This window comes from Astatotilapia calliptera, chromosome 23 (genome assembly GCF_900246225.1).
Source record: "Astatotilapia calliptera chromosome 23, fAstCal1.2, whole genome shotgun sequence".
NCBI lineage: Eukaryota > Metazoa > Chordata > Actinopteri > Cichliformes > Cichlidae > Astatotilapia > Astatotilapia calliptera.
The window spans coordinates 37,770,496-37,891,531 of record NC_039323.1 but is presented as its reverse complement, the minus strand read 5'-3'; the positions used below and the strand labels follow the sequence as shown (position 1 = coordinate 37,891,531).

Here is a 121,036-nt window from a genome sequence, read left to right as displayed (position 1 = left end):
ACTTCACTTTATCAGCCTCTCATGGGTAAAATAATTTACACAATAAATATGTTGAATCCAATGAGAAACTAGCAATTAAAGCAACGAGGTTATAGGTCGAGTGAGCTGAAAAAAATTACATTTTAATTTCATGTAAATTGTCCATGTAATGTTGTAAGTACAATATAAAATGTTACATTTAATGGGATTTGGTAAAAGAAATTTTTACTTGATTGTTACACATTCAGGCAGAGCTGTTTGAGCCTGCCTGCAATCTGATGACTTACAACAGATTTGTACATGCCAGTGCAACAGCACTATCTGATCTGTCCTGTTAGCAAACTGGTATATGCAAGGACGTTAAGAAAAGCTAAAAAAACAACAACCAGGGGCTGCAGGGTTATTTTAGCTTGCTTTCAGTGGTTGCTAAGCATAAATCATTTAACTTTGGATGTTATTGTCATGAAATTAAAATAATAGTATCCTTTCATAAACTATTGTAGCTATATGACGGGTAATTTTAGACCGTTGCTGGGCGGTTACCATACAACTTTATGACATCATAATAGCTGATATAGATAAGAACCTTCAGAGGCCTAAGATGACCCAAAGTGACAAGTTTGGTTGCACAACACTTGATGATTGCATAGAAAACTAACAAACCCACACAGATTTCAAAATTTTTTGTTGTTATTGTCATATTTGCTGTAAGATTGCAGTCTTCACTATATTCACTATATTATATAAGTATTTTCAAGGTCTTACTGTATTTGTTCTTTTCTAGGCTTCATCATAAAATGTACAAATACACCGGATCTCAGTTAAACTAATTTCAGAAACAAATCCCATTGAGATAATTTCCTATAAAAATTTTTGATCTGCAGACATTTGCTTTGGTCCGCTAACTGCAACATAAAATGACCACACAGGAAGTATATGTCAATAACTTCTGTAAGCATAAGAAATCATTTTTCTTACTGCAATAATAAAACGTGTGTTGTTTGGCTCAAATGGCCTTTAGAGTGGATGACGCGTGCAGACAAGGGCACCACTGCAAATTTCTTTGAAAAGATTTGAGTCACCTAGTTCCCTGTATCACAGCAATACTGACATCCGTCCATCGACCGGGCTTCTGACATCGTCAGCCTGAGCTGAGAATTACGCTTTAGGCTGGATTTTTGCTTTGATAAGAAAATCACAGAGGCTGTGATGACCACCAAGGATGCCCCTGGCCAGCGTGAGGCAGCGGGCGAGGTCTTTTGACAAGGTTAATAGACGATCAGTAAAAAGTGGCTCCCCATGGTCCTCCCATGGCTCAGCTCCTTCCTTCCTTCCCCCTCGGTATCAATCAATACCTGTTAACAAAAGCTCTGCAGGGCTCCTATCCACTCTTTGCACTCTTATTCATATTTCAGAGTGTTATTAGAGCGCGCAGCAAAATGTCAAGATCTTTACAAGGTAAATATCTCCCCGAATGTCACAGGGAGAGTCGAGGGTGTGGGGGTGAAAGTACTTCCCTTTGCCTCTCTGTTTTTCATTGTCAGAACTGCGAGCAGCCAACATTAGGGCAAGAATGATTTCTCCGCCGGCGGCTATTCCACAAAGTCGTTTGTTTCTGCCACGTTTCCAATGATCAAATTGGCGTGGGTGTTTTAATAGCTCGCTGCAAAGGAGGAGCCGCCACGTTTTGATGCTAAAGGAACCCTTAAGATAAAACGCAGCAGCAAATATCAGGGCCAGCTCTGGGTAACAACAAGCATAACTGGGTGCACATGGCCAAAGATGCCCGAGGACAAGTTCCTCCTTGCAGCGCCTTTGCAGAAGCACAAACGCACCGACAAACAGACGAGACAGCGAGGCCGCATTTCTCCCCATCTGCGCACGAGGCTTTTTCATCTACACGGTGGGTAAATCAAGTCGTGTCTGGAAAGCTGTAGATCTGATCAAAGGACTGTGATCAACATGGCCAGCATGCAGGTAGGAAGCACTCATACGGTGGTGGGTTCAGAGGCTGGGTAAGAGCTCATTTCAAGTCGTGTGAGGTGGGCTCAGCTGCACCACAAGCCTGTTGATCAGAGGAGATTAAGAGTTGGACTGTGGCAAGACATGCCTCCACCTTCTCTTCTCTTCTGTTCTCATCAGCCACAAAAACAGCCTCAGCCTGGGACGTGAATTGTGTGTTTCTGACAGGGATCATGTCTATTTTTGAGTTGTTTGTTTAGTTTAGTTTTTTTTTGTACCAACATCTGTGTGATGGTCCCGAGCGACAGCCTGATCATCGAAGCAGAAAGACATGCAGGGTGGAGAAGGAGGAAGATGGAGGGAGAGACGGAGGGAGAGAGAGAGAGAGATGGTAGCGACTGAGGTAATGACAACATCGTCGTGAAACCTCTGGGATTGTGGGTAATGAGGCTCTCGTGGGAAAGCCGGGCGCCTCCGCCCCAGTGATGTCACAGAATGAACAAGCACAATCAAAGATTCATTTTACAGGAAGCGAGGCCGCTTCTCACATCTCTCTCCCCCCCCTTGCCTTCTTCTTTTTCTTCTTCTTTGGTAACAATGCGAGTGACAGCAGCTCCTGACCATTCTCTGAGAGGAAGATGTCTGTTTTCTGGAAATGACAATCTCTTGTCTTTACCAGCTGCTTTTCACTCCTTGCACACACACACACACATGCACGCACACACGTGGCACATCTGGATAATTACAGCTGACAAAGCTACCTCTCTCTTTTTATTTACCAGTCAGCTTGTTGACAGCACTGACAAGTCCTGTCCACGTGTCTGCGAGCAGTCACGAGCTTTGAGCACCTACACTCTCGCAGATGAATGCGTTTTTTTTCTTCTTCCCTCGTGCATAATCACTGTCTTATATTGTAACTGCTCTCGTTTCAATTAAAGCACCTGGCGAGTCAAAGGATGCAATTGTCCAAGATAATTGCAAGAACCTTGCAAGAAATTGCCAGAGTGAAGTCTCCCAATTATTCTGTCCATTTAACATCTTACCTCAGATCCTAAATTGATCATTGTGGCATCTCCAAGGCATTTATTTGCAAGCCTGATGGCTGGAATGAACCATATAATTCTGACTGTAAGGATGTAGGATGAATACAACTTTAAGAACCTTAACACCATTTTACCTGCCACCCAGCACTTACCGGGTTGTGCTTGTGCTCAGCTCCTCTCTGAGTCGGTGCTGCCTCAACCAGGTGCTTAGAAATGAACTTTTGGTCCCACAGTGCCACCTATTGGCCAACACAAGTTCAGCAATCATACAGGAAGCGGCGCAATGGGTTGTTTTAAGCTGGAATTGCTTATTTTTTAAGCATTTGAATAATATTATAACTAAATCCTTCCATGATTTCTCCTTTAGAAGAAAGAAAAAAACGTTAGAATTGAGGTTTAATTAGGATTAAACCATCCAAAAAATATGTCCTTCCTAAATGTCCCATTTTACTGCAAAATATCAGAATTAAGTTATTCAGCCCAAAAACCCCTAACAAAAAAACACAAACCGATTTGTCGGTGCTTAAATCGTTCAAATGTCGGCAAGGTCGCCAGAGAGGGGGACATAAACGGTTAAATAAAAACTAAAAAACAGGTAGCAGAGTTTGAGGAAAGCAGAACAAAACTATTAAATCTTTCATCATCTACCACTCTCTTATAACCTTGTTGCACCGCTAGAGCTGAGGTCTAGACATTGTGGAAGAGGCAACAGCCATCCATCATGTCTGATTATGCCGTTTAGATGTAATTGCAAACCCTTAAGGATTGCTCTTCCATCCTCATCCCTGCGCGCAAAGAGACACAGGCTGAAAATGCACCACGAGCACGGACCTGTACGCTGGGAGGGGGGGGGGCTGGTTCTGCAGACAGGGAGAGAGAGAGAGGAGGAAGAGAGCAGGCAGCCACCTCCATACACATTTCACAGACAATCAAATTAGAGCTGGAGTTCGATACATCACTGACAAATTGTTTATTAAACAAAAGGCTTGAATTGCAGCATAGCTGAGAGAGAGAGAGAGAGAGATTCAGGAGACAGTAGTGGAGTTAGGGGTGGGGGCGGGGGGGCCTGCGAGACTTTTATGTGAGCATGTGCGCGCCACAAATATGCCCATGTAAGGAAGGCAGGTTTTTAGCTTCCTTTTCTTCTCTCAAAAACGCACCATTTAAGTCCCTTTCCACAACAGAAGTTGTGGCGATCGTTGCGAGCCGTTCTGCGAGCGTAAACACTGGGATAAAAACAGTGAGGTCATGAGTGCGGCACGGTCCGCGGGCTCTTAACACTTTCGACGTTTGATTCCCAGTGGGGCCACCCACGTTCTTACGGCACTTTGGTTAAAAGCCTTCTCACGTGTTTTGTTAATATGTTCAGATCATTTGTTTCCTGTCGTCTCCTGGCTTTAAAAGTGAGGAAACCTTACAGGTGACGTAGACGGGTAATCTTCGTCTATCGTTAATATTTAAGAAATCTTATAGTTGGGGTTAGATCAGGTGACCCTGAACCCTCGTTTAGTTATGCTGCAAAAGCCCTAGGGTGGCAGGGACTTCCCATGATGCACTGTGATTGCATTTAATCATTAGTTATTATTAATCGCTGGCTCTCTTCCACAGTGTGTCTTTTCTCCTGTCTCCATCCACTCAGTCACCGTAGATTGCTCACCCTGCCCTGAGCCTGGTTCTGCTGGAGGTTTCTTCCTGTTAAAAGGGAGTTTTTCCTTCCCACTGTCTCCAAGTGCTTGCTCACAGGGAGTCGTTGGGGCATTCTCGTTTTTTATTGGAGGGCAAAGACCCTACAACGCAAAGTGGCTGCTTTTAGTGATTTGGTTTTTAATTGAAACAAAGTTAGTTTTCATATTCCTCTAGTTTCTGTAGACAGGATTAGGGTTAGTGTTCCACCTCAAAGTGTGAACTGTGAAATTAGAAAGTGTGAAATTAGAGACTGGACAAAGTTAATGAAGGCATTTGTGCATAAATCAGATCGTAAAACAGGAAAGTTTCTGAGAGCACTCGCGATGTAGGACCAAGTGGAGGCTTAAGGTCAGCGCATTGTTCCTCTGCATGGGGGTGATGACACCTGTCAATCAGCCAGCGCCGAAGACCTTTACAGCGTGACAAAGGCCGCTCGCAGGCCATTGAGGGAGACGCTGCCGGCTTCATGAGAAATGTCACGGATGTTGTGTTTAAAATACGAGGTTAGGTTGTGTGGAGCGCGGGCAGCGGTGTCTGCTGTCAGAGTTAGGAGTGTGTCTGTGTCACTGTCACCTCGCCGTGTCACTTCCAGCTCTCTGCTAAATGATACATCAGCTGTTATTGCTGTGCTGGGAGATTGTTATCCCACTAGTGTGTGTGTGTGCATTGCAGCAATGTGCAGATGTGTGGAGGGCTTTGCGTGTGGTCAGTAGGTGACGCAGTGTGATGCATGTCTTTAATAACAGTCCATTAGCTCCCTGCATGCGTGCGTGTGTGTGTGTGTGCCTGTGCACGAACCCTATGTGCGAGTTTGTACCCGAGACTGTGTGAAAGCAGAATGTGCGTCCTTGTGTGGAGATGTGTTGGATATGGCCGCTGATGGGCCGTGAATCAGAGCCCAGCGTGCTGTTATTTCACGTTGCGCCCGCCGGGACCCACAGAGCTGCTTGTCTGTTATCCCCAACCCCAAGGTTCACTGACCCCAGCCACATTTTTCTCCTCTCCCTCCTTTGTTTTGACTTTCTCCCTCCCTTCCCCCGGTCTTTCTACTCCCAGGCCTTTCTCACTTTCTCTTCTTACTCTCACACTTACTTCCTTGGTTCTTTTCCCCTCGCATGCTTCAGTTTCAACCTTTTCAACTATCTTGGTAGATTGTCAGACTTATATAAGTCTGACAATCTACCAAGATAGTTTGAAGCAGTGGCCCCATAAATGATGCCAGTGCCTTAAAAGCACATGGCAGTACGTGTTGGAAGGCAAAATATCCCTCAGAAATATCTCCCCTATCCCACGCAAAACCTATTCACCGCCACATGAGCGCTGACAAAACGCACAGAAATCCGCTGATCTTGAAGCGCTGTTCGCCCACCACAACAGCAGGCTATAACTAATCCATCTCCCACTACATGTTTTTAATGAGCCTCCATAACCGTAATCCGTATGGCGCAGTGCAGCGAGGGCCAAATCGAGCTGTTTCCATGACTTTGTGCTGTCAGCAAAATGTGACAGGGGACACGTGTGTTTTCCTGCATGTATGTGTGTGTGTGTGTGTGCGTGCGTGCGCGTGTTGCTCTCTCTGAGCATCTGTGTTGTCGGTGTGCCATGGCGTTTGATGATTTTCCATCTGGTAGAAGTGAGTGGGAGAACTCGCGTGTGTGTGTTTATTGTCTTAGCAGAGAATCGGCCTGTTTTACCTGCATCATCCTGTCCTTGTTGTTTCAAAAATGCATCAGGAATATTGGAAACAGAAGCTGATGGGAGTGGCAGCTGTGTGTGTGTGTGTGTGTGTGTGTGTGTGTGTGTGTGTGTGTGTGTGTGTGTGTGTGTGTGTGTGTGTGTGCTTAGGGGTAGAAGCTGCCAGGCCCTTTCACAAACCCCCACAGGGAACCACATTAGGGCCCTCCGGGGGCCAAATTAGAGGGAGCTAACCAAGTTAGAGATTGGCGGCAGCGGGGGTCTGACTGGCAGGGATGGACTGATTTCACTCCCCCCCCCCAAACTAGCACACACATACACACACCTCTCTTTGTTTTGCCAGTGATCAGCAAAAGATAAAAGCCAGTTCCTGACAATAGCAGCCTCTCTGTTGGGTAGTCTGCAGGGAGATCCTGAGAGAGAAAAAGAGCTATAATGTATTCCTGTAGGTCAGCAAGGATTAGTGTGTCTGTATCAAGGGGAAGCTATTTAAACTCATTTAGCTTTTAAAGCAGGATTTTTCCCCCCCAAGAAGATCTTATTATGGTTTTTGTTTGAGGTAATGTTATAGTTTTGCATAAATAGAGTTTATTTCCTCAGATATATCGAAATTACAGGTGCCAGTGGTTGCTTTTTATGCCATACGCTTTAAAAAGCCAAAAAAAAAAAACCCCCAACTAATGTGACATGTGCACTCTCTCCTACAGCACTCTGTAGAAGACGTTTACTGACTTCTTTAGCCTGAAATAATTCGAAAGGTTAAATATTAGTGTTTTGGTCGCACGGTGACAATCCCAACCCCTTCCTTGAACCAAGTGAGGATCTGAAAATGAAATCCGTGCCAACAGACAATATATTTCACTGTCTTCAGCTTGCTTCTGTCTGAAACTGCATTAGGAAAGGTCAGTTATGGACCAAACAAGATCTGAAAGAGCTTCACATCTGTTGGCCAGAAGGGCAAAGCAAAAAACCCCGAAACAAAACCCATATGACGGCAAAAAAGCTGCGGAAAGGTTCAGTGGGCGAAAAACATCTGGTTAAACCAGACTTGTTTTTGGAAACAAGTGAAATTGTATTTGGACTGAAAAAGGAACACCTTGGATGAAAAGAGCACCACGCTCACTTTTAGCACTGGGGTAGATACCCTGTGCAGGTTTGGGGGCCAGGATATATTACATGTACATGTTAATCTACCCAATACATGAAGTTAGCCAACATTTTTTGAAGTAAAATAACGATTTAATAGTACATACAGTACATTTAATATGTACTGTATGCATGCACTTTGTGGGGATAGGTTAACTGAAAAATCTAAATTGCCCATAAGAGTGAATGTGAGTGTGAATGGTTGTCTGTCCCGGTGTGTTAGCCCTGCGACAGACTGGCGACCTGTCCAGGGTGTACCCCGCCTCTCGCCCTATGACAGCTGGGATAGGCTCCAGCACCCCCTGCAACCCTGAAAAAGGATAAGTGGAAGTGAATGGATGGATGGATGGACGGATGGATGAATGGATGGATGGATGGACGGATGGATGAATGCATTCACATTATCTGTCCAACATATGGGATGGTATTGGAACTTTAGTAGCATTAAATTCCATCCATCCATTTACTCAAAGGCAGAAAATTCCCAACATCCCAATCTGGAATAAGGTGATAACTTCTAGTTTTCCTTAGAACCTTCTTGATAGTGCCAACCACTGCACCACTGTGTAACCCCACTAAAGGTAGTCACCACAGTAGATCCACATGCTTGATTTGGCACAGCTTTTTACACCAGGTGCAATTCATGACTCAACGCTCCCATTTATCCAGGCTTGGGACCTGGATAGTGTATCTGGGATCAGCACTAGCAGTACACTAGCTTGTGACTCCCTGAGGCTGGGTTTGTGTCTCTGCCCACTCTTTACCCAAAGATCTCACATACGTAAGGCGAATGTTGAAACCACTACTCCAAGGAGCTGCTGCTGATTGCCCTCAGGATTGTGTTTTATCTCTGTTTTTGTTTATTTTGTATACCAACTCTTTTCCTAACAGACATTTATTAAGCATGCAGATGATCCAGATTTAGCAAGCCTCTTATATGATGGAGAGGAAAGACATGCGCCACTGAACATTTTATTAAATGGTGTGAGAGGGCAAATCTTGTCCTCAACACCACAAAGACAAAGGAAATGTCAGTTGATTTTAGGAGGAAACCATCAACCCAGCCCACTTTCATTACCAGAAAACTGATCCACACTGTGAACAAATACAAGCATCTTGGAGGTGTGCATAGACTGAAATACACTCATGGACTGACTGCCTGTGCAGCAAGGCACAGCAAAAAACATATTTTTCTGAGGAAAACGTTATCCTTCAAGGTGTATTCCAAAATACTTCACATTTTCTGTTGTGTTGTTATTGAAAATGTTTTGACTTTATATTGTTTGTTGGTTTGGAAATGCCTCTGAGGCACAGAAAATGCAATTAGAAAGACAGTAACAAGTTGTTGGGTTTGCATTGCATTACCAAGTTTAGAAAGATTTTAAAGGGACCATAAATGATATGGAGCAAGGCAATCAATCTATCTATCAAACTTTAGATCTTAAACAGACCATAAACCATTGATGATATTTATGACAGGTCGAATGAAAACAGGTGAAGAAGAAAGCAGGGCATCTGCAAGACTGACATGCCTGCTGGCACAGCCTCAAGACACACCCCATGCTTCCTGTTACGCGTCATACACGCCGCTGACCAGCACACACACACTCATACATTTGGTAGCGGCGGTGGTGACATTTGTGAAATCTCTCAGTGGATGATCATAAATCTCAGTTTTATGAGCATCTCTGCTGAACTCTGCTAACTGCTGACCGCATCGCCTTGACATTCAAGATCATGCAGCATCAAAACACGAGGGATGGCGGGGGGCTCAAACTCCATGAGAGCGTAGATTGATTTGCCTCACGAGGGCCGTGAAAGCCACTTACTGTTAGGGGGTCAGGCTTGTTTCTGTTTATAAAAGTCTTTGTTCATTGCTGGACATTTAGCAGATGGCAGCATTTGCCCTTTTGGGATTTGGCTAAAAGTGTCACTGGTGCTAACGTTTAACCAATTTTGTGTAGCGCAGCTAAAGTAGAAAAGCAAAAAGATGAACACAAACCCCGCCTTTTTCCCCACAATACAAATATACACATTATTGTGCTGCCTCCCCCTCACCCCAACCTGTCATGGCAGATGGTTTTGCCAGAGGTTACTTCCTGTTAATAGGGTGTTTTTCCTTCCCACTTTCACCAACTGCTTGTTCATAGAGAGTTATCTGATATTTGGAGTGTTCTTTGTTTTATTGTAGGATCTTTATCTTACAGTAAAGCACCTTGAGGTGCTGCTGTTGTGATTTGGTGCTGTATAATGGAGCAAGCGCAGCAATCAATACTGAAATACTCCAGGCTGGAATCCAATCAAGTCATTAGGAGTAGGTGGAGCCAGTGCCAAGTTCCTATACCTGATTTCTGGTGAAGAGACAAGCACAGCAGTGCTGTTTGTTTTGTGAAAACTTCTAATGGAGCTGGGGTTTGTGTTCAGCTTTCTGCTTTTCTTCTTAGCTGGAAACTTCTGCTTCGCTACACAAAATTGGTTAAACGTCAGCACCAATGACACTTTTAGCCAAATCCCAAAAGAACAAGTGACAACAAGCTCGCAGCTGCCAAGATCACTGCAGACAGCCGGACGTCACTCGAGCGAGATGGAACAAAAGGATCCGGCCGGCTTTCCTGTCAGCTACCGGGTCAGGAGCCACCAGCTCAGGAAGCAAAAACCTTCCCAGCTGGAGCAGGGGGAGACCGTCCAAACTCAAGAGTTGTCACAATTGCAGGAACAAGACCCAGATCTAAACCTAGCAGTCAAGCAGAAATCAAAGGTAGTGTAAAAAAAAAAAATTATTATTTTTGGACAGCTACATAGCAATTATTGAATTCTCTGAACTATATAATCCATTCGGATGATATTCCAGGTTCCAGTGAAGTTTGAGGAGCAGGTTCCTGTGCCAGCTGACAGTGTAGTGGTGCACTGTGGCGAAGTAAAGGTCACCATTGAGGTCAAGCGAAACTTCCTAGGTAATGGCTGCCCATTATTTGTTTAAATTGATCGGATTTGCAGGGGGTTTTTTTTTATCCGCAGTGGCACCGGCACAGGTCCACTTAACATACCTTCTGCTCTGATGTCTAAAAAGGAAAGGTTTAGATTAGAGGCCCAAATTGGAAAATTGAATGGAACAGTGAAGATGGGATACTCACTGCTGATTACTGCAAATGGCACAGACAATGGTCTCGGTGATCAATATTACGTTTCCTCTTATTTCTTCACTCTGTGAAGGGGCATTCGGCTTGTCTGTCGGGTGCTCGAATGCTGATTTTACAGCAGTGCATTAAGAAACTTTTCTGTTTGTCCTGTGGCTGAACCTCCACTCCTCGTGAGTGTTATTGACTGAAGAATAAAATGGCCTCAGGTAATGGTCTCGATTTAAGCTGCGCCTTCTCCGCTTTGTTCTTAGGAAACGGTCAGTTGATCCGTCCGAGTGATCTGACCTTAGGAGACTGCGCTGCGGTAGACACTGAGAAACTCGTCCTGGGGTTTCAAACAGAGCTGGAGGGCTGCGGCAGCACAGTGACGGTGTGTGGCGCTCCGTTTTCTCAGGCCTATTTACTATTGTGCATTTCACTTCACTCTTAACTGTTTAATACTTTCTTCAGATGACTGAAGAAGCCATCATCTACACATTTACTCTGATGTACTCTCCGACTCCGATTAGCAACACTTTCATTTTAAAGACCAACCCTGTTGAAGTGGTAATTCAGTGCCACTACAAAAGGTAACGCCTTGTGGTTTACCCCCATGCTCGTTAGAGATTCATTCTAAATGTCTGTAAAAGGATAAATGTAATCAATGTGATGTCAGAAGCTATGAGTTCAGCATTTTGCCTTCTCTCTGTTGCTGGAGGGGATGGATGGATAGGAGAGACCAAACCTAAGGCAGCTATGCACAAGTGCCATTTTTTTTTTCTCTAAATATTCAGTTTAATTCATTTTTATTTGTATAGCAGCAAATGACAACACCAAGATGCTTTATATTGTCAGGTAAAGACCATGCAGTAATGGAGAGAAAACCTCAACAATTAGGCAACCCTCTATGTGCAAGCACTTTGCTACAGTGGGAAGGAAAACTCCCTTTTACCAGGAAGTAACCTCCAGAAGTACTAGCTTTAAGGAAGGGCAGCCATCTGTAGCAACCGGTTCGGGGTGAGGGGAAAGAGGCAGGAATCGTATTATATTCAATAAAAGTTGTACCACATGATTGAAACATAAAGATATTTATCTTTTTCAACTGACATTTATGCAATCATTAGACCTTTTGTACCAAGAGGAATTCACCCTCCTTTCTCATTACTTTCACTTCCCTGAGCCTGATGGTCGTCCAAATTTCCTAGAGTATACAAATCTAGCTGTTAGCACAGGTTGTACAGAGTTACCTCCAGGGCTTATGAATCTGTAGCACCGTGTCAGTATTACCATCTATAGGTGTCAGGATGCATGATGTCTCACACCAGTAACGGAGAACTGTAGCTTAAACTGGTTTAAAGTTCATCCTACAGTATATAGTACTAAAAATGCCCCTAAACTCGCCTTGGTGAGCCATGCACAAACCCCTTTTTTATAGGTATGTTTACCTGCAGATGTTTAACTCCTATCTTTCTGTCCGTGGCGTGAATATTCTTCATCCTTGATGGGGCTCTCTTGAGTGAAACGCCCCTCCTTCCTGTAATTGTCTTCACAGGAGGCATTACGTAAACAGCGATGCCTTGAGACCCACCTCGAAGCCGTTTGCGTCCCTCATGCAAGTGGAACAGCGGCTGCACTTCTCCCTGCATCTCATGACAGGTGAGGGCAGGTCAGAAATGACAAACTTGGAGCTTATGTTCTGAGGGGAAGAGAAACTTTTGATGTGCACCAGCCGGTCTGGCTAATTTCCCCGGCGACAGGCGTAATTGCAATCACTTGAGGCCTCGCGGTCTTCGTCGCGACTGTTAAAGATGCTAAACACCGGCTTGATAAACAGGAGTGAAACTTTTGCATGGTGATGAGCTGAAATTACATGCCTCGTAGTTCGCAGCTGACCCGACGGGGTCACTCGCACAATGGAGTGATCAATATACTGCTGATTGTGTGTTTTCTAATTAATTCTAAGCTATGCGCTGCAGACAGGCACCGCACCACACTGGTGTTCATCATCGTCATCATATGAGCAGAACCGTACTCCAGCTCTGATTTACTTACTATAACCCTGTTTGGACTGGATGCAGTTATAAAGGAAATTATGAAAGTTTTAAACTAGTTTTTAAAGGCACAGACCTCATTTGTGTTTCCTACTCAGGTTAATGATTCATTTATTGTCCTCTTTAAAGTATTTTTCTCTTACTGTTCCAGTACCGATATCCTACTGTCTGCTGAAACAGTGCCACACTCTCTCCCACGGGCATCATTTTAGTTTCATCTAATCGGATTGATGGCCCCAGCATTACACTCATACTTTTTTCCTCTGTATTTGATTAGAGGACTGGCAGTCGCAGAGGCCTTCCAGCGTTTATTTCCTGAATGACGTGATGCACATTGAGGCGGCGGTCCTCAGGGGTAACCACGTACCTCTGAGGGTCTACGTGGACAGCTGCGTGGCCACTGCGAACCCAGATCCATACTCACAACCCAGATACAGCCTCATTAACAACCACGGGTGAGAAGCTGTGGATCGTCTGTGGAATACTGTACCTTAGAGTGACACTAAATACGTCACTGCCTGTCTTTGTTTCAAAGAGTCCGCTAGACATAATAATCAAGACTTACTGTTAGGGTTACAGTTGTGTAACAAATGGTGCATATAATCAGCAGATTTATGCATGTAAAACTCACACCTGTTCTTTTTTTCCAAACATGAGATGTTTAACTGACACTAAGCTGACGGGATCCAAGTCTTACTTCATGCCGAGGAGCCACGAGGATAAACTCCACTTCCAGCTGAAGGCCTTCAGGTTCCACCAAGACGACAGGAAGACTGTAAGTAGTATAAAGATGTTTATGCAGTTTTGAAACTACTGATCACGTATCCTGAAGCTACTATAGAGAGGTGCGATTTGCAGCACCTGAGGTGTTAGTTTAACCACTTTACTTTTTTCTCCTTGCCTTCTGTTAGTTTTTATATATAGCAAGCCGACACCTAATATATGTGTTTTGAAAGTGTTGTTTCAAGGCTACAGTATCCTCAGAAGCTTTGTGTGGAAATGGAGGAAATGAATGCCCTTTGTGGTAACCATTGATAACCATTTTATAGGTTTAGGATCCCTGCCATAAATATGAGCCAGTATCAACTCCAGAAAAGCTTTTCTTGTGTGCCTTTTACGTCAGCGTTGGATCGTAACATTACATTAAGTTTGATCAGTTTGCCATTTAGAAACCGTTACCTCCCAAATGCAGCAAGCCACTTTGAATCCATAAGAGCCTAAAAACTTTGCTATTGATGTGCTAATGTGAAACGGGCTAACGTTGTTTGTGAAAACACCGGGCTGTGGAGGACAAAGAGTGCCAAAATTAAAAGGTTATAAAGAAATTATTCGTTATGAAATGCACCACAGTGACATCCAAAGGAATTGGAGGAAAGCTTATATGAATTATGTTTCGTATTTATTTGTATTTGCTTTAATTTTATGAATTTTAAATCAAGTTTTCATTTTATTTACCCGTCTCTTCCTTTTTGTATCTTTAGAATTTTCCATTTATATTTAAATAATTACAGTTTTATTTTGTTAGACAGGAAATGCAATAGGAAGTAATTATAATTATATTATATTTAATTGTTTTGAAGGTTTATTTCAGAATTCTCGTTTCCTACATTTCTTCCTTCTACATTTCTCATGTGCTTCTGTATACACGGGCTCTTCTGGGGGAACGATGAGGTATTCCCAAGTAATTCTAGAGATATAATCTGTCCAGCAGGTCCTGGGTCTGCCATGGGGCCTGATCCCAGGGTTACAAACTCAAAACGCCTCATCTGGGTAGTTTCCAGATGCCTGAACTTTTTTGAACTAGCTCCTTTTTGATATGGAGAAGTATAAACTCTACCCTAATCTCCTCCTGAATGACAAAACTCATCAAATGTCTAAAGGAGAGACCTGACCACCCTTTTAGAACAAGTTTATTTCTGCAATTTGTATCCATAGTCTCCTCCTTTTGGTTACTACCCAGATCCCGTTATCATAAGTGAAGGTAGGAATGTACAGTGGCTTGCAAAAGTATTTGCCCCCCCTTGAACTTTTCCACATTTTGTCACATTACAGCCATAAACATGAATCAATTTTATTGGAATTCCACGTGAAAGACCAACACAAAGTGGTGTACAGAAGTGGAACGAAAATCATACATGACTCCAAACATTTATTTATTTATTTATTTTTTTACAAATAAATAACTGCAAAGTGGGGTGTGCGTAATTATTCAGCCCCCTGAGTCAATACTTTGTAGAACCACCTTTTGCTGCAATTACAGCTGCCAGTCCTTTAGGGTCTGTCTCTACCAGCTTTGCACATCTACAGACTGAAATCCTTGCCCATTCTTCTTTGCAAAACAGCTCCAGCTCAGTCAGATTAGATGAACAGCAGTTTTCAGATCTTGCCACAGATCCTCGATTGGATTTAGATCTGGACTTTGACTGGGCCATTCTAACACATGGATATGTTTTGTTTTAAACCATGCCATTGTTGCCCTGGCTTTATGTTTAGGGTCGTTGTCCTGCTGGAAGGTGAACCTCCGCCCCAGTCTCAAGTCTTTTGCAGACTCCAAGAGGTTTTCTTCCAAGATTGCCCTGTATTTAGCTCCATCCATCTTCCCATCAACTCTGACCAGCTTCCTGTCCCTGCTGAAGAGAAGCCCCCCCAGAGCATGATGCTGGCATCCCCATATTTGACAGTGGGGATGGTGTGTTCAGAGTGATGTGCAGTGTTAGTTTTCTGCCACACATAGCATTTTGCATTTTGAACAAAAAGTTCCATTTTGGTCTCATCTGACCAGAGCACCTTCTTCCACATGTTTGCTGTGTTCCCCACATGGCTTGTGGCAAACTGCAAACGGGACTTCTTATGGTTTTCTGTTAACAATGGCTTTCTTCTTGCCACTCTTCCATAAAGGCCAACTTTGTGCAGTGCACCACTAATAGTTGTCCTATGGACAGATTCCCCCACCTGAGCTGTAGATCTCTGCAGCTCGTCTAGAGTCACCATGGGCCTCTTGGCTGCATTTCTGATCAGCGCTCTCCTTGTTCGGCCTGTGAGTTTAGGTGGACGGCCTTGTCTTGGTAGGTTTACACTTGTGCCATACTCCTTCCATCTCTGAATGAGCGCTTGAACAGTGCTCCGTGGGATGTTCAAGGCTTGGGAAATCTTTTTGCAGCCTAAGCCTGCTTTAAATTTCTCAATAACTTTATGACTTCATGGTGTTGTTGCTCCCAATATTCTCTTAGACAACCTCTGAGGCCGTCACAGAGCAGCTGTATTTCTACTGATATTAGATTACACACAGGTGCACTCTATTTAGTCTATAACACTCATCAGGCAATGTCTATGTGCAACTGACTGCACTCAGACCAAAGGGGGCTGAATAATTATGCACACCCCACTTTGCAGTTATTTGTAAAAAAATGTTTGGAATCATGTATGATTTTCGTTCCAACTCTCACGTGTGCACCACTTTTTGTTAGTCTTTAACGTGGAATTCCAATAAAATTGATTCATGTTTGTGGCTGTAATGTGACAAAATGTGGAAAAGTTCAAGGGGGCCGAATACTTTTGCAAGCTACTGTATATTGCCCACGAGTACTGAAGTAAATAAATCACTAAATTGTGTGATTAAAGGGGTTTTGTTTAACTTCTTGGTCCATTTAATGGCATATTTGTTTTGAGTCAAATAGTTTTTGTTTTTTTTTGTTTTTGTTTTTTTTTTTAAATTATGGCAGTTTTGGCTCTCCATACCTGTCAGGATTACTGATGCAGTTTGTCATATTTTGCACAGCAATAGCACATCCATTCTGAACACTAATACATTTCCATGTCGTTTAACTTTCTCATAGCTCTACATCACATGTCAGCTGAAAGCAACGCCAGTCTCTGCACCCGTCGACTCGGAGCACAAAGCCTGCTCATTCCTGTCTGAAGCCAAGAGGTCAGTTTACACAAAGATTGCTCTACTGTACAGGTGTTTGCCTTCAGATTCGTTGCCATGGCTCTAATGCTAATGCAAAGCTTTGCTGCACTTCCTCCTAACAATGCATTTTCGGCTCTGGACAGATGGGTGGCATCAGGTGGAGACAATAAGGTGTGTAGCTGCTGTGAGACCAGCTGCGGCACGCAGAGATGGAAAAGAAGCCTTGCAGCAAATGATGGTACAGTTTGCAGAAGCGACGCTACATGACAACCTGGGACAGGTCCTGAACATGTGATGCCGGCCCAGTGGGGGGGGAATTATGCTATTCTAACCACTTTCATTATGAAAAGCATTTGCATATGCAGAATCTGTTGATTTAATTTTGGCAAACATTATTTTAAAAAGGTGTTTTTTTTTGTTAAGGGGCTGTGACTAGCTGATACAAGGCTGTCTAAAATGCCATAAAAGTAGCAAACATACATATTTTAGAAGTACTTTTTTGTATTTAGTTTAAATGCATTCATATGGAGTATAATGCAATCAGCCACAAACCTACACAAGCAGAGGTTCCACCCGTGTTTAGACGAGCTTGCTTGCACTCATTTGGCACACATGCCATTTATGTGGTGGATTGATTTTGAGTTAATCCCTTTAATTGTCCAACCAATCAGTCGTGTCGGGAATGGTTTACTCAGCTGGCTAAATGCACTAAGAAGATTGTTGTTTCCCTTCCAGCCCATATTGGATTTGCTTATTTTTATGCAGCTCTGCGGTGGGAGGGGACGGCTGCTCTTGGCCCCATCCTGCTGGAGGAGAACGTTCTGGAAGAGGGGTCGACTGAGCCGCTTGAGCTTCCTCCAGAACCAGTTTCTCTGCAGCAGACACAAGAAGTCACTCGAGCTGGTTAGACACCCACAAAACAACTCAAGGGGTTTTAAAAAAAACACTCTGACTTGACTTTGTTCCCACTCCCTTGAGTTTTCTCTCAACTGCTAATAGAAGTGGTAATATTTGTCTTCTGTCCTCATCCTCCCTTTTTCAGCCTTGTTTTCAGCAGTAGCCCTGCTGTGTGGAGTCTGGATGGCGCTTGCTGTGGTGTTAGTTTTCACCAGCACTGTGATTTGCAGCAGCCCTTGCAAACCCACTGGATACTCTGTTTGCACCTGATTTAAGAAAATAAAGCCTTCATACCCATGCCTCGATCTTTGTTTTCCTCCCTTTAAGTATAGATCAAGGACCAGAGGTCTATTTAACCAAAGTTCATTATGCAATGGATATAAATTCCAAATTCGAACATGGGGGGGTTATCAAGGTTCTCCACAGCTGAACTTTTTCTGCTTTCACTTCTGCTTGGTGGCATCCACAGTGATGCTTGCATGCTTAGGTACTCTTGTGGTTAAGGGGCTGTGCTGGAGTGGCCAGCCTTGCGAGAAAATGACTTGGCCATAAAATGTACACTGTTAACACAACATGTTTTATATTACTCTATCAATCAGTATCCTTTAATACCAGGCAGGGTCTTACGTTGAGCCTGCTTCAAGGTGTGAACACATTACTGTATGTGATTCAGAGTTTTCATATGGCGCAGGGCGGGTGTGGCCACTGCCCGACCTTTATTGTAAATCCAATATGATTTTGAACAAACTAGAATGTAAAAGCGCACCAAAGGAAAAGTACTCGAGGTATAAAATGAGCCTGGGTGCAGACTCTTTTTGCTAAATTCATGCAGGGATGATTTGGTTGGTTAATTTATTATTATTTTTTTTCTCCTCCAAGCTTGTCCAGCCGCTGCCCTGTTCTCTGGGAGCTAATTTAATACACGCCATTACTACCAAGCTGCCATGCAATTCACTTGAGCTGCTTGAGATTTTTCCATCTTTGTAATAATCCACATCTAAAACAAAGAACTCCGGAGGGGGAAAAAAATGGTAAAAGTAGCTGCACTGACAACACACTGCGAGGTAAAATAAAAAGTACCATTCCAGGAGCAATAGTCATATTTTCAGACTCGGGCCATTTTCATGTTTTTTGTTTTGTGTGTGTGTGTGTCCCCTTTAATTCACCCCCCTCCAGCTTTCTGCCAGTGGTGGAGTATTCATGAAATGGGGCTCATCATGAACTGTTGCTCACAAGCCCGGGAAGACGAATAGACATAATTAAAAAGCCCATAAAGGCGAGAGCAGGGGCTTTTATTACAGTAATATGTGAAGGCCTTGGTTTAATGGGGTGTTTGTTCCTATGTGCAGGGCTGACGGCTGTGCTAGTTTACTGCCAGAGCGATGCTGACCGCCCCCACCCTCCCCATCTCCAGCACACCAGAGGCTAATAAAAAGCCATACCTAACGATGCACCAGCAGGACGCATGACAGCGACAAGCATGCACACTCTGAGGCACAGTGATGGACACTAACACACTAGACACGAACCTCTTTCTGCAAAAAGCTAGAGAACAAAGAGGCGAGAACAGGAAACCAGTGGCCACATGTTCCAACAGAATGGCTTACTTTTGCAGTCTGAGGACGCACAATTGGCTTTGCATTCACTGGTAAACATATTTGCCTTTTTCATAATGGAAATAGCAACTAATACTTTTGCCCATTTGGAGGGAATGTGAAAAGTGAGATTGACATTTTCTTAGCAGCTCGCATCCAGAAGACACATTAGCTTTATTTTAATATTCACTCTACTTTTTAGTCTCTGCCAGCGTGAGAGAAAAATACTCTTCTTTAAGTCATAAATGCTGATTGCATTCTGTTGTTTAGTCCATTTAGAGCTAGACTAAACTTAAACCACGGGTGCTGAAATAAGCTAAAACACTTTGTAGAGCTGGGTTTGTCTCTACTTAAAGTCTCAGGTACAGGCATAGATTTTGGATGTATGTGAAATGTAATCTGAGCCTACATATTCACTGTTAAATCTAAACTTTTATTCTTAAATGCGTTCATTTTTGACTTTGATAACAGAATTGTGTTTTTAAAGAATTTCCTTCTGAGCTGAACCACCTCTTTTTCTTTTTTTTAAAACAACACTGTGTGCTAAAAGTTTTTTTTAGGACTGCAGACACAACAGATTTGCACCTGGAATTTCTATTGAGCCTTACTGGTGTGATACCTGTGGAATGTAGCTTGGCCTCAAAAAGCAAGGCATTGCAATCACCAGCCACCTTATTAGTCAGAGAGTGCAAATCAGAATTGCCTTAATTCTTTTGTGGTATAGACTGAGCAAGGTGATGGAAACATTTTTCAGAGATTTGGGTCACATCAACAAGATTGCATCACACAGCTGCTTCAGATTGGTTGCCTTCATATCGATGATGAGAATCTCCCGTTCCACCACAGCCCAGAGGTTCTCTGTTGGATTGAGATCTGGTGACTGTGGAGGCCAGTTAAGTACAGCCAACTCATGAAACCAATTTGAGATGTGACCTTTGTGACACGGTGTGTTAGTCTGTTGCTATCATTAGATGGGCACTCTGTGGACATAGACATGGTCAGCAACAGTTCTCAGGTAGGCTGTGGTGATTAAATGTATCCCCACACCATTATACCACCAGCAGCCTGATCCATTTATACGAGGCAGGACGGATTCAGAGTGTTTATGCCAAATTCTGTCTCTACCAGAAGCAGAACTCCAGACTCATTAGACCAGGGAATTATTTCTTTCCTCTTTCTTCCCCAATTTGATCTTCAGTTCAAACTTCAGAAGATCGCCTTGACCACGTCTACATACCTAAATGCATTGAGCTGGTGCCGTGTGATTGGCTGATCACATATCAATGGTTAGTTAGTGCCTAACGTGTGTGTGAACGAGTGTGTGCAGCTTCACAGACGCTGGATTGTGATTTTAATGTTATCTTTGTACTATTTTTAGTTGAATCTAAAGTTTAAATAAAGTTAAAGTCAACACACCGCAAAGTAACAGGTGGAGCTGAGCCTCCCGTTCGCAGGTGGCAAATAAAACTGAACCCTTGCTACATCCACGCTTCTAATATAAACTGAAGTCATTTGATGCTTTATTTCATTCTGGTAAATCGGCACATCTACCACGTTTCATTTAGCCGGCATGGGGCTCTTTTCTACATTACAATCTAAATTCCACATGCGGGCTGAAAAGACAAGTGTGTTTTTTACAAACTCACCCCAAAAAAACAAGCCTGCAGCTTTTGGAGGAGTCAACAGAGTGTAAAACGTGTTAATGTGTTGTTATGGCCACATCAGATCATCATCATCATACTGAAGATGGTTGCCCACCCACAGATGTCTAACGGTTATAGAGGCACGGACTCAAGTTGACAAGCACAATGGTTGAGAGTCCTGAATCAGCCGTTTTCCCCAACAGGATGTGTGACCCTAAGGGCACAAGTGCACACACACCCACTCACACACACAGACACTCAGAGCACACGGCCACTTTTACTCTCATGTACACACACATACACGCGGGCCATCAAAAGTAATGGTGTGTGTCCAGTGGCAGGCAGGGAGAGTCCTCTCATGTCTGGCAGCCATAACGATATTATTGCTGTAGATGGAGCGTGCTGGGGAATATTGTTCCACACCATTGGTATGCTGCAGACGTCCTCTCATAGCACACATTGGTGGTGATGACAGAAGTTGGTATTAACACCAGACCTGTTGGTTGATGGTTTTGACAAGAAACCACAGCGTGCTGATTCCTCCTTGAGACAAGAAAACTGCTGTTATTTTCAACTGGAGCTGTGATGGTGTTGTTGTTTTTTCATTTAACAAAGACAGACACAGGGGACCATTATCAAAGAGATTGTGATGTGTTATTACACTCAGCTTTTGAAATTCAAGGCAGACGACTCTATCATTTACTAGATCCTATCTGACCTAAAATATTCGCTCCTTTTTTTGAATGCAGATAAATATCAAAGGCTGTTTAATTTAATCCATGAATACTCATTGTGTTATTATATTCCTCTCATACAGATTGCACCGTTTACAGCCAGCCATGGTGTGGAGAGCGTGTGTGCACGCAAACATGCACGCCACCTCTGTCCAGACCCATGATTAACCCTCTTAATTAAGAGTGAAAAAAACTTCTAAACGAAGGAAATGGATTTAATTAGCCTGATCTTAGCCCGGGAACGTGTGCACACCCTAAGACACACATACACAAGTACCGGCGTGCACACACACAAAACAATTAAGCCTCTTTTATCCAGGCTAATGGCTTCAGTGACTCAGAGCCTTTCTTATTAAGACTATCAATAATATGCTGATTACATGCATCCACCGGACTCCTTTATCGGGGCACAAAGGGACAAGTGTGCGTCTCTGAGGTTTCAGGGGTGTGGCGGTCTGTCTGTGCGACCTTATCTACTGAAATAGACATTTGGATTGTTTGGCTGGAGAAGCAAAAAGGGTTTTCGGTTTGCCGTGCCTTTATTTTCTGCCGTTTATCTTATCAAAGAGGCCACGTGTGTCTTTCACACTGAGGAAATGCCTATGAAGTTAGCTGAGGGCATTATGGAGGCAAGATAATAGACTGAGAAGTGATGGTGGCTGGAGGGGTGTAGCTCTGTCTACTTGTCAGACTGCATGCCACCAGCCCCTGCTTCCTTTCAGTCCAATAAGTTCCTGCCTGCCTGTAAACCTGCTGGTCTGTCATTGTCTGTAGTTTGTCCATTTTCTGATTTTATCCAGATCTTGTACACACACACACACACACACACACACACACACACACACACAATACTGTAGCAATTATTTACCATAAACATTTTGATTATATTCTCTGATTGTATGAGTTTATTCACCAAGTTCAACAGTGTTAGCTCCTTTTTAAAGAAAGTTTCACTAACGCTAGCTAACAGAAGTTAGCAAAAGCTAATACCAGCTAACAGAGGCTAATTGCAACCAGTGGTGGCAAAAAACATTGACTTGTACTGAACTCACACGGTTTACAGATTCCTCTTGAATAAATAGACGTGGACACCTGGCATATTTCTGAGGCAAACAGCAGAGTAACAGCATACACACACAACAGATGAGCAATGCTAAAGTGGTTTGTCCTTCAGCAGCCACCATAGCTAGGATTATGCACTTTAATTTGGATGGGTAAGAAAACAGAACATGAACCACAGGAACAGCCTGAGTAATATGTCCACTGGTGAAGCTGTGGTTCAAGACGTACTGCAGCAGGACATCTACTAATCCAAAGGTTGGTGGTTTAATCCCCGGCTACTCCAATCTGCATGCTAGCACTGGGCAGGATACTGAACCCCGAGTATGTGTTTGTGGTTAAAAAGTACTTCTATGAATGGGTGAATGAGGCATATCGAATAAAGTGCTTTGAGCACTCTAGTAGAGTATAAAAGTGCTATATAAGAACCAGCCCATTTACCAATACATTGGAGGCTTATCAGCTGCCAGAATTGTGCTATACAGGGCAGATTTTACATCCCCAGCAGGACATCCTCCTAGAGTGGGTACCTAGCACATTTCTTGTGCCCTTGTTTCTTGTGTCCACATGTGCACACATATCTCATCAAATGTTTGATATATTAGCACAAGTACAGATTAATATTGGGCATCACAGCCTATATTTAAAATTGCAACAAGGCTGCAAGGCTTTTCAGCTCACAGGAAGTAAAACATAAAAAGTTGAAATTTAAAAATGTACTCTAAGTAACTGCAGCCACTTGTTGCCATTAAAGCGCATAGTTGCTGAGCACTTAGAGGTTTTCATGTTCTTCATGTATAAAATACATGTTTCTTTGTTACCTCATATGCAAAGGTGTCTGTTTAAGCATGTTTGAGGCAGAGATAATAAAGCAAAATAGACAGACGTCTGTCACACAGGCAGGAAGACAATGGGTCTGTGCTTTGACCTTCAGTCTCTTCCTGTTGTAAGAGACACTGGGGTCTCTCCCAGAGGAGGAAAGAGGGAAGTAGTGGCTTGACCTGCAGTGCCACACCTTTACTCCCCCCCCCCCCCCCCCCCCCATAATGTATCCCCAGACATCCCTGATGGAGGCTCTCTGATCTCTTTTTTTCCACTTGATGCTATTGTGAAATTTGTTTTGTCATTCAGGCTCTAAGGGTCCCGTGGGGCCACCTATGGCGCTGGCAGACAGACCTTTATGCGGTTCCCAGCCTGGAATTTCCTACCTCTGACCGTAAACGCTGAGGACATACCAAGATGTCAATTTGAGATACATCTTCAGTATTGCCTAGACGTCTTTGTCAGACTTTACAGCGAGAGAAGATTTGTCCTAAAGAATTGTTTGTGCTCGATGGTGACACTAACTTGAGATCTCACACTTTCAAGCCCTGTTCTTTTTCAGCCTACTGCACTAATTGACTTCAAACTTAACCAGTCCATTCCCTGTGGTTATGATGCTGACACTGTGGACAGAGGAGTCAAATTTGTAACAGTCTCACATGTCAAGTTCACCATTCAAACAAATGAGGCATAATTCTAGATGCAAATCTGGAAATACGAGTCTGTCTCTATTCACAGCTGTTCACAGCCGTGTATATTTATTTTATTTTATTCTACTGCATATAGTATTTTATTTTATTCTATTCTGTACAGTTGTGTACTGTATTTATTCTTATTGTATTCTAATTTTTGCCTCATAACTTTTGCACTGTCCACTTCCTGCTGTGACAAAACAAATTTCCCACGTGTGGGACTAATAAAGGTTATCTTATCTTATCTTATCTTAATAACCATTACATTAGCCATTGTCACAAGAAATCAATGACAGATGCATTTAAATCCTTTGCAGTAACTTGTCACTTGGTAAGAGACAATCCTACTAGACATCTAGTCTACGTACAAACGTTTTCATCTGTCCAGATCGGTTCAATTTTTCAAACAGTTTGACCAGAGATATAATGTCTGGGTCTCAACCATGTTTGCTGGGCTGTCACTTGAAACAGCCAAACCTGTAATTACACCTAACTTTACTCACCGGATGCCTAAAAAGTTTTGCAAATGTTTTCATTTCATTCGATTACATGTCTTTTTTTTTTTTCTTGCAAAGGCTTTTAGACCTAAGCAGGTAATTTATATAAACACTGACCCACCAATTGCATTTGTCATAAAGGGAGAAAACACCGGAGCGTTCATTATTTGACTAACTTTTGGAGCCAGCCTCAAGTGGCCATTTGAGGAACTGCAGCAACTTCTTAAATGGCTTGATGTTTAGTCCTGGATGTTGTTGTTGGGCCAAATGAATTAAATGAATTACATTTCTCATTGAATTAATTTAGAAAAATTCACATTCAAATTATTCTTGCAAATCCATCCATCCATCATTTTCTGCTTACCGAGTTAAGGAGCCCTTCTCAGCTGTTATAGCACAAGAGGCTGGGTACACCCTGGAAAGGTTACCAGTCTTTTGCAAAGCTTACAAAGAGAGAGAGACATCAGTCACACTCACATTGATGCCTACAGCCAATTTAGCATCACCTGTTAACCCAACATTGCATGTGTTTGGACTGTGGGAGGAAGCCGGAGTACCGGGAGATCACGCAGGCCCAGAGAGAACATGAAACCTCCACAGAGATTTGAACCCAGCATCTACCACTGTTAGATTAAAAATAAAGCCCCTTGTTTAGACTTCGCTTGTCTTTCTACATCCTGTGTTTCTCATGATGTTGCCCAATTCGCGATTAGTCTCACAAATAGTATCCTGACCCACAAGTATTACTTAAAGGTTCATTTGGTTGCTTTTAAAATTTTCAGTGAAGTCAAATATCTTGGGGGGACCATGTGAAGTAATGTTCAGAATAAAAATAGGGACAGCCTGTGTCTGCATGCGGTAGTGGAACAAATCTCAGCCAACTGCATATTTTGGGATGTCAGTGTTGAGTCAAGCTCCACATCTGGACAGCCAATTCAGAACTAAAGATTGCGAAAGAGGGAGCGCAGAGGAAGAATTAATTCACTGAAAACTTTTCTCAGGCTTGCAGTTCTGTGGTTCAAAAGCAGCTCTCCTCTTAACCGTATGTAGATGTGGTGCACGAGCCAAGCGCAACATCTCCTAAAACCAAAAGAAAGTATTTCCCGAAGGCCAGCTCTCCCCGTGGCTCCGCGTCAGCTGCGCCAACAGAACCGCTCAGAACCTCGCCGGCCCAAAACACTCGCCATGTGAGACAAATAAATCACCGCGCAGGGAAGCATCTGCACCAGGGAAGTTAGCACGGACGTGACTTACAGTTGAACAGATGTCTTTTCTGACTGAAATAACATCAGATCCATTGCACAGTGAACCCAACACCTTCCTTTTAACCACCAGGAGGATAACCACAACAAAGGGCTCCCTTTCCGTTTATTCCCACTTTAGATGTGGTTTTCTTTGGAAGACAATGGATGAAAATATTCTGGCCTTCGCGTTTGATCTGAGCTCCCCCACCCACCCACCCACTCCCCCTGTTCTCATGTTTTTCATGTGCTTAAATGGAAATGTGTTTGATCGCTGCTCTCAGGTGCACGAAACAGGAACAAGTCTCCAGACAAAGGCATAAGAAAATGAAGAAACTCACACCCCTCATTTATGGATTCTAATATACACACATTTGTCCTATAGACCATGACCTTTAATCCTGACTGGCATGCTGAAAGTGGATGAACACACAGCACCCAAACACACACATACGCGCACACACCCTTTATCATTCAAAGTGTGCCAGGGCTATCAACCTGAATAAATAAATCCCCTTCTTATCTCACAACGCAAAACTGGATAAGCGCTCCCACCGGGTCTGGATGGAGGAAGCCTTCAGCACCTCTGTTTTGGTTTTGCCTCATACAGAGGCAGAATCCTGTTTTTCTCTCCGACCCATCCTCCTGGTTTTCATTCCCCGGAGAGTCATTTCCCTCCGTGTGCGTGAGACGTATGTATCCCGCCACACCATCCATACATGATCCCTCTTTCCTGCTTATCTCCTGCACTGGGCCTATATCTTTCAACGGCTGATAAATCGGCAGCACAATTTCCAGGTTGGGAACAAAGAAAACAGGATTTTCCACATTGTCAGCCTTTAAACCTGTTTGTAAGATATATTAGCCATTACTTGCTTCTCCACCACTAGCTTCCTATATCACACCCATGTACAGTTTTTTCCTGTTTTGACACCTGTGGCTGCTGAGGATAGGGGACCACAGATTAATCTGCAGTCCAGACTCAAAAACCTGGTTGATCTATATTGGTTTTTTTTGTTTTTCATGTTCTTCCAGAGCCTTTAAAATCAACGTTTCATGGATTACCAAAACTCCGGATGCATCACTTTAAAATAATGCAAAATAAGAAATTCCTACATCTCAGCTTGCCGCTCTTCCGCCGCTATGATTTGTTGTCTACGCAGGCCGAATCCAATTTGTCAAGAATAATCTGTTCCACCTTTAATGATGTGTGCCTCAGTGAAGTCTCTATTCCACACAGCATTTTTTACCCATTCATCAGAACAATAACAAAAAAGGCAGAGGAGCTCAAAAAAAACGGAGCCATCTATCACAGAGCAACATTGCCACCTGCAGCTGAAGCAACCAGCCTGCCTCAACATCAGACATGATCAATCAGACACAGATATTTGATTTTTTTTAAATGTTACTTGCCTAGAGCAGATTTCAAATACATGAATGCTCTGTTAGATGGTCATATTTTAATGCCAGTTCTGCAGTTTTACAGGTCACATAGTGACTCTATCACAGTAATAAATGAACAGAGTAAGACTGTCAGTGCCCCTAGTTGAACATTTTCACTTGCCAGTTACTTTGCTGTTTTTAAAACTGTGCTATTTGTGCTCAAGGATTATCTTCTAAGACCATCCAAATAAATACTTCAATATGTAACATATAGTTAAACTTATTTGCTGCTTTTTCTGTGACATTTATTTTTGCTATGCTGCACTCCAGTGGCAGACCAAGGTAGTGGCACATTATGGGATAACCAGTGCTGACATTGTGCAGTTTCTTTTTATGGTAGTTTCATTTTAAATCCTTTAAATATTGACATAAATGTGTGTTTATGTTGGCAGTGTTGACAAGGTCAGAACAATTCAGTTATTGAGGACCTCGGACACCCCGGGAGAAGTGCACTATTTGTGCCGTTTTGTATATAGGCCGGCCTTTGAATGACCAGTTCAGTGGTCAGTTCACAACAACAGCTATATCAAGGCACTTTACTTTGTAAGGTAAAGACCAGACATGAATAAAGCTTTGGCAGAACTAGGCTCAGGGTAGTTGGCACTACTGAACAAAATTACAGCAAATTCAGGCTATTATCCCTAAAAATCTATAATTTGCACAATACAATGTAAGCTGAAGCTGTTCCTTTGGGTTTTTTTCTCAACAGAATAGTATTCAGCACAGATCGTGTTCAGGGAAAATGACTGGAAGTATTGGGTAGAATAAAAATTAAGCCTTTGGTAGTTGGTGAAACATGTTAGTGAGGGCTGGAAATATTACATCTGTCAAGTATGTTTGATTTGCCTTTGAAACATCTGAAATATTATAGTGGATCTGGTTGTAGATCTACTATAACACTTTGTAATGCTGAGTATTCACAGCTGAAAAACTCATAAGCATAAGGTTGTCGAGGCAAATATCATTAGTTGCGCGTTAACTCAAAAAATGTGAGCGGATCCTGGTTAAATGTTTCTGATTGTTGGCTGCCTGTTTTCCAGCTGATATTTGCACTCATGTAGGACAGAGCCGTGCTGCTTGGATGTAGTAAGCCAAGGGTCACCCACTGGCTAACTGAACTGAAACATGGTTACAGTTTACAATGAAGATAAATGCAGCTAGGTGTTGTAGCAATATTTAACTAGAATAGATCTTGCCAAAACTCGGTGAATCAACCTCCGGAGCTGAAAATTAAAGCCAGTGCAGAAGTGCCAGAAACTGGCCCTCGTTTTACCCACCTCCTGGATCCACCTCCTGCTCCATTTACAGAGATGAACAGCATGGCAGGCTTTTGGACTTTAAGTGCATAGAGTCAATAAATGACTTGCCTCTGCAAAATGTTTTACAGAATCGCGACCTGTGACTTCTGGCTTGTGAATCACGGTCAGGTCAGCATCGATCGTTTCGTGCAGGAGCACGGCTGCTCCATCACACAATGATGGCGCTTCTAAATCCAGAATTCACAAAGTAAACATCATGATGGCTACCTCCATCTTGATATATGACCCACTGGGATAAAGAGCTGCTGGGGGGGGAGCAGACTTAAGAAATTACTATTACGGGCTGTCTCAGAGTGATGGTGAAAAACTAGTTCATGCATTTATTACTTCTAGGCTGGACTTTTGTATTTTATTATTATCAGGTTGTTTAAAAAAAACTCCCTGAAAAGCCTTCAGTGCTGGACCACAGAGGAATATTAACATTTAAGGATACATTACTTTGGCAAAGAACAGTCTGAAAGAACCTCTGAGTGTTTTTACTCAGAACTTTGTACTCCAGGTTTAATTACTAGTGAAGTATATATAGACAGAAAGTCACCCAGCAGCTTAAAGGCAGATTTGTGTATCTGGGTCTAACCAGTGTCATTTTTGTTTAGCTTACAGGGTTGTTTATAATCCACATGTTAGGTAAGGGGTGACTGGGGAAAGGTATACCAAAGCAGCTGTTAGTCATGTCATAAGAATGTTGTTGATTATTGGGCTTCTAGTCAGTTGTTGTTTTTGCTATGGCATGTGTATGTGATTCTTTATTGCATATGGTGTTCCAATAATAAGCTAATATTTATCATGAATAGATATAACACTGTTTGATGGGAGGTTTTTTTAACCAACACTTTTCCAGATCAGAATCAGAATTTTTATTGTCTTTGTGCTTTTAAGAACAACGAAATTGAATAAATATATAAAATAAATATAGTGTATGTAGTATATACAAGACAAGAAAAAATGACTCTGTATAAGATTAAACAAGTGAAATGTGGTTATCAGTTGAAAAGATTTTTATTTTATTTATTTATTTATTTATTTTTGGATGGGGACACAGAGGGAAATCATGGCAGGAAGTGTACCTTTCAGTCTAAAAGCACCAGTCCACTCAGTATATTCAATCTGAATGCGCTGGATCTATAAGCCCGTGCATTATAGAACAGCTTTCAATGTTTTTATGCCATCTATGTCCACTAGATGGAGCAATACACCCATTGTTGCGATTGAAGAATTTCAGTGGTTAACAGCTTTTGTACCACTGATGAAAAATGTTTCAAAATAAACACACATGCTTGAAGAATAATTAAGTCAGAGCATTTTTAATATCTGCCTACTCATCTAAATGAATATTTTATTGTTTTATTAGCAGCAAACCAACTTAACCTTTATTTCCAATTAAATGTCTGCAAATAGCAACAATATTATTATTATTACTAATAAATGCGGAAGACTTTTTAAGCATCTCGTTCTCATATAAATCTGTGTTCATAGCTCAGAGGTCAAAGGGGTTGTGTGTGTGTGTATGTGTGTGTGTGCGTGTGAGAGAGAGAGAGAGACCGAGAGTGTATGTTGGCAAGGTATTTAATTGATTTAGCCCTTGGCACAAACGCACTCACACATACACACTTGCTGATCCTCCGCCTACTCCCATCCATAAATACATTTCCACTGCAAATCATACAGCAAATAAATCACCATGGTTACTGTAATATAATAATTGTTGTGTTTGAAGGAGACTTTGACTGATGCTGCTTGTAAGGCCACTTAGAAATCGATAATTACGGTGAAATTTTTGCAATGCTGGATTCATTTAGCGGCAAAGTGGATGTTTGAATGTCTGTTTGATCCACTAAGCAGGATGTGGTGCAGAAAACAGAGTGAGAAGATTAAGTATACATTGTGACCATTGGACAGTGGACATTTCTGTTTGCTCTGTGTCTGTGTATGTGTATCATGACTTTTTAGGACAGACCAGGCCAAAAGCTTGACTAAAATTTAATATCATATCAGTGAATATTTCTGAATTCTTCAGTTCAGGATCTTATTTGGGTTCAGTGTAAAAATCTTTCCATATCTGGACTAATAGCTGGGTAATTCAAGCCCTCGGGCAGGCTTTAAGGCCCTGAGTTTACCATTAACGTGGTGATTCGTTTGTGGTCATTTAGGTTTTGTGCGCATTACAAAAGCATGCTATAAATGTAAATGGTAGGTGGATTAAAGCCACACCAGCATTATGACCATTTAACAGAATCACATATAGAGCAGTGAGATCCTGATTGTCACATCTTTTGTTATATAATGGATAAATCTTACAGTGATTTCTGTTTAACTTTTGCCTGTCCAATGTTAAGGACACGAGAAAGGTTAACCTGAACCCGCAGAGCTTTTAAGTTAGTTGGGGACAGCAGAAAGAAGCTGACATTCAGAGTGACCCAAGCTGATTTTTCTTTATCTTATATATGACTCATCTGTTTTTGTCCATGCCATACGGAGCCCTAAATCAGGTTTGTTTGTTTATTCATTCATTCACTTGTAATACGAGCTCTGCATGAGCAGTCACACTGGACTTTTATGTCACTCAGATGAAGCTCTGTTTCATAGACTTTATCGCTTGTTACAGTAAAAGGACGTGTTGTGGATTTGCATGGCTTTATCTGTGTAACTGTCTGTGTGGGTGGTTTGGGAATTGTGTGTTGGGATGTGGAGCGCCTGATCGAAATGAGGAAAAAGGTAACAGGGAGGGAGAGAGAGGAGAGGAAAAATGAGACAGGGCCCCGGGGAAAAGGAAGGCGAAGGTTATACAGCATATTTAGCCCTTAATTGTCCTTTTATGCCTTCTTTCCTCCACTCTCTTGCCTTAGGCTGCCCACAGGCCTAGAGGACGCTGCAAGCCTTTTGCAGGTCAGGTGCCCTCAGGAGCAAATGCCACCTGTAGAGGTGCTCCTGAGAAATAGTGCTTAAAAATAGGGAGTGAATAAAACAAATGAGAAGAAATAGCAGTAAAAAACAGTCGAAAAGATCTGTGAATTTTATGTGTGGTTTAAATGTGTTACAAACAACATCATCCTTACATTTAACACATCTAGTTTTCCCTTTCTGGAAATGTGGGATTGGAATATAGGCCAGAGGTTTTGGTCACAGTATGACAAACACGCAAACAAAGCGTAATCAATGCTGTTTCCATCCTGGTAAAGGGTTTTCCTTCAGACTTGATTGATTTAGCGAAAAACAAACAAACTGTTGTCCAGTCTAGTTATCTACATATGTTTTCCCAGTCTTTCTAGTTGGCTTTGCGCAAGCTAACCTTCTTCTTCAGAGACCTCTCACTTATGCTACAGTGGTTGGACATGACAGCACAACCAGCATTGTTGTGACCATGTGCAAAGTGTGGTTGCCTTTGAAATAGCTGTTTACAACATGGGGACCAGGTTCTTGATACATTGAGATGGGAGTTAACAGGATTAAAGTGAAGTCAGTCTGCTAATAGTTTGTGATTAAATGGAGTCAATCTGTTTGTGATGAACACTTTTATATTAATATAAATCAAAATCCGTTGATGTGTGTTTCAAATCAGTTGCTATCTACGTGCACATAAATTCCCATTAAAACAGACATTTACAAAAACTAATCCAACCTAAATTTAGTTCTTCCACGACATAGGCACCCAGCAACCCTGCTTTATGTAGGAATATAACCAGAATAAAACCAGCTGGCAACTCAACCGAGTTGAGCTCATCAGTGCAGACTCACATGTTTAAAATTTAACCTGTGTTTGCAAATCTGTGTGAGAGTGATAGCAGTCAGTACAAGTCATACCAGGATTATTTGAAGACAAGTTGCTTCCCATTGTGCGCGGCAACCTGTACTATTGTCTCATGATCAAAAGTGGTTGGCCAGAGGTTAAGGGTGTTGCCCACTCAGCCTTTAAGTACCCAGTTGGTTGCTGTAATTACTTGCAATCAGTTGCTGACGGCTAAACAGTTCAATGGAATTTTTTTCTTATGTCAAGGAGGTTGAACTCTAGAGCAGCAGCATCATGAAGCCAAGTGATAGTTGTATGTTGTTTACAGTATAAATGAAGAACACCCGAACACGCTATAATTCGGAAAATCATAGCGTAATATTTAAACTGATAAAAATTGTAGTGCAAAAATAGAAAATTCCTATTACACAGTCCGAGTGATAGAACCAGCATAAGCCATGTAGGGATATCTACTGTTTGTTACACGATCTTGGAGGTCAGCATTTCTGTGGGAGTGAGGCAATGGAGGTGGCCCTGTAACCTCCTGCAGCAGCTTTGCAGCAGACGCATCAATATTTCACCTTGATGGGTCGCCTTGAGATTATTATTGTCTCTTACACTGAGGGGAACACATATACGCAAACATTTTTTCCTGCTGTCACATCAACCGATCTTGACACAGACACTGGAAGGCGGAATAACAGGTCATCCCCACGCACCCATTCATTTTTCATTCACAAAAATTCCTACATCATTACAGCTTATCAAAGAGCAAAATACTTAATTACTACCTCCACAATTTGCCTTGGTGTTTATGAGTGCTTGCGTAAGGGAGAAACACAGTGTGAACATAATTAGCTGACTTCTGTCTGTGATCTTTAATTTATTCTTAAATACACTGTAAAAAATACTGGGATTTAAGAGAATCTTTTTTTTACAGAATTTCCCTGTTATAATACGTTATAATAATATGTTATGTTAAATATAATATGTTATGTTAAATATAATATGTTAAATACAGGAAATGTCAATAAATATACAAAAAACAGACTGCGAATTAACATTTATAGTGTAAAATAACATTTTAAGAAAAGTTTAACCAAGAATAAACATAACATTTAATCTTTTTTTTCATTGATGCAATGAGTGAAAATAAGTACATTTTTTGTACTTTTAATTGTTTGTTAATTGTTAATTAATTGTTTGGGTTCTTTTGTTAATTGTTTTTTTTAATTATATTATATAAATCTAAAAAGTATTGTAATTAAAAACTGCTACAATTACTGCAATTTCACAGACTAATTTTCGAGTAGTTATGTATCTTTTAAATTTATTGACTGAAATTAGAAAAATTACAGAAAAATAATAGTATTCAGAAATATAAGAAGTTGGAACAATAAATGTTAAACACATACGACAGTCGTGGTATTATCAATGACATTTTCTGGACCTTTTTTTTAAATCAGTTAAAATTTATAGTGCTAAAGCTTTTTTAACAATAAAGATCTACTAAACATGCACGTTTGCATAAACGTGCATAAAACATGCATAAAACCCCATTACACTGATATAATTAAAAATTAACAGTAAATTGTGGGTTGTAATTATAAACACAACCGTATTTTTACGTTTTTTTTTTACATTTTATGTGAAAAATTAGTTGTTGTTTTTTTCAACAGTGTTTTTCAGAGGAGCCTTAGTCCTTTGGGCTACGTGACTGCCAGATCAGGATGACAGGGCCAGCTTGGCTGTGATGAAGGGCGGTTAAGCCATTAAGGAGTCTGGGCCTCGCTGGTGGCCTTGTGTGAACCTTGAGCTCATGAATAATATAAATTCCTTTACTGTATTTGGAAGCACTTTGGACTCTAGTGGGGGGAAGCTGATGATACCAGATTGATTTTCGGCTGAGCAATTTCAGGGAATGAGTCAATTCAATTTTAGTGTTGAACAATGGCTCGTAGAAAACAGCCGATTTATTGCAATCACTCCTGATGGTGAACAACAGTCACGGTCTCGTTTTGTTGCCACACTCCACGCACTGCAACCTTGATGAGACAATAGCTGGGTTGTCATGGTAATATGCCATTTCTCCTGACATTTCCAAGATTTTCATCTCTCACAATTACTCTGCCAGTATGTTTTCTTTTCTGAAAGGCCACCCTTCGTTATTGGATTTACTCTCTCGTGAGATGAGATCCTACAACTGTAAAACACCTCAAATATAAGGCAGCTATGGTGGAAAGTTGCTGCAAATTGTGATGCTTTTGGGTTCAATAATGATGAAGCCATTGGATACAACCTTAAATTTCTCCCATTATTCGTGTGATTCTGTGGCTGTGAGGTGTCTCTTTTAAAAATTCGAAAATTCATTCAATATATTCAAACAGATCACTAATCGTCTGTTTTAAATATGAGCCACTCTTTCAATCAACAGTCCTTTTCACTGCAGATTTGTGACAATAGGAAAGCTCGGGTGTGTTAATGATGGCTGAACTTAATTTAAGACAGGTCTGTGAAAATATGACACTGCTTAGTGGCACACTTAGTGGAACCAAGATATCGGCTGTGCTTTCCCCACTGTGCTAAGATAAAATGAATAGCAGAAAAACACCAACAACAATGGTCTGTATATAAAAGATGGAAGTAGCCACCATGACATCCCCCATTTGTTTTTGGACTTTCTGTTTGGAAGCATCAGTTTTAGCATTTAAAGTTTAGGATTTGTTTTAGTAAGAATGGCGCCTTCTGTGCTACATTAACGCTTCCAAACCCTCTCTGTCTATTTCTTGAGCCACCCTCAAGGGGTTAATACTGCCCTATTCAAACGTAAAAAAGGTACCAACTCAAATGATGACACAGTGTTGTGTCTGCAGATTGCAGACAGCAAAGAATAGGTTTTAAATTGTATCTTTTGGCCTGTCAGAGGAACACAATTTATCCCATTTCTATAGAATTGATTCTACAAACAATTGCAAAGATAACAGTTTGTCAGGATCAAAAAAGTATTTTTGCACCAACAAGGTGATTCCCAAAGAGCTATCAGTCGAAAACATGTCTGCATGGTGTGCAGTGTGTCCTTTAAAAAATCTGAGGAAACTGGACAAGTGGACTAAAAAACTATCTACAGTAGTATCCAAAATGTATGTCCTTAATAAATAGGAAAAATGTCAGCAAACCTGACACAGGAGCTGAGAGATGCATCTGGCCCTTTAGTTGATCATCTACTGCTGATCAACTGAAGCCTCATCAGAAATGGTCTCAGTCCAAGGATGCCTGTGAAGAAGACATCCTTAAGGAAGGGAAACAGGAGAAAAGGCTGAGGCATTAAAAATTACACAAGAACTGGATTAAAAAAATGAGTGGAGGAGACCAGGATGCATAACAGTGAGCGTCTACAGCCATGTGTAAAACTTGGTGCAGTCTCTGTCACGGTTTGGGGCACTGCTAAACCTTGGACTTCCTGTTTGGAAGCATCACTGGAAGCAAATATTGGCTTTCAAGTTCAACAAAACCTCAACAAACAATACATTTGTTAGCTTTCCTCCCTGCTGTTAGCTGTACTGGCTTGATTTCAGCTAGTGTAGCTGAGGATCTTGTCAAAATTCAAGGAATTATGAAATCAGAAAAGTATGGTAAGATCCACCAAGTATTTTGATCCACCATGCAGTCCCCTTGGGAAAGCATCTAGTCAGCAACTGCTTCATTTTTCAGTATGACTATGAGTCCATACGCAGTGCCAATGCAGTAAAAGCATACCTGGATAGAAAAACACGCAATCGATGGATTAGCCTCCCCAGAGCCTGGACATCAACATTATTGAAGCAGTGTGGGATCGTCTTGACAGCGAACAGTAGAAAAAGCAGAAACATCCAAAGAAGAGCTTTAAATGTCCTTTAAGAAACCTGGAGAACTATTCCTGACTACTTAATAAAACAATGACAAGAAAGAGTTCAAACTAGGATGAAGAATAAAGGTGGTCATACCAAATATTGACTTTCAAGTTCAACAAAACAAACAATGCATTTGTTAGCTTTCACTGTTTACTGGAAATACATTTCATAATCTGGTGTAAATATCTGGTGCATAATAAACTGATGAGTCAAACATTTCACTTCCTTGTGAATTTCATAAAATCTGATTCATTATGGATTATGCAGCATCTGCCTTTATACTGAAAGGGATCCTGGAGGAATGGATGAAGCAATATGAACAAACAGCTGCAGCAGATGATTTATGATGATGCATAAGTGGTCATTTCTCAGTGAACAAATGAGCCTGCCTCGAAATGGTTCCCTCTCAGCATTTTGAATAGTCTTGCCTGGTGTGCTGTGCACTACTTTTGGGATCAGGGTTTTTTATTTTGTTGGTGTTGTTTTTTTTTAATGACGGCGGGACCATCTTCAATCCATCATTACTTAAGCCTCTTTGATCAGTAAAATCCTCGTCATGGCGGGAGTAAAATGCCTAGGTGATCTCTCAACAATCAATCAAATTGACTGCACCTCAGTGGAGAGTGCACGTGGACGCTCACCACGCACGCATACGCACGCGCACGCGCCCTCTCTCCTGAGTATTGTATCCGCTTTAAGCTCTTTCCATTAAACCTGTGCTGCATTAGGCATTTGGGTTAAAAGCTTTCATAATCAGGTGCGTTCTCATTTAAAAAGATCAATACTGTCCTTGACGTGGAGCTTTGCCCACTGCGTGTAGGTGTATGTGTGCCTCAGACTTAAGAGCTTCGGCGGTGATGTGCATGTATGTTGCATGTATTCTCCCCGTATGAGTGTCTGTTTACTGATTTCTGTCTGCGGGTGCAAACTGTTTTCTACAGCGTTCTCTTTATTCTCTGTGTGAGAGAAACTATCAGTGGCGTCCTGTAGATACTGCGGTTGTTTTTCTGCCTGACGCCTCCTCAGTTGATCCCAAGGTCCACTCTACAGACTGCTACTGCAACAAATGTAGAGTCAAAACCCATTAATGAGCCCAGCACACACACACACACACACACACACACACACACACACACACACACACACACACACACACACAGGCATCTGCTTTGGGTCATTTTTGTTTTGTTTTTTATTTTGCTCGCGTGCGTGTGTGTGTATACGTGTATATTTCAAATACATTATGTTCTTGAATGCATACATATGAGCACATTCATCTCCTTATTTATGACTCATAGGAAAATAATTTATTTTGAATTCTGATGAATCCGTGTCTCCGGCGACAAGGAGCCACCTGTTTCCCGAGCAGATTCTTCTTCTTTTTTCTTTTTTTCCCACAAATTATACCCAAAATGCTGTTCACGCTCATACAAGTGTGCAGACTTTAAATGACTCTGTCTTGGATAACGCAGGAGGAGAAAATGACTGAAGCGCATCAGTGCTACGCCTCCATCATTTTCAACCTCCAACTTCATTTCAAACATGTCACATAAAGAAAGCGTCTTGTTAAACTGATATTTTTGAAGCCTGTTCTGTTTTTACTCGTGCGTTTTTATGAGTGCGAGCCCCAATGAGTGTGTTTGAAGAGTGTGGGCGTTCAGGGGCTTTTAGAAAAGGATGCCGGCAGCAGGATTTCTTCAATTCTTTTTACAAATGCCTCCTCTGCATTGGGATCGATATGTTAGGTCTTCAGGGGGGTGATGGGGTTGAGCTTGACCTATGTGAGCGGTTTTTCATAATCATTAGATTCTCGCCATTGTGGTGCTGTGATTTGATGTAGTTTACTTTTCTGCTTGTTATAACATCCTACATGAGCATGCAAGATCATGGTGATTTTTTTTTTCTTGATAAAATGCTGACAAGAACAGGAGCAGGGAGAAGAGAAATCTCCTGGTGTTGTTTGAGACCTTTACTGCTGCCCTTCTGAGATCATGTTTTGTAAATATGAAGATGTCAGCAGTGTGATGGGTATTAAATGTCACATGCTGAACTGTGTGACCAATATCTGACACGAGGTAATCCAATCCAAAAGTATGTGCAGTTACCAGTCTGACCCTGGTCAGATTATTATAACAAATATTAACTTGATCCCATAATTATACACACTCAACACTCAACTGTTTGAGTTTCTGACTATTACAGTTGTCATCAAACCACAGCCCACCAACAAAATCTTCATCTAATCACGCTGCTGCCTCCTGACAAACTGGGATGCCTTTATCCAAAGTAGCATTCCACTGAAGCAGGCCTCGGCCCTGACATGGCAGTCTGCGATCTGGCTATGTTCATTGTTCATGTGCTCAATAGGCAGCACATGGCGTGGGCAGCAGTCAGTGGGGCTAAATTTGTGCCTCTCTGCTCATTCCGGGGATATTTGTGACTTGCTCCTTGTTGACTCGTTGCGCTCCTTGCTGACAACGGGTCCCTGTGTGTCACAAAGTGCTAAATTCAGCCAGCTGTATGCAATTACGCTGCAAAATGCGCAGGCTCTGCTGCACATGAAGCAGTGACGATGGGCTGAATTATGATCATTTTAGCAGGATAATTTCTCTCAGCTGATCTGAAACATCAACAACATTAGCCTATAACAAATTCATACACCACCATGCAGCATATATATCTATAATCCAAATATTACTTTAGGAAAGGTTAATGTTTCTGAAATCACTCTTGCACAAATACCCCCTAAAATACGATTAATAAAAATGATATTTACCTGAGAAATGATTGGTTATTGGAGTCAAAAAGTGTTAGAACTTATCTGGATTAACCAGAGCATCTTGAAGGATAATATGCTTTATCAAATGCCTTCAATGTTTTTATCCTGTCGATTGGAGGCTACTTTGACAGACAGACAGGCACTGGTTCATAAATCAGTGGCCACATTTTTTACCCGAGGGAGATTCACTGTTGTTTCCTAGGTAACAGCCACCCCCACCCCTTCCCTTGCTCACTCTGGATTGTACCATATTTACTGTTAGGGTGAGCGGGCTATCTTCTCTATCGAATAGAAGTAGAATTCAATGGTAAAACGGAATACATGTAACACTTCACTCTAACCGAAAAGTGTTTTTCTTTCAGTAGCATCTACAGTGGCTCAAACATTTGATAATAAATACTCTATTAACGTTTACACCATAGTAGTAACCCCCCCTGAGGGAAGCACACTCAACATTTCCTCGAACTGTCAAAATCGCTTGTTGCTTCCTGCCCTAGACTTAAAAGTAGTTAGCGAGCTAGCGTGTAGCGACTGATAGCTTACTTTCACTGACATCTGTTTTGAAAGCGAAAAAGTTTGCTGCGGAACGCAAATAGAGGCAAGTGTTAGTCGAAGAACGTTTCTGCCGTCCTGTGCCGAACCGTGAGTCCCATATCAACCGAAACAGCGCTCTCGAGAAACCGTTGGTAGCGGCTGAAGTGCAGCTGGATGTGACAGGTTCGTCATCAGGTAAGCATCAGGTAGTTAGCTTAGCAGGTAGTGTTAGCACACCTCGACTCTGATGCTACTTCACACGGTGTGGCGTTATGGTAAATGTAGAGACTTCTTGGAACAGCAGAGGTGGCTAATATTACTCCACCATCATAAAAATAATTCACGGAAGGCTGTTTTGTAGGGCTAGCCGCCAATCTGTGCCCAAATAGCTAATAAAAACAGCTGAAAGCTCGTAAGTAAAATATAATATAATATAACTCAAATCCACAGATGCTGCACCTTCGTGCTCCCTGTGTATCCGAAAAGTGTTCAGTCCAGTGCTTTATGTTGCATTATGAAGTGGGAAATGACCTAACGAAGCCCACTGGGAATAGATTTAATAACAACTCATTTATTATTAATTCTGCAGGTGAGTTTGTTGAGCTGTCATTAACGGTGCGTTTTTTTCAGTATTCAATGAACTTCTGCATTTTGAGATAAATTAGCTGCTACTTGGATTAATGGATTGTTCGATTTAAAGGAAAAGTAAAGGACTGATGAGGCATGAGTGGAGACAAACTTTTAGCCATTGCAGCTTTTTCAAATTAGAGCCTTTACACATTTAAGGTTAATACCTTCTGATCGGTTATTTACAATTATTAATCCCTGTGAACATGCAAAGCAGCAGCACAGAAGAGCATTGCACCAGTGTCTTTATTTTCATATGGAAACCAGACCTTGGTTTGCCATTTGGATGGAATATGTCGTGGTTATTAAAGCTCAAGTAAGACATGACATTCAACAGCACAGTGTAATTGGTGGAAAATGAGCTTTGTATAATAAGGAATGTAACATTTGCTCAATAATGTTGAAAAGGATAAAACAAATGTTAGATTAATTTCCAGAAAGTATGAGTTCAGTGAGAATGAAATATACTTGAATGGCTTTGTTGGTGTGTATTTTATTTTTAAAAAAGCCCTGGTTGACCCTTGCATCCATTAAGCTCTTCTATATTTTAATGCAGACTCTGCATTTGACAGACTTATCAGAATGGGCTTCAAATGGAAGGAAGCACAACTCTTTCCTGCTTGATATTTGATTACAGCTAATAATAGAAAAGGACAGCTGCCTTTTCATTGATCTGTCTTCACTGCCCTATTTCTGAGCCCTTTTTTTCCCTCTCTCTCTCTCTGTCGCATGTAACTAACAGAAAAAGCACAGACAGTGTTCTGTGCTGAGGGAGAGTATTTCAAACACAGTCTTAACCCATCACTGTTTTCATTTTCTATTAGCCATTGTTTCAGATTATTCCCCTATTATATTTGAATATGAAGCTGCTTTGGGCCGCAGAATTATAAATCTGGTTGTGTGTGAGTGAGCCAAGCAGTTTGGGGTCAAACAGGACAGGGATAATAAGAGGGGAGGGGATACCATGCGGGAAGGAAGTAGCTCGGCTTGTTTGGCTGCCAGGCTTTTGTTTGTTTTCCTGTCGGACAAATCTATTTAGGAGGTAGGCTATCTGAGGTCTGCCAGTGGAAATTAGCAGTGGCTTGGCTTGTTATGCAGTTATTGACAGTTATTCAGTGAGGGTTATTGAGAAGTTGGCTGCAGGCAAATTAGAGATTGATAAGCTTCATTCATCCGTGGAAGTTGCTTTTTGCTTTTTACATTCAATATTCAGGTCATAACTAATGTTCACCGTCTAGGATCATTAAAATGATCGCTTGGTATTGTGTACACGGTAGTAGTGAAACTACTTTCACTGATGGTGTAAGGTGGCACTTTTTCTTTCAACAAAGGATGACATAGCCCCGCCTCCCAGCCCGTGCCTCATGCAGCGGCAGAGCGCTTGTCTGTGTCATTTACCTACAGGTGCCCTGATCCCTAAGATGACGTCAGTGTTCGGCATCATTTGCTGAAGTAGACACTTTTTCATGCCGAATGGGATTAATCACCCCGAGCCTCTATCTTCTCACAACATTTTGACAAATGTTTCGCTTGTTGAGCATCAACTGTCAAAGCCTAATCACACAGCTGATAGGTTTGTTTCTTGTGGAACTGTAAAGCATTTTTATCCTCATTGATGTCAACGAAACACCCAGGCTGCCGCGTCATCCACAACCTTTGTATGTGAGGGAGAGAGAGCGGGAGAGAGAGAGGGAGAGACGGATGGACGGCAAGCGAAAGAGAGAGAGAGACAGACAGTACAGCTGTTCTATTGAATCTGGATCGAAAAGTCATGAAGCTGGATCTCTGACTCATCAGTTCTGTGACGCTCCAGTTTCACGGCTCATATGATGCCAGCCAGCATGTCATCAGCTGGGTGGAAGGGACCTTCCAATACCAGCCGCCGTCATGTTATTTTTCCCCTTTCCCTTTTCTCGAAGCTAATTCTGATGCAATAACAATAACAGAAATGTTCATTACTGTGTAATTTTCCAGTCCAGCGAACTCAGGAATTGGATTGAAATAGAGCTTGAAAGATAGCTTATAGAAATGTAGAAAAACATGCAGGTAGGGATAAAGAGACAAGGTGGGGCGGGGGATAGAATTAGGTGATTAAGAGCAGAGGAGAGAGTTGTCTGACTGTCTGGTTGATGTCGCAAATGAGTTCAGAGGACAGATGCTGATGGGAGGTAGAGGAGAGAGGGGGCGAGGGAAGAAATGTAGTGATCCTGTTACCTGGGGTGATGATGGCGATGGACGTGATATTCAGCATGGATCTGCAGCTACACTTTAATTACATCAAACATGTATATTTATCTATATTCTATTAAATGCAGTTCAGTTAATGATGATTTCATTTTGAATATTATCACCAGAATAGACAAGAAATAAATATTGTGATAGTTGGTTAAGCAGGGTGTGAAATTGGGGAAATACCTTTTCAGATCAGCATTCAGGGGTTGTTATACTGTAAAGCAGTTTTCACCCCATCACTTAGTCTGTGCTCTTCCAATGGAGAGACACAGATTTGCAGTAGCTGCTGTTTCATTGGCTGAACATGGTAAGGGGCAGGTCTTTGCCACAGGCTGGTGGGCAGGAAGGGGCTGGCTTTAGGGGTGTTGGAGGGGTTGGCTGGAAGTGTTTCAGCCAGATAGTTGGAGTAGACACTCTTTGCTTCCTGCCTGCCTGCTTGCCCGCCTGCCTGCCTGCCTGCCTCGCTCGCTTGCTCGGCAGCTTGGGGAAGAGAGAGAGAGAGATACTGATAGAAAAATCCCTGTCTAGGCATGGACCTCCGGCAGAAGCAGTCAAGAGCTCGCGAGGAATGACAGCAGAACACATGGTCATTAACTCCTGTCGCTGAGGCTGAGGGGAGAGCTGCGCTGTAGCTCCGCGTCACAGAAGCACCGGGAGCGTCCTGCGTTTGGGACAGCAGACAGACAGACAGACACAGAGCTACGGGACCCCCGGTGAAAGGAGGTGGGAAAGAGCCGACAGATTGGCTGGCTTTTTTCCTTTTTCTTTTCAGGAGTTTTGCTGCAGTGCGCTGCATACCAGTCTGGGTGGGGAGGGACCAGAGGGAATGTTTTATCTGTGTGAGAGAAAAGAGTGTAATGCTTAAAAACAAGGAAAAGGGAAGAAAATGCAGACAGAGTGGGATAAATGCGTAGGAGCACTGGGAGCTTGCAGCCACGCAGCAACTGTCCTCATTGCAGTTTCCAGCCCCGTTAATGGACTTTCTCTTTTTCAGCTCCTGCGGGAGAGGCATTATCACAGCGGTTGACTTGCCCCTTCCTCAGTACAAATGTCAAGAGCTCCTTTTTTGCCACATGGGCTGTATATTTTTCACTGCCTCGAGAAAAACTTTCCTGTTGTGTGGCATCTGTCCTGTCGCTGTTCACTTTGTGTAAGTTTTTCCTCGTGACTCTTGCGCAAATTTCCCAAGGCAAAGGTTGTTTGTTAAGAGCACAGGCCGGTGTTGTGGACACAAATAGCCGATGGCTCAAATGAGCTGGAAGTTCGCAGTTCTAATAAGGCACAGTTCATAATTAACCTCTGAGTGAGATGGGGCACGGTTGACGTGTCTTCAGCTTACCGCTGTCTGTCTACATTTAGCCTTGCAATAGACGCTCGGCCGGTGGCAGCCAAGCAGTGGACATTACTGCCTGCATGGAAAAGGCTAGAGTGGTGTCATGCGTCTGGCTGTAGATCAAGGGGAAGTGGGTGTTTTCTAAAATGGAACATCAGTCCAGCCCTTCCTGATGAGAAAATAATGGGGTCTTAATCTCAGACATGTCCTTACTGCAAGACTTTGTCAGCTAGAAATCCCCGCTCTCTGACACTAATGTAAATTCTACCTCGAGCTAATATTAAAAGGATTTAGTGCTTGGTAGATTTTACAGACATCCTCTGCATAACAGAGCTTTTTCAACTGATCTGTGATACAAGGGCAAGTTTGCTGAATCATTGAGCTCTTATGTTTTCAAGTGCTCAAGTAAGATTTTAACTTGGCTCCATTTGCAGTAGGTGCACTTTGTGTTGGTTTCACTAAATGGAGTGGGACTGGACGTCCTGTTAATCATCATATTTATCTCAACAGCAGTGTTCATCTCCGGCTGCCAGCTGCACTATAATTAGTTGACTTGCCTGAGTCCTTGTAGCTAACTAGGTAGAGGACAGGTTCACTTCAACACGAAAACAAATCCATTTACTGAGTGCAGGAGTCAAGATCGATCAAATCTACTGAAACTTTCTCCTGCCTGTTTTCAATTAAGTGGTTATAAAAACATAGAAAATACATCCAGTTATGAAAAGGATCACGGATAACAAGTGGCCAGTCCCATACCACAAGCAGGGCTATTCAGGTCATTCTGGTTTAGCTAAGGCTATTATGATATGGGACACACCTATGTGCTGACTCTGTGAAATGCTTCTTGCGTTGCCTCCGAACAGTAGCTTAGTCCGGGTATAGCCTCTGCTGAGCCCATCCTTATTGCTAATGGCATTTGATGATATTGAACTGAAGGATCCATAGCTTATGCCAAAGACAATTTCATAAGCATCAGAGCCTCCAGGGTATTAAATACGAATTAGGCTACAAGGTCTAGCCCTGCTCTTGATCCCCACTGGAAGATGCAAAGGAAGATTTTGCAAAAAGGAACATGATGGTGATGTCATACTTGACGTCTCGGTTTGGTTTTTTAGGAATAGAGAACATTCTGATAAAACCTTAACTAAAAGCCTCACTCGTTTTCCATTACTCACTGGAAACTGAACATTTTCCTATTTCCCCTCTACAATGAGGCCCTCTCTACACAGCCTTGAAAAACATTGACCACTTGTTCCTCTTGGCCATGCAAATGGCCATACAATTGCAGTTTGCCAGCACAAAATGGTAATAAATGGAAATTCAGCCACTCAGGCTCCCTGCTCATGCGCTCATCTGTCACAGCCATTTGTATTTTGACTTTATTTTGGTAGCAACACCTTGCTGGTGCCATGGAAAACGTTTCCACAAAGCTTATGACCAGTAGGAACCAGGTAGCTTATCATCTCCCCTAAACAAATACATGCGGTTAAAGATAAATTGCCCAGCACAGCCGGTGTGCACAGATACCAGAATAATGGGTTACATACGTGGTAATCAGAGGTCAAGCCCATGACTTTCACTCGAGACACCCCAGTCCCTCTGACTCTCGTTCAACTAACCAGACTGACCAAGATAATGCTTCAGCCAGCTGGCCTTGGTAAGCATCAGTAATCCATAAAGTCTAGTACTGTGGTGCTTTACTTTACATCTCTATCCTGCTTTATCAGGTCACCCTGTCTGACCACTGTTTGTACAGGACAAAGAGGAGACAAAGTCTTCTTTCAACATCGCAAAAAAAATTACAGAGCAAAAAATTACAGAACAAAAAAATTCCTAACATATACACTAATGTGCATGTGTATGAGTTTATTAGTTTGAGTGTCATTTAAAATGCTGCCTTTCTGAAACAGGACAGTGGACTTTAGCCAGCAAGCATCAGCTATAAAATAATGGCTAATCGATTTCATTACAGTAACATTGAAATAGACTATATTTCTGTGTTGTTGGAGCCACGTTATTATACTAGTCCTTCACAGAGAGGCTTCATTTCTGCAGAACAAAAGCCGCGGTGCAATTTTCTGCCCCAGAAAGGCCACAGATCTGCAGAAGCAATGCCTGGTTCAGCCATGAGGATCTGCAGAAAGGCTCATTTCTAATGCAAATTTTACCTTGAAATGGTATTAAAAGGATTTAGTGTTTAGTAGTGATCCTATGCAGAAAAGCAGTAGTCAGAACATGCTGTGTGGCTCTTCCTACCTGCTGACCATCTGCCCTTCCGTCCTTTCATATCATTGGCATTGTCCTCAAAGCGTGACTACAGAGCTCAGTGTAAACTAAGTCATGCTGCATGTTGATGTAATGCATGAGCAAACTAAGGCAGTTTTAAATATGTCAGAGTCACATTGTTAAGGATTGTCAAAGTAGCCTAAATTTACAGTGTGTGCACCGCCTCTGACTTCAGCTACAGTTTTCAATAGTAGTTATTCCAAAGCAATTTATTTCTGCTGTGCTTGAGTTTCTCATGCTCTTAGGATCGGGTGTAATTATATGACACAGATAAGAGGTTCACCCCCCATGATAACAGTTTACTTCCTAGCAGGGGCTTTGGTATGTTTTAGGGATATAAGAGTGTTCTCAGTTGCCACCGCTAAAGAGTGTCTAGCTAGCATTTATGGCTACATCACTTTACAGTTAGATATCCCATCTCTTAAAAGGTTACATTAACGAAGCACATGTAGCGTCTGTTTAAAAATACTGCTAGGGCTGCTTTATTGATTATTTCCTTTATTAAGTTATATATTATTAATTTTTATGTGTCTACTAAACATTTGGCATATAAATGAATGACTAAACCTCTGTAAGTGCAACTCAGCAATTTGCTGCCATCTTAGCAACCCCTCCAGATAAAAGGGTAGTTATTTTGCTGTTTCTGTCTAGAGCCTGATCAATATAGGATTTTTAAGAGCAATACTAATATTTGGTGATGTTAAAATCCAATCTAAATGGTTTATTTCTTGTGTTTTTTTTCTTTCAGAAACAAGAAACATAAACTGTTTTTCCCTAACATTTGTTATGTGTAGGTAATTATGTGTGCTGCCATCAGGGATGTAGCAGACTGCCCTCTTGTGGACAAATTATGCAAATCAATAATTTGAAACATGGTTGAAGGGTGTTTCTGCTATCTCTTCTTTACTTTTCAAATTTTCATTTATTGTCCGTTATAAATGCAGATACCGTTATAATACTGTTAAATAGCTGATATCAACAGATATATTGGCCCCACAGACTCTAATCCCCCCCCCCCCAAAGGGAGGAAATATGTAATCAGTTCAGTGTCCACAGTGTTCAAGATATCATGTGCTAATTTTGTGTGATGGTATATACCAATAACAGCTTGAGCTGATTTAATTTAGTTTAAAAATCGGGTCAAGGTCAAGGTCACACTGTTGAGGGGGAGTTCTCTGAGTGCTCTTGTTACGAGCTTAATCTTGATGGAAAACCCGATTAAATTTCTATTTGTAGATGAGCCAAGTACTCTTACCTAAATTTTTACCAATATAGCACGTCGATATATCTCCCACAACATAGTTAAAACTATCGTAAACAGTCTAATCTGTGCATATGTCAATGCAACAACACAATATCTTTTGAGGTTTGGCTGTTCATTGGCTCTTTGGAAGCAGGGTGGAACCGGCATGTCTTTGTTATTACCAAATGCTTCTTAGTCAGGATGTTGGATATTATTAAGATATTTACTTTACTTTTTCTATTCTGTTTTTTGTTTTGTGTTTTTGACAGCAGTAATACTACATAAACATACAGTTCTATACAATATCAGAACAGATTTTCTTTGTTTTTCTTTATGTTCTGTTTTTCCTTCGTTTTAGTCTTATTACCACCCACATAAGTCTCCTTTGGATCTCTAGTCCTCACCATTCGTTTTGAATATCTTTCTTGGCAAACATTGTTTGAATGTTGCCTGTTGAGACACCTCGGAGTGTTCAGATGACCCTGACCAAGCATTATCCACTCTGTCAGGCTGTTTCTTTTCATCCAAACTTTGATTGCTGTAAACCCCTGCTTTAAATAGAAAAATAGAAAATGACTAGTGGTTGTGTTCCCCTACTATTTCAGCACAACTTGCTGCACCTTTCAAAGTAAGTCATTTCTCAGAGAAATGGCACTATCATCCCTTTACACTCTCTGACAAAGTAGGTTAGCTTGATCACACACTTCTTATGGCTCCTAAAAATAAGAAGGGATTAATTGTTAAAGGTCAGATCTGACATGATTCTTACCTGACTGTCTCTTTTGCAGTGATTGGCTCTTTCCCTGGGGTGATGATGTGAAATTAAATCCAACCTTGGAGAGTGAAGCCTGGGCGTCAGTACGATCAGGCGAGGAAGCTTCTGATCTCATTTCACATGATCAGCTCTGAAGTGGGACAATTAGATTAGCTAGACAAAGGTTGGTGGGTAATTTCAAGAGAAGCTTAAAAAAAAATCTGCCCTCCTATATGCCTGAAATAAACAACAAAAAAATCAATTATCTTATAGAAAAATGGGCTTCTCCATTTGGACTTTTAGATGTAATTTTTATTTTGGATGTCAAACTGAAGAATTTAGTAGATTCCAGGAAGAAAGGATAAGTGCGTCTTACTTCAGACCTCTGTCTTGTGGACAAGAGATTAAAATAAATACTGTGCTGAATCTGCCAGTAGCATACACCTGTATGACAGCTGCTTCCCTGTCAGGGACAAACCCTGCGAACACGGGTGTACAATTCCCCACAAACCTTCATTAACAAGTGTAGCCTTTCATATGCCATGTGAGATTGGTCAAGATGTTTTCCAGTGGGGTAATCTGTTAACCAGAACTCTATATATTTTTACAGTCCTTCTCTTTCTCCTCCCTCAGTCTGTGTCCTCAGCCCCTTACCCGCCTGCATTTAGCAGAAAAATATTTCCAGATGTGCCAATGAAAGAGCTCCTTGCGCAGTAGCTCCGTAATGGATTTCATATGCTCAAACTAAAGGTCACTTCCTCATATTGTTGCTCTACCAATTGTCCCTCCTCAGTCCCTAGACAACAGCCAAACACAGGGACCAGCGTCTTTGCAGGATGAGACAGGCAGCACAGACGCACCGACGCACGTCTCCCCCCAATGAATGTAAATTGACAGGCTGCCGTCAATGAGCCAGTACCTAATTTGGATGGTGGGAGACCAGTGAATATTGCCGGACACTGGGCAGCGTCATAATCGTGTCTGGCACTGGCATATGCATCTGTCTCGGTCCCTCTCCGGCTGCTGGACGACTGCCCGGAATAGTGCTGCTCTGCGCGGTTTTCTATTGGCTGAACTCGTCCCTCCGTGCATGGCTCTACAGGGCGGGTTGGACCCCGGGGCTTTTTTCTATCTCTGCTCTGACTCTGCGTTCTTGTCCACTGTCTCATAGCACAGTGGCTTTTGCCATTCCCCACTTTGTATGCAATATGTTGGAAAGCCACTGGGCTTGCAGTCACCCCGTACAAAGGCGGACAGCAGCGACTGTGGGACTTAGACTCAAATGGCTTCTGAATAACCTTTTAACTGCCTTTTTTTCTGGTTTATCAGGCCTGTCCCCTTTGGAGCTAGCACTCCTCTGGGGCAGTACACACACAAATTCAGATTGACACGCATAAAACAAACACCGTTAACGCCTGCTGAAGCCTGTTAGATAAATTGTTTCCCGTCATAATTAGCGAGCCATTTTCTCACTGTGAAAATAGCCTCACTCTGTTTGTCTCTTGTCTCTACTTTTCTCTCTTTCACTTCTCCCTTTTAGATCACTGACAGAAAGTGCCTTGTGAGACAGCATCCCTACTTGAAGATCGCTGAGTGTTTCTGAAGAACTCCAGATTTTTTTTTTTTTGCCCTCTGCGATCGTGACGCCACACGGCTCGGCTGTGAGGATCGCTGACCCTTGATTTGTCCTCACCTGTGATCTGTGTGAAGGAAAAGTAAAGAGCTGCTGGAGCTGCTGCATAGCTGGCCAACGTGCCAAAGCTCAGAGAGAGGGTAACAATAAAAAGCCACAAACTTTGTATTATCCTGAACTGTGCCATTGTACCTCAAAATAACCCTGATATCCACCCCTTGCAAAGATATCATCACTCACGCAGAGGACATTTTGGGGACACGGGTACATCGACTAAAGCTTTTCTCTGAGCATGCCCCCTCTGCCTTTCCAGACGTTCGCACCTGAGACTTACTGATTGATAAACAACTAGCTGTTTGACTGAGAAACTCCACAATAGCGCAATAGTGTAGTCCCATGTTCAGGTCACAGAGACTTTGCCAGTCCATTACCTCCACGTTCCTGTCTGCAAGGACAAGCCTGATCCACTGACCTGAAGCAGATCATTTATAGCTACACATTCTGCTGCTTCTTAGTTCTTTTGTTTTTTGGGGATATTTTTGTTTTTGTTTCTTTTTTTTAACTGGAGTGCTCCTCTTCAGAGGATAACCTCCACATTAAACCTAGTGGCTCTGCTGCAACCCGGCTCTACAGCCAGCGCTGTTGACATGGCTCTAAACATTGCCTCCATACGGGACACAAAATGGCTGACCCTGGAAGTGTGCCGGCAGTTTCAACGCGGGACTTGTTCACGCAGTGATGAAGAATGCAAATTTGCCCACCCACCCAAAAGCTGCCAGGTGGAGAATGGGAGAGTGATCGCCTGCTTTGACTCGTTAAAGGTAAGGACTGCAGTTTTCTGTTCATGACGTCTAGAATTTGAGCTGCTTGATTTGTTATCTGTCAATCCCAGGCATACAGAAGTGATTACTGTTAGTTTATATCTGCCGTGTGATATAAAACACATTTGTGCACTTGGATTACATCTCTGCAGAAGCAGTATAATACCTGACACAAAATGTTACAGCTTTGTGCTCTCAAATGGTCAGCGTGTTGTAGGTTGTGCGCTCAGCGCGTCATGTCATGTCCCCACGCTGTGCTGCTGTTAGCCGACCAGTCTGACCTGTGAAGTGAAAAGGCCACAGAGGTTTTGTCATGTGTGTGCAATTCGTTTTCTTTTTTTTCATGGGAAGTTCTTCTAATATTACTGTGCCTTGTCCATCATGAGTACTTGTGGGTGAGCATCTGATCGCCTTGAGTCACTCCAGGGCTTCTATTCCTGGATGCATGTCAGCTGTCACATGCAACCAACAAACACCAGTCAGTGCTTGTTTTGTCATATTGGTTCACACAGATCCAAGAAGAGGCATTACATCTTCAAAATGCGGATAATCTGCTTTTGTCAGCCTGAATACATGGATTGAATATGTGCGGCATTACATTGTACCACGTTTTGTTCAGGGAAAATCCACTAGAAGCTTCAAAGCCACGTTGAAGTGTTTATCCCTTTAATAAGGCTTGTAGTTTATTTGTTTGCTCCCTCCCCTTTATCAAAAGTTAAATTGTTTTAATTTGTACGTTTGAAACAGATTTTACTGCACAGTTTCATAGTAGTAAAACATCACTTAAATTAGCTCAACACCAGACACTTTAAAGCCAACCCAGTCGTAACAAGGTCGATTCACACATGCCCCCCTCATGGTGCAAATAAGATCCGAGAGCACCCTTATTATTTTCAGGCTGTGCAGGGAAAAAAAGAACTGAAAAACAGATGTGACAATGATAAATAGCCAAAGAAACTAGAGCAGAACACTAGAACTGTAAGGAGTTTGTCTTTGTTTTAGGTATAAACTGTAGCTGCATTTCACATTTAGAACAGTGCAATGTGTGGTGAGTGCATTTCACATTTTTTAAGGCCCGTGCCAAAAGCGGTTCTACTAGATTGGCACGTTTCTCTGAATGTTAAAAATGTGAAATAATGGTAGAGGACATTTTTGAATCTTGATCGCAACCTTCATGAAACACATTGCAAAATGTGTAAGAAGTCAGTTTCATTCCAAAGTTTCTCATGGTCTTTATTTATTTGACACTGTAAAGAAACAAGCTGCTTTTATGTTGCTACAAGCTCCTTCCTTGGCTAAGTTATTGCTAACAGTCAGCCACTGAGTGACATTCTTTCCCAGCTGCCAGATCTTCTGAGCTCTTATGCCGTGATTGTTTAATGAGCAAACAGCTGACTCTAATCAGAACTGATTTGTTGTTGCACCAAGTAAGGTTAAGCCTGATATGGAATCTCTGCAATCGCTATGATTTCCTTAATAACTCCAAGTTGGCATTCTTGGCTGAAGGGGAACTAGAATGACCTGAGTAGTCAACCTCATACTATGTTTAGTTTAGACTGTGCTCTGTGACATTTTTTTGTGTAAACACTGGCTTTGAGGCAGTCATCTGGCAATTCATTCTTCAGCTGTGGCTTAAGCTGTAGAATAAAAGAAAAGTCTATGTGTACAATGTGCACTCAGGATTTCTGGATATCAAAGCCTCAAGTTATGCTGTAAACCCTGTTCTCAGTTATCATTATTGACATACTTTAAAAATGCCTTTATGTTATCACTTCTGTTATAATACACAATCTTGATGGTAGTTTCTACCCAGAACATTTTCAGGTATGGACTACAAGCATCCTCGACTGATTCCCATTTGTTTCCTTAAGGGATTTCTGACCACAGCGACCAGACTTCTTCTTCTTTCTTTCTTTCTTTCTTGTTTTTTTGTGGTCTGACCAAAGGCCATCTACAAGTAAGCCTTTTTTTCCTTAACAGCAAAACCTCCTGACAGTTACTGGGACAGTTTCTGAAGCTACCTAAATATATGGGGAGATATCCATTACTTTTACATCAGTAGTGGATGGGTCCTAAGGATTGCATGCATAAAATCACGTAAACAAAAACTTGAAAAGTTTGCTAAATTTGCCCCAGATAAGGTGAAATGTTTTCTTTTTTCTGCATGGTATACTTTATTACGCAAGCATACAACTTCATTGTGGCTTCATTACTGGCTCAGCTCTACTTCATGCCATGCAAATTTGTGTTTTGTATACGTTAGACCAGAAAAAAGATAAGCACGCCTAACTACAGCTTCACAACCATAGACAGGTAGTATAACAAATAGATAAGTCTGCTCCCACACCGTTGATGTTGTTGTATTTGTTGCCAGCTATTACACCATCCTGATCCATATAAGTGCTGGTTTGCTGCTTGGGGGGTTTCTTAATTTTTAAAAAAATTTAAAATCTAAAGGTCATGACACAGGATAAGAGTTTTTTGCTGGTATCTCTCCCCTACATGGGCTTTTTTCCCTTCCATAAGTGGCTTGCATTATACTGCAGTATTCTAGCAAAACAGTAGCATTTCTTACATTTACCGCCCGGACTTGTCTGGCAGCCTGTTAATCTACGATCTTCTGCTGTCATTGAAGACTGCCTCCTTAACCCAGCTTAACTCCTAATGCAACTAAAAAGCTAAATGTATAGACAAAGACACAAAATTTCACCCCTTCTAACCCTAATTTCCCCATCCAGCCCACTGACAGAAGGAGAATACAGTATTCTCTGTACTTTTTAACTCCAACTCACCCCCACTCTCGCAAAGACTTTCCTCGTGACAAGAGAATGAATGCTTTATTATGCATTAGGAAGTGTGTTTCAGTCCATTGCAGGCTGATTTTCACCCCCATTATGCCCGTATCATCTTCCTGGGTCTTCTCATCCGATAGGGTTATCATGCCAGGGTTGGGTGCTGCCAGGCATGACTTGGCCAACGATCAGAACGGTCTTTCTCATAAACACGTAAATGGTAGTGCTTGGGAAAGGAGCAGAGAAGGAGGTGTAGCACTGCTGCTGCGCTTGTCGAGCAGCAGTAGGCAAACATTCCAAGGAATGGTCGCTGTTTTGAGTTTCTAAAAACACTTCTGTGACCACAGCGGCTCTGCACCATCATAGTTTTATCTTAAACTTGTCAGCTCTCTGCCAAAATAAAAGCATTTGCTTTTTATTTTATTTTGGATGAACGCTTATGCCCTAATTTTCTTACTGATATTTTACTTTGGGCTGCACAGCATTTGTTTTTTTAAATCTAATGACTTGGGACATGGTGATATGTAAATTGCAGGGATCTCTGACTTGTTTTGGTCATTTTTTTTTCATAATGCAGCTTCTAAAAGGTGCAATTCAATTAAAACATGATGCAGCAGGACTGCTTAATTAAGGTGGAAAGTTATACCTCGCAGAATTGGCGGACAATTGGGCGTTGTAGTTCTGCTGGATATAAATTGCATTTGAAAGCATAATTCACTTATTGCTGTTGTGTGGGGATCCGTCTTTACCCAAGAGACCCAAAGAACAGCGTGGCTTTTTAGATTTCCAATAATAAGAAACTCCAGCAAGCAGTGAAGCCACCAGATCATGGGTTTTACGGCAAATGCATGTCTACGTTAGAGGGGGACTTTCGTAGTGTGGTCAAACAGTCGCTCGTGCATGTTTCTTTTATCTGAAATATCTGGTTTTGCATTTTCTGTTAGAGAGTTTTGCATGGGTTAAATAATGGTGAGGGATCACTCCTTTCTCGTTTACTTCCTACTTTCTCAATCATAACGCTTGCAGCACCCTCACACGGTGCTGCTCTCAGCATTTCTATGGTGTAATTTCTAGGGGATTATTTTTGTCCCCTGCTTTACTCTGTGGGTTTTAGAAACAGCCCTTCTATGCTACATTTATCATCTCTCAAAATAGGAGAAGCTTCTTCATCCCTGTCCAGCTAAAGCTGAACTAACATTTAGTCGGTGTGCATGAGAGGGGTTATAAAGTATCATTCGTTTCAATTGAGACCTGACAGGAACGTTTGGGAGTGGTGACCTCGCAGTGGGAACTTTTCAGATATGTCAACTGTTTTTTCAACCACATATCAGATTTCCAACATGGCTATGGAGCCCATTATAGCCCAGCTCTGCTCCCATAACTGTCCAAATAGTTTTAGTATGTTTGTTCTCTTGCTTTGCGATAGTCACAATTTCGTTGTACATGTAGAATGAGAATAAAAGGCTATTCTATATGTTAGTGGTGTTAACAATCTTGTCTATGTTTTATCTTCTGAATTAGGAAAATGACATTCAAATGGAACAAGTTCAGACAGGTTTGGTGGCTGCTAGACAGAACATGACATTTAAATGTCATATATGAATACAAATTGTTGTATGTCAGCAGCAAATTACCTCCATACAGCTAGCTTATTTTAAACTAAATAAATATGGAGATATAGTTCTATCAGTAAGTCAAAACAAGAACGTTAAGTCTGTGCTGTCATCTGAACCTTGATTTGTCTTAATCTGTTTACATAATTTCTTCCGTTGCAACTTTGACATAATTCGAGCTAAACATGATAGAAAACCGAGAGAGGCAGCTCTGTGTCTCCAGTAGTTTCAGAGATGTGTTGTGGTTGAAGCCATTTCCTTTAAGCTCTTTGATAATTGTTGCACCGTGACCATGGAAACCATCATAGAGTGGTGGTGGTGGTGGTAGAGATGAGTGGAAGAGAGGGCTTGGGTAGTAAATGAATGAGAATACCTACCTTAATGGAGTAAATGCAATCATGCCGGTCATGTGATGATGTCACATTGACTGTGCAACCATTAGACATCAGCCTTTCGTCAGTGGTTAGGTTTGACTATATTTGACATGTCTGGATGGGGTTTTTTTCATTCTAAGTTAAAGCATAAGACACATATGTATAATAATCAGCTGCAGAAAATTAACAGCCATTTTAGAGTTTCACTGGTGCCTTTGCAGACTTTGAAGCCTTTACAAAACAGACTGAATGCCTGACAGCACGGTCTGTTTAGATTTCCTCCCCCACACTTATTTGCACCAGTAACATTTTACCAGGTGACCACCACGCCTGAATGAGCTTCCGTAGGCTGAGAGTTGGGGCTGGGGGTGGGGGGTAGCCTGCTGCATCTGAGCGCGATCATGTTTCGTCAAGTTGCAGTCGTCAAAAAGAAAGCAGTGAAGCAGGACAAACAATAGGAGCTACTACTTTCAGGTGTGCAGTGTTTTCTCATTTGTATCACAAGCTCGCCACAGTCCCCATGGGGATGAAGCGCCCTGGTTTCCCTCACTTAGTAAGAACACCTTAATCCGGACTGTGCTTTAAAAGAGCATGCTCCACTGTAAGTGTGTTATCGGAGGGCGTGGGACGGCTGAAAATAAAGAAGCGAGGGAACATGGGAAGAAGGGAAGGTGTTCATATTTGAACGGTTAAGAGAATAAAAATACAAGAGTAAAACTGTGAAGGTGGGACTTTAAGGTTGTTTCCTGTCTGTAAACGACAGATCTCACCAGGTAGGGAAGTAGAGCAAAAACTTAAGCCACTTATCAAAAACTCTTATTAGGATTCAAGAGAAGTGTGCCTACTACCTTGATTTAATTTCTTACTCCAGATAAACCTGTCAAGACAGAAAGCAGACATTGAAACATAAATACTAATGCAGCCCAAAGACCTCTTTTTAAGTTTAATGGATCTGTAACTTAACCATAGCTTCCCCCCTCTGAGCTCAGTACATTTGAATTTTTGTGGGAAGCTTCAGTGAACATGAACTTTCTGCCCGTGGCCTCAGTTTGCTTCTCCTCTCTTGTTTTAAAAGATGGGCTCGGCTACATTCCTCAGTGTAATCCTCCCGAACTGGGCCACACCCTGGGCAGAGCAAACATGTGGAGGGGAATGTATGCCGCGCAGCAGGAGTTGGTGTCCCCCCAGGGTCATTCACCCAGACACAATGAGGCACTGACTTGAGCCTAATGTGGGGCTGCAGTGGATGCGGCATGCTTTTGATGAGCCCCTAGGAGACCCCACACTGCTACCGTTCCTTAAACAGGCCTCCTCGTAGGCAGACAAATGCATGCACACACACTATCTTGCCAGTGCAAACCATGCCAAATTTCATTTGATCCATGTGATTTCACCCCCTCCACAGCCCCAGTCTATCTGAAAACATCTACAAAGGTATAGAGATAAGAGTCAGGGAGAGGGAAGTCTGATCAGATCTCTGTTTCCTACTCAGGTCTAGTTAGTCAGTCTGGTCACTCTGTGTGCTGGAAATGTTTAAAAGAAGAACCACAAAAACATTTGTTTATGCATGTGAAAGCATATTACCCACCATTAAACCCCAGTGATAGATCACTGTTATAGTGGGATTTGTAAGGAGTCCTTGAGCAGTGTAGAAAATTCTGTTTTACATCTGGTCACATTTATAGGTCATATGTTGATCATTGAGACTGTGTGTTATAATTTGGTTGATAGTTTACATCCTGTAGAATAGAGCAGGGCGATATGGCCAAAAATATTTATCACGATATATATTTGAAAATTTGCGATAACGATATAACCGACGATATAATTGATGCGAGACAAAATACAACTCCACAACATTACTAGCGCAAAAAGACAACCTTCCATTTATTTTCACTTAAACAAGAAGCTGGTTTTTATGTACATTAAAGCTTTATAAAAATGTAACAGTGCAAATGCAAATTCCTTGCTGAAAGTTTAACCAAAAGGCATTTCCAGTAGAAATGGGCTGACATATCCTGAGCATAATTTTTCGGACCGTAAGGTGCACGGGATTATAAGGCACATTAAGCAAAACAAAGCAGTCAGATAAATCAAACTTTATTAAACTCATTCTTCTTGCTTCCTCCACTTCTGTACCATTGATTCATTAATGTTGAATTCTCTGGCAGCGGCTCTATTCCCATGTTGTTGCAGTATATTAATGACTGACCTCATATTGTGGATGGATTATCTCAGTTGTTCTCCTGACTGAAGTTTGGTCCATTTACAGCATCCTGCCATGCGATTGCATTTGTCTCTAACCATGAAGAACCTTCACGTTAACTTTTATAAGTGGAAAAGTGTTAGTGTTCGTCCTCCAGCTTCACTGTTTATGTTATGCTAACATAGCTGTGTCGCTAGCGATCACGTAGCACATCATTATATACTAGCTAGCCCAACTTCAGTAACCCTACAAACGTCACTGCTGTTTAGTTTCCTGTCTTCATTTATGTTGGAAGTGATAGCAGAGATGTACGTTTGATTTTTTTCAGAAATCTCTCAGTCAGAACATGCAATATCATGCTTAGGTAACTAGCGAAACTAGCGAGCTAACTTCCGCTAGCTTCCTGCTAACTTCTAACTCCATTAAATGTAATAACTTTTTGTTTTCATGGATGCCTGGAAGTTAAACTTTATAGTTACACCTGGTAAAGCAGCAATGCTGATCGTTTTATTAAAGATGAAAGAATTTAGACAGTTTTTAACTCTAAGTGACGCTGCAGTGTTGTTTGACCTGAAGTATACGGAGTTTAGGACCCAGATTACTCCCAGATTTAAGAGCATCTTAGTCCGACAAATATGACAATAACAACGGCCGCTTGCATGTTCTGCAAAAAAAATGTGCTTTGTCGTGTATCTGACGGACAAACACCAAACCAGTTCCACATCACGGAAGTTGCACCATTTTTACAAACCAATTCTGGTTCATCTGTTTCACTCAACAATCGGCCATGTGCGTATGAAAACAAAGGCACTGCGCATGCGCGTTTTACTCCCATTCTATCGCGATATTTCATTTTCCTATCGTTGCCTAACATTATACCGGTATTACCGTGAACGGTATAATATGGCCCAGCCCTACTGTAGAAGTTCAAATGTTGTCTTCTGTGTTATATTATTATATTACATGGGGATCCATTGATGTTAAACAGTCAGTATTAGTTGTTATCGGCGTTGTTACCTGATATCGGCATAACAACATGACATGTACTGACATCTCTACTTGTTGTGTTACAAAAGGTTTGTGCTGACTAAGATAGTCTGATCAAGATGCTTTTATAATTAGTATTATGAAGGAGCATGGCATAGCAATAAAAACATCTGGAGCAGCCAAAACGCTTCCATGTCTTTTAAATTTCATGTTATTCTGACATGTTACATGTTTTTTTAGCTGAAATTAAATTTCAGGTTAAAATTTCACACTACTGCTGTTGATCAGCAAAGTCAACACACGCCGATATTTTAACTGGGCCACCGCTTTGACCCACATTTGTGTTGGTCAGTGTGCTTCAACGTTGTTGTTTGTGTGAGTCTGCCATTTGTAGCTGAAAAACTCCACAATATCAGCTCCACATTTCTCGTTTGCTGCTCTGAGAAATCAGAGCTCAATTGCTGGGATACTGTTGGCGCTGTTGGTTCCAAATCTTGTGCTCTAGCAACAGGATTTTTTGGTGAAAATGTTTCCTTTCCATGTGGGCAGCCAACCTAAAAATAAAACAAGGAGCCAAATGAAAATCATCGGACAATATTTCATGCAATTTTGTGTGGAAATTATGGGTTTTCAGATGTCAGACAGATGAGAATAAGCAGTATTTACTTTTGTTAAAGTAAATGTCAGGAAAAACTGTGTTATTTTATCAAAAATACACCAAGGCGGCTCTGCTTTACATCGCTCCAATCAGTGCTATAATGAGGCCTGATAAACATGTCCAGTATTCAGCACTCTCTGCTTCCCATTCTGCTAATGTGCAGCCTTTGTTATATCACCTAATGGGGTTGTAGTTTTGATCTTGAACTCTATTATGTCTTCTCTTTTAAAAAAAGCAAAAAAAGATGTATGGCATTACTGTTGTTTAATGTCAGATTGAATAGTAGGTGTTCTTCATCCAATGAGCTGCCTGCAACATGATGGAACGACTGAGCACTGAAAATCTGCCCATCTGCTGTACCAGTGTCTCACCTGGTCTCAGTCCACCCACTACCTCTGAGTCATCCTCTTTTTCCATCTCTCTCAGCTGCCCACAGTGCTGATAAAGTACTCCATTTTCTGCATTATTTTTTTTCTGCCTGTGGAAAAAAAAAAGGTAACTTAAATCAGTGCTGCAGAGTCAATGGCATCCTCACATTTGATGATTTCAAAGCCAGCTGGACTCAAACTCCCTTACTGCTGCAGTAGTTGTTGCTGTTGTGAGCACCTCTGCAGTAAAGCAGAAGGCAGATCTATGCCAGAGTGAGGCAGGAGGCATGCTGTGCGGTTGACCTTTAGTATCAGCCCCATTAATTATTGATACGTAGTTTCATCATCACTGAGAGACAGACTCAGGTTTTCTAAGGGTAGCACATATTTACCTGCTTTATTCACTGGAACCTAACCTTAGATTAAAAATGCACTGTATATCATGCTTGAAAAAAAAATCATTATCTTCAGCCTTCTGTGTTTTTTTCCTCCCTTTGGAAGGGCAAGCGATGCCTAGTGGTAGCCGCAGTATGATCACTGTATTGCCAGTGTACTGAAGCATATGGCGTTGGCTGTAGCCCATTTTAAACACTGAAATTAATCGTTTCACTGGGAATGTGTTGACTGCTTCCTCGGGGTTCTTTAATTCTCTGGTGATAAGTAAATGGACAAGCTTACAGAGGCACGGAGTTCAAGATGCTTCCACCCAACCACCCTCAGTTTGTAGGCAGACGCACCTTGGGAGCTGCAAACAGTTAGACAGACAGGCCCAGCTGTCTCCTAGGGGCCAGTCTTTATAATTAGACAAAGATCTCCTTAATTGGCTCCATCTAATGAGGCAACATAAAGGCAATCTTTAGGGGACCTCTTCTTTTTTCCTTTTTTTTGGTTTAAATGACTGTTGGGCTGTGTCAGCGGCAGTTGTAAACCAGTCCTACCATGACATCCCAATCCCTTGTGGAGACTTGTCAGTGCTGCGAACTTCAAAAGCCTACATGTCGGTATGTCACTGTAAAAAAGTCATTTTGCTAATAAAGTAAGCACCAAAAGCTACACTGACAGTGATTGACACTGGGCTTGCATATGAAAAAGAGAAGTGACAATGGAGTGTGCCCTGTGTGAACTCCATTTTAGAAGTGTTCTGACTCATATCCTATTCAGGCTCATTGAGTGGCAGTGACGGACTGCGCAGTAAAAGTGGAATCTGCCATAATTACTTGTCGAAGCCTTCCAATGCGCGCTGCTGCGCTGCAGATACTGATGAGCTAAATGGAGACCCCCATTTTGAGAAATGGCACTTAAAAAGTTGGTGCTTTGTACTGGCACACATAATAAAGAGACAGTCACTTGTCTTATTTTGAGTTAGCATATGGACTGAATTAGGCTGATGAGATCATGCGGGGTTGTGCCTTTGTCTGAAATGGCCGATCGCCCAAACCAGTATGCTGTTGCAGTCAGTGGCACAAGGTTGAGCAGACTATTAATTCAAGGCCAGTCTAGTTTTTTTCTCGAGCATCAAGCTTAATAGGCCAGGCTAAAGCAGCTCTATGATGGAGTAATTTGATAGAGCCTGTCTAGATGAAAGTCTTGGCGTCAGTGTAAATGGCTCCTGTATTAGTGAATGAAAGGCTTAAACTGAGCCTGTTACGCTCCACGTTTTTAATTGCTGGGCTCTACTACAGTAGCTTTGTATGGTTCACGGTTCATAATCATCCTTATGTATCTTTTACCAGCTCCTTAGTTCAGTCACTGTCTAAACAACCTCCCTTTAAGCCAGCTATCTTCTGATTGGCTGCCCCTCACACACAGATCCTGTCTGAAGCCTGAGCTTTTGGCTCACAGGTGTTACCTGTATATATGCAAAGTCATTTTCTGAATCTCCATCATTGTAAAATATGGCAGAATAATAGGAAAAGCACAGTAGGCCCCCTTTATAGCTTTGTAATTAGAAGGAAAGCTAAGAAAACATAGTCATACTCAGCTTATTCAGATCCAGTACTGGTTCTCAAATGATGCTTTGTCGACGCTTCTTTTCTTGGCTTGGCTATGAACTCCCACAGCAACAATAAACTGATGTTTGTTAATAAAGGATGAGCCGTGTTTACTTCCACCTGTGTCCTATTTATGTAGTTTTGGATATCATTCCTAACGGCACTCAAAGCACAAAGTACACACAGAGTGTTAAGTTTGACCTGTGGGAATGGTGCAATATCACTACGCAGAATAGGAATGGCAACTTTTGTGTTTCCTTTGATGCACTAAAACATATTTGGCAGGATGCATCCTTCTGTTCTATTTAAAACCCAAGCTAGAGGTATTATTTGTATTTGTATCACTCTCTTGCCTCCTTTCCCCTACCACAGAGGGTGGCCATACCATAAAGGTCAACTTTAGGTCATAGCAGCATTTCTGTTCCTGTGGGTGGGTGGTTGTATGTTTGGGCCAACAAGGAGCTGGGGGGGGGGGCTTGAAAAGTTCATGGACAAAAGTGAGATGGCCAATTTCACACCCAGCAGATGCCTGCTCCAGTGACCCACAGCGACAGGTGGGAGACACTAATTGGCAGAGCGCACCCTCGCAGAGTTGGCTCAACCCATGGTGGGTGAGGGAATGAAGGTGGAGACAGAGGAGGGTGAGAGTGAAAGAGTAGTGGTGACAGTGGTGAGCATAAATTGGCACCGCAAATTGTCGAAACACGCATGGAAGGAAGAGTGTCAGGTTTAACAGCCGCACGGCTCAGGTGCACACCGCCTGTGATTCATGCCTGTTTCCATCTTACCAAAAAAGGCACATTTTGCATTTGATAAATAAACTGTTGCCGCTCTCTAATGTGGTCCTGTTTGCATTTCCATAGTGCCACTGAATTCAGTTTGCTTTCACTTCCTTTTGGACCTGTTTTCTCCAAGGGAAGTCAAAGCTTCCCTTGGAGAAAACAGGAAAAGGACAAGGTGATGACATAAGTGAATAACGTGATCAATGTGTTTGCCTCGTTCGGACGATTTTAAGATAAAACACACCCTGCAGCTCAAAGGCTGAGTCACTGTGTCACTACCGTGGTTTATTGATCTTATTTCTTTGACCAAAGGGCAGCTATTACTTTAACCAGGTATGAGCACTTCTTCTACTCTGTCTTCCTCAGTGTTCTCAAACTTATGAGGACTGTTTGTATCATCTCCATATGGGATTAGAGCCTCCACAGCCCACAGGAGAGAGAAGAGGCCTCAGTGGCCTCATCACCAGGGCCAACAAACAACCAAGTGATGTTGCTCTTATTCACCTTTGGTTGTGTATAGAACGAAAACACAAAAACAACTTGCGTTTGAAGACACTTTCAAACCTTAAATTATCACTACATGTACATCTAGATTCCACAGTAGTAAATATATAAAATCAGACTTTTGGAAAGCGTGACACAGATATCCAAGTTAGTTGCTGATATAGCTACGCACAATTTATTTCAACACGCTTGTGTGGGTACTTCTTTTGCACTGCAACAGAAATAGTGTACAAGATGTAATAGACTGGAAACTTTGCCCAGTGGAGTGGAAAACAATATGCTTCTGAGCCATAAAAAAGACAAAAAACAATCATTTAGCTGGTTAAAAATCTTAGACTTTACTACATTAAATGAGTGCTCTAGTGCCCAGGATCTAATTTGGTGTTTTAGCAAGGTACTGTATTAACTGAGGCACTTGCAAACAACTCTACAGCTTTCTGAATTCTGTCTGAAAAACAGAATTGACAAGGAGGTATTTTCATTTAAAACAAAGTCAGTGGTGCGTAGTGAGTACTTTTTGCCTGCGGTGCAGGCGAGACTTCTGGCAATAGATAATGCTTCCAGTACCGCTCTAATATGCGGGCCTTTTTGTTTCGCAGCCACTCCCAAGCTATGTTTTCTGCTGGTATCGCCACCCTTTACCATGTGTTCCTTTCATTAAGAACATCAGTTTTATCATCGACCTAGCCAAAGAAAACTCTGGTTTTACTATTTGCCCTTCTGGTTCTTCTTCCGAAGAATTTTTAAAAAGCAATGGCTTCTACGTGAGCACATACACGCCCAATGTACATGAGCAATATTGTGTTGTGTTTTTTCACACATATAGATGGATCTAGAAAGTGTATTAAAATGCTTGCATGAACAGATACTGTTTCTATCTAACTCCCTTTTATAATGTCATCTCTTGATTTATCATCGCGCAATGTTTAGGTTAGTCTGAAACACAGAGTGTGGTTTGTCTTGCTTACCATGTATTTATTAAACATAAATAACTTTCCGACATATGGAGTTTCATCAAAGATACAAGATTATACTCAATAACTGAATTATTAGTTTGATTGTAAAATTAATTCTTGAGTAAAAGAAACTGTCTGGTTTCTTTGTAGGTTGAATCATAAACCTGCACTTCGCAACTTTTTTTTGTCAGCAACCAAAGCTTTAATCTCCAAACAGGAGAGTAAGCAGCCATCCAGCGTTTCTCCCCCTATCTGCTGAGTGTGTTAGAAAGAGGCTTTGATGAATAGATCTCCTCTCTCCCCTCCATCTCATTATCCTCCTTTATCTGTTTTATGGATTTACACAACTCCTCAACATGTTCTGACATGCGGTCGATAGTGTCAGCAGAGAAAGAAGATGTAGGCTAGCCTTTTTTTTCATGTTCCCACATTATTTTATTTATTTCATTAGCAGTTGTAGCTGATTTGTGCTATTTTTGCACCACTGTGGAGTAGTTTTGCCTTTGATCGCTAGAGAATGATTGAAATTGTATCTGTCAACAAATGTAAAATTAGGAAATTTAAAAAAGAGCCTACCGGCTTTCTGCTATTTCCTCTTGGGGATGTGGCACAGTTCTTTTCAAACTAGGCCATCAACATCATATAACCTATTTCTATGATGTCTTTCACCAATATGGCTAGTTGAAGTTAGCTGTAGGACTGCCCTCATATCATTGCAGAGCTGACAGGATGAGCATAGGGAAATGACAGCTTGTTGAAAGCAGGTTAATGCCTCCGTCTTCTAGCTGTGACTCACTTATCAACAGACTGAGAGGTGGCAATGTCATAGCTGAGCCTTTCTTTTGGATAGTATATAGTTTTAGACGTGTATGGGAAAGTGAGACAGCTGCTTCACTTCAAACACGCTGTATGATTGTGCCCAAGTGTCTATGTCAGCTTCCTCGCCAATCTCCCTCTATGTGTCTTATTGATACTTGTTTACGTTTTTGTGCGTACAGAGTAAATGAGCTCTGCAGGGTGGGTTTCATGTCTCAGCAGGTCACAGATGATCAGATTAACTGAAGCAAGGCTTCAGCCTCCAGCTGGATTAGCAGCGGGAACCGGGGCTTTGCAGGTGCCTCGCAACGGTGCCACTGCAGCCACACTTTGAACGTTGCCTCCTCAAAAGACGGTTACAATACTCACACTCGTATCCAACATAGTTAGTTATTATAGCCATCAGCTGAATGCTGATAGGCTTCTTTTTTTTCCGCTGCTCCACGACTGCACAAAAGCTCCTCGATCCATACCCTAGATGGTTAAACTATAGGTTGTTTTCACAACCTGCAACAAGTATATATATCACAGCTCCTGATAGAAAATTGTTTATACCCTGCAGACTATTTAACCACAGTAGCGCAGAAAATTAATGAAGACCCTGTGTATTGATTAAGAACATTTTGTTTTTCATTTCTCTCTCATGAAGTCAGGCACATATTGACTACCAAAACATCTTTAGTGTAGTGTTTATTTGTAATTCTAAGTAGGAATTTAGACAAACAACTCCAACATTTTCTTGAACTGCCTGATCTGCGGTGTGAGTCAGACTGTCTATAACCCTTCTTCCATTGATTAGTGAATTTCTTTGAAGGCTGAGCATTTTGGCCGTGTCATCTCATTGTTTGGAAACCAGACGTAATGATCATTGGGACACTGCATACTGCATTCTTGTATTTTGCTCGTTTGTGTTGTTGTGTTTGCACATCTCTGTTGCTTGTGGGGCTCGCACACAAGAATTTCACTCACATGTGCTGTGCCAGTGTGCCTGCACATGTGATGTGACAATAAAAAGTGATTTGATTTGATTTGATTTGATTTGATACTTGTGTGCTTGCAGCTTGTCAGTCACATGGTAAAGCAAATTCTGCCATATCTTCCTCGTTACCTGCTGGTCATTAGAAATAATGCATTTTAAAGGCACTTTCTTTTTATAGAGTTTTATGGATTTAACTAACTGAAGACTCCCAGTGCATTTCTGTGTCATGAGATCATGGGCATGTGATTTTCAGCTGATGCACAACGTGCTGCAACTGTTCAGAGATGTTACCACACAGACTTATAAGGACACAGTGTGATGAAATTTCGATGTGTTCTTTGTTCTTGTTTTGTCCAAACAAGAAAAATGAACACATCCAGTTGCTGAAGACATTTGATCAGCAAGGACAGGCTTTATTACACTCCTCAGATGGAGGTGGGAGTGTTTAGATTTACGGCCTGTGGGAGAAAGATTCATGATATCCAGGCATCCCAGGACAAACAAGAAAGGAAGAAACAACACACTTTATATCACCTTAATCCCACTCTCCCACTCTCTGTCCTTCCCCCCCCTCTTCTTGGGTAATCTCAAGCGTGTCAGCAACACTACCACTTGTTCATCTGAGGGATTATAGCTCATGAAACAAAGGCACTTAATTACTGCTGAGGCAACACATGTCTTATGTGTGTCTTGGGCGAAGGTGAAGAAAGCAGACGCTTCTAAAATACCAAGTCTCTGTGCTCTACAGTGGTGTTTTCTTTTCTGTATATGTTATGCTAAATAGAGTTGAGCAGAGTACAATCAGGCGTGAAAGGAAGTTTGGAGTTGCCACAGTTTTTAAGTTTAAATGACTAGTTTTCCTCCCGCTTTTCACCATTGATTCCTGTTCTCCATTACCAGGCTAAATGTAAACAAAAAGCCTCTGGCTATCATTTCATAATGGGTTTTCAGTGTTTCCTGCTGTCCCGGGGCCTCACCGCTTCAAACAGACCCATTAGCCCAAACAGATCCATTAGAGCCTAAAAACAAAACAAGATCCTTAAGAGGGAGCATTCTGTGGGTTCAAGGATAAAGGGAAGCCCTGTCCATGTGCATCTAGCGCCTCACTACTTTACCGGCTGCTGGGATCACTGGGTCTGCTTTTTTTCCCCAGTCTTCTGAGCACCAGAGTGCCTGTCCTGTTGGTGTCTCATAGCTGGGGGCTTTCACCAAAGTACTTTCCTCTAACTGTTACAGGCTGACCCATAACCAGCTGTTAGGGTCCTTGGAACAAGACACTATTGGAGTAAACTAAGAGAGGAGAGAAAGAAGGACATTATGAACAAGTGCAACTGGGTTTTTTTTTCATGGATGCCCTAGAAAAAGCAAAATGTGTTGAGTGTTGAGGGTTCAAACTAAGCTAAGCTTTCAGTACTGTAAGTGTTGCAAGCCATGAAATGTTCTCATTTGGATATTTATAGCTACAAGTGCAAATACCTGTAAACCAAACACCCAATGAAAGGAAGACCACAAGTCATTTCTCAACAATGTAAATGGCTTAGCATTAAAAGGCTGGATATAAATGGCACACTGCTGAGACAAGGCACTGAAGGAGAGAGAAAAGAAGGAGATATGTGGGAATGCTGAGAGACAAGAGAGAGCGAGTGCCTTTCCACCCCCTTCTTGCTGGTCAGTTGGGTTACAACAGGTTCTTTGGCTATGCTGTAAAAGGATTACACATATCACAGGCTTCACGTCAGAATAATTTGAATCAGTTTCTCACAGCAGCCCTCCTGCTTTCACGCTGAGAAGGACAATCGGATAAATGTGGGGAAGAAGACATTGTTACAGCTTCTCTGATGGACGTCCTGTCGGAAAAAAGGCAGAAGCTTTTTTTTAAAGCAATGTCTGCAGAAGCTGCCTTTGTGAGCATTTTAGTGTCGTTTTTGTGGTTCGCCAAAGTCAGCTAGGTATGTTGGACTTTAAACATTATCAGTTAGAGTCCCATCTTTGTGACTTTTCACTTCTAAAGTCTTCAGCCATCATGTAGCCAGTGGCTGGTTTGTGCTGACCATGCATGTGTTTAAGCTCTTTTCCCCATGATTTTCCTCCCTCATTGTTTCTTCAGGATTGCAGTCTGCCAATATTGCCAATCACACTGTCATTGATCATGTCACTGAGAGCTACTCTCACGTCAGAAAGACATCACGAGGGCTTAGATATGTACACAGCTTCTCTGTGCTGCTGGCGAAAACTGGGGGGGATTAATGGAGAAATGCATGCACACTCACATCTCAGGACCCTTAAGATTCAACACTACCTAATTGATCAGTATTGTTTTTTTGTTTTTTTTCTCGGTTTGAGGTGTTGATGTGCGAAAGAAAAGCAATGCTTCATTTCGAGCGTATCAATCTGGGATAAGCACCAGGGCCCTAGTTTACCCATTAAGGCTGATTGGAACCACAGGAGTGTAGCATAAAGGCGGGTTGCCAGACATCTTTGCAGTGGCATTTTCAGCTCTTCTGTCGGCCTATAGGCAGCTCCTCTCTGTCTCCAGCAGTGCTGAGCATAGAGCGCCCATTGAGGGCAAAATGCAAATGTTACAGTGGTGAACGGAGGGGCCCACAAGTGAAGCGCTATTCTGTGGAGGGGGTGGAAGACTGGCCCTCTGTGTCTGTGCCACCCACAGACACACAACAGTCATCACTCTGACCATTCAGCCGGGGCTGATGAAGGAGGCGGGGTGGCGTTGTGGAAGGGGTTTCTGCCACTGATGAAGATGCCAGGGTTATACATGGGCCGTTTGAGCCAGTGTTCCCTGTGAATTTATTTTACACTTCACTAATGTGTGCCACCTCCAGAAGTGGCTGTAGTGTAATTATGGCTTTGTAATTGTAGTAGTAATTATCCTGTGTAAAAAAAATAGTAAAAAATAGTTTTAATTTACCTTTTGTTCGATTTGTTTTATTGCTTTAAGTGACAATAGTAGCAAATTAATTTAAGTGTGGCTCTGAATCAGGTGCTTAGCAGCCACAGCTGACTCAGAAGATAATTAGACTTTGCTGTGGTGTACCTAATCATTTGTCTTTTCACTGTGGAAGTGCATCCAGACATCCAAAGTTGACCGTGGAAAAAAAAATAAAAAAGGACAAAAATCACAACAAAGTAGTTCAGCACTGGCAGTTTAAAATGTGCATCACACAGTCAGAGGATGTTTTCTGTAGGCTTAGCCCTGCCTCTGTGTATCTGTGAGTGTTGCAGTGTGATAGCTCTGTCATGTTTGTGTAGAAGCACTGTTGTACCCTCCTCAGCACTTTGTCACTGTGTAAAAAGGTTTGTGTGTGTGTGTATGTGTGTGTGTTTTGTGTTCTCATACCAGCGTGTTTGCTGCAGTAAATGTTTGCCGTGTGTTTTTCTCTCCCACTTTGCCTTTTGCTAAAGGTTTGTCAACTGTGTGGCCATGACAGATTGGGAGCGTGATCAGCGGATTGCTGAGAAAAATTAGTTATCCTTCTTTTTCAGTGCCATGAATGATAACAAGACAACAGTTTAGGTCTGCAAATAACACGCTTTTTATTATATATCAGTCTGTAGATATATGTTTAAAGTAAGGCACACATTGTTTAGGCACTCGAGACAAACGCCAGACAATGTCTGAGATCTTCAGACTTATCCTCATTAAGTAAAATGATAATATGGTAAATGTGACATAGTAGCAGTTAATATAATACAAAGAAAAAAAAGCTTTTAACATTGTTGTTTGATTTCCATGAACAACTGAAGGAGCCGCAGTGGGTGAAGTGAGTGTAATCCTAATCTGTTTATGAAATTAGGTCTCTTTATCCCCTTCCCCCTCGGAACAGCCCTAACGTGGAGCCCATTTGTATGGGCAATAATCGTATATGAAAACTTGGCAAACAGTAAGTGCTGTTTTGTTTTGTTGGCAATGGCTGTGGGGATTTGAAGGACATCACTGCAAGTAATATGTTTTATCAGCTCTCGAACTGAGGCTTTATGTCAGGTGAAAGCAACCACTAATTTATCTTTGATCTCGCCTTCATTGTCATTTGTTTCTCACTGCGATGCAAATAATTATCCAATCTGAATCAAAGCAGTTATTAGTGTATCCCAAAGCATGGATCACAGCATTCATCCATACAAGGGCAACCCTGCAGCCTGCAATAAGAAATTGCCATGTGAGCGATCCTCGAGAAAGGTATAATTTTGCAGTGTAGCTATGGCTACACACCAGCGGCCGGCGTACGAATCACAGAGGTGCCGTGGTGCTTTCAAAGATCCTTTTCATAGACAGCTGCTCAGAGGCAATGCCCACGATGAATGGATTTCTGCTCTGCTCTGAGTGGGTAGCTTAGACAGAAGGCATAGTGCACTTGGCCTGTGCGTGTGTGTGCGTGTGTGTCTTTCTGTGTGGGAGTTTGTGTATTTGCATGTGCCTGCCACCCTCTCAAAGGATGAAGGCTTAAAACCAGATGATGGCACAGCACTGTCATCAGCCACAGCTTTTTAGCACCGTCATCGATGCGTTGGTGAACCAGCTCACTGCTTAAACCATAAGCCATAAACACGCTTCGTTTTTATGTGCGATGCAGCGGTGCCTTTCCACAAAGCTTACCTCATCTTATGTGCTTTGAATCATCAAGTGTGGCATTTCAAACTGCAGCCTGGACCCTTCATTCATGACCATCATTATCGCACTCCCAAATTGATATGTGTAGCCATCACTAGATCGTAACTGCAATTTGCCTTGCCATATTTTATTTAAGCAAGAATTATTATTATCATGTCTGCGATTAAGCATATGTTAGATCTTCATCCCTCTTTGCTGCTGTGTCCAATTACCAAAATTACCACCTGGATGAGTATAATGAATATTCTATGTCTTGGGGTGTACGTTTTTATTAACCTTCTCTTTGCTTTGAACTTTTCAGCATTAACTATTATGTCTCCATGTCTAGATTTAGCCTGTAATAGTCTTAGATTCACTGACCTTAAACATCTAGTCTGAACACAGCTGAAATTCTTTTAAATGACCTCATTTCTTCTTGTGTCTGAAACCTAATGTTTTACAAGCCGTTTTGAGGCTCAGTTAAACGTATTTATAGCCCATTCATATTCCGCTTATGATTATCCAAAGAGAAGGTTAAGCTCTTAAAAGACACTCAATAACAGAAAAACAAACTCTGACACTTTGACACGTTAAAGGTAAGGCTGTGTTCACACCAGCTTTGGTAATCAATCTAAAAGATTGCAGCCTTTCATGCGTACTCATACACAATAATCAAGACAAGTTTCATAGCAATAAAAGCCAATGTGCAGTTGGGATGCATCAATATATTGGCTTCATGTAGGTATCACCCAGTATCGGTCCTGTTGGCTGTCAAATCAGTTTTATTAAAGCTGTGGTAGACAAATTGTGTGCTGTAGAGCTTGAAGACTTTTAAACAGGTCAGTAAATTATTTTAAGATTAATTTATTACCGTAAAACAAAAAGGTGAATAAATAAGAACAAAAACAAAATTAAAAGACTGTAAAAATATTGTTATCTATATCGGCCAAATTGGTATTTTAGTATCTTGCAGCCTTGAACTTCACAGTCCAAGGATCCTCACTGCACAGTATTATGAGTGTCTGATGTGGTGTCTTGAGACCCCATTACTCAAACTGGTCTTCATGGATCCCATTTCACATTAGCAACCGGGATTTATTAAGTAAACTTTGACTTCTATCAAAGGTAGCTAACTGCCTAGGGGCCTTAGTCCCCAACACACCCTTACCTTACACACTTATGCCGAAACATGTTTTAACATCTGCTAACCTTTGAGTTTTTAACTACTTCAGTCCCACGGATCTACATAAGTTGTATGACTTTTGTGTCACTATAAACTTTTAATGTCTTTTGAGATTTGACACGGTAACTAACAACAAAAAGAAGAAAAAAAGGTCTGATATGCATAAACTGCAACTCTGGGTCCAGAAAAATATCTGCAGATTAGTTTGTGATATTTTCCTGCGAATATCAGGATAATTTGTTTTAAAAACTGTGGCACCAAATGTCTTTTATCAATTATTTTTGGTAATAATTCCAAAAATGAATAGATCCAGATCTCAATCAATTATACAAGGTGCTTTTAAGATCTCCACCGCTGATAAAAACAAATATCATGCAGATCTGTCAATAAATTTTTGAGTAATCCTGCTAACAAATAAAAATTTCTTGCTGGGGAAATTACTGAACATTGATTATTCTGCTTTAAACACCACTGTAAATATAGGCGGAGATCGATATAGCTTACGTACACGAACTATATCCCGCAATCTCCTGCAAATAAGGGATGTTTATATAATAAATTCGAGCACTGAATCCTTTCACTGTGTTTAATAGTACTGGGTCTTCTATTGCCATGGCAGCCCTGAAACTACTTATTTTTATTGCTTCTTCTTCCACCTACAGACTAGATGAAAACTGGGATAAATTAAAACAAATTTATGCAAAGACCAAGCACAATGCTGTGAAAGATCGTGAATAGATCAGTAAGAAAATGCTCTTAAATAAAGTTTGACGAGATAAAAGGAGAAAGTTCTACAATTCCAAGGCCTGCATTTAGTAAGAATCACAAAACAAGGAGCTTCGCCACCATTTACCTCATCGCTTTAAGTGAAGACTAATGACGAGCATTTGCAGAAAGCATATGTCATTCACTGGCTGTAGATGAACCGAATATGGAGCAGAAAGTGAGGTAATGGCTCCAGAGTGCAGTCTGGAGTGAACTGAGCGACATAGTGTGCGGTGAGGGTCTGTGGTGTGTGTGTTTTTTTGCGTGTCTCTTTATTTGTGTCCGTCTGTGTCTGTGATCTCTGCGGGGCGCGATATTGATGCTGCGCTTCCCCGCAGACTCGGTTTGGGATGCTGTCCAGAGCTCAGCTTCAGCACCAGCTCCCTTTCTCACACACACAGAGTTATACCCGCCCACACATTTTCTCCTGCACGCACAGACACACACATGCACAGTTACACCTGCCTACGCATCCTCTCTTGTGGACACAGAGACACAAAACACACATAGAGCACCGACACACACCTTTTGTCACTTTTGACTATGGTGGCGGTGCATAAGGCTTCAATTAGTTTGGACACCTCTGAGGTTTTTGGTCCAGCACTAACATTATTCCTCTGATCTGGACAGGCCTGAATGGAGCTGAGTACAACAGTGTGTATATCCATTAGCCTGCATCCCTAAGCCGGTGTGTGTATGTGTGTGTGTGGGTGATGCTTGTTGCGATTGAGAGATTTAGTATGCGTATGTGTGGGCAGGTGTGATTTTGTGCGTGTGAGCCATGAAGGAGGAGGGAGGTAGTGGCTGCAGTGAGCCAGCTCTGACACCAGAGCCGGCTCACTGCAGCTCTGACACCAGGTTTTAGAGGTCAGTCTCTTTTGACTCATAGTTCTGCACCCAGGTCTCTGAAAGTCTTGAACCTGGGATCAACTTTGTTTGTATGTATCTTATTACTCATGTGAAAAAGTGATTGCAAAGGAGCCTATAGTGTTTACAGACTTCATATCCTTTGTGGCTTTGCTCTCTTGCGCTTCCAATCAGTTGTAATTGGAACAACACTAACAGTGTGTTTGGGAGTGCCTTTTAATATCTGCCACGAAGAACAGAATAGCAGGATAGTTATATTGGTTTTTGCTTTGATGAGACTTGAAGAGACTATTTATTTAGCAGCTTTGCATGAATCATAGTTAATAATCATTCATGTATATTTTGCCATGCATATAGGATTTTTAAAACCGATACAGATACATTTGGTGATTTAAACCTCAGATATTCCAACACAAAAAACAGGTCTGAAACAAAGTATTTTAGCTCCTTTCCCCCTCACTTTTCTTCTGACTGGCATCCTCCTTGTAAAATTTGAAGCAGCAGGTGGGTGAACCCCTTCGATGCTCACAGTTATAGTCTCCCTGAGATGACCATTATAAAGGTTCTCCACTCAGTTTGATATCAAACAGATCCAAGAGTAGAAAAACTTTATTAAACTTAAGTCTGAAACTGAGTTACTACTTTATATCAATTGCTTGTACATACACAGACATCAACTCTACTACTGTAACAGTATACATAAGACAGATAATAGGCCTCCTAAGTTGCTTAGCAGCGACAATTTGCACATGGGTTTCAGTCACGCATATATAATATATATAGATCATGTACTAATAATCACAACTATCATTAGAATGATAATAATATCAGGAGACTGATATAATATTTATACATTCCCCACTTAACTTGAAGCTGGCTGTTTCCTTTTTTTTTGTCTGTCATTGGCATTTTCACAATTCACTGCACTACTCAGCTGGAGTCCCCCTACCCTGTCAAATATAATACACATCATTGCACACGCCAGACCGCCACAGTACATGAGACACATCCTGTGTGTAGCTTTGCCTGGTGGTTTGTTGTCATTTTGTCTGTCTGGGTATGGATGTAGTGTTTGAGAGCAGCGCTTGTGTAATTAAACTCAGTCATAACCGATCACTGCGTGGAAGCTAGGCAGACCTGTCATACTTTCATATAGAGGAGTGATGAGTATGATAATGCTAATCAGGCCACTGTGGTGACGCTCATCTGTGTCATGGAGTTAAAGGGGCATTCGGACAAAGCAGCAGAGCCGTTTGTGCGAGACTGCGCTAAGCTTAGCTCAGTTACCTCTTCTCTCGATCACATTCACCAAGACTTGCCGTGTCATGCCAGATGTGTCATCTCTCCTGTTTTCTCCTTGACCTTTGTCCTCTCTGCTAATTCCGAACAGTCTGTTCTGCCCACATCTTTTCTTCTTCTCTCCTCGCCTTTATGTACCATCTTCCACATAGCTCCAGAGTCCTTTTTCATGCTACCATTCACTTTGTCGCTCCCCCCTGACCTCTCCTCTCCCCTCTCTCTTCCACCCACTCTCGTTGCAGTAAGCACAGCAGCCTGGATCCATATTGGATTATTGTGTTTGCTGTTAGCCTCTGGGTTGACAGTGTAATTGCCTTTATCCACCATGGCCTCTGCAAGCCTTACCCCCCCCCCAAATCTGCAACGAATACTAGGTAGACAGTGTGTCCATGTTGCAAGCATGACCTTTTAACCTTCCAGTTAAAAACCTAGTAGATCAAATGGTAATCATCTTCCATAGCGTTGTTTCTGCTCAAAAGCACAAACCATCCCCATGAATTTCTGTTTCACACTCTGTATGAATATGTATGCTGCCTTCAAGCACCTGATGTTTTGGAGTCAGTGCCCACGTATCTGCCACATCCTCAGGCAGGCCCACAGCCTAGTCACACTCAGCTTTATCAACAAAAAACTGGCTGCTTTTCTGTTCATGCTGTTGATGAGAGAGTTGAAGTTTTCGGACCATTAACGACTTGTTTTGTCTCCCTCGCCCTCTCGCCTTCCTCTCCCCCATCACATTTGTTTACTTGTGCTCAGGGTCGCTGCACACGAGAGAACTGCAAATACCTCCACCCACCTGCTCACCTGAAGACCCAGCTGGAGATCAACGGGCGAAATAACCTGATCCAGCAGAAGACAGCTGCCGCCATGTTGGCTCAACAAATGCAGTTTATGATCCCCGGCACCACCATGCAACCTGTGGTTAGTGTGAACTCGCTACTGTGGGAATTGATTGTCTCTCTGAGAAAATAGCAGTGAATTCCATTGTCGTGATTAGCATTAAAAAGTTTGGCGTCAAGCAATGCGATTCACTGACTTTATCCAGTCTTTGGTAAGGTACTTTATTGTTATCTAAACTCTCAGATTTGACTGTTTTTAGATTACGTCTCAGGCTTGGAAGATCAGAAATTTTTTCTTCGCTTTTGTAATGCCCTTGTGCAACGTACAAAAAGTCCCCAGCTGTCCTCAGGGAGTTGCTCAGCAGCCAGCCCTATACTGTGGTTGCACTGGGTAGCTGCCAGGTGTGACTTTGTTTAACTGCATCAGTTTAGTGCTAGGTGTAACAAAAAAAGAACGTGCATGCTCAGCAAAATCTTCCTGGGATACATAACGGTTAAAAAAAAACAAAAAAAAACTGAACCTCCTCTTGTTTCTACTCTCACACTCCTCTCTCTCTTTTTTTTTCTCAAGCCGATCCCTTTCCCACTCTCTCTCTCTCTACCTGCCACATTCTCTCCCCAGCTGCACCCTCTGTCCATTTGCCTTTGGTGTCTCTTTCCCCCTTACTTCTCTCTTTCTTTCTCATCTCCATACCCTCTTACTGCCTTTCACCCTCCACTTCCCACTGTCCCTGCCTACATCCATCATCTTTCAGTTCAGCATTTTTTTTATCTATCCTTACCATTTTAATTAAGGATGTGAAAAATAGCTACTGAAAGAGCAGTCATAAACATGTCGTTTCTCTCCATCTGCAGCAGACGTTTCCAGTCAGCCAGGGGCTGGGGTCCAGCGCAGGTTTAAGCTACACACCCTACCTGACTCCCATGTCCCACAGCATGGGTCTGGTGCCAACAGACATCCTGCCCAGCACTCCGGTTATCGTCCCCGGCAGCCCGCCCGTCTCCGTGACCGCTGGCTCTTCCTCCAACCAGAAACTTCTGCGTACTGACAAGCTGGAGGTGACCCATCCAATCAGAATTCTCCTGCATGGCACTTAATCATAGTGAATGTACTCTTTGAGGCTGTGAAGTGTAATTAGTGTAGCATCTTACTGTGATTATAAATGAGTATCCTTTACAGTTCAGGAGCTTTTACAGGACCCTCTGTGATGCAGTACTTCCAAAAACATGTCTGCTCTCTCCAAAGATTTTCTTTATACTGGTAAAAAATGCAAACTACTTCCTTTAATTTCCACAAGAGTTTGCAGCGATGAAAATACAGCCATATACAAACTCTCCACTTTGAATTAGCTTTTTTAAATGCGCTACTTGTAGTATAATTTACCTTAGATAATGACCTGAAAGGGTAAGCAAGTTTTTAGCATTCTGTTTTATAAGCAAGTTATAAATGACGTGAATAAATACACTTTGAAGTTGCCTTGGAATGAGTCCAAATAAACAATTCAGGCTCTGAAAAAGTTAAGTGGGAGCAAAACAATTAAATCTCAAATCATGTTTCTTTTATAAAAAAAAAAAAAAGAGGCTGTGAGATTTGTAACTGCGGTAGCTGTTTTATAACCAGCACGTATCCAGGCTTTGTCTTTCAGGGGGGGATCATTTTTCATGGAAACATCAGTATTAGGCTCCTCTCCTCATAGATCTTTATATCAGCTGTGTCCTTGAACACAACTTAAGGGGTATGATTTTGTTATGCCTTGTAGAAGTAATAAATAAGATGGTGTTATTGAAGATTTTGTAATTGGAATTTTTTCAAGATAAACTGCTACTTGCTAGACAGACGCAGTTCGGCTGGGACGCTTTCAGCAACTTCAGCCATCTCCATCTGCCCCCCTGGCAAACTACGCTGAATGAGAATAGCTCTGTGATTGTGAGGCAGTGGAGTTTTTTTTGTTTTTTTGTTTTTTTACCCCGCTATATTTATAAAGATAAACAATAATCTCCCTAAGACCTAGAGGTGATGTGTAGGTGTGTGCCTGTATGTGTTTTTCTGCAGAGTGCTATCACTTAGCAACTGAATGAAGCAGCCTCTAATGAAACAGTATCCCTCTGAGACACTTACATACTCCCCCACAAAGCCATCGTGCACACGTGTGTGTGTATATGTCTGTGTGTGCCTGTATATGTGTGTGTGTCTCAGTCCTAGAGTGGAAGTCAAAAGCAGATCCCTCCTGTGATTACGCCCAAGCCTCTGAACAGTTGAACACACACACTTAGGTTTTGTTACGTTTTGTTGAGCCCTTTTCACACTGTGTCCAAAACTAATTAATAGCCTTATTTAAAAAAAACAACAACAAATAACACAAAATTATGTTTTTTCATTTTTCCCTTTTTTAATATTATGTGTATCACATATACGTTTTATTTTGGGGGACGCTGAGAGAAGATTGTTATTGCAGTTATCTTCTTTTTGGAGAGAAGCGCATCACTATGAATAAATCTATATGGCAAATGTTTATACAGTATCTCACAGTGTGCTTTTAATATTCTCCCATATATGTAATATATTATTTATTAACCCGCTGTGCTGCTTCTCACACTCCTTACACTCACATGAACCACTGCAGCCATAATTCATTATGTGTTGGTAATTGTTATTGTAGTTATCATATAGGCGTTGTGTGAAAAAAAGTCTTTTTGCTCTATTATGCAGTATTAAACTTGGAGGATGATTATGCTTGTAAGCATTATCAGTGAGAGCAATGTAAAAAGAGCAAAAGAGCAATCTCTTATTGAACAGAAATGCATGCATTCTGTTGTTTTTGATCATCTGATCAACAGAAATGTAGGTAATATTTGAGTAAATGATGCCCAGCATTAATGGCTTTGACATCTTTTGGGTGTGTCAGAAGCTTTTCTCGACTGGAAAATCCCTGATGTTTCAGGCTTGTCATAGTTAAAACAGTCAGATGACAAAATTTCAAATCCTTAAAGATAAATCTAATAATCTTATCAAGATTTTGATGTCTGCTTGAGTCATCTTGCTTTAAGATGACAAGAAATATAAGGAGCCGCTGCTAGCTAAAGCAATGAGAGCAGCCTTGTTTTGTTTCCTGACATGTACTGAAAGCTAAAGCATTCACTGTTTTGTCTCCTACGTGTGTTTGTTTCCTCTGTGTGAACGTGTCCATGCGTGTCTGTCTGTGTGCGTGTGTGTCCTTGTGTGCGTGTGACTGTCCCGCTTCCAGGTTTGCCGCGAGTTCCAGCGGGGCAACTGCGCTCGCGGCGAGACAGACTGCCGTTTCGCCCACCCGAGCGACAGTCCCATGATCGACACCAGCGACAACACGGTCACCGTGTGCATGGACTACATCAAGAGTCGCTGCTCTCGCGAGAAGTGCAAGTACTTCCACCCCCCCGCCCACCTGCAGGCCAAGATTAAGGCCGCCCAACACCAGGCCAACCAGACAGCTGTGGCTGCGCAAGCTGCTGCCACAGCTGCAGCCATGGTGAGAGTACAGCCCACCTTCTGTGTCTCGTGGCTTCACAGCAGTAGAGCAGGAAAGACACAAACATACTAGTTTCACAAGGTTTCTGCTTGTTTAGTGTTTATAGTGGAAGAGCTTGTAACATTTAGATGGGCTGTTTTATAGCTCTTATATACAGCATACCTGGAACTTTCTAAGAGTTGAGGCTGTGGAAAACTTTTATACTTTTTTCTATTATTTGTGCATCAAATAAATGATGATTGGAAGTTTTATGGATAGACATAAGAAGCACAACATAATATATACAGTATATCGCAGTGAAATCAAATTTATTATAGCAGAGGGGAGGTGGTAATAAAACTGCTGTGCCTGGTGCTACCTGCCTTTATACAAATCACATAATGTTTCAGATCAAGAGACCCTTCTGAGTAAAGTTTGTACTAGTTAGACTACATAACACATAGGCCCTCTGAAGGCAAAACATTAATCCAAATCATCTTGACGTACACGAAACCTAAGCACATGTTGCTGACCGTGTCACCTACAGTAACATAAAATGTGGAGCACTGCTTTATTACTGCACAAAACCTACCCACCTCTGCCGGGTTTTTTCTAGTGGACTCCAGTGCACAATTCACCAACAATAGTCATCCCAAAGAGTGGCCTTTGTATAGAATAAAAAGGCTTTAGCGAGACCTAAACAAATCAGTGTAACTCTGCAAGAACAATCTGTTATTATCTCTCTGCAGTCCTCTTTTATTTTCCAATGCCCTTGTTTCGTACAAAGACAATATCCTGGCTCACCCCCTCATCCAACCCCACTGCTCTCAATGATAAGTGCGGTTCTCTGCAGATCAATACAAATTGAATTTGGGACGGATGAGGATGCAGCATCCTACCTCTGCCTTTATTTTGACCAAATATAAATAAATAAATAAATAAAACTTCCCCAACAATGTGAGGAGCAGACAGAATTCAAGTCAGCCAGAGAGACAGTGAGAAGAGTTTGGCATTATGTCTTGGCTGTGCCCCGCCTTTCCCCGGCCTCTGAGCGGCTTCTTTTGAATGATCCTGTGGCTAACTGCACTCGCACACCTTGCACTGCGCCAGTGTGCTCACTGACTTTTTTTCCTCCATGGCATGGGCATGCTTTGTGCGTCGCACACACCTCTCATTGGCTGGCTCCATTGCTGCTTGCTCTCCTTCTTCTTCCTTCATGACTGATCCACAGCGTGGATGATAAGGCAGGCTAGCGTGTGCACATATTAGCAGCTGCATTCAAGCAACAGCAAATTGAAGCATCCATAAATAAGAAAAAAGGCCTTGAGACCCGAAGGCGCTGTAACCTGATGTTGACCTGACTGCGCTGTTTTCTTAAAGGTACCACGAGTTTATATTGCCGATGCATCCTCTTCACAATCCTTTGCTCATACTCCTCCCGTCTTCCTCCCCAGTTTATCAACTTTATGACCCAATTCCCAAATTGTGCAGTCAGATTCTGCACTAGAGGTGAGGAGGGCTAACCTTAGGACAACGAGTTGTTTAGTCAGCACCTTTAATCCAATTTTCTTTTAGTCCTTTTATTGAAGCAGAGACCCATAAAACCTGTTTTGCTGCACTGCTGTGAATAGGTAATACCATTATCCATAATTCACTTTTTAAAATCTAAAGCAAATAGGATAAAGCGCACAGTAGATAAGGTTACACATTAACTGATGCAGTTACAGTAAAAAGGTCCTCTCACTGAGATTATGTTGTTTTACTGTGCCACATTACGTGTTGCTTGCCATGCTGTGATCTTCTTCCTCATTACAAAGGCGAATGCAGTCATCTTTGCTTTTCATGTCACTTTAATAGAGCATCTTTCATTTTAACTAACCGCAATGTTTAACTCTGTGGTGCATCAGCAATGCATTGTTGCTGTTTAATTGGACATACATACATACTATTAAAAAACCCACATACATGAAGCATAGGCTTGTGCATGGACCCTTAAGTGCTGTGTTCATCACACCCGTGTCATCTTTTTTCTTTTTTTCCCCCTCTCAGCAGTGACATCAAATATCAGGATGTTTTTTAAGAAGTTAGCACAAAAACAATTGATATAAAATGACTTATTTTTACTTTGTTAGATTAGAGGAATTTTAATAAACAGAGCTCCACATTATGTTATTAAACTGTAACGTTGCCTCACCTTCCCGAGTTCATTGATCACACCTAACAACGCCACACACCCTCACAACGCAGATTTAGTTTGAGGATGTGTCTGTAGTTGAATTGACGCTACAGAGAAGGATGTGGTTGTTAAACTATTTTTGTTAGCCTTTGCTAGTAACTGTACTAATTTGTAGTTTTTTGTTTTGTTTTGTTTTTTTAAATTTGCCTTCACAAAGGTATCCAGTTCTTGCTGCTGGTTGTGAGGGCTGTCTTTTTTTACCTCACTCACATCCGAGTCTGTTGTGTACATTTTAACGTTTGTCAGCCTCGAACCACCTCACGTCATCAAATAGGTTAGCTTTCTCCAGGAGCGCCTTAATGGTTGTGTGCGTAGGTCTGTAGTGTCTTACTTTGAACACTGCTGAGAACTTCAGCGCAGATCTCACATCAAGTGTCAGATCAATATTCCTAGTCTGAGCCAGTCGTGTTTAGCGTACTACTTTTCTGTTCTTGCTGTTCAGAAGTAGTTAGTTACTAAATGCTTTCCCGGTAGCTTTGGAGTACATTGTAGAATCTTGCTTATTTTTTTAACCAAAGTTTAATTGTAGATGCTTTTTTTTGGCTTTTGTACTAATTCAAAAAGTAGCAATGTTTCTTTAAAGTAAACGAAACAAAACAAATTTTTGTTTATGTGCATGCCTATTGTTTTGTATGTGGTATACTTGCATTCAGATTATTTTTGTTTTTGTTTTTTTCCTTCTCACCTATCCACAATGCAATGCTGTCCCCCATGACGCACCTCTGCTTGCTGTTACCTGTATGTTAATACGCTTGAATCCCATTGGCCCACTGCCATCATGTGCTCGCTGCCTGCTAATTAAAGACTCAGTCGACTGCCAAAGCAATGAAGCGACCCCTCGAGGCAACTGTAGACCTGGTACTTTGACCTTTCACCTTTTGCTTTGCATGTAGCTTCTTTAATTGTACTGTAGCCACTCACAAAATTTAATTTGGCTCTTTTGTTTTTTGTGAAACCCTGTAAAAGACTTTAATGATATAAATACGTATCATTTATGATCACCAGTGGCAAGTCTAGATTGTACTGTACATTTGTTAACTGAACAACTACAATGTAATGTTAAAATAACTCCAGCTATCGCACTTTCTTTAATGTGTTGTTGACGATTGCCCTGCTACGGTGTAGTTTCTCATTGTCCTTGTGATAGTTACAGCAAGTTTCCATTTTTGCCTTCTTGTGCTGTGCATAGACAAATACCAGATTTAGGAAATGTTAGTGTCGACTTGTGTGAGTATACAGTTCAAATCTGCTGTGCTCCTGTTGTGTGTGTGTGTGTGTGTGTTGTCGGTGGCTAGGCGTTCCCCCACGGCGTCCTCCAGCCCCTACCAAAGAGACCAGCACTTGAGAAGAGCAACGGAGCGAGCTCCCTGTTCAACCCCAGTGTTTTGCACTACCAGCAGGCGCTGGCCAACGCACAGCTCCAGCAGCCCGCTTTCTTTCCCACAGGTAAGACACACACGCAGCACGCAGATGCAGATAGAAGCAAAGCACTCATAGGTATGCGGAGCACGCACGCACACACAGACGCACAGCTATCCTCCAAACGTGTTGTTGTTTTGGAGCTTCACACGCATAAAAGAGGGGATTCTCAAATGACCGTTTACATCTGTTTAGCCTAATTTTCATCTTTTGGCATGGATTTATTTGAGTGATGCTAATAAAGGCCTTCGCTGTGAGGGTGTGTTTTCAATATTCACTGCGCCATCCCTAAAACTTTGATCTAGTGCCTGCAAATATAAACACATAATTGCTGCCAGGTGGAAGGGCAGTGCGCGCTTTGATCAGAGCAATGAAAACTATCATATATTACCACCTCAATATGATACACCTGCCAGTCTAATCCCCAAGCATACAAAGGAGCAAAACAAGCCCAACTGTTTCAGCACAAGTGCAATACTAAAATATACAAAATATGGTGATTATTGTTATTTTGGCGATAATTTTATTCCAGTTTTACCAAATTTATTCAGTGATTTTTACCCGCAAATGAACACTCTGTCTGCTTTTCGCACAGAAAATAGCAGTACCTGAAGGGCCCTTGAGTCACTTGCTAAATGAGTTAACTGCAGCTAATATGGTAGCCTGTAGCCACACTCATGACTCATGAGGATAAAACTCCTATCCCTCGCTCTTCTCACTACCTGCCTGCTCTTTTTGTTTCCCTTGGTACGGGATTCCTAATGGTGCTTCATCATCCCTTCCTCTGTGTGTATCTGTGTGTGGGGCGTAGCCTGGCTCACAGTTGCATTTTTTTAATAACCTTTTACATTTCAGATAGGTGGGGTTTCTTCAAAGTTAAGATAAAAAGAAAAGTCTCAGGAGTTGTTTGCCTGTAATATGTATGTGATGGAGGCTTACCTGAGTACAGTAAAAACCCCACGTATCTCCATCTGATCTGGATAGAAGCCTGTGCACATCATTGTACTGATACTGCATGATGCTGCTGTCTGGCACACCTCTTCAGTTTTATTCTTGCCTCTTTTTTTTTTGACCAAAAAGTGCGATTTCTTTGTCTGTTTATTTTTTTGATATGATCATTTAATCATGTGCAGCTATTCAGAAATTCCAAAACAAGAAACATGCAGAACAGCATGTTGTTGTAAGAAGCCTAACATACAATACGAGCAGGCTCAAGTCTTTTTTAAATATTGTGCAGCCTGAAATGACGCATTAATACAATATGTCACCAAAAAGGAATATCCTCTGACCTCGGGAAAAACTCCCTGAAAAATGGAAAACTGGACAGACAGACTTACATTAGCGCTGCATTGCACTTTGCTAAACTTGTCCAGATTTTTCCGTACCTAAGTTTGCTTTATGTTAAACTTTGCTGCAGCTGCATATAAACAGTATTCTAACTAATAAATAACTCAACAACTTAATACATCTCTGCTTGCTTTCATAATCAGCCGACATTGCTCCAGTAACAATAGCAACTGAGCTGAGTGAAGTCCTCAGCTTTGGGTTTTTTTTTCTGTGTGTCTTGTCTAACCTTGTTGTTCTCCTTCCTCTCGATTAACCCATTTATTTTCTCCTCTCTCTCTCCCTCTCTCTCTCTCTCTCCCTCTCTGTTTCCCCCCTTTCTCTCTTTATCTTTCTCTGCATGAACACAACAGGGTCAGTCTTGTGCATGACTCCCGCTAGCAGTCTTGGTAGGTTCTGACCTTCTATTTGCTCTCTCACACACACACTGTCTGATTTAGGTGGGAGTTTTGGGGGATGGAGGGGTGGGGGGGGGGGTATGAGTGGGCACTATCTGCAGCCCCCCTTGCAGGTGAGACAAAAGGACATGATTCGAACACTTGTGAGTTATTATCAAGCTGCCCGTTTTGTTTCACCTGGAAGAGATGTGACTTTTCAGCGCTCGTCTCGCCGCTGACTCACTCTCTTGCTAATGTTTAAAGTGTTAGCGTGGACGCCGCAGACTGATCTGTTCTTAAGCTGTAGGATAGTTTTGTCTGTTTGCTGTGCTGTGTTGATCAGGAAATTTAAATCAGTTTCCCAGAGAAATTACACACAAACCGGAGCATTTGTCGCTGCACAACAGGGGATGGGAATTACCAGAAATTCAGCTGATAACATCAGCAGGTCCAACATTAGCAACAAGGTAAACTAATGACTAGAAATAAGCCCTAACAGCCACATCTCTGCTGTTTGACTCGTCAGCCCACACGAATTGAAAAGTTCCCATCCCCATGCCATCGATTCATCCTAATTGGTGTCTTGTGCCCTTTAATTTCTCTGGGAAAAACAGCAAACTGATTTTCCACATAAATTTCCTTACTTGTGATTGTAATCAGCTTCTCTCCTCTTGTTTTTTTTTCTCCCATGCTCTCTTTTCCTTTCTTTCTTTCTTCCTGACCTCCTTTGCTTTGCATTGTGAATGGTTGCATGCCATCTGCCGGTGTAACCCTAACGATGGCTTGCTGGCTCTCTGTAACTTCCGCCACCATCAACACCAACAACAAAAAATAAACAACAACCCCGTCAACATGCACGCACGCACCCATGCACGCACGCACGCACCACAACTGTTACCACAACTACCATAATGCTCCACCTACCTGTCCATTGCTACCACCTCCTTCCCTCTTACCCCCATTCCTCCTCTTCCTCCCCTCTTCCCTTTCCCACCCTCAAAACAAAGTCCCAATGATGTACAGTGCTACGCCTGCTACTGTCTCTGCAGCAACAACTCCTGCCACAAGTGTCCCCTACGCAGCAACAGCACCAGCCAATCAGGTTTGCTCCTTTTAAAGCTTTCTTTCATCAGTCCCCGGAGCTCTGAATAAGTACTGGGCTGCGATAACCTTAACCCACACCTAGCCCATCCCCATCTGTCCATCGGTGCACCTGCACAGAGCACGCTCACACTGGCATGAAAGCCTGTGAGTGGGTGTTTTCTAGACAATTTAAAGCAAAAAGCAGTGTACCTCTTATAAATCACAGCCCGCATTAGGCAAACCCGATAAGCACTTCTTCAGAGCTCCCACATTTGCAAGTAGTAGTTGTGTTGTGTTGCACTACTTCCTGATTTTTGTTTTTTTTTGCATGTTCTGTTTGTTTTTTGTTTTTTGTTTGTTTTTTAAAATTAGTTTTATTTTCCACTTTTCTTGTTGTTGTCGTCAAATAAGCCTCTCCATCTGCAGTAGGGGCCTCATCTGTACTGCTTGTGTTCTCTGCAAACACACACGTTCAAGCAAATACACACAGACGATTTCCGCAGCACCTAACAGCCGGTTCGTAACAGCAGCTATGTTGGATCTATTCCTGTTTTCCACTCCTCTCGGCTTCACCTTTTTACCTTTTCCTGGTTGCAGGATAAAAGGGAGAATAAATCATGTGAGGCAACAGTTCTAGGCTACACTTGTCAGGGTGAGAGACGCAGGAAAAAAAAAAAAAGAAGATCACAGAAGCTGTCTAAAAATGGCCCCTGATCGGCGGCTCTCCTGTTGCCACGTGTCAAGCAAGAGCCAGGGAAGCAAGGCCAGTTTTTTGAATGCCAGAGTGACGCATGTGTGCCCCATTTTAAACCTGGAAATTTCAGCACAATGCCTCATGCAGCTGGCAATCATTTACTGGTAGTTCTGTATAGAGGTACGCTGAGGACACACGGGCGAGCACATGAAAAATATTTCCACCACACGGCATGTGTGTCTTAATTGAATTTAGGAAAACATTCAACATGACAACACGACGAAAGACGCAAATAAATGCGTAAAATTATCTCACTTATTATAATAGCAGTGCCTACTACTATACCAAGGACCAATATAATCCTTCCCCACCTCTTTTTCAGACTCTGCTCCTCCATATTTTTCTTTTTTTGTACTTTTGCTTACTATCTCAATGTGAAAAAAAACCCTTGCATTTCCTTGAAATTAAACATTTTCATGATGCCTATAAAAGTGATATCTAACATCAAGATTAGAGCTCTCACCGTAAGAAATGACTGCTCACATTTCAAATTAAAAAAAGGAACATAAATGCTTTCTCCAAGATCCCCTTTCCATCATTAACCACGGGTCTGGTCCCACCACTTGTGCGCTTTATTGCCCCTCATAGGCCAGCAGCGTGTGCACTTCCTGTGAGTCACCGACTCTTCCTGTAATTGGCATGCAGCAGCAGTAGCAGCAGGAAGCAGAGCTGCTCTTTAAAGATGCATGTGGGACAAGGAGCCGGAGAAACACTGACGTCAGCCTTTGCTCTCTGTCTCCGTCTGTCCCCCCCCCACTTACACTCCACCCCCTACCCGACTCTTTCTCTCACCTCCTCTCCAGCCCATATAAAGATCCCTCCAGCTAATGCCAGGTATGAGCAGGGCCTCGGACACAGTTAGCCCTTGTAATCACCAGCTGTGCTGCATTCAGTGCAGTCATAAAAATCATATGGCTTTTCCGAATACACACCCAGGCATTTTCTGAGGGTACGGGGCTGCCGACGTCACTCTGTCCTAAACAGTGGCGCATTTGTCCCGATACTAGCGGCCTGCCGTCAGCTTTTTAGCTTTGATTATTATATTGGTTCTTTAACATAAATCCTGGGCCGAGACAGTTTGAGCCGAACTCGATAATTAATTGGGCGTCGTGTTCAGCCGAGGAAATCTGTGTCTAAAGGGTATTACACACCCCTGTGACGCCAGGATGCTGACACTCGTTAAGACCTCAGGAGTCTGGTCGATTCATGACCTTCTGAACTATTCATGCGACGCACATCGTTGCATGTCCTTGCACATATTAAGCATGTCCTAATGCTGCCGGGGTCTCCAGTTGTGAAGTGCTACATATTACTGGAGATTGTGAAGTTGCAGCACCCTCTGCTGTCGCTGTGCTGCAGTCGACTCAGACTTGCAGCCTAGAGGGGATCGCTTTGGCTGCTGGACTGATGGGAAGATTATGCTCAAGTAGAATTTCACATTGTTATGTCGAGGAGCTCTTCAGCTGGAGCATAAGAGTTGGATGCTTCACCTTGCTGTAGAGGGAACCTGCTTTAATTCTTATCACTTAATTAATATTTCATCTTATGAAATTTGCAAACTAGGTCACTGTGATACCGTGCAGTTCTTATAATTAGCTGATATTAACGCGTAAAAAAGGAAGTACAGCAGTTGAAATGTCCGCTGTGATTTTGCAGCACGTCATCTTCGTCTGCTGTCTCTCTGACTCGTTCTGGGCTGAAACACGCTGCTGGTATCACTGCACCAAATCAAAGGCAAACAGGACCTGCAAACAGTTCTTGGCATTAGTTTGTAGCGTCCTATCTGTTAAATCCCACCCATCTGGCAGCCCAAATTTTTTCCCCTAATTTCCACACTGCACTGCCTTCTCTCTCGACCTGTGCACATCACACGCTCTCTCCCACTGTGGTGACCTCCTGTGATGTGTGGTGTGACCAGCGGCTTCTGTCCTTTGCTGGCCGTCCATTGTCTATTAACAAGCGTCATGTGGCTTTGTTCTGCGTTGGCTTGCTGCCAGTGGCGCCCACATGATGGCAGCCAGCATCTCTCCTACCTGTCAGCCCCCCCTTATAGACAGTCTCACACTGTCTCGCTTTCTCTTTGTTGTGTGGCGGTTTAGGCTTAATCTCTTAAAGAGAGAATACAAACCGAGGTTACCAGACGAGGGTTAAATGCTATTTGCAAATAGTTAGAAGCTTGGTTCTTATCTGCATGAAACACCAAGCTGGTGATGTTGCCACAGCTCATCAGTAAGACAGATATGTATTATTCACTGGCAAATACTTATCTGTGCTCATCTGACCTTTCTCACGCATTGTTGTTGTGGTAAACACCTCCTACCTGTTGCTTTGGTGCCAGTCTGCTTCAGAGAAATGATTATGCACAATATGCCACATGGACTGAATCTAAAAGGAAAAGTTTCACAGTTCGTCACAGCCTCCTCTTGAGCACATATGAGGAGCTGTAAAGCAGCTGTACTAATTTAACGCTAACCAGCTCAGCTAATGATTTGAAACAGTGCAAATAACACCCTGAGATAAGTTTGAGTTGTTCCTACTTCAACACCTCCACACCTGGCTGTTTTTTAAAATTAAAAAAAATATATTGTTATAGTTATTGCATTATTGTAAAGGAGGCTTTAGAAACTGTCAGACTAACAAGGACTTTGTTTAATCAGACAAAAGGCAGATTTGATCCAGATCTAGATTTATATTTGACATTAAATTGATCATAAATGTCACAATATAAAATGCATTTATGGGTAATGGAATCATATTTCTATTAGGTCTGAATTTTGCAGAGATAACAAAGATCCATAATGTTACATCATCCACGTTTATCATATTAAAATACTACTGTGTCATGCAAGCACAGCTGAGACTTTGCAGGTTTTGTCTATAGTCTCAAAATCTCCTTTAAAAAATGAGCTTTTTTTCTGAAGCTCAATAAAGATATGCCAGTAACAGCTGAATAATCTGGATGTAGCAGGTACCATTTACCAGTACCATTTAATGAAGATGCCAGTTGAGGACCTTTTCTATCTGTTGTGGTAACAGCAAGGGCCCGCAGGCAGCAGGTGCTGTATGAAATCTTCAGCTCGAACAGCTGTCATTTATTAGAACCAAAATAAAATGATTAGAGATGCACCAATTGCTATTTTTTAAGGATTCCAACAACGTCAATGACAACACATTCAAACAAAAATCAACTTCGCTTCAATGCAGAATATTATTTTCATAATAAATTAGTTGTTAGACTTTACAATTAAATAGCCTTCTCTGTGTGAAACTAACGAAAATGAAGTGCTTTTCTCCTGGAAGGGAGAAAACGCTGAAAATGAGTTTTACACACATATTTATCTGATGTACGATACTTATACAAAAACAAAAGCAGGTGCAGCAGAATTATCGAAGAAAATAAAGTTCAGGTACTACATTTTTCAGTGTGTTAAAAGCTGCTAAGTAACAGGACGTCGACACTTTTCTGTTTTTCACTCATCTTCATATTTTTCCACTTATCTGCTTTGATCCTTTGCTCATACCGAGGCTGCTGGCTTGTGGCTAGCTCGAAACTCCGAACAGCTTTAGCTTTAACCACTTTTTCTTTGTTAGCTTCTTTAAAATGTTTGACTAGGTGATGGGGATTTAAGTGTCTTATTAGGTTTGTTGTTAGGAATGCTAGAAAGCCACAGAGGGTGATGCTCAGATTTATTGCTTCTTTACTCGGCACATTTTGCATTAGATAGCAACATGCTCCACTTGAATACAGGGTTGCTTGTAGCTGGATATGGGGCTCTGTGTATTTATACAGTAATAGGGAGAAAACCCTAACAATCAAACAACCCCTACAAGCAAACACTTGGCGACAGTGGGAAAGAAAAACTCAATTTTAACAGGAAGAAACCTCGGGCAGAAACAGGCTCAGAGCAGGTCAGCTGTCTGACAGGTTGGGGGTGAGAGGAGGAAGATTGTGTTTTACAATATTTCTAATCAATTTTATGTAATCTTAGAAATAAACAAAGTTGATTTTCTTCCAAAAACATGGCCACATTTTTTTTAGGCGTAGTGCTAGTCTTTTGATTTATAAAGAATTTCCAAAGCTTTTAAACACAATAGTGTGTGCAGATAAAGTTGTATTTCTGTCTTATAGGTAAACTGAAACGCTCTCTCTCTTTTTTTCTTTGTCGTTGCTTTCTCTGTCTCTGTCTTGCAGATTATCCTGAAGTAAGAGTCAGGAAGGGAACGGAGTGTCAAGAAGCTGCACTAGGAAACCCAAAACATCCCCTCTGTAAATACTACCTAACCTCTCCCATAGAGGTCCAGCAACCTGCATGCTAAGAGTGTAACACTTCAATTTAACCATAAGAACTGCAGTACCGGTGTAACACACACACACACACACACACACACACACACACACACACACACACAGGAAAAAATAAAAAGATATATACTGTATGTATTGCTAGAAAAAAAAACTATTAACAATGAAAAATCAAAAAATATTCTTATGTATAGTACATACATAGCAGACACACTATAGAGGTCATTTTAACAACTGTTCTCTCAGAATACCGTGGATCTCCTCTTCTTGCATATTTATTCTAAAAACCAACCTGCACAATATTCATCCCTTTGGTTAGTCAAGAAAAACACAGATGTTTGATTTGCACTATATGAAAGTATAGTGTTTAATGTTGAAGACAAGGAAGAGTCACAGAGACCCCATGCACAACACACCTACGCACGCGATGCTTTCACGAGGGTTTTTCGTCTTGCGGTCGTTGCTTTTCTCTCTGCAAAAGTTGAATGTCCTCGGGGCAGCCAGGCTCATGAGCTCTTCGTGTGATTGTCCCTGCGAGGGTTCCTGCGCGACCCTCATCTGCCACCCGATGCTGTTAAGATGCCATGATGAAGCTCCTCCCTCCCTTCCCTCTGCCAACTTTTCATCTCTGGAAACATCTTGCCAAAGTTGAGGCTTGGAAGAGGTCACTTTTTTTTTTCTTTTGCCATTGCCCACACTGCAAATAGGACCCACTCGCCATCTTTTTTAGTTGCGTTGCTGGGTTCAGATCTTTGATAGATTGTGCATGCAGTCGTGACAGGAGAAGTCGGAAGATAGTCGTGGCCATTACCGAAAAAGCCTGAAGGCTGGGGTGTGTGCCAAGGGCTCAGCAAAGCGCGAGGGTTTGTTCCAGACATGCCAAGCCTTGTGCGTGTGTGTGCGTGCGTGTGCGTGCGTGTGCATGTGTGCGTGTGTGTTAGAGACTGATGGTCTGCCGGCAGACTGGGACTTAAAGTGGGATCTGGCACATGATGGTGACACCAAGCCTGGTAGGAGAGCTTTTTACCTGGAGGAGGGTGAAGGATTTAAGTGCTAAGACTAAACAATTAAAAAAAACAAAAACAAAAAAAAAACGGTGCATTCGACGACACTCGTCAAGCAAACAGATGACTTGAACTTCAACTGGAGGGCTATCTGTGACCGTCGGTTGTTCTGTCCAACCCTACTATCACCGATAATCCTGTTCCATTTTAGAAAACTGTAGAAGTGCCTAAAAAAATTACTCATCAACAACACTTGCATCCAGAGTGTATCACTAAAAAGTCACAGACACAACACACTGGGCTGTCGAGAGCTACAAGGACTCTTTGGGGAAAAGACATCACACTTTTTGGCGTCCCTGGAGGAGATTTCCAGCTAAGCGCTCATTAACATCACAAGTGACTTTACTGAAAAAGAAACGTAAGAAACGACAAATCAAAAATAGCTTTGTAGAATGTTTGGTGACTTTCACAGTGTACCATTGTTTCTTACCATGGTTCTGAATAGTTTACATGAGGAACGTGAGTGAGACAAACATGTATTGTAAACTGTGTAATGTATGTAAAGTGTCTCTTATTTTGAGAGTTTATATTCATGGTTCTAGAAATGTATTCAAAGTTATTTAAGAGTTTGTGTTGTGTCTACTATCAAAGTATGTTTGAACCTCCCCCCCTCTCTAAAAAAAATCCCTCCACCTCCTGGAACAATCATTTGTTTTTGTTTTTTTAGAGCATAAAATGTTCTTTGGTCATTTTACACCAACATTTTTTTCTTTTTCTTTTTTTGTATTTTGACGACTAGCGGTGTGTTTTAACTCATTATACTAAATTTTATTTGACATTCTTCAAAATTCGGATGTAATTTCATGGTGCTTGATTAACATCGACAATCCACAATCATGCTTTTTTTTGAGTTTCATTCACTTTGAATGTCCTCACACACGTTCTGATCTGTGTGTAATATTTGTGGAAGGTGGTTTAAAAAAAAAAATTTCTATTTTGTTGTAATTTATCTTATGTTACTCTTGGTCAAAATTTTAGTCAGAAAAAGAAAACACAATGTTGTAAACTATTCTATTTTGAAATGAATGTAATTTATTGAGCTGTGCTACGTTCTGCACGGTTGGTCATTTCAAGGTCTAACCCGTAGGGGGCCGGCGAATGAGAAGTTGCGCACGTCTTGAGTGGGAGGGGTTTAAACGTCGACCCGCCCTCAGCCCTCCCCTCGATGGAAAGCTACTGGACCTTTCTTGCCTTCTCATCCATAGAAACGATCACGGTGTTGCAGTAATGAGCATAGTTATAGAGTTGCTTGTGTTGTTGGGAAAAAAAATGTTTATTGTATAGATGACATTTTACCAAAAAAAGCAAAGAAAATTTCAAAAAAGATGTACTTTTCACTCTAGTATAATAGTATTTCATAACATAACTTGTTGCAGTGGCAACCAGATGTTGCAATTACTAAAGTTGGGTATTTTTGTAAATGACATTGTTAAGTTGGTTTTTGTTTCTGTTTTTTTTTCTTTGCTAGAACACTGTACAAGGTAGATTGTAAAGAAGATATGAACATTTCTTATTCTTCTCTGAGATTATGACAGTGACCTAATATTTTCATTAGTAAGTAACAGCCTCTATAGTGCTGTGACTGTAACACTTAGAGATATAAAATTCATCGATGTTACATAGATTACATATAAATATATATAAAATATATATATATATAAATATAAGAACTAAATAATCTATAAATTAATAAGATGTTCAACTTTCCCCCTGACAAAGGACCTCTAGGTTCCACACAGATACATTTTATTCGAGGCTTATGTATCACTAGTCTTTAGGATTGCACTTTCATATTGTTTATTGATCTGTTCTGTTTTTCACTTCCTTCAAGGGTAAATCTGTTCATCAGTAAATGGCAGATATTACCAGTAAATGACTTCAATTCAACACGTTGCATGAGAGAAAACAATCTTTTCTTTTCTTACTAAATTATAACGTACTGAATGTTTCTAGTGAATAAAAAAAAATGTCTGTACACAAAATGTCCTTATTTGGTGCCCCCTGTGTATGGACTTTCTCTTGAAATGTTTTTTTTTTTTATTGTGTTGGCAATGATTGACTGATGGTAACAGCACTTTCTGAGCAGTTGGCCGACTGAGCAGACTCAACTTATCCAAACACTTTGCCTTATCTTGAGTCCATCGTACTTAAGGTTTTATGTTTTAAAGAGCTCTTATGAAATTTATTAAACAGACCTAAGTGGGTCTCTCTCTTTCTCTTCTCAAATCCCTTCAGAGTTTCATTTGAACTATGAATCTTTATATCGGAAATCATTTTTTTAAGGTTCTAACGTATGCGTCACAAGGCCAAAAGTGAGAGGAGACTGCAGCAGAGCAAACAGTCACCGATCTTTACTTCCTGTCTCCCAAATCTGTGAGTGAAATCGTTTGGGTCCCATTGCCTTACAATGGAACATGCAATTCACAGCTTTAGCCAGCAGAGGACACTATACCAGAGACTGAAGGTTAAGAAGTGTGGCTGCCTGTGTCATCATTGTTGCAGTGTACCTCACCAACAAAGTCAAGACATGAAAACCAATTGACAAGAAGACCCACGTCAGATTTCTAGTTTCAGTGTAAACATTTTTAAATGTTTTGGTTTTTTTTGCATATATTTTGTGCTACTTTATGTTTCTATAGTCAAATGTTTCTTTGGTTCCAGCAAGATAGTGTAAAATCTATTGAAAGAAAGAAATAAAGAAAATTAAAGTAATGATTTTTGCTTTGGATCTCGTTTGTGCCACACTCTCTCTTCAGTAACCCACAGAGATGTTTGCTCTAAGTAGTAACAGTACTGTAGCTCTGTCTACTGCAGTGCCGAACATCCTGCTTTACCCAGAGTTTTTATTAGAGGCCCTCTCGAGGGCCCCTGGTGGTCCCTAAAGCCCACTGCCTTAAAAGCAAATAAACATCAGCTCTCATGAAAAGAGATTATAAAGCTGCGTGCATTAAAACATCTGAGAGTTGCAGCATGAAGTTTTTGCCGGAGTTGATAAAACATAATGAGAGGACCCAAGAGCAGGACAAGTAAGCGCTTTTTCCATTATTTATTTTCTGCCATTTCCCGTTACTGCAGTGGAGTAGTGCTTTTCTGAAGGGGGAAAGCAGCTATGAGGGGTTATTAGTACCACAATGGTAATGTGTAGTTAACTGCCGTTTGATGACAGCAGTGGACGGGCCTCTCAGCAGCTGCTTATCATGTGTCACTAATTAGATAATAGCCTTCTTAAATTCATTACGATGAGCTGCAGTCCTCGTTGAACAAATGACACGAACACAGCCTCCCTTCTCTAGTGCTCTTGATATTTACACTACAACTAGAACAAAGTAATCACAGAGGGTATAGCTAACACAAACTATATTAAATAAAAAACACAGGTTATTGCAGAAACATGGTGACAAAGATTAACTGTAAAGAAAGTAAAAAGAATCATCATAAAAATGCCCCCAAAATTTGTTTGAATTTCAGCCTCTGTCCAGATTATTTGTTCCTGTCTTGCACCACGTCTTTACACAGTTATTACACCCATTGATATCTGATGCTTGGTTGACAGTCCAGCAGCAGGTTGTTTTTTTCTTTTAGCAAATCCAAAACACAAGCTAATATACAGACATGGGCTACTATGGCTCCAGAGACTGGCAGGCCAAAGTGCTTTCCTGCAATACAAGACAAAAAAAGAGCCTCCACGCCCTGCACCACTCATATTTCCCTGGGCACACTTAACCATGAGTGGTTAAACCATTAATTCTGAGTGTATTATATCTGATACATGAGTTTTTGAGATTTCTTAGTTTTCCAATAAAAACCTAAATTAATAACGATACATTTTAAGCAATAAATGTAAATAAAAAATGCCAGATGTACCAAGTATGAGACAAATTAAAACTTATATAAATGCAAATTAATATTTTTAATTACTTTTTTGTTAAAAGGTTCAGCAGAATCTACATTTCTTTAGAAAATTGATTTTTCTGGCATGGTTCAGAAACCTTTAAAGGATTAAATGTGTAGGAAAATTGTTTAAGTGCTCAATCACAGTGCATTATGCAGAACCTTCACATTTGTGCTTAGCACTGTCCCCTTCTGGTTGATCTGGTCTTCTAAGATGCCGTTTAAATGGAAACCCTTTAAAAGACTTACTATGTGTTTATACAGTGGTTCTGCTGGAGGTTTATTCCTATTAAGAGGGAGTTTTTCTTTCCCACTGTTGCCAAGTGTCTGCTGACAGGGGGTCATCTGATTGTTGGGTTTTCTCTCTGTTATTCCCTTTACCTTATGATATAAAGCATCATGAGGCGAATGTTGTTGTGATTTGGTGCCATAGAAATAAAAATAAACTGAAATTGCAGAGTGGAAATTTGACATGTTCACCTTTTTAACAAATTATTTAGTTCACCTGAGGCTTCAGTTAACATCCCTCAGAAGAGCTCAGAGTCAAGCATCATATGTTGACACTGTCTTGAGAAATTATGTGCTGCAAACCAAGTCCAAGCCTCTGGCTTTGTCTTGTGCCTCTCATTGGCTGCTGACAGCATTCCTTACAGATTAGCTTATATTTCCGTTTAAAACGAGGTCAAAAACAATTATGTCACAGCAGCCTCTCTTATTTCTTTTCCATCACATCTGTGCTCTGCTCCCTGTTGCCATGTGGCACTAATCTCCCTCCATATCTTCCAGGAAATAGTAGCATCCAGTGGATGAAGCACACCAGAGGCGTGGATTCCCAGCACTGTTGTCTTCTATAAGCCAAAGAGTGCTCTTCGCCTTTAACTCCACTGTACCCCACTGTGCAGGGGAAATGTAGTGTTAGCCTTTTATTTTGTCGGCACATAAAAAGATGCGCCGTCTAGTTGTTTCTAATAATAGCCGATCTTATTTTAACTGCACCGACGCCTTATTGCATTATGGATGCCTCCGGAATGGTGTCCCTTCAAGATAGCGTGGGAATATTTCAGTAGAAGGCAGTGTGGCTGTGCATCTCAGGGCTAAATGCTCCAGCATCATTCGGCCGCCTATAACTGCAAGAGCATCTCGTTTACCGGAGGCTGTGTCATGCCTGTAGCGTGAGTCTGGGCTGCTGTGCACGGGCATGCGTTTCTTTGATCCGCTGCTGATCACTTTATTCTCTGCATGCCGGATTTAACTCCGCGGGAGCGCTATGCGGGAGTATAAGGTGGTGGTGCTCGGCAGCGGCGGGGTGGGGAAGTCCGCGCTGACGGTCCAGTTTGTCACCGGGACATTTATAGAAAAGTACGACCCGACCATTGAAGATTTCTACAGGAAGGAGATCGAGGTGGATTCCTCTCCGTCGGTGCTGGAGATCCTCGACACGGCCGGCACCGAGCAGTTCGCCTCAATGAGAGACCTTTACATCAGAAACGGCCAGGGCTTCATCCTGGTCTACAGCCTGGTCAACCAGCAAAGTTTTCAGGACATCAAACCCATGAGAGATCAGATCATCAGGGTGAAAAGGTGAGAGGCTTTCCAGTTTGCTGTAATTCATTGTAATTCTAAATAAATGCTCTGATGCCACAGACAAAAGGCAGCAAAAAAACCCGTCTTAGGGGCCTTAAATAGCCATATTGGGGCAATAAGGACCCCGGAAGTTGTCTGTGTCGGTGAAGGAATGTTAAGGATATGATAATAAATATTTACACCTTGATTCAAATAAATAAAACAGTCACATTTAACAGTAAACATGCTTGGAGTACCCCATGGAGCCCCTCCAGGGCCTCTATAAATGTAATGAACCCCCCACACACGTACAAATCAGTGTTTTGTTTTGTTGTTGTTGTTTTTTTTTTTCATTTTAAACTGAGGCTGAGAAACATCACAAAACTGCCATCCTCTCCATGTCTTCTCTCCTCTTCCTCTTCCTCTCTCACCCCCACGCTCTCCTCCAGTCCTTCGTGAGAAGCTGCATCCCGCTCATATGTTCTTCATAAGAGCCCAGCTGCGGCTCACCTGTCACACATCAACCCGCTGAACTCTCCCAGGGTTTGATATTCTCTGCGTCTCTCACACATGACTAACTCTGCACGGCTTTGATCAGCTCAGTCCATTACTCAACACATCCCCTGAGCTCATCTCACAGCCTGGGAGTGAGAGAGAGTGGGAGAAAGGCTGTGGTCTATCCTTTTCGGTAGTGACACATTGGAATTTCTTTTTTTTTTTTGGCTCAGAGTCTTGTGTAAATGTGTGAGCCTGTGACTCCAGGGTGCAACTGGAGTGAAACGTATTTTTCTTTGTTTTATTCCCAACAAAAGCGCATCATTATGACTTCTTCAATAGAAAAACGTTTTATAGCTGTTGTTGTTTTGATGCCAGCAGCTGACAGACGAGCGATTGATGCTACTTTTCATGGATGTTCAGTGAAGATGGGGGAGTGTTAGGTGTGGTTACGTTAGGGCAACAAAAATCCCCACTAACAGTGCCCCACTTTAAATCAGCGAAGAAGACATGCAGACGGAAACCAAAGTGAGATAGGAGCTCTGACTCATGCAGTGGTCTTACATGAGCATCATCATTGGGGGGAAGGGGGGGGGGGGTGTATGCACTTCATTATCATCATAAAGAGAAAAGAAAAAAATCCTTTCATTACACTTAATATCGCCCCCTTCTCTGCTTGTTGAACATGAGTGTTGTGACTTTTATAATTTCACCAGTAGAGTATTGCTGCGGCGCTTTCCATCTGCCTCCCAGAAGTGAACTCGGTGCTTCTCTTGTGGTGTGGACGTCACAGGCCGAGTGGAAGCTCGAGAGCGTCACAGCTGACGATGCACAGTGATGGCGAATGCGTGGGGGTGGGGCGGGGGGACTCCTTTATATTAATTTAATAGTAATGATGGATAAAAAAGTGCCCCAGCACCCAAAGCGGCTGCCCACACTGCAGCAGCCATCGCCGTCCTCAAGTGTATACCTATAAATATTTCATGCTTGTATTTCACACTGCTCTGGCTTTGAAGTGGGCCTTGTTACTGTATGTGCAAAGCCGCAGATAAGTAAAACACCCTTAAGTAGACTTGAAAACATAATATTGTTGTTGAGTTTTGTGCAGAGACATTATTACACAAAAATTAAGTGTTTGCATGTTCTCCCTGTGCCTCGCTGTACCTGGCTTCCTCTCACACTCTTAATGACATGCATGATTGTAAATAGCTGCTTAAAATTGGTCTTAGGTGTGAATGCTGTGTGAACTTGAATGGTCAGTGAGGCTAGAAACGGTGGTCAGTCACAGTCTGTGACAAAAGTAGAAGTACTAGCAAGATCTACTCGGTTGTTTACTTGATCTCGTTAAGGTGTCCGTCACAATCGGCTCCTGCTCTCCATTAGCTGTCTTTAGAAAAACAGCCTCCCTCCTCCCAAACTTGTTGCTGAGCCAGCAGCAGTAACAACGAGCCTCACACAGAGATATAGTATGTGCCCACTCACCAGAACTTAATGGGATTGTGTTGGGTTGAAAGCCAAGAAGACATCGGGCCTCCATTAGGCAGTCATATAAACCAGAATGCTTATGCAAGGCTTTCCATGTGCCAAGCATGGACAAGAAGTGAGATATGCTGTTTGGTTAAGGAGGCGTGAATCCATAGTCTCATAGTCCACTCGTTGTATGACAGATCAACTACCCAACCTAAAGAAAACCCGAATGTAATGTCATAGTTAACAGTTTACTAAAATTAATGGACAACACAGGGTAACCATTAAAAAATATCTCACTAAACTAAAAAGTGGCTAATAGCTAAAATTGTGAGCTAATATTATGACCTCTGTTGCAGAATTTCTTGCCAAAATTCTGCTTAAGCAGCTAAAACTGTTAGCCTAATATTCTGAAATAGTTAGCTAAAAGTATAATCAAAAAAACTTGTAAATTCTGTTAAGTGAAACGTGATTAGCTAAAAGTGTGGCTAGCTAGAGGTTGAAATACTAACATTTAGAATATAGTACTACGCAAAAGTCTTAAGCCACCCCTCATTTCTCTATATTTTGGTAGAAAATGGGAAATAGGTGCAGCGATTTATTGAAACGTGCTAATATACATGGAAGTATAGTATATTAGGCAAAAACCGAGTCTTTACAGTTCTTCAGGAATAGTTCTCCAGGCTTCTTGAAGGACATTCAAAGCTCTTTCTTTGGAAGTTGGCTGCATTTTGCTCTATTCTTTTCTGTGTCCAGACAATATCTCTAACACCACTGGCTGAGTGCAGAGCAAACCATGACAAAGCCCCCTGTGTTTTACAAATAGCTGTACACGCTCAATTTTGTATCTCTCTCTTGATATTCACTGTATATGTTGACACTGATTTGAATGCAAACTTTTCGAGTTTTCAAACTGCCACTGATTTTCATTCCAGTTCTTGTGTAATTTGGATTAGGTTAATTGGTAACTCTAAATTGTCCATAGGTGTGAATGTGAGTGCGAATGGTTGTCTGTCTCTATGTGTTCGACCTGGGACAGACTGGTGACCCATCCAGGGTGTACCCTGCCTCTCGCCCTAAGACAGCTGGGATAGGCTCCAGCCCCCCACGACCCTGACAAGAATAAGCGGAAAAGGATAAATCAGCATTTTCTCCACGTTTCCCCTCCGTAAGAATGGCTTCTAAACATACATCCTCCCACCGAAACCATTTCTGATCAGGCGTCAGTGGAGATTTTTTTTTAGGCTGCTACTTCTTTTGTTCTCCACTTGTCCAGTTTCTTCACAATTTTTAAGGGCACACTGAACACCATACTGAAATATGCCAACCATTTTCAGTTAATAGCTCTTTGGGAATCACCTTATTGGTATAAAAATGTTATTTTCTGTCTTTCCACCTGTGTTATCTTTAGCATTTTTTGTAGATTCCACTAAAGAAATGAAGAAAAATTATGTGCCTTTTTAATGCATGAATGATTCATAGGTCAATGTGAAGTGGCTTAACAAAAGCAGTCAGGTACACGAATGGACTGAAAACTAGTGAAAAAGCTACCATAGCTCAAAGAAAATATAGAAAGACTGGAGAAATATTGCTTCTTTTAAAATATTATAAGAACGTCTGGCTGCTGGAAACAACCTATGGTAAAATGTCAAAAGTATTCAAATAAGAGGGATGGCTTAACAGTCGAAACTGTTAGCTTAACACATCAAAATAGCTAGCTGAAATCATGAGCTAGAAGTTCAAATTATATCTTAAAGTGTGAATTACACTTTTAAAGCTTTGCTAAAAGTATACAGTCTAAATAGTTTGTTTGCTAAACACAATGCAGAAAGTGGTCACTAAACATGATGAATTGCTAAGTGTAAGGTTAGCTAAAAAAGGGGGAACAGAAATGCTAATAGTTAGGGGTAAACAGCTAATTTAGTTTTTGAACCACACTATAAATGATAAAATCTGTTTAAATGTGTTCAGATGAGCACATTTGAAGTTGACATGTGGTCACCATCTGACACGACTTTGGCGCCACATATACATCAACATTACAGTGTTGACTTAAAGAAGAGGTGAAGAGAAGCAGGAAATACATTAAATACAAAGACACTTGATGTATAGCAGCTTTTCTTCACATATGTGAACAATTTTCTGTGCGTATTTAGGTTAACAAACACCACGGCAGATAAGCTTTACCCCCCTGAACGCTCCAGCACGGTCTTAGTCTAACCACATAAACCCCCGTTTAAGTCGCTATCTGTGATAACAACATCTGGGCGTAGCCCTCCTCGCAATCTAATGATCTCCTCGCTTGCATGTTAAGGTTTATAGTTTAATCGGCACAGGAGGAGGAAGCACGTTCAAAGTGTTGGAGCTGCGTTTTCACGCTGCACTGATGCTGTGTCTAATAGCAGGAGGTGAGCAGCACGCACCACTGAGTGGGAATAGGGTGGAGAGACCAAAACTACGTTTCCCAGGGGGCACTTTGGTGTAGGTACAAAGCCACTTTTTTTCCTTAGGCTTTTAGCATCGCCCATAAGTGAGGAGAGAAATGTTTAAGTAGCCAGCTCTCTGAGGATAGCCACCAGTAAAGTGCTTGGTCTTATAGACTTAACATATTTGCTGCACTATGCTTGCTTAAGTGTTTCCATCATGTGCCACCATTTATCTCATTCAGGGGATCTGAAAACACATGGTTCTACCTTGATCCAGTCAAGGTAGAACCATGGAATGGGAATGACCAGCCACTTTAAAGGCTGGTCATTCCCAGCCTTTAAAGTGAAGCCCAGTTTGCCCAGAGGTGAGTGTAGTACAATAAAAAAAAGCAAACATCATCAGGAAAGTCTAAAGTGAACACCATTTGTGCAGCAAATTACAATTCCTTGCTTGTGAATCATCTCGCATTCATTCCGGTTTATCTTTTAATCCCTCAGGGTTACAAAAGATTCTTTGCCTTGATGTGTATCTGGACCTTCCTATATTTAGATGAATATCACTTGAGCCACAGCTATGAACCCGGTAAACAGTGATGTCATTCTACTTCCTAAGGGAATGTTTACAGAGTGAAAAAAACAAAGTCTGCAAGGCATATGCATTTCAGTGTCACTGAAGGAAAACATCATGTGATGACGCGATCTCTTGGGATAGCACCCAGTGATACGGGGCTTCCCGTGGAGCCAGCTGGTATCCAGGCCGAAGCTCCCTGTCGTGTGTGCCAATCTTTGTTCATTAAGCTTGTGATTGGTCAATATTATTCAGGCTGTAAATATAAACCAGAAACCTGCTACCAAAAACTTCTAGTTCCTCACCTACAGCTCCTGCAAGTCTCTGTTTATAGATACTAACTGCAGCATAGTCCAACTTGCATTGGCACTCAACTGGATAATAGAATTGGATGGATGGATGGATGGATTATATCAGTTTGCATTCTTATGTTGCAGTTATTGAAGTGTTTTAAATCATTCTAATGTTGCACATATTGATGCCAGCTTCCCAAGTGGGAAAAACAGTCAGAGCTTTGTAGCATTGATGGGTTTAATGCAGCCATTCAAGATGTATTAAATTGACTTGTACAAATAGCATGAGCACAGCTAATGTTAAAGGCACCCTGTAGTGTTATTAGACCACTAGGAGTGCTATTGAACAGGGCTGTGAATAAGAGGAGGCCTGTTTTGTTTGCTTTTTGTGCCTTTTGTAATACACATATCAGGTGACAGGTCATGCTAACTCCTATAGCGTGCTATAATTGATTCCTTACTATGCAGAGAAAGCTGGGATTACATTCACAATTACAAAAATACATTCAAGCAAGTGCAAGCAAGTTTGTGGAAGGTGCCATGTTGCCCTGTCATGTTAAATGGACATTGCCATTCTGCCTCATATCCTGAACTGAAGTCAGAGCTTTAACACATGAAAACATGCTTAAATATGCTTATTTAATTATTTATATATTGTTGCAATTACTTTAGCCATGCGACAGCTGACCACGAGCTGGCTAAGCAACAGCAGCTGGTTCTAAGCTAACATCATGCCAGGTAATGTTAGGCTCAAGTCTCTTAAAAATCAGACATTCTCTCTGATAAGCATTATAGTCGTACACACCATATACATTGTATGAAAGTTTATTTGTTATTTATTTATTATCCAACAGTGTTCGATCCAATTCAAAGAAGTTTCACTAAGTAGGTAGGTCACAGGTAACAGTGACAAAACAGCAGCTAACAGGGGCTAACAGCAGCTAAAAGAGCTTTACTGCAGCAATAATGCTTACTGGCAGAAAAGTCCCTCAACAACTCAACCTCGATATAGCTGTCATGGGACAGAAGTGAGCTTTACCAATTCATCAACTCCTTTCTGAATAATTGCACAAAGTTTCACAGCCTCCTCTAGAGTAAATAGACACGGAAACCCAGCATATTGTTAAGGTAAATAGCATAAAGACAGCCTCAGGTGTGCACTTGGGAGGGGTAAGAAACCAAAACTGAGCTGAAGTCTTAAAACTACCATGACCTGGATGACCGAGAACCTGCAAAGAGTCTTTATTGCATTATATATAAAACTGCCAATTAAATGAACTTCTTACTAATCACAGGTCCACTCAGAAACATTTCAGCCCACTGCCCCATGTTTGTGGAGGAACATCGAGGTCTTTGGGGACTTATTTTTGGATCAGCCTCATGTGACCAAAAGAGGAAGTGCAGATCAGTCTTTTCCATTTGGCTTCTTTTTAGCTGCTTGACTGAGATACTGCTTTCAGGCTCAACACTCACAATGAAGGAAGAAACTGGAATATTTTTAATAATAGGTTTATTAACAGCCTTTCCTGCAGTAGCTTATCTCTCTCTTTGGGAGTCTTGTTGTCATTTAGGTGCCCAGAACAGCAGGTATAATAGCACAAAGCAGCACTGGCCACGTGAACTCACATCCTTTTTTAATGTCTTTCTATCTGAACAGAGAAGAAGATTGTCAGGGGAGCTTTGTTGCACCATTAAAGGTGGAAATGAAGCTTGGGGTTTCATCTTTAAAATAACACCTTCTCCATCTGCTGTGCAGACCCCTCTCTTTGCCTGTGTATCACAGGAATGTTTGCGGTTTTTCCTCCATGATACCGAGGCATTAGATACCAAAGCTTTGTTCTCCAGCAGTAACACACCCTTTGGGAGTTCACATAGTGTGGGCACTATAGGCTGTGTGATTTCTCTATCCAGTTCTACATGTAGATACGTGGCTGGCTGTCACACAGCGCTGCTCCTGCTACAACTGGTAATTAACAGCAGATCCAGAGAGCAAAGAGATGGCTGCAGGGTTGGAGGGCTTCGTGTAGGCGATGTCTGACTGTTCTTTTGTAATTTGTATGAGTGTTTTTTGCTGTGGGCCCTGTAAAAAAACAAAACAAACGAAAACAAAAGGTAAGTGAGGTCACTGAAGCTATTTAGCACAGCAGGTAGCCTTAACAAGTCTGTTGTACCCCGAGGCTAAATGGAAAATGTGGAGGCCATCTTTTTTATGTGAGGAATAAACGCTGATTCTCTGTGTGGGTGGGTGGGTGTGTTTTGTGTTTGCCTCTTTGCCAGCAGCTGAAATAACAGCCTGCAGAGGTGAATGGCATTAAGTCGTTTGTGTCTAACTTTTATTTCAGGCTTATACGTGCATCATAGGGATGCTGCAATATTTTAGACATCAATACAGACTTTAAAAAAAAATAAATCGGTATAGTTTTTTAAGCTATCTTAAGCCACTTTATATTTCTAGCATTGTTTCTCACGCTCTGTTTATAAATCTAAAATCTGCACATTTATACAACTGTATAGTTCAGCCAACCAATCCCAACACGTTCCAACTGTGCAGATAATCCCCATACTAGGTAGTGTCCAAGTGCTGTAAAAGGAACGAGTCAGAAGCGTTTGTTAGTTTCTCCTGATTTATATTTATACAGCCGGGAAAATAACACTTCAGGAAGAACATAACACTGGTAAACATACCGTTAAGGCTCCAATAGTCATGAGGACATTCTGTATCATGATAACTGGAATAACTGTCACAGATCCATGCATCCGTGTTCTTCTGCTTATCCAATACAGGGTCGTGGTGGTGGTGGGGGGCTGGACCCTATCAATGCCATCGGGGTACTACCTGGACAGGTCTGTCTCTGGGCTATCACATGGAGGCCAGTTAACCACACTGTGCATGTCTTTGGACTGTTGGAGGAAGCCACAGTACATGGAGAGGACCCTCGCAGAACATGCAAAAAGTCCCGGACTGGATTCAAACACTTCATGCTCCAAGACGACAGTGCTTAGAGCATGAAGGGTGCCATTCCTCAAAGAGGGTCATAAAAACTGATAGTACGCAGATCATCAGAGATATAGACGGACTTTCACTTTTTAGCTCAAAGTGCTGCTGTGTGTAAACACAAGGCATTATACAAAACAATCCTCACTGATGCTCTCGACATATTAAACCTTAAACTAGTGCAAAGTTATGCATCCAAGTAAACATAATAAGATACATTTCAATTAAAATAACTAAAAATATGTACAGAATAAAAAAATAAATAAGAAATTCCTCTTTTGAAATAAAAAAGAACAGTTGCCTTTAACTGGGAAACTGGTCTTTTATACTTATATGGGGGTTTTGGGTCATTACAGTGAACTGAAAAAGGCTAAAGGACGGGTTTTTATAGCTGCTTTCAAAAGATTTCAAAATAAAATTTCAAAATAAAAGCACAAAATATGTATTTTAAAAACAGTATTTAACCTTTTTCCTCCCGTAAAAACGACATTTGACGACCTCAGCCGTACCCGTAATGTCGTTTTTTGTGACCTCACTATATATCAGTATATAACCTCAGTAAGCCGATCACTGGGGATGGGTATTGTTTAGGTTTTATCCGATACCGGTGCCAAACCGGTACTTTTGAAACGGTGCCGGTGCTTAAACGGTGCTCAAACCGGTGCGTAAAGAATGGAGAACACAAAATTGGTCCAAAAACCTCTCATGTTCAGCTGTTTTTTTGTAAAAAAAAATAACAATGTTAGCAGCTATGTGGCATATATGGTATCACTCTTGGCTGGAAGCAGTGCTTAAACAATGGAAAAAACACAAACTTTGTCCAAAAACCTCTCATGTTTAACTGTTTTCCACTTTTTCTTTGGTCATTTTAGCCTTTTTGGCCAGGGTGAAGGGAGTATCTGCCATCAAACAAGAAGACAGCCGCATGTAACTATGATGGTGTTTGCTAGTTCACCTTACATGCATTAATGTAATAACGTGGTTAGCCTATTCAACGTAAATTACACACAAACAACATTAAGCTACTCACGTAGAGAAGAACGGCTGCTGCTGCCATCATCATCCATCATCATTTCTGCTACACTGGCAGGGCTAGGGGCCAGGACTCTACTCTTCGGGTTTTTGGGGGATGTTGCTAACTCCGGGTCCGATAACAGGCACCACACCCTCAGTAGATGTGCTCGGTGTGAGGTCTCGCAGCAAGCTATCAAATACTGCGCATTTCTCGGCTTTTAAAAAAAACGCTATGCATCGCCAGGTGTTTCATCGGATTTGAGGAGTTACCTCCTTTGACAGTATCACAGTATCAGCTTAAAGCACTTGTTGCAGGCTGCTGAGTTTGCATATTTTGCTGTGAAGTGCAGCCAGACTTTTGACCGCTTCGCCTTGGGCATTTTTAATCTGTAGCTCTGCTCTAAAAGAACGTACGTACCTGGACCCGCCTACTATCCTTGAAACGTAAAATGATTGGCTAGAATCTAAAGTGTATCACAGCTCAGGAAAAAAGAGCACCGAAATAAAGCACCGAAATGTGCGCTGCTTTTCGGTCTGGTTACTACCGTTTATGTCAGAACCGGTACCCATCCCTACCGATCACCCTCACTAACGTCTGACACGCACCCAATCATTTTGTTCTGTAAGCAGCCAGAATGACAACGTTCAGAAAAGAGAAATTAGGTTTATACCCTAGCAGTCGTCAAAGAGAGTTGTTCTACCTGTTATTAATCATCCAAATCCTAATCTAAAGGATTTAGTAGAACTTGTAGATTAAATTAAGTCAGGTCTTCCCCAAAGGTAGAAGGACCCATGACCGAGTTACACTGCATCACGTGGAAACAGAGATATTCATTGTTTTATGTCATATCAATCAACTAAAAAAGCAAATGAACACTTCAATAAAGCGAGCACAGTTAGCACATAGCTATAGTGAAGAGTCATGCTTGAGATAAAGACATTAAGCTTCTCACTCCAACACCTCCTGAGATATTAGTCAATAAGGAGTGATAGCGGCCTATAGATCCCTGTGGGACAACTTTTCTCCACGGTGCGCTGAGCTGCTCCCCCCTCATCTGATGAGGAGGGGCTTGTAGTTCGATGCTGCAATAAACAGTCGCCGTGCAAACTCCCCGCCCCACCCCGGAGAATCTGGCTCTCCCTGTGTCTTTGTAGATATATATAGAGTTTCTCCTGCAAGGCTGTCAGATTGTGTTTGTCTCCACGGTACTCTCCTTGTTCACACTTCACACCCTTTAGATTCCAGCTTTCCAAACACACGGGCCATGCGAGATGGTTGTCCTGCTGAGGTCAGCTGTTGTTTTGCATGTGTGTGCGTGCGTGCGTTTGTGTTGTACAGTGTGGCTGTTGTTAGGGAAAATGTCAGGCTGCAGGGAAGGAAGTCTTCGGCTGTGTGGAATGAGTTTCGTCTGTCTGACAGTTTGAAGCGTCTTCATAGGCAATTAAGACAAAAGAAATGCTCTTTGGAGAAGCTTCTGAGATCCAAAACGAGGTGCAGATACAGGTCGAGCTCAGAACCCTTTGCTGAATGACACTCGAGCAGGTCCATAAGTGTCCTCCGCCCTGCTGCCTGCATTCATTTCCTGCAGCTCTCTGGCCCCTGTAAGCTCGCTGAAACGTTTGCCAGCTCTTTTCCACGCCTCAGCTCTTCTCCCAGCTGAGCAGCGTGGCAGCGGGCCACCAATTTGTAGATAAGAGCCTATTTCTCAATAGTGCCAGCAGATCAATAAGGCAGGCTGGGAAAGCACTTAGGAATGACTGATGGCCAAGGCTATTAGGTAGTCTATGCTATTACCTGTTGTGAGAATATACACCCACTTTAATTGATATTGTGTAGTTATTTAATCGCGGGAAACATGAAGGGCATCTAACTGAAATGCAATATCTTTTGCTTGAATAAAGTGGGGTCCCGCTTCATGTAAGTATAATATAAGTGTCTGTTTGTGAAGTAGCAACTAGTGTGCTAACAGTTTGCCACCTTTGGAAAACTGCGATAAGTCACTGTATTTAAAAGATGGTCACATTGACATTGACATCAACTCTAGCAAGCTGCGTCCATACACTGTGGAAAATGGAGTAGAGACATGTTGTGCAATAACGGGATGATTGCATTCAGAAAAACAGCACAGAGGTCTGGTTCAGTGAAGCGGCAGTGCACCTAGGAATCGTCAAGTGGCCATTTGAGGAACTGCAACCAATAATTATTACGAGCCAATTAGCAAATGCTCTGTAGACCCTGCTATTACTGAGTTGGACTCCCTTTTTCCCAAAGATTCTCTGTGGTACAGAATAAACGAGGTACTAAAGGGCCCAAAGTGTGCCAAGACCACCAGAAGACCACCCAGTGTGGCCTTCTGCTGCTGTAACCCATGCTCTTCTGCATAGCTTGGTTGCAGTGACTGGTTATTTGAGTCACTGTTGCTGTCACTGTCCTATCAATTCAAAGCAATCTGGCCATTTTCTTCCGACCTCTGACATCAACAAAACATTTTCGCCCAGAAAACTGCTGATATTTTCTCTTTTTTCAGACCATCCTGTAGTAAAATCCCAGCAGATCAGCAGTTTCTGGAATACTCAGACCAGATGGTCTGTCACCACCAGTCTCATTTAAATCACCTTTTTTTGCCATCCTGATGCTCGGGTAGTCTTGACGAAGTCTGCGTGCCTAAATGCGTCAAGTTTCTGCCATGCAATTGTCTGTGTAGACATTTGCATTAAAAAGCAGCTAATAGGTAAAATGGCCAGTGAGTGTAGTTGCTTTTTAGAGATCCAGCAACAGTTACACAGCAAAATGAGCGTTTGTTGGCAGTTCTGCTTCATGCTGATGAATATTAGTCCAGTTCATTCTCCTTTGAGCTCTCCTTCGGCCTCTTCACAGGCCATTTCACAAAATATGAAATATTGATCATAGACCCACTGTCTGTCTGTCCCCACTGAATGAAGGCAGTGCTGTTTTGAAGAAGTGTGTGTGTGTGATTTGAGCAAAGTGCACTTTTAAGGAGTTACTTACCAAATTACAGATGTCAGCCTCTTCTCAAAGCCAGAAGTAATGTACACGGCTCTTTATAAATTCATGCTAAGCCTTGGAGTTTTTACAGCAGTAACAAGCATCAAATATAGCCAAAGATGAATATGAAGTAGAAAATAGTTGTTTCCAGTGCCCCAGTGTTCATGTCTCTCCCATGTGAGAGCAGCACATTAGCTTTATTCAATTATTCAATAACTTATTCCATTACTCTCCCCAGCCTGGTTTCCTCGTATCGATGGCTCAGAGGGGAAGAGGACTGGGCTTGTCAGCCCCACGCGTTGGGGGAGAAAGCTTTTGATCCTTAAGACGTGCTCAGTGCACGATGGAAATGGTGCAAGTGCAAAGTGCAGAGCTAACGATTTTTAAACAAGAATTGGAATCCATTAAAATATGCAGCTTGCGCACCATGCAAACACATATGTAATGTATTCAGCAATAAATGGACCATCAGTTGGGTTTTTTCATGATGGCGGTTTTCTGATAGAACCTCCTGTTGGTACCGGATGCCCGCTGAGCGGCAGGAGTCTCCTGGGAAGCTCAAGCTGAGTGTAGCTGGGTTTATTCCTCTCCTCTCTATTGTGCATTGTTTCAAACCCCTTATTGTTTCAGCATTGAGCAAATACAGTATGTAGGCCAACAATGCACACACACTCACACACACAAAAGCAGCCACATTTATGGCTCTTTCCCTCTCTTTCTTCGTCCCGTAGGAATTAAGAAGTTCCTGTAGTCGGTACCAAAAGACACCCAGCGGGGTGGCGAAGGCAGCGCAATTCCACTGATGTCACTTTCTCTCTTAATTTGCAGGTACCAGCAGGTACCGGTGGTTCTGGTGGGCAACAAGGTGGACCTGGAGGATGAGAGGGAGGTGTCCCCCAGCGAGGGCCAGGCGCTGGCTGAGGATTGGGGCTGCCCCTTCATGGAGACGTCGGCCAAGAGCAAGACCATGGTGGATGAGCTTTTCGCGGAGATCGTCAGGCAGATGGACTTCTGCCCTCTGCCGGACCGGAGAGAGGCCTGCTGCCCCGCCTGTAGCATACAGTAGCTGAATGTCGGAGGGGAGGTGGAGCAGGAGTGATTGGTGGATGGATTGGAGAGGAGTAGAAATTAGAGTCCAAATGTATTCATGTTAGACAAACTTGAAGATTGGAGAGGGGGCAGGGTTAAAGGAAGCAAACCCCCACTTTTGGTGTCACTATTCTTAGCTGCTTCCTAGAGGATTCTGGGAAATGTAGGAAGTTGCAGAGAAAGCAGGTTAAGGGGAATTCAGTTTTGACATTCACTACTTCTCCAACACAGAGGGGATTTTTTTCCCCTCTTAAAATAAAACAAAAAACAAAAACACACGACCTTCCTGCTACTATCACGGTTTTTGCTGATTATTCCAGAGTGAATTCCCGGGGTTTTCCCAAAGGCAGCGCGGTGCCAAAAACCATCTTAAAAGCCATCAACAAAGAGGACCACAGTGCTAAATGCTTTTGGGAAAGCAGCCATAGGTCCATGGGAGGACGGCTCGGCGTGCTCAGCAGTTCTATCTGTCCTGTTTTTCTTCTGCTTGTTGTTCTATTTTGCACTTTTTTGGTTTTTTTGCCAGTGCAACGGCCATTCACCGAGTACCCGGAGAGATAAGTTAACACCACTGTGAAGGAGTCGTTACTGGAAGGTGCATTTGGAAGCAGGGCCCACCTTAACAATAAATGAATGACAGGATGAACGAATGTGTTTGAAACAAACAAACAAACAAACAAACAAAAAAGGCCGCACCTTTAGGGGGGGATTCATGTCCCATTCATGTCACAGATAATAACTGTGGATGACGTGAGCACGAAGTTGTACTGTCACACTCTCAAGTGAGTACAATCAATCGCACCCAAAGAGACGGTAATCAATCAGTCAGTCAGTCGATAAAATGTACCAACACTCTGCAGACACCTTACAGATGATACAAATGCCTTGTTACAATGTACGAAGTGAACATCAGTGTCAGTGTGTAGCTCATCTATCTTTAGTCACATCGGATATGTTAGTGGTTCAATGTCAGAAACACTTATTTTCAACAAAATAATAAATCTTTATGCACAACTGTGTCGTGTGTGTTTTTTGTTGGATCGTGGTTTTTTGTGTGTCATCAAAAAATGCCTTTGTTTTTTTTTTTCCCCTCCCCAGTCTTTGAAGTTACCGCTCTCCTTTCATGTTAACCTCCAGAGGTCATAAGATTTGCACTCATTGAGAAAACATAGCCGCCTTTCAGCTTTGCTCTTTAGCAGTAATCTGGCACTGCCTTGGCCTGCGTCGAGATGATTTATGATGTTTTGGTCCTGCGTCTGCGTTCCCCTGGCTGGTCGTCCTTGTGCTACTGCCCCTGCCGGTTGCCATTAGTGCCAACGCTTACTGCAGATTCTGGTCCTGAAAAATCCAGCGGGCATTTGTCAAATTTGGAGTGCCATTAGAGTCCATTAAGAGGATGAAACTAAGGGGGCATGTGAGACTCCAGATTCAGGATCATAACTTTGGATTCCCTCCAATCAGAATAAGAGGAAAAGTCTTTCAGCACTTAGAAAGGTATGGAAGCTGAAGTGATGCTGAAATACATCTTAGACACCATATGTTAGGAACAGTGCCTGTAAAAATATCACAGTAAACGATATATTTTCTTGACTGGCTTAATACAAAATTACACTAGCTTCTTTGAAACTACTGCCAGCAGCGACACCTGCTGTCGTAAGCTAAAACCGCGTGTCGTTTTACACGTGGAACTTTAGCTTCCGAAAACATCAGTTCCTCTACGGACCTAAATATGCGCTGCACACGAGTCAGGCATGGCGTCCTTCAACCATAGACGTTTGTAAAAGACATTTATCTGTTTGCGGTAAAAAAAAAAATAAAAAAATTTGCGTGGCTGTAGGAACAGTCGTGAAAATGGCGAGCAGGACCGTATGTCGAGTTTTCCAGCGACGTGAGTACCAGTTGTTATCCGTGTAGCACTAGCATATGTAGCTGGTCAGGCTTGTGACAGCTGTAAGCTGCAGTAATGCTCCTTTAAAGCTGGATTTAATTGTCATAGAAATAAGTAATACAATAAAATATGATATTTTTTACGGTTTTATATTGTAAAGAGAAAGTACTGGAAACAGGAGGGTCACCGCAAGAAATGTTAGAGCAGCTTTGGGATGTGTTGGAACAGGTTAAGTACATAGTAGTTTTTCCGGTGAAAGGAGGTCCAGCTCAGTGACAGCAGGTGTACCTAATAAAGCGCCTTGTATGTGCGCGGGTGTATAACGGTACAAATTTCTAAAACTCTGTTTTGGAGTCACGGTTGGGTACAGCAGACGAATAATAATGATGATGATGAAAAAAGTCTACTTCTTAGCTTTTGTTTCCTTAAATAATTGTACAATAAATATTTGTATAAAGGTCTAAAGCAGGAGTCGGCAATCTTCGACATCGAAAGAGCCTCTGAAATAAAATATAAATTACAACATATAGATAACATAGATAATTCACTTCAATTAACCATTAACGGCAGACCTGCTACCTGTACGTTGTGTGTTCAACTTCCTCACATTACAGGATCGTTTACACTCTGGTTTCCTTTAAGTTCTTCTTTCCATCCATCCTGCCCATCCACAGGCTTTGCATCCGCTGTGGCAGCTCAGCGTCCATCTCTGGCTGAGGTACGCAGTCAGCGTAACGCCGTCTTCTCCAGAGAGCAGGCCAGGCAGAGAGCTCTGTACCCCCGCATCGAGAAGATCGAGGTGTCCATGCAGGGCCCCGGGCTGGACGGTGCGCTGCTCGTCATGAACAAAGGAATGTCCACCCCGCTGAGCTGCGCCAGACGTGAGTGAAAAGAACAAACCGATTATAAATTCTCCACCGTAAGCTTCAGTTGCACGTGTTAATAACGTGTTGTTACACTCCAAACAAACGCTCTGTCACTCTCAGATCTGACGGAGCATCATGTGACAAACTCAGCTCTGGCTCTTGTGGACGGAGAACCATGGCCTCTCCACCAGCCCCTCACCCACTCCTGCTCACTCACTCTGCTCACGTTTAAAGACAACGACCCCACACTGGTCAACGAGGTACTTTAACAGACAAACGTTCTCTCATAAATTCAGCTTGCTGCTGAAGGATCACACCTTTTATTTGAGAAAAGAAAATATTGTTGACAACAGAACATCAGAGCTGCAAGTCCAGTAAAGACGTGGAAGCCAGTTTGTAGAATAAGTGAATACTTGAGTGTTAGTCCTGTCCTCTTGTCTTGTGCTCAGGCGTACTGGCGTTCCTGCGCTGCCCTGCTGGGTCAGGTGCTGGAGACCGCCTTCAAGGATGATTATACTGTGGAGCTGCTCAGCACACGGGAAGTGCCAGGTAGAAAACCACTGTTTACCCTGACCCCGAGTATGTGTCTTCAGAAGTTTGACCTCGAGTGTTTTGATGTTTGACCTGGTCTTTGTTGACTGATGTTAAATAATTAAAAAAACAAGGTAGTGTTTAGTTAATGATGTATGTGACAAAATTGATATTTGATATTTAAGCATTTTTTTAAGTGAAAATGTTGCTTTGACATTTCTGCTTCTGCTGTGCTGACTTTGTATTTCCCTGCAGTCCTCTCTGGGGCCTTCTGCTGTGACGTGGTGCTCGACCCCCAGCTCGACTCATGGACTCCCTCTGAGGTGCGTGTATGGTCCAATGCTCTATTACGCCACTGCACTCGCTGCCGACATCATTTCTGTTTACCTAGATGGTGAATATTCATCTGTTTTACTGCAGTGGCAGCTACTCATGGCCTCTTGAATACAACTCAGGGCTCGCAAAATTTCAAAATCCCTGGCAGGCTCTCTTCAGTTTTTGGTAGCCCAAAATAAATTTAAGTAGCCCGGAAAAAAAAAAAGAGAACAATTTTCTGATTGATGTTTTGTTTCCTTTACAATATTATAGTTTAATGCATAATATTGTAAAGGAAACAACTTCAGATCCTGAATCTCAAATTTCCACTGAAGTCCCGGGTAAGAGGTAAGTGGAACCAAGATCTACAACATTTGCTTTTTGAAGTTTGCAAAGATGGCTAAATTTTGCTAATGGTAGTTCACTCTGTGCAACATAGTTTGCTGTTCTAAACAGCTTTTTCAGGACTTCTTGTTGTGCTTTGTTTATTTTTAGTATGTTTTTGCAATTGGTGTTTGTTCTGGGAAAGATATTGCAGACTGGGCAATAATGCATTTCTTGCATTTCTCATGGGTTCTGATGGGTCTTTCTTAAAATTACTGGTCCCAGTAACAAAGGCGCTTGTCGACGCAGATATCGAGGGAAACTCACGACACACCCGGCAGAACATTATGTTATTTAGTTCGTCATATTCCAGCCACAGAAATTCTTTTGTCCATGAAACCAAAAAAAGCTGCGCTTTCTTTTTGCCTCATAGTCTGATTTGTTTTGTGGTAAGCTTTTCTTTGGCTGCCCCTTCTTCATCCTGACCTGTCTTATTTGGCTCTGCAGAACTAAAATACCTGCATAAATCCATGTTTTTATACACACACACACATCACGGTCAGTGATTCTCTGTGCAGTCAGCCTGTATCACATGTTCAAGTTTGCGAGAGATTTCACTTGTCATGTTTGAATAGTGAGCTAATGAGTGATAAGACGATGTCAGAGGAATTGGTGCGCAATTAATCTGTGACTCACCAATACTGCCGCTCTCTATACGCACAGTGAAAGTGAAAGCAAAAAACAAGCGCAAATTCAAACATGTGACATTGAGACATTGACAGTGGCTCTTCAATGCTAATTACATACTTACCCAGCTACATTTGCGAAAGAATGCAAAAGCATTGACATATATTTTTCCTTTCTATGATAGCCCGACGGGCAGGGCTGAGTTAGATTTTGGTAGCCCGACTGGAAAAAGCCCTGTGACTCTAGAAAAACCTACAACTGTTCAGGCAGGTTGTAGTTTTTACTGTAAGAAGTAGTGACATCCGGCTAATGTTAAGTTTCTCTTTAATGAGATTTTCCATTCAAAAATCAGCTGATGTTTTACTGTCTGTTTCTTTTCAGGAGTCATTACGTTCTTTGACCAGAGGAGCCCAGCAGCTCATCCACCAAGACCTGGCCTGGGAGCCTCTGGAAGTGGCGCCCTCTGTGGCACTGGAGGCTTTCTCACACAGCAGGTAGACTGGCATCTGAGTACTGCTCAGCTGTGTAGACAGCTGACACTTCCACGTACCTCCTTTCACGACTCATTTAGGTTTAAATGCTTTATTTGTTGTATTTTCTCCTACTCTGGCAGGTGTAAGCAGGAAGAAGTGGAACAGAAAGCATCTCAAAATCCCAAAGGCACAGTGATGCTCTACAGGTGACACTGCATTTAAAGTACAAAAAGAGAGACCTGGCCAAGAGAGCAGCACACAACGCAACCAATGCATGCTCAAATAAACGAACAGATACAACTGACGCACAGTTCAAGAAAGAAAACACAACATCCAGATATCGGCATATCTCATATGCAGTAACATATCAAGAGCTGGACCACCTTTAAGAGCAGTCACTTAAACTAAGAGAACTATTTGGCACTGAAGTTGGTATTAAACTCAAGACAGGTATCCTAACTTTAGTTAGAGTTTATGAATTTGCGTCTCCTTTGACTTTGCAGGCTGTGCTTCTGCATTTAGCAAATATGTGTAACAGTATTTGGACACTGAGCAAACACCAGTAGACTGAAACTTTCCTTATTGCACTGCATGACGGGCAGAGTAGAATCTTTCATTATTCCTGCACTTACCTGAACTCAACCATGTACCCGTTTTGGTAGATGTGGCGACCATGTACTCCTGAGTGGGGGCCCCCTGGTGGCCAGAACAGGCCTGTGCTCCCAGTATGAGGTGACGGCCCTCCACAGCCTGGGACAGGGATCCTGGGGCCTCCATCGTCGAGCACAGGGCCTCTCCCTGCCTCTGCAGCTTCAGGTGAGAAAGTGTGTTTAGTATAAGCTGTATATATAGGAACCAGTTATCCATTTTTTTAATTGCATAATTTCTTCCAGTATCTTCGCACATACTAAGGACACTGGCAGGTTGAGAGACATATGATTGTAAACTTCATACATGTTTTAGTGCTTTGATTGTTAGGACTGTAAAAGTGATGTAAAGCAGTCCAGCCCACATTAAATAAAGGCTTTATTGTCCATGTTTTTCTGTTTTAATATCCTTAAAAGCGTTGCAGCAGTGGAACAAAAGCTAATCAAATGGCACTTGATTGTCCATCTGTTACAACAGTTTTTCATGCACAATTGCCAAGAATTGTGTGATGTATAAAAAGCACTTTATTGTGTCTACATGTGCCTCCAAGTCACGTTTTCCTCTCTCTGCAGGCTCACCACACAGTCTGGAGGAAACTGAGGCAACGGGCAGAGAAACTGGTAAGAACAGCAAATGTGCTTCAATCTAATAAAAATATGTTTGAGAAAAGAACAGCAAATGTCTCCGTTTTTTAGCTCTGAAGAACTGAAACCAGCCCAGAGAGAACTCTTAATGTCTGGACGGTGTTGAGTATTTGTCCAGTAGCCAGAGGTTAGGATTTAGCACTCTGTTTTTATTACCGTGCATTATTATGTTGGCAAAAACCGAGACAGGAAGTATCGCGGGCTGTAATCTCAAGGAAAAGGCAGGTCTCATCCTCCTCATGAAGGACAAAGGCTGCTTTCTGAAGTCGACATCAAAAACACAAACGCCGAGTGAAGATCCGAGGGAAAAATATTTTTAAATCTCTGCATGTTCAAGGCTCTACTTCTAGACGCCTGGATTGATGCGAAAGGTGAATCCGCTCCGTCTGCATAACCGAGCTTGACTCGAGCGCTGAAAGATAGACGCATCAATTCTGCAAATTCAAACTAGGTTATGAGTTAATTTTGGATGGAGCCATCTAGGCGAAATAGATTTCGCTGCAGCCTTTCTGGCATCCTCGGTGCATCACTGATTGTGTAAAAAAAAAAAAAAAAAAAGATGTACTCATTAATAGACGCACTTAATTTGGCAACTGATGATATACTGTGCTCCATGGCCTACATTTTATACACAGAGATGGGATACTCGGGGAATTGAAAATGGCACTTTTAAGAACAAAAGTCTGAAGACCTGAGTTGGATTGATATTAAAATTGTGAAATATTTGGATCATATATTTATGGAGTTTTTAAGAGCGCAGGATTAGCATGCTGACCTCCTCCAGGAGAGGCTGCACATCAGTTTTATAGTCTTGGAGGTCACTGTTATATATTATCAGCCAACCTTCTAATGCATGCCGTGTTTGTCGTGCACACGAGGTGTACGAAGGGCAGCCGCTCTGTCCCGTTTGTCCCGTGTTATCAGAACGTCGCTACCGCTAATCAGTGGAAGAGCTATAAAGTGAAAGAGGCCTAGAAGATCTCTGAAGGACAGCTATGTTGCACCATAAGAAAGCATATGCAGGCAGACATGCCAAATGCACCTCTTCTCCTTCTCTTCTGCAGCCTGCAGAGGCAAACAGACGTCATTTTAAGACCACATGAGTGTTTTTCATTCCTTTTAAGCAGCCCGAGGCTGGCTGTTCTTGTCATGCTCAGCTCTTTGAAATAAAGCTGTCTTTCCTTAATGTGGAGGGAAAAACTGCTGAGAAAAAACCTTCACTATTAAACAGTTAAACAATGGCTGGATTCACTGCAATGCTTCAAATCCAGGTTCGTGTGTTTTTATTTCAGCCTGTGCCTTTAAGTGTGATTATTAATGATCAATTATTATGAATCTGGCAGGTTAAAGGAATAGATAGCAGTAACTCTGTTAGCATCGTCACCATTCTGGTGCCTGACATCATATTGTGAAGTGTAGATCGGTCTTTACGGTGAAAGTCACCATGTTCGTGACTCGTGTTCACTGTTCAGCTGTTTTAAGTCAAAGCAGCATTTCATCAGATGATGTCAGACTACCAAAACAATTTTCTAAATTACAACATTTACCGTGACGATCGATCGCAGTTTAAATTGCAGCGTTTGAGGGTTACAGATGTTGTGTTTGCTCAACATGGCAGTATGTCTTTAAAAATGACCCGCAGCGTCCTTTGGCTTTAGGTGATTCTTCTGCACCGTTTTGCAAATCATAATGCTGGTATGAAGTGGGGGGCTTGGAATTGCAACAGCTCTCTCTCTCTGATAGACATGCAGCTGGTAAAAGAAATATTGAACACGTCACCAATTTTCTAAGTAAATATATTTCTAGGGTGCTGTTGAGATGAAATCCTCACCAGATGTCAGCAACAACCCGCCCAATCCACACATGCAAAGAAATCAAAGATAGATGGTGATGACAGCTTTTGGCCCGTTCTTCCACACAAACAGGCTTACATGGGTTCCTTCTTTAGCTTAAGTTCTTTCTGTAGATCATCAGCTGGATTCGGGTCCGATGATTGGCTTTATTTTCTTTCTCTGAGAGTTTCCTTGGCTGTGTTTGGGAGCATGTTCTCCCTGAAATGTCCACCCTCGTTTCATCTTCGTCATCCTGGTAGATGGAAGCAGATTTTAATTTGTCCGTTCATTCTTGCTCTAATTATATGAAGGAAGTGCCATATGCTGAAAAACAGCCCTGCACCATGATGTCCCCACCTTCAAACTTCACTGTTGGCGTGGTGCTTTTGGGGTGACATGCAGCGCCTTTGGACCTCTATGGTTTGATTTCTTTGTGTGTGTGGATTGGATAAGTTGCTGCCAACAGCCAGTGAGAATTTCATGTTAATAGCAGCTTTAGAAATATATTTACTTAGAAAATAGATGACATGTTCAATACTAAAACCCGCCGTACATCTAGACAACAGAGAGAGAAACTTCAGTTATCTAAATGGACTTGTTAAGGTTCATTCGCTGGGATTACACGAAGGTTTTTCTTTTAAAATGCACACTTTTTGGTTATTTATGTGTTGCATCCCTGCTTCTAGCTCTTTGTCTTCTGCCTCAGAAGGCTCATGAAGCCTCTGAATCTTGCACTGATGTCAAATTGTCTGGCCTTTTTGACAGGCGTAATTTGTTACATCATTAAGTTGAAAGATTAGTGTTATTTGGTTCACCCCCAGTATGTGCCAGCCTACGGACTCTCCAGGAACAGGTTTATAAAAACAGCGAGACGTGGGTGGATGCGTTTTGTGAGCCGGCTGCAGGCAGTAGGGAGGCATGTCCCCTGTCTGCCTCCAGCTGGCCAAAACACCACCGCCCACGCTGCAAAAAGATTCTTCCAAATTTCCCCCCACGGTGGGCATCATGCCCCCACAACCCACTACCACCACTACGGAAGCTTTCTTTTTAAAAATATATGCAAAAAGATATTTTAGCTTATTTCTGATGAAAGTAGGATGGAGAGGGGATGTAACGGTCTGGGAATGTTAGTTTCTCTTCTCTCTGTTTTCACGTTTTTGTTTTCTACACAGGTGGATGTGCCGGGTCCTGAAGTAGCAGCTCCACCATCTCCTCCCAACTCACCTCAACTTCCAGCCAGCCACTAACCACCTCTGTAACCTTCCACGTAAACACTTTAACTGATTAGATCATTTGTTCAATAAATGTATAAAAACATGTGAGAAATCTCTTGCATTTATTTATTTTCTTATTTAATATTGCTGCAAATTGAAACGAACGGCAGTATTGTTGCGCAAAACGCAGTAGCCTTTGTATTCGGTGTGATTAACAGTCGTGATTGTGGGTGGGTGCGTTTGTTCTTGTATCAGCAGTTTTCCTTAAAAACAAAAGCTGTGTGCGTGCATGCGTACATGTGTAAATTGGCCAGAGGTCAGGCAACAGTGCATCTGTTGCGTCTATCACTTGGCAAACAGGTGGCTCTCAATCCTCTGAGTGCATTTGGCATGTGTGAGCAAGCCTGAGGATTTGAGTCATGAGGCAGCATCGTTTCCCTTTTTTTTTTCTCCTTCTTGATTCCTGGCAAATTGACACATTCGACAACAACACATTTTTTGAGAAGTTGCAATTTTAGCCTGAAATCTACAGTGTTCGATACTTTAAAGTAAAAACATTCCTTTATGCTTTAAAATTAAAAGAATCTGCAATGAAACATTCTGTCCGTTAAGTTCGATACACATAGCTGTAAATAAATTATCAATAAAATTGCAAAATGGGGAGAAAAAAACGGAATAAACAAAATTGACATTTCTCACAGAAAGTTTGGTGTTTATAATGTATAAAACATCTGCAAATATTAGTAAGCTGTCAAAACACAGTTAACAATTATAATTAGTGTAATTTCACAGACTGTATTTTATAATTGTGCTGTTTATTTTCAAATAAACCATAAAACTGACGTTATGGAGAAGGAATAATAAAAAATCTAAAGATTTATTCTTAAGGCATGCATAAGTTTAATGAGATTGAACAATAAATGTTAATTGCCTGTGAAATTACAGACTTGGATCGTTCAATGCGAGTTAACTGTCAAATCTGAGGGATGCTTGACGGACTTTACACAGAGGGACACTTACAAGGGGTCAGTGTGGAAAAAGTTCAAACAGCACTGTGGGCGTGGCAACCTTCTAAAATTGTCATCTTACTATATAATAAACCCAAATGGTAACTGTAGCAAGTTTAAGCCTCGTTGAGTTTATTGTAGCAGTATTTTATCATAATATTAGGTATTAGGTTTATCATTTTTACACATGTAAACGCCATTAATAAAATAAATAAATATATATATATATATATATATATATATATATATATATATATATATATATATATATTTATTTTTTTTTTTTTTTAGGGGTGCAACGATACACAAAATTCACGGTTCGGTTCGGTTCGATACTTTGGTGTCACGGTTCGATATTTTTTCGATACAAAAAAAATGTTCATGCCCTTTTAATTTGTCATTTATTAAAATTATAAAGATATATTTTAACTCAAAAGTACAGTTTTTAAATTTAACCCTAACCCTTGTGCGTGTTTTTTATTTTGACAGCGAATGCGCACCTGCGGACCACTTATGTGCAGCCCTGGTTATTTAGCTTGTCATATCGCAGCCACAGAAATTCTTTTGTCCATGAAACCATAAAGCTGCACTTTCTTTTTGCCTTATAGTCTGATTTGTCATAACTTCTCCGTTTTGTGGTAAGCTTTTCTTTGGCTGTCACTTCTTCACCCTGACCTGTCTTATTTGGCTCAGCAGAACTAAAATATATATCCTGCTGCTTTTACACACGGACTCACATAAGCTCAGCGATTCTCTG

General features: G+C 41.8%; 4 protein-coding genes and 1 long non-coding RNA gene across 21 annotated transcripts; 4 read left to right on the top strand and 1 right to left on the bottom strand.

Moving 5' to 3' along the window:
- The first annotated feature begins 9,831 nt into the window (after positions 1-9,831).
- On the top strand, positions 9,832-17,788 carry LOC113016944 (zona pellucida sperm-binding protein 3-like). Of its 2 annotated transcripts, none has more exons than XM_026160162.1 (11): positions 9,832-10,269; positions 10,363-10,465; positions 10,903-11,021; positions 11,102-11,220; positions 12,183-12,286; positions 12,959-13,136; positions 13,339-13,456; positions 16,518-16,609; positions 16,735-16,829; positions 17,327-17,494; positions 17,634-17,788. In XM_026160162.1, exons 1-11 carry the CDS (start codon positions 9,913-9,915, stop codon positions 17,756-17,758), a joined length of 1,578 nt encoding a protein of 525 aa, XP_026015947.1. In that variant the 5' UTR covers positions 9,832-9,912; the 3' UTR covers positions 17,759-17,788. The 2 variants fall into 2 exon arrangements, with proteins under 2 accessions (XP_026015947.1, XP_026015948.1); XM_026160163.1 differs by having other exon boundaries at positions 9,833-10,269; positions 17,357-17,494.
- Positions 17,789-39,386: 21,598 nt separating this feature from the next.
- On the top strand, positions 39,387-90,083 carry mbnl2 (muscleblind-like splicing regulator 2). 15 transcript variants are annotated; one of them, XM_026159237.1, is made up of 10 exons: positions 39,387-39,658; positions 42,851-43,045; positions 49,479-50,392; positions 74,895-75,059; positions 75,833-76,036; positions 78,223-78,483; positions 81,503-81,556; positions 81,994-82,144; positions 83,815-83,850; positions 89,868-90,083. In XM_026159237.1, the coding sequence occupies exons 3-10, from the start codon at positions 50,219-50,221 to the stop codon at positions 89,990-89,992; spliced, it is 1,170 nt and encodes a 389-aa protein (XP_026015022.1). In that variant the 5' UTR covers positions 39,387-39,658; positions 42,851-43,045; positions 49,479-50,218; the 3' UTR covers positions 89,993-90,083. The 15 variants fall into 15 exon arrangements, with proteins under 15 accessions (XP_026015022.1, XP_026015023.1, XP_026015031.1 ...); XM_026159246.1 differs by lacking the exon at positions 39,387-39,658 and adding an exon at positions 84,888-84,940 and having other exon boundaries at positions 42,688-43,045; positions 89,868-89,946; XM_026159242.1 differs by lacking the exon at positions 39,387-39,658 and adding an exon at positions 84,846-84,940 and having other exon boundaries at positions 42,688-43,045; positions 89,868-89,946.
- Positions 90,084-95,743: 5,660 nt separating this feature from the next.
- Positions 95,744-110,864, top strand: LOC113016417 (ras-related protein Rap-2a-like). 2 transcript variants are annotated; one of them, XM_026159234.1, is made up of 3 exons: positions 95,744-96,514; positions 104,530-104,589; positions 109,590-110,864. In XM_026159234.1, exons 1-3 carry the CDS (start codon positions 96,201-96,203, stop codon positions 109,825-109,827), a joined length of 612 nt encoding a protein of 203 aa, XP_026015019.1. In that variant the 5' UTR covers positions 95,744-96,200; the 3' UTR covers positions 109,828-110,864. The 2 variants fall into 2 exon arrangements, with proteins under 2 accessions (XP_026015019.1, XP_026015020.1); XM_026159235.1 differs by lacking the exon at positions 104,530-104,589 and having other exon boundaries at positions 95,747-96,514.
- Positions 103,239-109,657, bottom strand: LOC113016418 (uncharacterized). Its single transcript, XR_003271241.1, has 2 exons — positions 108,765-109,657; positions 103,239-103,825 (listed from the first exon to the last, which is right to left on the bottom strand). It is a non-coding gene; the product is annotated as an uncharacterized LOC113016418 (long non-coding RNA).
- Positions 110,865-111,550: 686 nt separating the features above from the next.
- mrpl39 (mitochondrial ribosomal protein L39) lies at positions 111,551-119,380 on the top strand. The gene is made up of 10 exons (XM_026159799.1): positions 111,551-111,738; positions 112,413-112,619; positions 112,725-112,864; positions 113,054-113,153; positions 113,391-113,458; positions 114,843-114,955; positions 115,075-115,140; positions 115,597-115,750; positions 116,155-116,202; positions 119,231-119,380. Exons 1-10 carry the CDS (start codon positions 111,702-111,704, stop codon positions 119,303-119,305), a joined length of 1,008 nt encoding a protein of 335 aa, XP_026015584.1. The 5' UTR covers positions 111,551-111,701; the 3' UTR covers positions 119,306-119,380.
- The last annotated feature ends 1,656 nt before the right edge of the window (positions 119,381-121,036 follow it).

Coding starts and splice junctions, on each gene's coding strand:
- LOC113016944 (XM_026160162.1), top strand. CDS start 9,913: ATGGAGCTGGGGTTTGTGTTCAGCTTTCTGCTTTTCTTCTTAGCTGGA. Junction 11,022..11,101: donor GCTGCGGCAGCACAGTGACG/GTGTGTGGCGCT, acceptor TACTTTCTTCAG/ATGACTGAAGAAGCCATCAT. Junction 11,221..12,182: donor ATTCAGTGCCACTACAAAAG/GTAACGCCTTGT, acceptor TTGTCTTCACAG/GAGGCATTACGTAAACAGCG.
- mbnl2 (XM_026159238.1), top strand. CDS start 50,219: ATGGCTCTAAACATTGCCTCCATACGGGACACAAAATGGCTGACCCTG. Junction 76,037..78,222: donor TGCGTACTGACAAGCTGGAG/GTGACCCATCCA, acceptor TCCCGCTTCCAG/GTTTGCCGCGAGTTCCAGCG. Junction 78,484..81,502: donor CTGCCACAGCTGCAGCCATG/GTGAGAGTACAG, acceptor TGCTAATTAAAG/ACTCAGTCGACTGCCAAAGC.
- LOC113016417 (XM_026159234.1), top strand. CDS start 96,201: ATGCGGGAGTATAAGGTGGTGGTGCTCGGCAGCGGCGGGGTGGGGAAG. Junction 96,515..104,529: donor CAGATCATCAGGGTGAAAAG/GTGAGAGGCTTT, acceptor TATCCAATACAG/GGTCGTGGTGGTGGTGGGGG. Junction 104,590..109,589: donor TCGGGGTACTACCTGGACAG/GTCTGTCTCTGG, acceptor CTTAATTTGCAG/GTACCAGCAGGTACCGGTGG.
- mrpl39 (XM_026159799.1), top strand. CDS start 111,702: ATGGCGAGCAGGACCGTATGTCGAGTTTTCCAGCGAC. Junction 113,154..113,390: donor CAGCACACGGGAAGTGCCAG/GTAGAAAACCAC, acceptor ATTTCCCTGCAG/TCCTCTCTGGGGCCTTCTGC. Junction 116,203..119,230: donor GGCAACGGGCAGAGAAACTG/GTAAGAACAGCA, acceptor TTTTCTACACAG/GTGGATGTGCCGGGTCCTGA.